The sequence below is a fragment of the Sciurus carolinensis genome, chromosome 3, assembly GCF_902686445.1.
Source record: "Sciurus carolinensis chromosome 3, mSciCar1.2, whole genome shotgun sequence".
Classification (NCBI taxonomy): Eukaryota; Metazoa; Chordata; class Mammalia; order Rodentia; family Sciuridae; genus Sciurus; species Sciurus carolinensis.
Genome location: NC_062215.1, coordinates 71,505,058 through 71,633,654, shown reverse-complemented (window position 1 = coordinate 71,633,654; position 128,597 = coordinate 71,505,058). Strand labels below are relative to the sequence as shown.

Below are 128,597 nucleotides of genomic sequence, written 5' to 3'. Positions count from 1 at the left end.
CACCTCAAATTTTGAGAACTGCCATCTCCCTATCCCACGTCTCACTCCAGGACCAGTCAGTTGGCTCATAGTGCTGATGATAATGAGGTACGGAGGAGGAAAACTCTCCCTCAACTGATAACCCAGAAACACTGAGTTCCCTACATGAATATAAGATTTGTTCAACCAGACTCTTAAGTTATTCTGACCCCCTGGACATATAAGGGAGTCAAAGTCCATGTAATCTAAGGATCAGCCTGGCACTGGCAGAGCTTCAGACAGGGGAAAAAGAACGGGCCCTTCCAGGAAACTGAGGCAGTACAAAGATCCCCTCTTCAAATCCTGATTCTTATGACCAAGTCAGAAAGATTTCAGACATGTTGTTCAGAATGACAGGAATGCATTTATTGAAGGGATAGGAAAAGGGAAAGGGATGCTCTCAAGGGAGAGAGTAATTCCTCTCAGAGAGGAGAGGGACAAGTCAACATGACTATTCTGCACTCCAGTCTTATTGGGGGGTCCCAGGAAAGTTTCCAAAGAGTCCCTTCCAGGTCCACCTCTTGGCTTTTGATTGACTGCAGAATGACATCAGACTTTCAAGTACCTATTGCCATGAAAATGCTAGGTTCCCTTGGCTCAGGCTGAGCCTTTCTAATTGGATCCCTAATGAGTTTTACATGTTTTGTGGTTCAGAGGAATTATTCTTATCTTCCAGAATCTGGTCTGTGACAAGACCAAATGCCTCTCCCTTCCAAGTAACTTGGGTTCTTCATATCAATATTATTTCCTGCCTACATTTCCTTGCAGATGACAGATAGTTTGCTGAGGAATGTGACATATCCTGTTCACTTAGGCCAGGCAGGGCTGCAGGTATATTGCTTTCTGGCAAATAAAGCATGTGGGAGTGAAGAAAGCATGTAGGGGTCAGCACAGTGGGTTCATTTTATATAGAATTATTCTCTTAATCTCGTTTTCCCACCATTCTCATCTGTCTGTCCCCTAACACTAGGTTCTGGGCCTAGCTCTAAGGTTTATTGTTCTTAGTGAGTTGGAACAAGCTACCAGCTTTCTATGAGCCTCAGTTTCCCCACATGTCAAGTGAGGGTGTTGAATCAGAAGATGGCATGAACCCTTTGGGTTCATTGATACAATGTCAGAGAAACCCGATTTCCACTGGTCCTGTATCCTGCTTTTGAACCACTAGGGGGCCGTACAAGAGAAGAAACAAAATGAGTGCATTTTAAACCTGAAGTTTTGACTGTGAGTTGTTTCTCAGGCTTCCCAGCCTCACAACTCAGTAGGACACAGGTGCAGGATTTGTCCCACTGAGATTTTTCATGATACTGAAAAACAGGGACCCACTTGAAAGCTCATTAATAGTGGCTAATAAATAACATCAGTACCATGGCGTATCATGCAACTATTAACACAATTGAAGTGGATCTTTATCTGCTTATATGGAAGGGTGTCCAGAAGATATTAGTAAATGAAAAAAATCATCATAGAATAATATCAATATTATAATTTTATTTATGTGAACCACCAAACTGAGAACAAAAATTCAACCTAAAAACTCTTTAATAAATATGGAGGGAAAGAGACTTTCCAACAACGACTCAAAAGCCCAAAGCAAAAAAAAAAAAAAAAAAAAAAAAAAAGCTGAAAATTTTGACTACATTAAATTAAAAACATAAAAAATTAAGACAAAAAATCTATGCATGCAAAACAATATCCCATTTGTAAAGTCAAGAGATAAGTGATTAGAAAAATTTTTTTTTTTTTTGCAATTTATATCAGACAGGGCATATGCCTATAGAGACACTGGAAATCAATAGGAAAACCAATAACAAAAATGGGTAAAAGATATAACAGTTCCCAGAAGAGAAAATACTAATAGCTCTAAGATAATTAAAATATATTCACCCTAAAATGAGGAATTAGCACATCAAAATCACATTGAGATGCTACTTGTCACTCTTTGAATGGTAAAAATTGGATAACATTTTATTGGAGAGGCTATGGAGAAGGAGGCTCTTCCATGAGGTGTGGTGTGAATATATTGGTACAGTTCTTCAAAGACAGCAATTTGGAAATGTTTGTAAAGATTACAAATGCAGCTGGGCACTGTGTGCATGCCTGTCATTCCAGTGACTCAGGAGGATGAGGCAGGAGGATCACAAGCTCAAGGGCAGCCTCAGCAACTCAGTGAGACCTGTCTCAAAAGAAAAAAAAAAAAAAAAAAAAGAAGTGGGGGTGTAATTCAGTGGTAGAGTGCTCCTGGGTAAAATACCCAGCACCAAAAAAAAAAAAAAAAAAAAAAGACCTTTGACTTAGAAATGCATTTGTCTTTTGACTTAACAATTTCACTTCAGAAAATGTATTCCACAAGTATACTTGACTACATACAAAATGATGTATTACAAAATTGTTCATTGTAGCATTATTTGTAATAGCAAAAGGTTGTAGATAATTTCAATGTCCAAATAGTAATGATCACAAAATTATGATATATCTATACAATGGAATGTTATGTAACTATAACAGAATAAACTGTTTTATATACTGATTTGGGAAGAATCAGTATATAAAGATGAATCCAGTGAAAAAATATAAAATGATGAACAGTGTTATGATATGCCATTTACTGTGAAAAGAAGGTGTGGTTTGTGTCTTAAGTTTTCCCCAAAGGCCCATGAATTAAAGTTTTGGTCCCCAGACTGAGGCACTACTGGGAGATGGTGCAACCTTAAAGAGGCAGGACCTAGTGGAAGGAAGTTGGGTCACTAGGTGTGGGCACTTGAAGGGTATTGGGTACCTGGCCCCTTCCTCTTTCTCTTTGCTCTCCAGTGAGCACAAGGCAAACAACCCCCTCTGCCATACACTCCCACTATGACACACTGCACTGCCACAGACCCAAAGCAGCATGGCCAAGCACCCATGGACCGAAACCATGAACTAAAATAAACCTGTCCTACCTTGGTAATCTCAGGTAATTTGTTGCAGTGACAAAAGACTGACCAAGACAGAAGGGGATAGTATACATTTGTTGTTACTTGTAACTATTTTTAAAATCTGAAAATTATATAAAAAAAAAAAGTATTGGTTGTTGGAGGAAGGAAAAAAGAATGAGAAGAAACCTTTAGTTTTTTGTAACACATAATACTTTTGCCCCAAAGGACATCTTCTATTTGATTCTAAATTGTGTCATTCTGAAGGTTAATTTTAGGTGACAGTTTAACTGTATTAAGGAACACCTAGAACCCTAATAAAGCATTATTTTGGGTGTGTCTTTGAGGGTGTTTTCAAAGAAGATTAACATGTGTGTCTGAATGGACTAAGTGGAGACAATCTCTCAACATGGGTGGGCACCATCCAATTGCCCAGGGGCCAGAAAGAGCAATGCACAAAGAGTATTGGTCTCTTGGAGCTGGCACAGAATTTCTCTGCTACATTGGACATCAGAACTTCAGGTTTTCCAACTTTGGACTCGAGGTCTTGCACCAGTAGCCACTTGGTTCTCAGGCTTTCAGCCTCAGATTGTTACACCATCTGCTTCTCTGGTTTTGAAGCCTCCAGACTTGGACTGAGCCACCTTACTATTATCCCAGGGTCTTTAACTTGCAGAAGGTAAGAACTTAGTCTCCATAATCATATGATCCAATTTCCATAGTAAATCTCCTGTCATCTGTCTCTCCATCTGTCCATCCATCCATCCATCCTACTGGTTATCTCTCTGGAGAACTGTGACTAATAAAGTCATAGCATACCAAATTAATTTCACAGTCTACTAATTGGTTAATACCATAGTCTAAAATTGGGAGTGCCAATCTTCAGTTGCTATGATATAGAAATTCCCTGGGCCAATTTGCCATGACCAGGGCTACATCTTTGGGCTCAGAAAAATCTAAGCAGCAATGTCTCTGTTTTTGTTTTGTTTTCTGTTCTCTTCTTATACAGCAAGCATGAATGTGTACCCTTCCCTGAGAGATGCCCCATTTCAACACATACATGTGTTCAAGTTACAATAGGATTTTTATAATTATTCAAGTTACAATAGGATTTTTAGTTTTAGTTTTAGTTTGTGGGTGAGTTCCACATCACAGAGACCATGGGATCAAGGACTGCAGGTATGTAATAGAGAGATTCAGCTTTGGAACCATGGTTGGACCGTATGAACTTCACAGCATTTCTTAAACCATTATTTTATTGCAGTAAGATTGATATTTAACAGAATTTATCACTTTAACCTTTATAAGTGTTTGATAATTAAGTGGCATTCATTATGTTCACAATACAATGCGACCATCACCACTATTTTCAAAACTATCCATCGCTATAAACAGAAACTCTTTACTCATTAAGCAATAACTTCCCATTTCCCCTTTCCTGTAGTTTTAGTCAGCTTTCCATCACTGTGACAAAATACCTGGATAATCAACTTATAAAAAAAAGAAGATTTATTTTGTCTCACTGTTTCAGAGGTTCATGTTCATCCCTAGTCAGTTAGCTCCATTCCTTTTGGGCCTGTGGTGAGGCAGTAATCATGGTGGGGAGCGTATGTTGGAGCAAAGTTGCTCACCTCATGATGGCAGAGAAAGGGTGGGAGAAATAGGGTGGTTTCAGGAGTCACCTAAGAAGGAGCAAAGGTTGCCAGTCAACACTCATCATCTGCTCAAACACCTGGAGTACTTTTACAAAAAACCTTCTGAGCTTATCAAAGAAGATGAGACTGAGTCAGAAGACTGTATACCAGATATACCAAGCAATGAACATGCCAAGGGATTTCTGGTTCAAATGTCAACTAAAGAAATTTGGATGCCATTGAGGAACAAAGGCGAAGAGTTATGTAGTATTGGCATTGCCAGTGTTATGGTTACTGAACAGGAAACAAAGAATGTCCTTTCTTCATCAAAGGCAACCAAAAGTTAGAACAGTTCAGAGCAACACATGAAGGTCTCGTGTATATCATCATTCAAGAGAATAAGGGACATGAAAATAATGTGCACATATAGCAGTTAAAACAGTTACTGTAGGATTCCACCTCAGATGAGGATGGGAACAACTCCAGTTCCTTGGAATGTAAAGGGAAACATTAGAAAAAGAAGAAAGAAAAGCATAAGAAAAGGAAGGAAGGAAAAAAGTAAAAAATGGAAGCGTGTCTTCCAAATAAAGTCAGAATTAAGACTCATAGTCTGTTATGGTTTACATATTAGGTGTCCTCCAAAAGCTCGTGTATGAGACAATACAAGAAAGTTTACCGGTGAGAAATCTGGGTTATGAGAGCCTTAACCTAATCAGTGCATTAATCTACTGATATGGATTAACTGGGTAGTAACTGTGGGCAGGTAGGGTGTGGTTGGAGGAGGTAGGTCACTAGGAGGCATGCTTTTTTGGGTTTATATTTTGTTCCTGGTGAGTGAGTTCTCTTTCTGCTTCCTGACTACCATGTCCTAAACAGCTTTCTTCTGCCATGATATTCTGCTTCATCTCAGGACCAGAGTAATGGAGTGGGTGGTCTATGTGCTGAGACCTTGGAAACCATGAGCCCCAAATAAACTTTCCCTCCAGTATGTTGTTCTTATAAGGTGTTTTGGTCACATTGATGAAAAGGCTGACTAAAGTAGAGTGACAAGGACCTGGCTTGTTCAGCATTATCTTCTCAAAAATCAAACATGGTGGCCAAAGAACAGAGGAAGATGTAATCAAAGAATAACAGATCACAGAAGGGTGGGAGAGGAGAATATTTGTCATCACAGTTGTGGTATCTCACCTGTGATGAACTGACCCAAAGGAAAGTGCATCGTCTTTACCAAGGTGCTAGCTCAAAATAGGAGCTAGCTTGGGATAGGGATTGAGGTTAGCCAGGAAACTCATATCCTCTTCATATCCTCATCCTTGCATTTCAGTTGAGTCTGTGATTCCATTGAAATGTCTCTTACAGGGTGGTGGTAGGACAAGGAAATTTCTATGGAAACACTTCTGGGCTCTCCCACAGCTTTTGGCTTCCATAGTGAGTCAACTCAGTTCTCATGGACTTTGGGACTTAACCCTTCTCCGTTATTAAAGATAATATAAGTAAGTTCATGATTTCTTTTTAAAAGGAGGAGGAGGAGAACCCAATTCAGAAATGGGCAAAGGACTTGAATAGAAATTTCTCAAAGAAGATAAATGAATAGCCAATAAACACATGAAACAATGTCAGTATCATTAGTGATTAGGTAAATATGAATCAAAACCACAGTGGGATACCACTTCATATCAACTAGAATATCCCTAAGCAAAATAATAAAAACTGGCAAGTGTTGGTAAGGACATAGAAAAGTGGGATTTCCATACATTTGCTGGTAAAAAATGTTAAATGGCACAGGCACTGTGAAATACAGTTTGGTGATTCCTCAAAAAGTTAAACAGAATTATCATAGGAATCAACGATTCTTACTCCTATAGACCCAAAATAATTGAAAACTGGGGTTCAAAAGATTTTTTTAATACACTTTATATTTTGGAGTAACTTTGGATGTATAGGAAATCTGCTAAGATAGTAGAGTTTCCATGTATAACTCATCTAGTTTCTCTTAATATTAACTTCTTACATTACCACCGAGAATTATATTACATTTGTCAAAACTGAGAAAACAATAGTGTATGCTCATAAGAAACTATAATTTATTTAAATTTCAGCAGTTTTTCTACTTAAAATTCTTTTTATGTTCCAGGATCCCTTCTAAGATATCACTTTGTATTTAGTTATCTTGTCTCTTAGTATCTTCTTGTTTATGACAGCTCCTCAAACTTCCTTTGTTTTAATGATCTTGACAGTTCTAAAAAGTACTGGTCAGATTTTGTAGAATGTCCCTCAATGTGGTTTTGTCTGATGTTTTCCTCTTGATTAGACTGGGACAATGAGTTTTCGGGAAGAAGACCACAGGGGTCAATTGCTTGTCACAGAATATGAATGTGAATTATCATAGGTTATGTTAATCATTTGGTATGTTAGTCTGTCAGTGCTATCATAAGAAATACCACAGACTGGGTGGCTGCAACGATGGAAATTTATTTTCTCACAGTTCTGGAGATTAGAAGTTTAAGATCAGGATGTGGGCAGGGTTGGTTTCTTCTGAGACCTCTCCTTGGTATGTAGAGGGCCATCTTTTCCCTCACATATTCCCTTCTCCCACTATCTTCCCTTTGCATATGTCTATGTCCTAATCTCTTTTTATAAGGACTCCAATGAGATTAGATTTGGGTCCATTCTCATAACCTCATTTTGCCTCCAAACACAGCCACATTCTGAGGTCTTGGAGGTTAGGACTTCAATATATTAATTTAACCCATAGCATTTAGCTAAATACTTGGTAATCCTCTTCTATGTTTCTCTCATCTAAAGCTACTATTTTTTCTCTTTCCATATTCTATTCTTTGAAAGTGAATAAGTCAAGCACACAAGGGGAGAGATGTGGAATTCTCTCATTAAAAATCCAATAAACAAATAAGTAGAGAATTCCCTAGGAAAGCCTTCCCATGTACTCTGTATGTATGGACACCAAAGTGCAGGGACTGCATGTGAGTCCTCCCTGACTCTGGCTACCCAGAATGTTTTTCAGTGGAGCAGTTCTGGGAATGTGGCTCAGTGGTAGAGTGGCCCTGGGTTCAAATCTCAGTGCTGCCACACACACACAAAAAAATTGTATGATCACTGGAGGCTCATTCATTATGCAATTTTATGGATTCAAATTCTGACTCTGTTACTTATAGCTGTGTGACCTTGGGCACACCAGTTGTTTAACATCTCTGTGCTTCAACTTCCTCATCTGTCAATGGGAATAAAAAAGTGCTATTTACTTCATACAGTTGTCATGAGGACTAAATGCTTTTACATACATAAGTGATTCCTAGGACACAATATAAGTTAGTCATTATAATTATCATTAGGCACTGTGGATCTGATGCACAATTATTGTATTAGTCTGTTTTCCTTTGCTATAATAAAATACCTGAGGTTGAGGACTTTTAAAGGAAAACAGTTTTACTTATTTTACAGTTTTGGGGGTTCAAGGGCATTGTTCTGGCATCAGCCTGGCACTGGTGAGGCCTCATGGCAGATGGAGTGAGAGAGCAAGAGTGACAGATCACATGACAAGACAGGACACCAGAAAGTATAAGAAATGGCCAGTCCTACCATTTTATAACAATGCTCTTAGGAGAACTAACCAAGGTCCCATGACATCTACCTCCAGTGACTAATAACCTCCTTCTACCTCAACACCACCATGCTGGGGACAAAGCCTCCAACTCAAAACCTTGGAGGATAAGCTACATCCAAACCAAAGAAATTCCTGTCTTAAGAAACTTAGAATCCACCAGGAAGTCTTAATATGAAAGAAGTACACACTGAGAGGTTAAGTATGTGACACGGGCAACACAGACAATAAGAATTAAAAGAAGGGTGAGGCTAGAGTGAACTGTGGAGTCAAGGCAGACTTCTTGGGAGAAGTGTGTTTGAGCTGGGGTTTGAAGGACAGAGGCAGAGTTGGGTGGAAGAGGAATTGTATTTTGTTATGGTTTGGATCTTAAATGTCCCCTAAAGGCTCATATGTTGAAGGCTTGGTCCCCAGTGCAACAGTATTCAGAGTTGGGACCTTTGGGACATGAAGGGATCATGATGAGGGCTCTGACCTCATGAACGGGTTAATCCATTTATGGATTCATGGTTTAATGGGTCTGGGGTGAGGGCCTCTGTTGTAAAAATCAACCTCTCCATGTCTCTATCTCTCCCACCCCCCACTTTGTGACTGCCATAGTTGAGCAGGTTTCACGGTACACTGCTGTCACAATGTGCCACTTCACCACAGTCCTAAAAGTAACCAGGCCAATTGACTACGGACTGAAATCTCTGAAACCATGAGCCAAAAAAATCTGGCCCCCTGAAAATGGATTTTCTCAGGTATTTTTTCACAGTCACAGAAGCTGACTAACGTATTTTAATCCTGGTAGGTCAACCACTTACCATGTAGTTATATTGCTGTTATAAGAACAATAATGTCTTAACACAATACAGTTTTATTTCCTGTTTTTGTCAATAGGTTGTGGCACCCTGCTGCTTGCAGTCAGTCAGGAATTCTACATTTTTTTTACACTGTGGCTCCACCATTCGCCAAGAGACTCGGAATCCACAGCTGGGCTCCCTGCATGCCACCAGTAGATGGGAGGAGAGAACAGCAGGCTGGCACAGGAAGTTTTCATGGGGCCTGGTCTGGAAGTATAGTTGCTATGTTTTGAATACGGTTTGCCCCTCTGAAACTTATATTAACATTTGCCATTGTGGTGGTGACATTGGGAGGTGGGGCCTTTAAGAGGTGATTAGGTTCATAAAAGGGACCATGCATACTAGGCAAGCCCTCTACCACTGAGCCAAATGCCGAGCGCTGGCTTGTCCTTTTGCTTTCCACCATGTTATGAAACTCTTGGCAGACACCGTCACTATGCTCTTGGACTTCCTAGTCTCCAGAACTGTGAGCCAAGATAAACTTTTTCCTTTATAAATTACCCAGCTTCAGATATTCAATTATAGTAACAGAAAACAAACTAAGACAGAACTATATCACTTACCCTCATTTCCTATCTACTCCTAATTGTGAGTGATTGTGAGTGAGGCTGGGAAAAATATTACAGCTGTGGAACCAGAAGAAAAAGGAAACTGATCTTGTTCCACACTGAGCTTTCCAGGCAGGGGCAAGAATTAAATCCCAATGCCTCTTTTGTCAGAAATGGAGCTCTTAGAAATGATTTAAACTTCTCACTGCCACCCTCTTCCAAGAGCTAGGTGACTGTTATTGTTGTTGTCATTTTCATCATCATCATCACTACCACCATCACCATATCAGTGTCATTTGCCTATTTTATTAAGTTACCACATAATCAAGTTACAGTTTTCCTTTCCAAATACCTTAATCTCCCCAGGGCAATAAGATTAGTCACTAGGATGCAATTGATCCTGGTCATGGGGCAAAGGCTCCCTGTTTATGACTAGTACTCTTGGCTTAAATGCCAGGGCCCAAGACAGATTTATTCACTGGACTGCCCAAAGCTCTTTAAAGAAAGTGACCCTTTCATTTTGTACCCCTCCCTTTACACTCCTGTTCTCTTGAACAAACCTCTGGGGGTGTTCCTCAGAAGTTTTTGTGGTAATAAAGCACCATCATAAATTAGCACTTTCCTCCAGGGTTGAGACCATGGATGTACCTGGCCCCTCAGGACTTTGAATCCCAGGTCCACCCAGGGTAGGAATGACTATCTCAGAGCTGCTGATCCAGGAGGATGAAGTCTTCAGCTTGCATGAGTCATTTCCTTAGTATGTTGGAATTGAGATCTTTTAAGAAGCCCAGGCCCCAAACCCCTTTCCCTATACCTTCCTTCTTGTCCATTTCTTCCTACCATTAAGGAAACCAACAAGGGCATGGTCACCTCTTCTAGGAGGACATTTGTTCTGGACTCTGCTGGCCTCCTCTTCTCCCACCCTCAAGTGCACCTGGGCATATGACCTATACATTAGTTCCCATCTAGGAGAGCCTTTGTCAGGAGACATTTGGCAATAATGTCTGGAGACGTTTTTGTCACCACTGGGTAGGACACATCAGTAAGGTAGAAGCCAAAGAAGCCACTAAACATCCCACAGTGCATAGGACAGCTCCTCCTATCTCACCAAAAAAAGAATAACCTCCTCAAAAATGTCAATAGTGCCAATGTTGAGAAACCCTGAACTACCTGGATAGAATGTGCCCTGTGACTGACACCCTTGCACTGTGCATAACTGTGATTTCAGGGGAGCATCTCTTCACAGGTAGTCCTCACCCTTGTATCTCAGAGACCAAGGAAACAAAATGGGAAACCTCCTTTAGTCTCAGGATAAAGGCAAGTTAGTTGGGGAAATCCCTTCTCTGAAAGTCTCTAAAATGGAATGTCTCATCCGTCATTGGAGATGCAGGAGGAGGGAGTTCAGGTTCAGGTGAGGATTGGTGTGGTGTAAGAGTGCAATAAGCAATGGGTGTGGAGCCAGGTAGACCTTGGTTCTCATCACATCCACTTTGGGTCATGTGACCCATGCCAGTTTTTTAACCTCTTTAACTTTGACTCTGTTACTGAAATGAGGACATATTTTGATGAGGATTGAAGGAGATGGCACAGGCAAAGAACCCAGTACAAAGAATGCATTCATGAAATGCTAGCTCTTTTTGAGATGAAGAATTTAAGAATGTTCTGAAGAGTAGTTCAGTTGCAGAGATCTGTGCTAATAACCATGCTATTTTATAGGGTTAATGAATAACTGGGCTTGCATAACTGGGAAGATTAGGGCCACTGAGAAGCAAGCGTTTTTAGGTGACTCTATGATGTGTTGTTAGAGCTAAAAAAAACTGCTCTCTATGCTGCGGTTTAGTTGCTGTGATGCTGCTGCAATGGGCTCTTTCAATTAGATAGAAATGGATGAAACCACAGTTTGTCTCATTGATGCATTTTGGCTCAGATCAGAATCATATTTCTAAAGGTTAGCAGACTATTCACATCATGGGGAGAATAGTGGAAGTAGTATTAGGCTGGGAGAGAGCCAGTTACTAGTGCGATTGGGAAGAACCTGCTCTGCCTAACCCTGGTTCCCCTCCACCTCTCTCTCTCTCTCTCTCTCTCTCTCTGTGTGTGTGTGTGTGTGTGTGTGTGTGAGTGTATGTTATTGGGATTGACCAGGGTCTTGTGCATGCTAGGTAAGCACTCTACCACTGAGCTATACTCCCAGACCTTTTTACTTATATATTTATTTATTTTTTAAATTCTGAGATAATCTCACTGTTGTTCAGGCTAGCCTTGAACATAAGATCCTCCTGTCTCAGCTTCCTGAGTTATAGGTGTCCACCACCATACCTGGTTCTGGCCCCTCTTTTTGATTTAGGGCTTGAGATCCCTCAGCTATGGAAAGCTGAGGTTCCAGGAGAACTGTCCCTCAGGACGTCCCAGTGCTGACTGACACAGTAGTCAGTCCAGGCCCTTGCAATTACACTCCTGGGCTAGGAGGAAGGACTTGCATGCTAGTTGGAACAAATTAGCAACAAAATGCCCTTAAGTACTCAGTAAGTTCCCTTGTGGGTCTTCCTGTAATGACAAAATGCAAACAAAGCTGTGAGCACCGATTTGTTCATTGCATTGTTGTATAGGACAGCAAAAAATTGGACACATCCTAAAGTTCATCCAGGGAGGATGGGTACATAAATGACAGAGCTCCTGTATGACAAGCTGTCACACCGAATTTAAAGACTGGTGGTAAAAGTTTAGGACAGTGTAAGAAAGTACTTGTAATAAAATGTTGAACATAACAAAAAAAAATAATATTAAAAAGAGATAGAATGGAGGAACTTTAGATTACATAGAGGAAAATGAGAGGGAGGAGGGGGGTATGAAAGAGGGTGAAATGAGACAGACATCACTACCCTGTGTACATGTATGATTGATTACACGAATGATATGAATCTACATCATGCACAACCATAGAAACGAAAAGTTATATTTCGTTTGTGTACAATAAATCAAAATGCAGTCTGTAAAAATAAAAATAAAAATAAATAAATAATTTAAAAAAAAAAAAGGGTAGATAGTTTGTAGGCCTCTAAAATGAATTTTTACCAAATATTGCATAAGGCAGTCTCTTGTAAATGATTTTGTTCTACACAGGTGTCTGTTGGCTGTTTTCTTGTCTGAGGGCAGTGGAAGAGGGTCATGGAGATCAGTCTGGAGTCAAAGAATAAGACGGTCCCTATCTGTGACACTAACAGGAGAAGCAGCCGAACTGTGGTGGAAAACCAGAGAAACCAAGTGCAGCGTGGAGCCCAAAAAAGTAAAACCGAGGGAGAACCTGAATAAACCCTCTGGACTTAACTCTCTTCACTTGCTTTTAGTCACTTGCTTTTGCCACCAATTTTAGAGGTCACGTAGCTAAGCAACATACTATTAGACTCCCACTAACTTTGCTCTAGCTAACACCTCTGATATGTGAGTCACGATGGTAACATTGCCTAAGCTGTTTTTTCAGGAACTTGTCTATCTCAAACCAGTTGAAACCACCAACCTTTCACTTGGGTCTGCACAGGTGTCAGATGGATGATGGCTTTGAGGACGTCTGAGGGTGGCAAACTCCACCTTGAGGTCACACCAACACCAGCCCTATGAAGAGCTGCGAAGTCTGTTTAGACATGTGCGGACCCCTGATGACTTCGCTTTCCCTTGCCTCCAATCACCTTTCCCACACCTCAGACCACCCTGCTTCTTTATCCCGTGAACACCCCTAAACCTATCCTCTGGAAGGTGAATTTAAAGTTCGCTCCCCCATATCCTTGCTTGGCTGCCTCATGAATAAACACTTTCTCTTTTGCAAAACTGGTCTGGTCTTTTCAATGATTGTTCTTCTGTGTGGTGGGCAAAAAGGGCCTGGTTAGGTAACAAAAGCAAGTGTTGGCCAGAAACTGGAAGGGATCTTAGGGGACAGAAGCCTAATCAGAGCAGGGGTAGAGTTTGATGTGTGGCACTGGCTGGAGGGAAGCAGGTGGCCTCTTGGGATCAGAGCAGGTAGTTTCCCGTGAACTTTGAAGTTCCTCTCCTGACTCCCAGTCCTTGTCAAGGGTTGTTTGGTTGTAAGATACTGAAATGCTTTTGAGTCAACTCAACAGAAGTCGAGGCGGTTTGGAGGCTCCATGGAGCCCACCCGTAGGAGCTCAGGAAGCTCTTGGGCAGTGGGCTGTGGCAGCAACTCTGCCTCTCTCTGGGCCCACTTGGTCTCCACCTTTGTGCTTTGACTACTTTACCCTTTTCTCTCCCACCACCTCTTTATCTGTGTTCTGAGAAAAGGCCTATGGTCCTGGTAGCTGCCCTGGCTTGACCACAACTCTATCTAAAAGATGACAACTCATTCCACATCCCTACCTCTAGGGCCCAAGACCCTCCCAAGTATTGGGAAAGGAAAGGAACCTGACTGGTCAATTATGAGAACCCCAGAGACCTCTCTTCAACTAAGGAAAGAACTGTGACTGGGCAGGATCTCCCTATTATCCACCTGCCTTCATAAAAGGACTCCCTTATCTGTATAGCCACTCCCAGCGACTGCCTGCCCCTCAGTCTGGACCCTCCCAGAGCACACTGCCTGATGACTTCCCTTCAAAAGTGTGTGTTTTTGTCTCATAGTGCAAAGGCCCCTTCATTCAAGTCCCAGCCACAGTCAGCTCTCTGGTCCCAAGCATGCTCCTGCTCCCTGGCCTTTAGCTCTGTTATAAGACTTCCTGATTGCCCTAGGCATTTCCTTGTGTGTTTGCCCTTCAACACTGAACACAGAATATTTACATGACCAGTTGTCCAAGCAGTCCCCCAGTAGACTCCAACTGACTGTCCTGTAATTCAATTAGACTTTGACAATATCTATCAGAACTTAGAGTCAGATCCACGGGTTAAGGGCTGTTAGTCCTGCAAGATTGGCCCCACTTCAGATGCCAGTCACAAGTAGCAGATCATCTGTCATTGTACTTCTGACCAACAGGCTATAAATCAGAGGTTTTCATCACCTATTCCTCCTCCTCCTTAGGTCCCATTAAACTTGGGCTCACAGAACTCAGGAAAATGCTTACTTATATCTACCAGTTTATTATAAAGGATACTACCAAAAATACAGACGAACAAGTAGGTGAGTAGATGCAAAGGCAAGGTGTGGGAGAAGGGAAACAGAGAGTCCCATACCCTCTCTGGGAAGCACCTTCCAGGGACCTCCTTATGTTCAGCTATCTGGAAGCTAATAAATCTTCTTCAAGAATTTTGCCTTCTCAGAGGTCAGTAGGTGGGACTGACAGTTCCAACTCTACTCACATGGTCTTTCTGGTGACTGTCCCATTCTGTGACTGGGAATCCCAAACTAAGTCACTTCATTAGCCTAATCCCAAATGTTATCAAAGAGGCTCGAGATGAGCAACTAAAGACAATCCACCCACTCAGGAAATTCTAAGGGTTTTAGGAGCTCTGTGACATTAACCAGGGATGAAGACAAAATATATTTTTATATTATAATATAAAATAATATAATATAATATAATATAGCTCCCAATTAGCTCTTGGGTGCTTGGGAGCATAACCCCTACCCTGTGCTTACTTGGAGTTCCCGTGGCACCCAGAGAGCTGCTGATCCCCCCAGATTATCACCTGATTGACCCCCCTTCTGGCTTGGGGGGCCAGAAGCAGGTGTGCAGATTGCAGGCCCAGATGGCCTCCAGGGAAGCCAGCATCCACCCTTTTGCTGAAGAGCAAATCATTGTGAGGCCCTGCTGGCTGGGGCTGCGGGAGGCATGTGGGAGTGGAAGTGCCAAGAGTGGAGGACAAAGTCCTGTAATAAATTACGTGGGCCCAGAATGCTCTGCCATTTCCTCTTGGGACCTTCCACCTCTTCCTCTATTCCTTACTCTATGACACCCCTGAAACTTGGGTACTCTCCTTTCCTGGCTCTTTCAGTTTGCCCAGGGTGGAGGGCAGGGGAGTTCACTGACCCCAGTCCTGACAAGGTAAGCCCCCCCGTGGTGTGGACTTCCAGCTGGGGGAAAGGGAGGAGGGACTCAGCTCCCTGGAGGAGGGTCACTAGAAAGGAGTTGGGTTAAGAGGCACAGAACTGGAAGCAGGGTGTGGTAGAGGACTGGAAACCAGAAACTACAGGCAGGCGACTCAGTCCACTGGGCTTCAGAGCTGACCCTGGAAGGCTGAGGAGGAGGAGGAAGAGGAGAGGGGAGGGAGAGAGCAGAGCTAAAGCTGTACTGGCCCTCTGCTATAGGAGGGCAGACACGGGCACCGGGGGAACGGCCAGTGCTGGGCTGCCCCAGCTCACAGCCTCCTCACAGCTGGAAGACCTCACCTCAGAATCAAGGGGCACCAAGGTATTGATGGTTAGGCCCCAGCTGTGCCATAGTGATGACTCACTGCCTCCTCCCAGCACTGGTGGCATTGCCTCCATTTTATGGAGACAGAGACTGAGGACCAGAGAGTCAAGGTGCCCACAGGAAGACGCTGGATTCAACTCTGGAGTCTGAGCTTATCTGACTGATCCGTGTACCTTAGACAGTTGTGTTTAGCCACCTTTGAAAGGCCTGGGCCCTGGAGTGAGGCAAGACAATGTCTGCCTGTCTTCAAAGTTTTCTCAGATGGGGTGTTGGGTTGTTGAGGGAATTAGGTGGCTGAGGAGAGGGACAGCCCATGGCCTCACTCAAGCAGTCTTCCTTGAGCTGCCAGCCTAAGTGTGCCTCCCATTCCCATTTCACAGAGAAGGAATTTGAGACACAGAAGTCAGTAAGGACTGGCTTATGTCAGGCAGCTGGCAGGTGTGGGCCCCTATCCCAAATCCCCTAAATTGGGTACAGGTATTCCCCATGACAAAGCCACCCATTTAGTCTACTTCATAACAATGAACTTGAATTTCATTCTAATCCATAAGACTCCTGAACTCTGTCACCTGATTGACAGGCTAGTTCAGGATTTTAGTTTGAAAACTCAGTACGACTGGAACATGCACCTCCAGCAAATGGGTAAAGAACAACTCAGCTCAATAGCTTGTTGGGTACAAAGCTTTTCCCATTTCCCTGTACCTGTTGGATACCCAACCACCTGCCACTCAGGTGAAACCTCGCAGAGATCTTCCGCAGGCATTTGCCTTCAGGCCTCCTGTGCCCTCTTCTCAGTGTGGGGCTCTTCAGTGAGCTGACACACAGAAAGGGGCATCCCCCTGTTACTTCTGTGCATTTATAAAGAGCTCTGCATTTTATGGCTCTTGTTTCTCCATGTTTACTCTGCTCAAGGAGAAAGAGCAGGAATGGTGTTACACTTTCACAGAAAAGGATGTCGCAGTCCTTAGGCAAAATGACTTGCCCAAGGTCACCATGAGCTCCTTGAGGGCATAGGCTGGGTCTCCTCAGGATTTTTCCATCCCCTGCAGCCACTCAGGGCTCAGCAGAGAACAGGCACTCTACACGTGCACACCAAGGGAATAAATGGAGTAGTCAGTACACAGTGAAGCTGGGGGTGATTTCTGATCTAATGTCATTTTAGACTCTTTTGTGTCCCTTCAGTTAATCAGGCTGCTTAAATCCTGTTCCTTCACCGCCAGCTGTGATGTGGGACTATGCAGAGAAAAAGTGACCAGTATATACCAGAGGCACAGAATTTAGGGCAACAAGAGGTCAGAGGAGGAAAAGAATCATGGAGCTGAGGACAGGCAGAAGAGGGGAAGGGACCTACCAGGTTATATAGGAATTTATGGCTCCGTGGTGGCCAGGGGAGAGGAGGTGATGTTCCAGGCAAAGAAAATGTCATCCACAAAGATACAGAGAAAAGAAAGGACTGGTCCAGCTTGGGCATTGTTGGCGGGAATCACATGCAGGAGCAGGGGAGTGACAGGACGTGCTCTATTGCTGTCTTAGTCCATTTTCTGTTGTTAAAAACACAATACTACATATTGGGTAAGTTATGAAGAAAAGAGGTTTATTGGGGTTCATGATTCTGGTCCAAGGTTGGGGGACTGCATTTGGTGATGGCCTTCTTCCTGGCAGAGTCCTGAGGTGGTACAGGGCCTCACATGGCAGCAAGAGACAGGGAGTGTGTGTATGTACTCTCTGGTCTTTCCCTCTTCTTTTTTTTTTTTTTTTTTTTTTTTTGGTACCGGGGATTGAACCCAGGGGCACTTAATCACTGGGCCACATCCCCAGTCCTTTTTTGTATTTTACTTAGAGACGGGGTCTCGCAGAGTTGCTAAGTACCTCACTAATCTGCTTAGGCTGGCTTAGAACTCGCAATCCTTCTGGCTCAGCCTCCCCAGTCACTGGGATTATAGGCTTGCAACACTGCGACTGGCTTTCCCTCTTCTTATAGAGTCACAAGGATTCAATCATGGGGCCTCTGCCTTGATGACCTCACTTAATCTTAATCACTTCCCAAAGACTTTATCTCCAAACACCATCGATGGATTAGGTTTCTACCCTCTTAATACCTCACAAGAAGGTTTAAATTTCAACATGCCTTTTGGGGGGGACAAACCATATTCAAACCATTGCAATGAATTTCCGTGATGATAGGAATATTCTCTACTGCCCCAAACCATAACCACGAGTTGCACAGGGCTATTAAGTACTTGAAGTGTGACTGGTAAAAGTGAGAAGCTCAATTTCAACTAAAATTAAATTTAAATAGACACATGTTGTTACTATATTGGAAGGTTCAGGCCTACAGGGTCTTGGGTGAATTCCTTAGTTTTGCCAAACCTCAATTTTTCCAAGTATGGAAGAGTATAGACAATAATTATATACCACACATAATTGTCATTGAAGAAACCATTGTATGTGCAACTTTTGACTCAGTAACTGTCCAACAAATGGTCTAATGATTAGAATGTAACTCAGCCCTTCATTTCATGGGCTGCCCTGTCTCCAAGGCTGACCACTTACCCTCTCTGGGACCCATGTGGGGTCATCGACCAGCCTGGGTCAGCCCTGAATGCAGATGGCTTGGTCACATCTCTATCAACTGCTTACTTCCCCCTGGTGGTGGCCCTTCCAGACTGTGCCAGCCTTTGCTCTGCTTGGGTGAGGCTTCCAGGCCTGGTACCCTTGGCTCTGGCGCCGTGGGGAATGGGTAGCCAGCTGGTATAGAATAACTTCCAAGGTTTACTCATCTCTTACTCAGCCTCACATGTCCTTTCTTCTGCCCAAAGAACACTTGCAACCCGTTGGTGAGCAAAGCATTGTAAGTCCTCCAATGTAGGTACCCTTTTAGGGCTGGCATCCCATAGGTAAGAGACACAGTTGGTTTTTCTTCTTGGACCCCAGGTTTCTCATCTTTGAGGTGGGATATCTCCAAGAAAGTACAAGGCTCCTGTGCAATTTAAATGAGAGAATCTGGGCAGAGTGTTCTGCACACCACCTAGCACACTGCTCTAGCACACAACCTCCTTCCTCCCCCTCCTAGTCCAGCAACACTCTGATCTTCTCCCCAGCTCTACCTCCCTACTTGTCTTTGGCATTTTCTTCCCCACTTCTCCGATATTCCAGTGAAGTGTCACCCTGGAAATGTGTGTTAGTAGTGTTGCTTCAGATCACTAGCAGTTATCTGTGGAGGACTTTGAGAACCGGCAACTTACCTTCTCCCCTCAGGGGATGATCATGCCATTCTGGTTCCTGAGATTAGGTAGGACACTGACTCCCAAGGTCTCAGTCACATAAACCTCTTATGGCTTGATAATGGACTTGGGATAGAAAGAAGGCATATCACACTCAAAAGGCAAAGCTTTCAAATACACCAGTGCTTCCCCTTAGGATCAATGCTTCACCTGCCTTCCCAGGAAAGTCTGTCCATCCATCCATACATACATTCATCTACCCACCAATCTTCCAGACCATCCATGCATCCATCCACCCTCCCACCCTTTCATTTATCGACTCATTCATCCATCCATCTACCCATTCACTGACCCTCCTACGGTTCGTCTATCCATTTATCCATCCATCCACCCATCCATTTATCCATCCACCCATCCATTCCTCCATCCCTCCATCTTCCCATCTATCCACCAACCCATCCATACATTCATTCATCCATCCATTCATTCAGCAAGCTTGTTTTGAATCACTTCCATGAGTAAGGCAGAGTCTAGTTCTCAGGTTTCTCATAGGTGTCAGGGAGACATACACAATAATGTATAAAAGCAGGGTTGAGTGCTGAGGCAGAAAATGGCAGCTTCTCTGTGTGAGGATGACTGTAAATGAGTGTGGGTACATGAGTGCATGTGTCTTCACACACACACTTCACACACACACACACACATTTCTGAAGGTCAAAGGGAGGTGCAGCCCATGAGAGCACCCTGGCTCCTGTCTTTAGGGGAGTAGGACACAACCCCTGACAGTATTCAGCTCTAGATTTGGGACCTTACAAGGTGAGAGAAGAGTCAGTTAAAGGGAAGTGACACTATTCTCAAGACAGGGAGGGGCCAGGGGATCCACATCATGTGTGCTCATTGTCTTTTATTTTTGTGTTCCATTGATGGGTATCATATGACCACTTTTTCCCAAAAGAGAGTTAAGGCAGGGTACAGGCTAACTGGGAATAGAGATGAAGCTAAGAAACAGGTTGTCTAGGGGAGAAATGGAAGGGCCAAGGGGTCTCGATGAAATGAGAGAGCAGCTGTTTAGGGAGTGAGCTGGCGCTGGGGAGGGGGACAGGCCAGCAGTGGCAGTGCTGCTGTTCTGGGCTACTGGAAGACCAGGAGGAGCTGCAGGGGAGTGGAGTCTGGGGTCAGAAGAGCAGCAGTCTGGAGTATGTGACAGGCCATGCCCTGGGTTCTGGCAGGACCAGCATGGGACATCTAGGAGGCAGAGCCTGGTGTTTGGAGGTCAGATGCTATGGCAGGGGGCAGGGGGAGAAGGAAGACAGCAACTGAGCTGGGAACTATGGGTGGACCTTAAGTTTCTGCTTGGTGTGAAGAAGGCAGGAGCAGGAAACAATGAACAGCCAGAGGCAAGGTCATGCCCTCTTTGTCTTTCTTTCCACACCTCCCTGAGACATATGACATAGAAACAGGGACCAGTCTTAACTCAGAAGAGCTGCCTAGGAACCAGGATTCAGCGAAGGTCTTTTTCACATTTACTGGGGATTGAACCCCAGGGGCACCTTAACACTGAGCCACATTCCCAGCCCTTTTTATTTTAAATTTTGAGCCAGGGTGTCTCAAAGTTGTTGAGGGCCTCACTAAGTTGCTGAAGCTGGATTATACTTGCAATCCTCCTGCCTCAGCCTCCTATGTGGATGGGATTACAGATGTGAGCCACATACCCAGCTCTTCTCTGCATTTTTTTAATTTATTTTTTATTATTGTATACAAATGGGATACATGTTGTTTCTCTATTTGTACATGGAGTCAAGGCATACCATTTGTGTAATCATAAATTTACATAGGGTAATGTTGTTTGATTCATTATTTTTTTCCCTTCCTCCCCACCCCTCCCACCCCTCTTTTCCCTCTACACAGTCCTTCCTTCCTCCATTCTTACCACCCTCCTTATCCCTAACCCTAAACCTAACCCTAACCCTAACACTAACCCCTCCCACCCCCATTATATGTCCTCATCCGCTTATCAGCGAGATCATTTGTCCTTTAGTTTTTTGAGATTGGCTTATCTCACTTAGCATGATATTTTCCAATTTCATCCATTTGCCTGCAAATGCCATAATTTTATCATTCTTCATTGCGGAGTAATATTCCATTGTATATATATGCCACAGTTTCTTTATCCATTCATCAACTGAAGTGCATCTAGGTTGGTTCCACAATCTGGCTATGGTGAATTGAGCAGCAATGAACATTGATGTGGCTGTATCTCTGTAGTATGCTGATTTTAAGTCCTTTGGGTATAGGCCAAGGAGTGGGATAGCTGGGTCAAATGGTGGTTCCATTCCAAGCTTTCTGAGGAATCTCCATACTGCTTTCCAGAGTGGCTGCACTAATTTGCAACCCCACCAGCAATGTGTGAGTGTACCTTTTCCCCCACATCCTCGCCAACACCTATTGTTGCTTGTGTTCTTGATAATCGCCATTCTAATTGGGGTGAGATGAAATCTTAGGGTAGTTTTGATTTGCATTTCTCTTATTACTAGAGATGCTGAACATTTTTTCATATATCTGTTGATTGCTTGTACATCTTCTTCTGTGAAGTGTCTGTTCATTTCCTTAGCCCATTTGTTGATTGGATTATTTGTATTCTTGGTGTAGAGTTTTTTTGAGTTCTTTATAGATTCTGGAAATTAGCGCTCTATCTGAAGTATGAGTGGCAAAGATTTTTCTCCCACTCTGTAGGCTCTCTCTTCACATTACTGAGAGTTTCCTTTGCTGAGAGAAAGCTTTTAAGTTTGAATCTATCCCAGTTGTTGATTCTTCTCTGCATTTTGACAGACTTTTACTCTTTCCCAAAGCAGAGGATGTAGGGTAAATAGGCTGAATTTTGAAGTTGGGGAGAAGACTCTGTTTCTTTGCTTACTAGTTGTATTAGTCAGCTTTTCATCTCTGTGACCAAAATACCTGATAAGAACAACTTAGTGGAGGGAAAATTTATTTTGGTTCACGGTTTCAGAGGTTTAGTCCATGGTTGGCTGACTCCATTGCTCTGGGTCTGAGATGAGGCAGAACATCATGGCAGGAAGGCATGGTGGAGGGAATCTGCTCAGCTTATGACACTTGGGAAGGAGAGAGAGAGAGAGAGAGAGAGAGAGAGAGAGAGAGAGAGAGAGAGAGAGAAAGAGACAGAGACAGAGAGAGAGGCGGGGATAGATACATGGTCCAAGGCCACATCCCCTATGACAGCCATATTTTACCTACCTAAAAGTATTACCTAGTAGTTCATTCAAATTATTAATTGATTAACACATTAGTAGGTTACAGCCCTAATCAGTGTCTAAAAGTCCCATGTCTGAACCTTGCTGCACTGAGGACCACAGGTTTTGGGGGAACATTTTTCTATTCAAACCATAATGTCAGTTGAACAGCTTTGATAAAGTCTCAGCATTTCTTGGCCTCTATGTTCCTGTAAATTGGGGATGAAGGCATCTATTCTCAGAGCTGGCCCTGCTGCTGCATCCTCATCATCCATCAAAGCCACCATCAAGCTGGGCACAGTGGCTCACATATGTAATCCTAGCAGCTCAGAAGGCTGAGAAAGGAGGATTGTGAGTTCAAAGCCAGCTTCAGCAACTTAGTGAGGCCCTAAGCAACTCAGGAGACCCTGTTTCTAAATAAAATATAAAAAAGGTCTGGGGATGTGGCTCCATGGTTAAGTACCTGGGTTCAATCCCAGTACAAAAATAAATTTAAAAAATAAATAAATAAAACCACCATCAAAATAATGTCCAGGGGCTTCATGTGCCTCTTCATTGGACATGTATTGACTTAAGTTTGGGGCTGTGACAGGTGCAGGAGACAGGACAATGAACACCACAGACCCAGTACCCGCCTCACGCTGCTAAGTTTGAGGAAGGGACAATGCCAGTGACCAGTCAGGTTGAGGCTCTGAGTACACTGCCACCTGCTGGCTGCTAATCAGGCCTGCCCATCTGCTCCCAAAACACCTGGAGCAGCCAGGTGCCAGGACAGGTTTGAAATGAGGCAGATCTAAGCTCACTTCCCAGCTGTGTGCTCATTAACTGAGTCACCTTTCTTTTGTTGTGTCCCGTGTGAAAAATGGGGAGACGCCCACATTCTGGGGTGCTTTGAGGCTTACGTGTATGTGACATGCCTATTCCTCTGGTGGCTACTTAGCTGAGCACCTGCTCAGCTAATGTGTGGCGATGACTGGTTGTCACAGATATCCAACCAGACAACAGACAGGGACCCCTCTCCCTGTCAAGTTCACAGTTGAGTACAAAATAGTTGTTCAATAAAGATGCAGGACGATAAAGAGGCTAAAAGAGCATCATCTTGCACCTGGATGGGACTGTGACTCATGTATTCATTTGTTCAGAGCCATTTAATGATCCAGACACTTTGGGACCCATTGATGAACATGCACAGCCCCTGACCTCTAGGGGTTCCACATCAGGGTAACATGACATACTGACCTTCTGCTTTCTCTCTACATATAGGCTGTGTGGAGCTATTGACCCAGGATGTCGGTGTTCAGGCTGGTAAGAATTGCATTTATTCAATCTAGGGATTATTTGTGGAAGTTACCCAAGGTTGAGTTGAATCACTTCCAAAGAATGAAGAAGAAAGGCAAGAGATCTAGAAGGAAAAATACCACAGATAAGGAGTTTGAGGAACAAGATAGAGTCTATTGTCTAAAGACAATAGTTTTCTTTAGAAAACTTGCAGCCACATGCACAGTAATCCTTCTTACATTTAGGGCTTAAAAATGGATTTCAAATTTGTTGTCTCATTATGGCACTATAGGGATTTCACCTAGGGAAAACAGGTGACATATAACTGTGGAACAGGGAACAGGGTGGGAATCAGACCCTGGGTCAAGTTGCCACGTTGGATTTTAGCAAATATCTGTGCTTCAGTGACCAAGAGGTGACTCTGCCTGTAGGAAACAGGTAAACTTTTCATTTACTCTTGAATCAACAAACACTAAGAAATTTCCCTTATTGGGAGTTAGGAAAGGCCTTCAGACTACCTGAAATGGAGTGTGTATGGCAGGGAGAAGCTGGGAGGCTGGGCCCCCAAACCAACCTGGGCATCTTTCCCTGCTCTCCAGATTTCCACCCCTGCCTCTGCCCCACAAAACCCAGAACAATGCTGCAAAGTCCTTGTTGATAAGAAAATGCACCCACAGTTCTCCCACACACATGGAAGCCATTCTCCCCGGGTGCTGGATCCACACTGCTCGGAGGGGGCCCATCACCATGCAAGAGCCCTGGGCTCCTAGGACTGGACCCTGGCAGCTTCTTACCTACTAATGGGCAGCTAGAGTTGGTGGTTATTGTTTTTCAATTAGAGAATAGAGTTGATGCTGTTTTAGTCTGTGATTCAACCATTAATTCTTGTAGTCTAAAACTTCAAGTTGCAAAGGGCTTTTGGTTACTGCATTGCAGACAAGGCAAGCACTCTACCAACTGAGCTATATCCCCGGCCCCCATGTGATTTTTAAAATTTATTTATTTATTTATTTATTTATATATTTATGTGGTGCTGAGGATGAAACTCAGTGCCTCACATGTGCTAGGAAAGCACTCCACCACTGAACCACAACCCCAGTCCTACCATGTGATTTTTGATACATGTCTACATTGTGTAATGTTCAAATCATTGAACACCTTGTGTTAGTCAGCTTTTCATTTCTTTTTTTTTTTTTTTTGAAGGTTTTTTTTTTCAGTTATAGATGGACACAATACTTTTATTTTATTTATTTATTTTTACATGGTGCTCAGGTTCAAACCCAGGACCTCACACGTGCTAGGCAAGTGCTTTGCCACTGAGTTACAACTCCAGTCCCCAGCTTTTCATTTCTGCGATCAAAACATCTCACAAGAACAACTTAGAGGAGGAAAGGTTTATTTTGGCTCACAGTTTCAGAGGCTCAGTTGGCTCCAAAGCAGAAACATCATGGTAGACGGGCATGGTAGAGAAAAATGCTTAGCTGATGGCAGCCAGGAAGGAGAGAGAGAGAGAGAGGAAGAGGATGGGGGAGGGAGAGAGAGAGACATAGGAAAGAGACATGGGGCAAGATAAACCCTTCCCCCTTCCAGGGCACACCCCCAGTGACCTACTTCCTTCAGATAAGTACTACCTCCTTGTGGACTATCCAGCTATCAATGGATTACTAATTTGCTAATGTAGTCAGAGCTCTCAGGATTTGGTCATCCCCTAAAAGCCCCACCTCTGAACCTTGCTACACTGGAGACCATGCTTTTAACACATGAAATTTAGGGGACATTCCAGATCTAAATCATAACACAAGGCAAAGCCAAAACTATTTACAAAGGAATGTGCCATGACAGGCATTAGCTGGAATGTCTCCCAAATAACACAGAAGTTAGTCTTTGTGACTAACTTCAAGCAGAGTTTGGAAAGATACCTCCTGAGGCCATATTGTTCACAATTAAGCCTGCAGGCTCCCTCTGTCTTCTAAGATTCCAAGTTCTTTGAGGGGAGGGTAGTCATCTTATTCATCAAGGAATTCTTAGAGGCCCAAGTGGTGGCTAAATAAAAGGCAGAATCAGGTGAGATTACTATGGATATACCGTCTACCAGGGTCCACTCTGTTCTGGAAACTACTCTGCTCCTTATCTGTATAACACTCCATTTTTACAATAGACCTTTCAAAGGATGAGGAAATTAAAGGTCAGAGAGGTTGTGACTTTCCTGAGACCACACAACTCAAGGAATGTAGTGTAATGTGTGTCAACTTTCCATTACTGTAACAAATACTCAAGATAATCAACTTATAAGTAGAAAAAAGTTTATTTTGTCTCATAGTTTTGGAGGTTTCAGTGCATGGTTGTTTGGGCTCATTGCTTTTGGGCCTGTGGTGTGAGACAGCACATTATGATGGGAAGCACATGGTGGAGCAAAGCCACTCACCTTGTGGCTTAGAATCAAAGGAGATGAGAAAGGACTAGAGACCCATTATCCCCTTTAAAGGACACACTGTCAATGACCAAAGATCCCCCACCAGGTTCCACCACTTAAAGATCCCACTATCTCCCAATAGCACCAAACTGGGATCTAAGCTTCCAACACATGGACATGTTGGGATCATTCAGAATCCAAGCAATAGCAGGTAGTGGTTAAAACTCAGGTCTGTCTGACTTCAAAGAGACTGGGGGACTTAAACAACAGACATGTTCTCACAGTACAAGCAATCCATTCCTTAGCACGTAGGGAAGAGATCTAATGAATGAGCACCCAGGTCAGGGAGGATTTCTAGGAGAAACAGGGCACCAGTCATCGGTCCCTGCAGATGGGAGGGGCCCCAAATCTACTGATGGAACTGCACTGGGGCTGACACCCTAGGTACCACTGTTGGAGAGTCCTTGATGACTCCACTGCAAGGCACCAAGCCACCTCTAGCTCATCTCTCCTACTGGGTGAAGAGTACTGTGGCAGGTGGGCACACAGTGGCTGGGCACGGTGCACTGCCGGTGCCAGTGAGTGGGCCAAAGAGCTGCCCAGCTCAGGAGATATCAGTGTGAAGGCACCTGAGAACCAGGTCTCCTGAGAGTGGACTTTCAGAACTTTGGTTTCCATGTAGTAATTTCCATCTCGGACTAGTGTTCCCACTTCCTCTGCATGCTGAGCTCTGCTGCAGCAGGAACAGTGGCCAGTCTTCAGGTGTTTCTTGCACGGAAAGCAACACAGGCTATGGAGGTCCCTACTTCTGAAACTCAGCCTCTGTTCCTTGCACCTCTTCATACACTTCTACTTTTTTTGCAGTTGACAGCTCCTGCTTTTCCTCCTTCTTGCCCATTCTTCCCATGATTCAGTTGCTTTTGAACAGGCATTTTTTTAATGCCCATGGAGTTTAGGAAGAAGTTCTGTTTTCTACCCCTTGGCTTCCCACTTATTTCCCAGGTGACCTCTGGCCAAATGGCAAGTCAATCACTCCTTACCTTGCAAAATTCATTCTCCAGTTCTTTTAGTTAGTCTTCCAGCCTCTGTTGGGCTGACACCTCATCACTGGGCCTACACTGGAAATGGTTTTCATCTCTGGTTAGTGTCAATTTTGCTGTGAGATGCTCATCATACATCTTTGACTCAAATTCTCTCACTTTGGTGACTGGTCAACTGTTTTCACTGCACAATGCCAACATTCACACTGAAATTTCAACCTCATTCTAAAAGAGCTTGTCTTCAGTCTCTGAGGGTTCGGATGTGATTTAATTAACTTAAAACAGTGTGTTGTTCCTGCTGTCTTCTGCATCCTGTAGCAAGTGCTCCTTGAAATTTCTTTTAATTTAGCTATTATTATTATTATTATTAATGTTGTTGTTATTTGCCATACTAGGGATTAAACCCAGGCCCACTCTACCACTGAGCTACAGTCCTAGCCCTTTTTATTTTGTTTTTAAATTTTGAGACAGGGTCTCGCTAAGTTCCCCAGGCTGGTTTCTAATTCCCAATTCTCCTGCCCCAGCCTCCCTGGTTGCTGGGATTACAGGTGTATGCCACCGAGGCTGGCTAACTTTTATTTTTATAAAGTTGTGTAGGCACACTGCTTACAAGAGTCAGTGCCCCACTTCCTCTTCCCTAGAAATGATCACCATCAACCCCTCTAGTTGATCCCTTCTACTTTTCCCTCTGTCTGTAAAGAGGTTACAGTGCTACTTGATATTTGGGTTCTCGGTATTATCTATCATTGGCTTCCCTCTGAGTACAAAGGACTTGGATCCTCAGCCCTACTCCCCAGTGCTCATGTGCCTACTCTGTCTCTGCAACCTCTCTGTACTACAGCTGCGTGGTGTGTTTTCATAGTGGGTTGCCTGTTGCTTCGTTCTTTTTGATAAAGATGACTTTGGCTATTTTTGTGTGTGTGGTTGCATACAATTTTTAGGATTGCTTTTTCTTTTTCTGTGAAAATGTCATTGGTATTTAATAGGGATTACATTGAATCTGTACTAGAGTTGATTTTTATTTGCCCTGGACCAGTTTATATTTTCCCTGGTACAAGATCTTTTTTTTGTTTGTTTGTTTTGTTTTCTCTTGGTACTTGGTATGTGTCGTCTGTTTATAGATCCAAGGTTTTTTTAAATTCTGGAAAGTTGTCTTGAATTGTATCTTTATTAATTTTGCTGCTTTTTCCCCCCTCTCTAGTTTTCTTCTCCGGATACTCTATATTTTTGCCTGTCTTCTCTGTATCTGTCCTTCTCTTCCTAATTCTATTTTTTAAAATTTCCTTGTCATTTTGCTCACTTTTCTCCTTCCTGTCTTTAGGATTCTTGTCATAATTTTGAGGTTGGTCCATATTCTCCTGTTTTTTTTTTTTTTTTCCTTCTATTTCAGTTTGATCATTTCTTTTCCTTCATTTCTTTCTTGAACTCTACCAACTTATATACTTATATACCTCATTCTCAGTTGTCTTGCCATCTTGTTCCTGAGCTCTTTTAGCTCTGATGTGCACTCTGGTCCATTTTAATAAAAGATGGTGACATACTTGGTTTTTACTTTCTACTGCTCTTGCAGGTTTTTGTTTCTGTTTTTCTTCTTCTTTGAATGCTCCTTTCCTCCCTTGGGTTTCAGTATCTTTGTAGTAGACCTGTGCTGTCTGCTTTTGGTTTACTCTCCTTGGAGTGAGATGAACTTCTTGAACCAGAAAGCTCATGTGGGGTGGATGCCATGTTGCAGGCTAGCAGAAACCTTGCATTTGAGTTTTTAGTCTGTACCACTCCCAACCAATGGATTTGGGTACTGTCGGACTCTTCACAGAGCAAAGCTTCCCTTTCCCACCTCACAGAGAGACTTTCTGCAAATATGGCCTCTCATTTCTTAGAGCTAAACCAGGCCAGGAAAGCTCCCATTGCCACCTCTTGCCCTTTCTCTGCTGATGCAATGAGATGTGCTGCAATTGAAGTAGTTAGATGTGGAGAAATGAACTTTTCTGATTCTTTCTGGAAATTGCAGATAGGGACCTCTTTTCAACTTTCTTCTTCATCTTCTGGCACCTCTCCTACCTGCCCAATGGCTCATCCATCTCCTACTTCCACTGAAAATTGTGTTTTGTTTCTCTTTCTCATTCTCCTAATTGCTTGCTGGAGATTTCTGAAAGGACACAAGTGAGAAGTTCACCTCTTGTCATTTTCATTTGCTCCAAACCATTCTACCTCACTACCTTCATATATAGTAGCTGACTTTGGTTATTGTTGTTTTTCTCTATGATGGGCTCTGTGAGGAAGCTCGAGCTCCTGTCTTTAGTGGACTTACTGTCCCAGGTAGGGTAGAGACAAAGCAAGTAGCTGTATAGTGTTTGGTATCTGCCATAGTGAGCAGTATGGATGACACATGCTCAGAGGAGACTGGGAAAGGGAAAGGAGGAGGGGCACGAGAAGGAGGGTAAAGAGGGAGGGAGGGAGAGAGAGTGGGGGAGAGAAGAAGGGAGAGGGGAGAAAGGGAAGAGAAGAAGAAGGGGAAGAGGAGGGTAGAGGGGGAGGGAGGGAGGGAGAGGGAGGAAGGGAGAAAGAGAGGAGAGACAGAGCCACCTAGGAGCTCTAAGTGGAAAGGGCAGACAGCCCCAGGACGGATAAGCCTCCAGTGGGAAGGGGAAGAGAAGCAGGGATCAGACCACTGTTTTCTCTCTGCCCTCCAGGGTGACCATGTGTGGCTGGACCCTCCTTCTACCAACAAGACTGAAGTGGCCATCGGGGGCATCATCAAAGAAACAAAGCCAGGCAAGGTCTTGGTCGAGGATGACGAGGGCAAGGTCAGTGTTGGGGGGCTTTGCCCTGGGCCCCCTGTGCCCACCCACCAGGGCCCTGGAGTCTGCTGCCTCTGCTGCTCCCCAACATCAGGGGTTCAGAAGCCCAAGATCTCTGTGGCAGGACAGACTACAGAGGAGTCCTGCCCTGGAGAACATTATGTGTCCTTCTTGGGGAATGTTTCAAGAGTTGCATTCTAGGGAAACTAGGAGAATACCAAAGGGCAGGAAAGAGGGAGGAAGGGCAGTGGAGGCGGGGAGGGCTGAAAGCTGGTGTACAGAGTGAAGGGAGCTGGAGGGAAAGGTGGGTGAGAAACCTGTGGAGGTGAAGGAAGAGCAAAAACGCAGAGGTGAGGGTTGGAGCTCAGGGTGACCTGACTGGAAGCTCACCCCCCCACCCCCTCCAGGCAGGGGCAGTTGGTAGCAGAGAGGCGAGGCTAGGTTTGCAAGGCAAGCATTCAGCTGGTCACCTCAGTCCTAACTGCCCAGCCCAGATGGGCTCCATGGTAAGGTGCCTGGAGACATGGCCCAAAGGAGAAACTTCTAGACTGGGGCCTAGAAGCTCCAGATTATGGAAGCCATATGGAACAATAATACCTTCCATTTGCATAATGCTGTATGGTTTTTCAAAAACACCTTTACTGCTGGGTATGGTGGTGCACACCTAAAATCTCAGTGACTCAGAGTTTGAGGCAGGAGGAGAATCACAAGCTCCAGGCCAGCTGAAACAATTTAGCAAGACCCTGTCTCAAAATTAAAAATAAAGAAAATGACTGGGGATATAGCTTAGTGGTAGGGCACCCCTGGGTTCAATCCCCAGTACCACACACACACACACACACTCACACATACACACATAAAAAGTCATTTTTAAAAATTAGCAATTGTTCTATATTAGCCAATATATAAAAAAGAAAATGCATCATAACCAAATGGAGTTTACCCTAAAAATTTTCTGCAACATTTGAAAATAAATCAGTATAAGTCACCAAATCAACAGACTAAATAAGAAAAAATATATAATTGTCTTAATAGATGCAGAAAAAGCATTTGACAAAATTCAACATCCATTTGTGATTAAAAACACACACATACACACACACACTTTTATTTGTACTTACTGCAACAATGGTGAGGCCCCAGATGCAAGCTGACCTCAAATCTAACTTGTAGCTACCAACTCCTTCATTCCAGTCTAAGATTTGGCCCTAGCCCAGCTACTCATAGACCCCAGGTCCTTGATACATGCTGACCAAAGTCACAGTTGGACCTGATTTTGTCACAGGCATTCCTTGACCTAAACCACAGACTGACCCTGGCCAGAGACTGGCCACTTGCCCCAGGTCAGCTGATCTGTGACCACATGAGTCACCTTGTGCCTGGGAATGTGGAGAAGTAGGGTGCTGGGGGCTGGTGCACATCAAGGCTGCCCCTCAGGGGAGTGTGTGCCCATTGTTCCAGGAACACTGGATCCGAGCAGAGGACTTTGGTGCTCTTAGCCCCATGCACCCCACCTCGGCTGAGGGTGTAGATGACATGATCCGCCTGGGGGACCTGAACGAGGCAGGCATGGTGCACAACCTCCTGATCCGCTACCAGCAACACAAGATCTATGTGAGTCTCCCTACCCTATGTCCATCTGGGAGCCTCTCACAGTGGGGAGAGTGGTTCACGAGGGGATCTGGAGCCAGACACCACTCCCCATGTCCTCACTGTATGAGGTGGCTGTGTACCCAACCTTTCTCAATCTCTGCTCCCAATCCAAAAGCAGCAGGGATCATACCCTTGAGGAGAGGAAGCTGGTGTGTGCTGACAGCACAGTGCCTGGCACACAGCAGGAGCCCTTTCCTCTGTCTGTGGCTGAGTAAGAACCTGCTCTGACAGGTCAGGAGGACGCTGAAGGACAATGGGATGAGCATAGCCTCTGTTCCCACCCCCCAATTCGTAGGCATGTTGCAAATAGGGTTATCTGACAGAGGATTTCTGCCCTCCTGAGAGTGACATCCAGGACTCCTGTGTCCCCACCCACCAGTTGAGAAGGGCTATGTAGGCAGATGTGGGCCCTACTACCAAACCTGGCAGTGGATAGAGGTTTGCCCAGCCCTAAAACACTCATCCAAGTTTCCCAGGAAAGATGGCATTCCAAAATTGACATCATGTCCCACTGGGGTTTTCTGGATTCTTCCACAGTGGGTAAGATTGGGAGAAGTCACTGTCACTGGGCCCCTTTGCATGGTCTGGAGAGGTGGCTAGTTTGGCTCTGACTGTTGTCCCTCAGTGCTGCTGGGAGAAGTCTGAGAGTAAGCTGGAGACCCTGAATAGAGGGAAAACTGGAACTGGAGGGGGAAAGAAGGAGCCCCCGAGGGAGGGGCCAGGCAGGGCACCCTGCTTCTGCTCTGAGTAATGTGGATCAGAGCTCCTGAGGCTGACAACAACAATAAGATACACTGAACATCCTCATCCTCTTCAAAGTGCTCATGCACGTATCCTTCATCTGGTCCTCATCACCTTGAAGGCAGAGGATAATTCTGTGTCTTGTGGTGGAGGCTTTCCCTGCTCACCCCCCTAGCAGTTGGACCTAGTTGGGGGCTCCCAATGAGCAGGTGATCCTGAACTGCGTTCCCCAGGATCGGGACTTGTCCCTGAGACCTTGAGTACACAGAATGTGTTGGGATCAATGAGGGCTATAGCCATTGACCAGCCTTTACAGAGTCCCCTGCAGGCGGTAGGTAGAACCTCATTTTATACATTCAGCCCATTTTTATTGAGCCCCTAATAAGCACCAGGCAGGGTGCTAAACATTTCATCTTATTTTGAACCTGTCCCCTGGAAGCTCACATTCTTGGTGGACACCCCAGCCTCTCTGAGCAGCTAAGAGTCTTCCTTCCTTGCCCAGAATCAAACCCTACTTTCCCCCTAGAGTCAGCTGTCCTGATAACCCTCAAGGGGTGGCACCCACGGCCAAGGCCAGGGTCAAGTAGCTATTCCCTGGGCAGAGACACTAACCACCTCCTGCTCCCTTCCCCAGACATACACAGGCTCCATCCTGGTGGCCGTGAACCCATTCCAGGTGCTGCCCCTGTACACCCTGGAACAGATGCAGCTCTACTATGGCCGCCACGTAGGTGAGCTGCCCCCACATGTCTTCGCCATTGCCAACAGCTGCTACTTCAACATGAAGAAGAACAAGAGGGACCAGTGCTGTGTAATCAGGTAGGACTCGGGGCCCCCATGTTTCTGGAGGGCAGAGGGGTCAGTCATTGCCCAAATATCCTGCAAAGGCCCCTTTCCCTAAAGTATGTGTGACCAATATGCTTTTGAGACTAGGGCGATTTAGAGCCTCTCTTCTCCTCTCTTCTCTCTTCTCTCTTCTCTCTTCTCTCTCTCTTCTCTCTTCTCTCTTCTCTCTTCTCTCTTCTCTTCTCTCTCTCTCTCTCTCTCTCTCTCTCTCTCTCTCTCTCTCTCAGCACTGGGGATTGAACCCAGGGGTGCTTAACCACTGAGTCACATCCCCAGCCCTTTTAAAATTTTGTGTAGGGGTTCTTCTAATTCAAATGCAAATACCCCTCTTAAGGGCACACAGTCACCTAGAACTCTCCCAGGATACGTCCCTCCTTTCAGAACCTGGCTTTTCACTGTATCATCAGGGCCTGGGTGGTTCCAGCCTTCAGTAAATGTTTCTTGAGGCAAGAAGAAAGGTGGAATGGCTGCTTTAGAAATGGGCCCAGATGGACTGGGAGTATATAGTTCAGTTTGTAGAGTGCTTGCCTGTCAAGCACAAGGCCCCTGGGTTCAATCCTCAGCACCACAAAAAAAAAAAAAAAAAAAAAAAAAAAAAAAGAGTTATAGGCAGGGAAGCAAAATTGGCCAGAGGTTGAGGCTGGGTAAAGGGATTGAGAGAGTTCACCCTGTAAACTTCAAAGTGTAGGAATTCTGCCTGGGGGTCTTGCAAAAAAGCAGATTTGGATTCAGCAAGGCTGGGTGGAAGGAGGCTGTTTGTCTTTCTGACTAAGTGACAGATGCTTCCGGCCTGTGTGCTACACTTTCATTAGCAAGTAATTGAGCCCACTTATTCATTCATCTGTATTTATGGGGCACTGTGCCAGGTGGTTCTGGAATGAGCCAGATCTGACTGTGCCAAGGAGTTTGCAGCCAAGCAGTGAAAAAAGACAAACACATCAAAAACTTTTTCAACATACATAGTCTGAGGACCACAGGCAGGGCCCATGCTGTGAGATCTCTGCATGAAGAAAAGGTGTCCTTGTTAGATGGGACCAGGAAGCAGGCCTGGGGTGGATATGCAGGAGAGTTGAGAGGTGTTGAAAAAATGTTTTTTCTGTGGACTCATATCCTTGCCCATTCCCTTGGCAGTGGTGAGTCTGGGGCTGGGAAGACAGAGACCACCAAACTCATCTTGCAGTTCCTGGCCACTGTTAGTGGCCAGCATTCCTGGATTGAGCAGCAGGTCCTGGAGGCCAATCCCATTCTGGAAGGTAAGCGGTCACCCCTGGGGACTTGCCCTCCTCTCCCAGCCCCTAAGATGGGAGACTTCCTTCAGGGGATGACTATAGGGAAAGATGGGATAAGTCATAAACCTCTAGGCTGAAGTGTGGGGCTCCCAGGCAGCACAAAAGGGGTTGACTGATGACTTTATAAGTTTACATTATGTGTATTTTACACAGGAAGTATTCCTCCTAAAAGGGGCTACAAGATTAAATCAATTTGGGAAATATCAGCTGTGTCCATGTAGGTCTCCTGAGAAGAAGTTGCTGGACTACATATAGTTAGAATTGCAAGGGATTTATTCAGGGGGTAGCCCTTGCAGAGGATAAATTTGGAGGAAGTAGGAGTAGGCGGGGCAAGGCTTCAGACTGAGATGCTGATTGGATACTTCAGACAGGAAAGAGGACAAGAAGGAGAATTGGGTGAGGAGATGTTTGGGCTGGATACGTCTCACACACTTGGTTTAAGGTTCTGCTGCCACAATTTTGAAATTCATACTTTTAGCAAGAGGCCCCACAGTTTCATTTTGCAGCAGGCCCACAAAGCTTTGTCAAACCACCGAGGGCCTCTGGATCAAACTGCTCCTTAGAGTAGTTCTGTATTAGATGCCAGTGTCACCCAGGTTCAGTCCCTGGTGAGGGTGACTCAAGAAATCTGTGACCTCATTCCCAAAGCTGTCAACTGCTGTACAGCACAGTCTCTCATTTCTTTATGACTGAGATAGGTTTTACATACAATAAAAATTCACTTTTTTCAATGTACGATTTTATGATTTTTAATAGACTCACCCATTCCTGTAATCCCCCCATCATAATTATATTATAGAATATTTCTGTCACCCTCCAAAATTTCCCACAAGTCTCCTTGTGTTAATCTATCTTTCCAGCCCCAGTCCCTGGAAACCATGAATTTGTTTTTTTTTCCCTCCTGAAGTTTTGTCTTTCCCAGAATGTCAAAGAAGTGAAATCATTCAATCTGTAGATTTTCAGTGATTACACTAGTGTACACTGGCGATTCTCGTTAGTGTAATGCATTTGGGATTCTTTCATGTTATTTTCCTCTATCCACAACTCATTCCTTTTTTTTTTATTTTTTTTTGGTGCCGGGGATTGAACTCAGGGGCACTCAACCACTGAGCCACATTCCCAGCCCCAGTACCACTGCACCCAGCCAACTCATTCCTTTTTAATGTTGAGTAGAATTCCATTGTGTGGAGCCACCAGCAGTTTTTCTGTTCACCAACTGATGGGTACCTAGGTGGTTTATAGATTTTAGGAATTATGAATAGAACTTCTATAAACACACACAGGTTTTTGTGTGAACATTTTTTTCTCTTGGATAAATATGCAAGAGTGTAACAGTTGACTCAAATAATCAGTGAGTCTTGCAACTTGGTCAGAAACTGTCAAAATGGTTGTACCATTTTGCTTTCCCACCAGCAGAGTATGAGAGTTCATGTTGTCCTCGCTGGCACCTAGCGTGGTCAAGGAGATCACCGCTCTGATGTGTGCTGTGAGGTACCCACTGCGGCTATACTCCCATTTCCCCAGTGACTAATGATGTCGAGCATCTTTTAGGGGCTTAATTCCCTCTGTATATCTTCTCTGGTGAAGTATCTGTTCGATTCTTTGGCCTATTTTTAAAAATTGGTTTATTTCCTCATCAATGAGTTATTTGTCTTTTGAATCTCTTAATGATGTCATTTGCGGGACAGATGTTTTAAATTTTGATGAAGTTTCATTTATCATTTTGTTCTTTAATGCATTATGCTTTTGATGTAGGATCTAAGGAATCTTTGCCTAAATCCAGGATTTTCTCTTAGTTTTTTCTAGGTGTTCATACTTTTAAGTCTTAGATTTAGGTTTATGATCCAGTTTTAGCTAACTTTTTTCAATGGAGCAAGATACAAGTTGCCTCTTTTCTCTTTTTCCCCCTTTTCTTCCCTCCCTCTTTTTGTGTGTGAATAGTAAATGTTCCAGGTCTATTTGTTGATGACTGATTTTCTCCATTGACTTGCCTTTGCACCTTTGTCTAAAATCAATTGACATCTCTGGGTCTATTCCTCTTTGCTCTGTTTGTTCTATTACTCTCTGTCTAACCTTTACCAAAACCATACTGTCTTGATTTCTGTAACTATGTGGGAAGTTTTGCAGACAGGTAGCATGTGTCCTCCAATTTTGTTTTGTTTTTCAAATTGGGATATTCTAGGTCCTTTGCTTTTCCATATACAAGTTAAAATCAGCTTGCCAACTTTTCTTTTTTTGTGTGGTGCTGGGGACTGAACCCAGGTCCTTGTGCTTGACAGGCAAGCACTCTACAAATTGAGCTATATCCCCAGTCCCAGCTTGCAACTTTTACTAAATATTTCTGTATCAGATTCTTTTTTGAGGAGATACCTGACCAGTCCCCTGTGACAGCAACTCTGGGTTCAATACATTAAATAAATTTCATAACTGGCTCTTTTCAGAGGCTTTGCTGTACTTTTGGATTCACAGAGAGAAGGGAGTGTGTGTGTGTCGGGGGAGAGAGAGAGAGAGAGAGTTTTATTCCTAAACCAGTTTCACTAAGGAACACTTTTCTTCATCAGATGGTGGTATTTTCAGACTGCATCCAGCCCATTACAGTCTTTTAGAACAAATAAACTACCACAGAATAGAAAATACCCAGGACAGATGTACCTATCCTGTTTGCAATAGCCTAAAACAAACAAACAACAACAACAACAAAACAAAACAAAAAGAAACCTTGGGAATCAATCTAACAAAGAGGTGAAAGACCTCTATAATCAAAATTACAAAACACTAAAGAAAAAAAAAATGAAGAAGACCTTAGAAGATGGAAAGATCTCCATGTTCTTGGATAGGCAGAATTAACATTGTCAAAATGGCCATACTACCATAAGTGCTCTACAGATTTAATACAATTCCTATTATCCCAATGTCATTCTTCATAGAAATAGAAAAAGCAGTCATGAAATTCATTTGGAAAAATAAGAGACGCAGAATAGCCAAAGCAAAAACTGCATGGTATTGGTACCAAAATAGACATATAGATCAATGGTACAGAGTAGAAGACACAGAGACAAAACCACATAAATACAGTTATCTCACACTAGACAAAAGTGCCAAAAACATACAATGTAGAAAAGATAGCCTCTGCAACAAATGTTTTAGGAAAACTGGAAAACTATATGTAACAAAATGAAATTAAGCCCCTATCTCTCACTCTGCACAAAACTCAACTCAAAGTGGATCAAGGACCTAGGAATTAGACCAGAAACCCTGTGCCTAATACATGAAAAAGTAGACCCAAATCTTCATTATGCCATCTTAGGACCTGACTTCCTTAACAAGACTCTTAAAGTACAAGAAATAAAATCAAGAATCAATAAATGGGATGGATTCAAACTAAAAAGCTTCTCAGCAAAGGAAACAATCAATAATATGAAGATAGAGCCTATAGAATGGGAGAAAATCTTTACCACACACACATCAGATAGAGTGCTGATCTTCAGGATATATAAAGAACTCATAAAACTTAATGCCAAAAAAAAAAAAAACCCACCAAATAACCTAATCAATAAATGGGCTAAGGAACTGAACAGATACTTCACAGAAGAAGATATACAATTGATCAACAAATATATGAAAAAATGTTCAACATCTCTAGCAATTAAAGAATTGCAAATCAAAACTACTCTAAGATTTCATCTCACTCCAGTCAGAATGACAATTATCAAGAATATAAGTATGTTGGTGAGTGAGGTTGTGGGGAAAAGGGTACATTTATACATTGCTAGTGGATCTGCATATTGGTGCAAACACTCTGGAAAGCAGTATGGAGTTTCCTTAGAAAACTTGGAATGGAACCACCATTTGACCCAGCTATCCCACTCCTTGGTTTATATTCAAAGGACTTAAAATCAACATACTACAGTGACACAGTCACATCAATTTTTATAGCAGCTCAGTTTACAATAGCTAAACTATGGAACCAACTAGATGCCCTTTAAAAGATGAATGGATAAAGAATATGTAGCATATATGCACAATGGAATATTACACAGCCTTAAAGAAGAATGAAATCATGGCCTTTGCAGGTAAATGAATGGAAGTGGAGAATATCATGCTAAGTGAAATAAGCCAATCCCCAAAACTCAAAGGCCAAATGTTTTCTCTGATATGCAGATGCTGATCCATAATGGAGGCTAGGGGAGAATGATGGAACTTCGGATTGGGCAGAGGGGAGTAAGGGGAGGGGAGGGGATGTGAGGGTGGGAAGGATAGTGGAATGAAATGGACATTATTATCCTGTGTACATGTATGATTGCATGAATGGTATGAATGCATCGTGTACACCCAGAGAAATTAGAAGTTGTAGTCCATTTGTGTACAATGAGTTGTAATGCATTCTGCTGTCATGTGTAACTAAGTAGAAAAAAATTTTTAAAAAATTCAAAAATTATGAAGTCAAATTTTAAAAGAAGAAAAAGAAAATACCCGGGACATTGCTCTTGTTAAGAACTGCACCAAATATTTTATTTTAATTATGTGCATGCAGATGCAGATGTATGCCATCAACCTAAATAACAGAGTCTCCAAGGAATACTGAATTTATTCACAAGTGGCAGAGTATGACAATCCAGCACACGTGGAGACCATACACATATCCAAGGAGGTTAAGGCAAGAAGAAGCTTTTACAGGCAAAAGAGAAGTACATGTAATTTGTTTGAAACAGAAAACATTGGTTACAGGGGCTTATCTCATCTAGTAGATGCACATCGACATCTACTTCAATGCCAGCAGGGTGGTCGAGGGTGTATGCATTGAGCAGTTCCTCCTGGAGATAAGAGTGTCAAGCAGGTGTGTTTGTGCGTCCTAACAACTGTCCTTTTGATTTATGTTGCAAGACACAGTTTGGAAACCCCTTGGCAAAAGTTCTAGTGAGAGACATATAGGGTTAGGAATGTTTCAAGGATTTTTTGTAATGGTTCTCATCAGAGGCACGTGTTCCCGACAGCCCTCCTTCATGGTCTCCCAGCTTCATTGTTTATTTTTTGACTAGAGTTTAAGGCGAGTGACTCCATTTTGATTCTAACAACTTTCACATTCTGTAGTAGAACATAGTACAAAATAGCTTTCTCACTGTGGGACACATCCAAAGAGCTTGCAGTAATAACTCTACAAAAGGCACTTTGGATCATGCTACAACCCAGATGCTTCTTACTCTGACTACTTTATCTGTCCTCTGGCCAGGTCAGCTCGTGTCCCTCTCCCTGAAAGCTCGCCCTCTCCATCTACTTTACAGCCTGAGCCATCTTTCTAAAATGCAAATCTGCTCCCACACTCCCTCAGGAACCTTTCTGCCTCCCCCAGCACCTGCAGAACTAATTCCCAAATTCTGAGCCTAGCATTTGGGCTTTATGCTACCTGGCCCCACCCACTGGCTCTGTCCTCCTTCCCCTACTTTTCTCCTGACCTGTGCTCTGCAGGCACATGGGTGCCTTCTGACCTCCAAGCCTTTCCTGCACTTCCCCTTCCTCTCTGTGGCATGGCTGCCTGGGGTGACCCACCTCATCCTTCGATTCTGGACTGGCACCTCCTCTGAGAGGGCTACCCAGACGGCTTCTCTAAAGACTACCCAGATGACCCCTCTAAAAGTAAATCTTCTCTTCTCTCCTCTTTTCATGGGCGTCACCTGCTCACCCTCAGCCTTTGGAAACGCCAAGACGGTCCACAACGACAACTCCAGCCGCTTCGGGAAGTACATCGACATCTACTTCAACGCCAGCGGGGTGATCGAGGGTGCATGCATCGAGCAGTTCCTCCTGGAGAAGTCCCGGGTCTGCCGGCAGGTGAGGCTGTGCCATCCCCAGAGCCCTCCAGGAGGGTCCCCTTCCTCACTCTCACATCCCCATTCCTGGGTGGAGGGAGCTTCCCACACCCCATGGGACCCCTGAGTATTCCAGCAAAACAAATGACAGGATTTTCTATCATTCATTTGAATTTTTGAATTTTCCAACCATATAATTTTCTTCATTCTTTGGTGCCACAGTGCCTCGCCTCACTAAAATTACTTTGGAGACTGGGCCAGTGCCCAAGTGCATTTTCAAGTGTGTTGGGACCATGGCAGGGGAAGCTGGTTGACGGTGTCCAGAGGCCTCAATGACCAGGAAATGCTGGCTGACTGTCACCCAGAGCCCTGTGCTCAGAAAGGCTGACACTTGGTTCAATGTTTTGCTGTTGCCATCTTGAAATTCTCACTCTTCAGCAAGAGGTCATGCAATTTCACATTATAGTGGTCCACAAATCACACAGCTGATTCTGAATGGCAGGGATGCCAACATGTGACACCTGCAACACAGAATTGATGCAGTCTTGTGTGTGTGCACCTTCTCACATAATGGCATAACCCCAAATGTGTATGGGTGTGCATGTGAACACACACACACACACACACACACACACACACGCAAACATGAAGGTCCAGCGGGGGAAATACTACCAACAAAAGGGGCTGGGGCCACGCGTGAAGGGGGAGAGATACGTTGGCACCATGGGAAGCTGGAGAAAGAAGTCATTCCCCCTGCTTCTCTCATTTGCTTCTCACAACAACCGTGAGATATCTTTATCTCCATAGTCCAGATAGGTTATGTAGTTTGCCAGGATCGTGGAGCTAGCATGTGGTAAAGTCTCTCTGACTCCAAGGCCTTCCCTTCCCAGAAACCCTGCCTTCTTCACACAGTGGTTGGCAAAGTTGTAGTACTTTGGGTGGGGAAACTTCTAAAGGAGGCTAAAAATAAGCCCTGTCCATCGTAAGACACCAATTAAAATATGGCATGGGCCATGGGTATAGCTTACTGGTAGAGCATGTACTTAGCAGATGCAAGGTCCTGGGTCCCATCTCCAGCACCAAAACAATAAAATTGAATTAAAAATATGGTATATTACACTTTAGGAAGCTGGGCAGAATTACAAAGCAGGGAGGAACACCAAGAAACAGATGCATAAAAAGGAAGTTGAAAAACAACAAATATAAGTTTATATAAAATAAAAGAATTATTCTAAATGCCTTTAATATCTAGAAGGAACACAGACTTCTGAGGAGGAAGACGAAGGGATTTCAAGCTGGGGGAAGCAGAATGGAAACTCTCAATTCATAACACTATATACTTCAGATGGATTAAATATCTACAAAGGGGTGCATTTATAAATAGTGTTTAAAGAAATACAAGGCCTGAATAAGCTGTGGCTGTCAGGTGGGTCACAAAAATGACTGCAAAGTGTGTGGGATCGTGAGTCAGAGTCCTGCAAGACCTTGGGGACAGGCAGCTTCAGGTCTGGGAGAAGCAGTCCAGAAGCGGGAAGCTCAGGGTAGGGGATGAACAGACCCTGGAGGCCCAGAATGAAGATGGCAGGAAAGGCCAGGCCAGCTTTTGGATCAATGCCAGAGCCACACCCGATTGGGAGACTTTGGAACTAAAGCTGGGACAGTGGGAGGGTTGGTGGCCTCAGGGGACTTGCTGACAAGCCTCTTGGGGACACACACTCCCAGGCTGCGGAGGAGCGGAACTACCACATCTTCTACTGCATGCTCATGGGGATGAGTGCCGAGGAGAAGAAGCTGCTGGGCCTGGGGACACCCTCTGAGTACCACTACCTGACTATGGTGAGCCCATCCTGCCCATCCCACTCCTCAGCTGCAATCAGAGAGACAGAGGAAAGGGTCAGGGCCCCCCCAACCCTCGAATTTCCATAACTGCAGAAATTCCCCAACTCTAGCTGGGCTTCTGAGGCAGGGCTGATGGTCCTTCTTACTCTTACCTGCCCCAGCTCCTTCTGTGTTTGGAATCAACTTTTTACTGCCAGAGACCTGCTCTGGACAGCATGCCTCCTCCTACCCTTCTGCCATCTTCACTTTCGGAGCCCCTAACTGATCCTGTGGTCTTTCCCCACAAACCCCACCTTCCTTTGGTCCCCTATAAACCAAAAGGCTCCTGATACTGTGAATTCTGGAGAGTCATCCACATGTCTCCTGCTCCGGTCCTGGTGTGTGTCCCCAGAACATTAGCTTCCAGAAAGCAGTAACCTTGCTCACCACTGTGTCCCTGCCTCCTGGGATAGCACTGCACAAGCCGTCACATGCTCACATTGGCTGACAAGAGAGTGAACGCATTCCACCCCTTGGATCTCTCTCCCGCAAGACCCACTCTCCTGTGGTCACTGCCTCAAAGCCTTCATCAGCCCTTGCCTGGACCATGGCAGTAGTTTCCTCACCCCAACCCCCATCATCCCATCTGTCATCTACCTGTGGCCAAAGGAATCTTCCTATGGTGGTAATTTGCTCTCTGATGACAATTATTTGGTAGAAGCCCAAGCTCCTTGGCATGGTTTCCATGTCCCTTCAGGAAACCACTCTCGGCCCACTCTCCCCTTTCAACTCTGATCCCAGCCTCCTGGCAGACCCTGCCCCTGCCTTCCACTTTGCAGCCTTGCTTCTGCCAACACCACCTAGGGCTGATTTGAAGATCAGGCTGGAGCCAGCTCAGGCTCCTCCTCCTGCAAGCCTTCCCCACCTCTCAGTGGGAATGGCCCTGGTTTCTTGGGTCTCAGCACCAGTAACAGTCCATGGCATGGTCACTTGCTTCCTGCCTGTCCCTCCTAGATGCATAGCACCCAAAGTGGGACTGGAGCTCACCATTTCTGAATTCCCAGCAAGTAACACAGTGTCTGGCTTACGGTGAGCCTTGGGAAGTGTTTGTTAAAGGAATGAGCCCACAGTGTTCCACAGAGGCAGACAAGGCAGCGCTGAGCATAGAGAGATGACAAATAGGGACTTGGAGAAGGGGACAAGGGACAACTGGCCCAAGGTCACCCTCTGGCCAAGTGCCAGCACTAGTGGCAAGGCTCAGGCAAACTTTTATCTATTTTTCTGAGCTTATGCCTGGATGTGACCCTTAAGGAGCCACTCACAGCCTGTGAAGTATGACTTTCAGAGCCTTTGGCTGAGTCTCTGGGGTGTCAGGCCTTGCTGGCCTCTGGATGGAGGTGGGACATGAGCAGCCCCATTAACTGAGATGCCCTTTTTCACAGGGAAACTGCACCTCCTGTGAGGGGCTCAGTGATACCAAGGACTACGCCCACGTTCGCTCAGCCATGAAGATCCTTCAGTTCTCCGACTCTGAGAACTGGGACATCAGCAAGCTGTTGGCAGCCATTCTCCACCTGGGGAATGTGGAGTTTATGGGTAAGGCTGTTTCGGCCACAGTTGCACCCCTGTGGAGGAAGAGTGGGGTGACTGGGACAGTAAGGGGAAGAAGTCTCTGGGGATTTTTACCAGAAGGGCCCACAGGTCATGGGGTCCAACCCAGTCCTGGAAAAATACACATGGAAAATGTAGCTGTGATTTTGAACAGCTCCTAGAGTTATAGGAGAAGACATCAAACCCCAAAAGTAAAGACTCTGATCAGTTACCCCCACCCAGTTTTAGCTGAAACCCCAGAGGACTACACATTCAGGGTGAGGATGAATCAGTGTAGACAAATCCACACACAAAATTTCAAGCTGGTTCACAAGCAACAAGATGGTCTGGGGATTGAGGTGTCCTGACCTGTCACTACTCCCAAGCACCTAACCGAAGTTACTAACAATCCTCTCTGGAAGGAACTAACAGCAACATGAATTACTAATGATTTCTTCTAATAATATTTCAAATACAACATGAAGCATGTGCCCAGAAATAGGAACAAGGAAACAGATACCATGAGCAAGTGCCGCAGAAATAATAAGTAACAGAAATAACACAAAGATTTCAGATATTGGAATAGTCGGACACCAATAAGAGATCTACTTTGCTTGCTGTGTTCAAGAAAAAAAGAAAAAGCTGAGTAAAAAAAAATTTAGAAAGGGAACTGGAAACTCTAAAAAGTGATATTACATATTTTAAAAGAAGCCACACAGAAATTCTAATATTAAAAAACAACAAGACACTGAGCACATTGCCACATACATAGAAACCCAGCAATTCAGGAGGCTGAGACAGGAGGATTGCAAGTTTGAGGACAGTCTCAGCAACTTAGTAAGACTCTCAGCGTCTTAGCAAGACCTGTGACAAAAGTAGCAAGGGTTGGGGATGTAGCTCAGAGGTAAAGTGTCCCTAGGTTCAATCCCCAGTACCAAAACCAAAAACGACATCAAAATCAAGAACTTAGTGGATAGGTTTAGCAGCTGAGGGAATGTGTGAGCTAAAAGAAAAGTCAGAAGAAGCTACAACAATAAGGCACAGCGAGGCATAAAGATGGAGACTATAAAAGAGCAGGTAGGAAGCATGGCGGATGCAGATAGAAGATGCAGCAAACCTTTCACTGGAGAGCCATATTTGAAGGGAGTATGACTGGTTCTGGAACTAACCAAAGGCACTGATTCACAGAGCAGTGGGGAAAGAACAGGCTTTGGGGGATACTGTTCCAGAGCAGAGGGGTCCACATGGAAAACATGAACTGGGACCACGATCTCATATCATACTGGAAAGCCAACTGTGGCGAGTGGTAGTTAGGGTGGCCTGTCACCTATCAACCAAACTGGGCTTTTCTGCCAGGGAAAGTGCATGCTGACCAGAAGTGGGCATTAGGATGTGGAAGAATGTCAGAAACATGATGTTATGAAGATAAACAGAAGAATACGGGCACTGAGGTCACACTTAGACATGACACTCAACACAGGCAAAATTCCATGTGCATAATAAGAAGATGGAGAAAAAGCAAGGAAGAGATTGCCATAAAAGTTGGGCAAGTATTAACTCCAGGGGAGAGCAACACCACCTTACAAAGAGAGGACCAATGGAAGACATTGGCGCTGGCAGGGACTGTATTTGGCTTTAGTTGTAAGGCATTGGCCTTACAACAACATACTTTTTTGTTTAATACATTTTATCTGTATGTTTTATTTCACAATTTTTTTAAGTTTATAAAAGATAAATAAACAGCATCCCCACCCCCAGCATGGCAGGTGCACAGTGGCTCAGAAAGAAAGAACTTGAAGTAGATAGGTGGTCAGGAGACTATTGCTGACAGTCAGCACTCCATTCATGCTTGCCTCATTAGATTGGATGAATAAATGAATGCCCGGGTGACTATGGACAGTAGAGTGGATCGAAGGTGACTAGGGGCTCATCTCCTATAACAGGTCCCAGTCGGGCACTGCCAGTGCCAGTGCCAACTGGGTATCCCAACTTAGTCCAAATAAACCCAGGATTCTTCAAACTTCCTTTTCACCCAGAACCATGATCTCATCAGACAGAAGGAACTATGGTCCCTTACATTCGTTTATAGCTAAGATGCTAATGACAGGGCGTCACCAGGAACATTCACCCCCTCCATGGTGGCCCACCCCCAGGGACAGTTGTTGCAAGGTGTGGATTTGGGGCTGCCCTGTGTCCCACCACTTTCCCATTCAGGGTTGCTGCCTCTCTCTAGCTGCGGTCTTCGAGAACCTGGACTCCTCTGACGTGATGGAGACGCCTGCCTTTCCCATCATGATGAACTTGTTGGAGGTACTAGGCTATTGTGCTTGCTAGCTTCCACTTTCGTGAGAGGCTAGGGGGCTTGGGCCCATAGACTCCTGAGGCCTGATTCTCATAACCCTGTCCAGGAGCCCACCCCTGCCTCCCTTCCCTCTTCTGGGTTCTAAGCTCAATCTCTGTGCCCTTCTGCACACTGTGACGCCTGAGGGTGGGCATCAGGAAGGGGACCATTTGAGCCAATCCCTAACAAAGCAGTAAAATGACCATTGTAGCCTTAATTTGTGCTTCTTCCTCTGTCCAGTGTCCCCTCCTGTCCTCCAGTGGCCCACCATGCAGCATCATCACTCTCTGCCACATCCATCCCTAACTCCTCTCTCGAGCACCTAACCCCACACCCATCAGAGTATCTCTGTCCTGTGTCCTTGTCCCCCAGGACTTCTCCAGGAGTGTGTTATTTTGGGAAAGTGACATGTGTCACATGTGACTTTGAGTCTTGTGACTCATACTATCAGCCCTTCACATTATTCCAGGGAGCAAAAGGAGGCTTGACTCAGAGGGAAAGTGGCAGACACTGGGTGGGGACATATTTTTGTACTGGGAACATTGCAGCACGGTCCACATCACACCCCATGGACGGTTCTGTGAGAAATTAATATAATTAGAGGGGAAAAAAGGCATTTGCTTTAGTCACATTTTGTGTAACATTTGCTTAAGGATATTGGTCCATTTTTTTGGTTCTTATAACAGAACACCTGAGACTGGATAATTTATAAAGAATTAGTGTTAATTTAGCTCTCAGTGCTGGAGGCTGTGATGTCTAAGAGCAGTCACCAGCATCTGCTTGGGTCTGACTAGGGCCATCCTGCTACATCATGTATGGTGGCATCAGATGGCAAGACAGAGCAACTATACAAGAGAGAGCTTGTTTTTATAACAAAGTCACTCCCTAGGTAACCCTTTAATCTATTAATCCACGCATGGATTAATCCATTTGTGAGGCAGTGCCCTCTTGACCCATTTGCCTCCCTAGTTCCCACCTCTAAATACCATTAACATATGAATTTGGGGATTAAGTTTCCAGTACCTGAACTTTTAGAGGCCACATTCACAGCAGGCACTTAAGAGCTTTGAGTTTTGCCAGCTCCCTCTTCCCTGCATCCAGATTTCCCTTCAGCCTCCAGGTGGTGATTTTTTTTCGGGGGCGGAGTCTGGGCATAGCTGAAGCCTGGCCTCAGAACCCTCCCCACAGCAGTTCCTTTGCCAGCAGTCCCTCTCCCAAACCCCAGGACACCAGCATCCTTCAACATCAACATCCTTCTTTAACTCTCTGCATTCCAGCACTCACAGCACCCTGGCTGTGGCCCCAATCTGGCCTGGCCCTGGCCATGGGCATTGCCGCCCCTCAGGTCCTGGGCATGGGGAGTTTGGTCACAAGACACAGCAGGAGCAGGTGGGAGTCTGGGTCCAGGCCCTGCTCCACAGGTGCAATGCAGTTGTACCTTCTTTCCCAGGTGCAGTACCAGGAGCTCCGGGACTGTCTGATCAAGCACACCATTCTCATTCGTGGGGAGTATGTCACCAGGCCCCTGAACATTGCCCAGGCTGCAGACCGGAGGGATGCCTTTGTCAAGGTACAGGGATGTGGGAGCAGCATTCGCTCCTGGTTCTATTGGTGAAAACCAAGAAAGAACAGAGACTAATAAGCAGGTCCCAATTCTGCCAGTTGCCCACCTAGTGACTATGGGCTTCCCAGCCTCTCTGGGCTTGATTTCTTATCTTTACAGTAGGGGTAACATCCCCCAGTCGGTCTGAGACATCTAATCTTCATGCAGCCTTTCTGGGTGAACTTGGAGGAGGGGTAGCCTCCCTCTGGCTTCACCCCATGTCTCCTCAGGGCATCTATGGGCACCTCTTCCTGTGGATTGTCAAGAAGATCAACGCTGCAATCTTCCCACCACCTGCCCATGATCCCAAAAATGTGCGGAGGGCCATTGGCCTCCTGGACATATTTGGCTTTGAAAATTTCCAGAACAACAGGTATGATAGATCTCACCTGCTCTCAGAAAATGGAAGAAAAGCAGCTCCTCTCTGAAAAAGCTAGAAAGTAGCTGTCCCCAGCTCCCATCCCACCTAACCCCCTTTCCTCTGGGCTCCAAGCAGGGACCTCTCACTTCCACTCACAATGCCAGGGTGAGTCTGCAAGTGAGTCTTTCTGATGAGACGGCCTGTGCACATCTCCCAGAATCCCCAGTATGTCTAGAGGTCACATAGCTAAAAGCCATCCTAGGGAGCCAGGCTAAGACCGCAGCATCTGTCATTCTTCTTGGGCCATCTAACTTGCCTCATAAACCAGAATGTTTTGTCTCATGAGGTCATGGTGACAATTGAAATCAATAGCATTGATTCAGCTAGAGGCATGTGTGGACCGTCCCTGACTTTTGAGTTGGGAGGCAGGGGAATGAGGAAGGAACCTATGACCCAGTGTCCCAGCATGACTGGAAGCTAAAGGTCTGTGACCAGGGCAGGTAGGAATGTTGTTACCAAACATGACTACAATGAAGAATGGGGTGAGGTAGATAAGGCAGCAGAGGGAGCCAGGCAGAAGAGCCAAACCTGGGCAGGTGATATTCTAGGGCCTCATTATGGGCAGGTAATATTCCAGGGCATCATCGCAGGCAAGAGGTAGTCAAATACAGGAGGGCTGTGGGACAAACAGGCAGGAAGCATTCTGGTTGCAGTCCAGCTTACTTGAGCCTGGTTCACTTAAAGGGCTTGGCAGAACAGAGCCCAGGTCACTGGTTCCAAGAAACAGGGGCTGGCCTAACCTTGATGTGCTCCTGCCCAAGGCCCTGTCTGCAAGTGGAGTTGACTTGGGAGGGATTTAGATGCCCCACCTTGGGAACCAGGCTTGTAAAAACATGAGCCATTCCAAGTGCAAGGACTCTGGGACCTCAACCTCCCAGGGTAAGCTGTGGGACAAGGCAGAGGTCACCACTGCAGTCAGGTGGGAGGGCACAAGGCTGGCAAAACTAAGCCTAATGCCATGGGACCTTCAGGGCACAGTAATTTCAAGCATAAATTGGGTTCTGGCCTCTGGGAAGCAGGACACAGGTAGCAGATCAAGCACTGGAGGTGTTAGATAGCAGCAGTGGGGACAAAAAGAAGCAAACAGTTCAAGATGGAGACAGCATGGACCAGGTTTTGGCAATTGACAGGAATTGGGGAGGGGGCCAGAGTCAAGTGCAACTTCTTGATTTCTGACTTGAGTCGGGGTGGTGGGTGGAGGATTCATTTCCCAAGACAGGAACAAGCAGGTAGAGCATGTTGGAGGATTGGTGGGTTGGGAAAATTGGGAGCAGATAGGAATACGTCTGGTTGATCCAGAGGGTGTCAGCAAACAATACTGATCTCTGGAAGCTCATCTCAATACCAAGTCCACTTGCTTGTGGGACTGGCGCTTCTTGTGAGTATTTGGCTCCATAAGGAGAGTCTCAGTGAGAAGATAGGCAGGCATGGAAAAGGACACTGTAGGTGACCCTAAAAAGTCAAAGGCAAGGACTTAATGCTGTGCTGGGCCTTCTTATTTCTCTTTGACTGTCATGGGATGGAGGAGGTGAAGGTAATGGAAGCAGAAAGAAGCAAGAGGTGTGGCAGGGAAGCATGTGCACCTGGGGGCTCCATGTGTATGTGGATGTGTGTCATAAGTATGTGACTGTGTGCAGATGGCTGGTGATCCCAGGACTCCCTCCAGCTACCACAGGGACCCCTCTGACCCTGCTCTACCCTGGGTGGTGGCTTTGCCTCTACAGTTTTGAGCAACTCTGTATCAACTTTGCCAATGAGCACCTGCAGCAGTTCTTTGTGCAGCACATATTCACCATGGAGCAGGAGGAGTACCGCTCAGAGAACATCTCCTGGGACTACATTCACTATACCGATAACCGGCCTACCCTGGACCTGCTGGCCCTCAAGCCCATGAGCGTCATCTCCCTCCTAGATGAAGAGAGCCGCCTCCCACAGGTGTGTTTCTGGGCCCTTGGGGTAGAGCCCTTGCTCATGGGTCTCCTCTTTGAGGTTGGGAAGCTCCATTTGGGTGGCCCACCTGTTCCTGGGGTTGCTGAAACCTCTGCCAGGAATAAACATACAACCCCCAGACTAACCAGACCCTCTCTCCTTCAAGGATGAGCTCAGGCCCACCTGAAGAAAGCCTTCCCTGGCCTCCCTGGCTGTCCAGAGGAGCAGGAGGGCTAGTGGTGGGGGTGGCAGATCCAGCCTCTGTTCCCTTCTGGGCCTCACTCACTATGACAAGTCACCAACCCCTGGGGATTAATATCCTATCTGTCATTCTGAATCCGGCCTGCTTTGCCCCACGAGGGAGCCCCTGAGCTTTGCGGGTGGACCAGCTGACCACTGCATGACTGGACTCTGGGACCTCAGCCCAGAGAGAATCCGGGTTCTTCCAGGGTACAGATATCACCATGCTGCAAAAGCTGAACAGTGTCCATGCCAACAACAAGGCCTTCCTGAAACCCAAGAATATCCACGACGCCAGATTCGGCATTGCTCACTTTGCTGGGGAGGTTTACTACCAGGCAGAAGGTGGGTGACCTCCCCTCACACGCCATCTAGATCTGGAGCAGGGAGATCATAGAAAGGAGACTGAGAGGACAGATTCTTTCATCAATCTAATGGAATGGCAGGGTGAGAAGTATGGATTTTCTTAGAGAAAGGAAATGCAATGGAACCAGGCATTTGGTGATGTTTTGTGTTTTTTTAATGGCTCTATTGAGACATAATTCATATACCTATTATTCACCCATTTAAAGTAAACATCTCAATATATTTTAAGTATATTCCCAGAGTTGTGCATTGATTGCCACAACTTTAGAACATTCTCATCACTTCCAAAAGCAACTCCTATTAGCAGTCACTTCTCACTCTGCCACCTCCAATCCTAGGCAACAACTAATTTCTGTCTCTAAAGATTTGCCTACTTTGGACATTTCCTGTAAACATAACCATACAATATTTGGCCTTTTGTGGCTGATTTCTTCCACTTGTCAAAATGTTTTTAAGATTCATCTGTGTTGTTACTTATATCAGTACCTCATTTCTTTTTATTCCAGAGTAATAGTCTGTTGTATGAATATACACTATTTTGTTTGTCTCTTCATCAGTTAATGGATATTTGAATTGTTTCCACTTTTTAGCTATTCTGCATAATGCAGCTGTCAACATCCATGTGTTTTCATTTCTCCTGGGTATATACTTAGCAGTGGAATTGATGGAGCATATGGTAACTCTCTGTTAAATTTTTTGAGGACCTGTCAAACTCTCTTCCAAAGTGGTTACACTACTTTACACCAGCAATAGATGAAAGTTCCAAATTTTCTGTATCCTCACCAACACAAGTCATTATCTGCCTTTTTTATTTTAACAATCCCAGTGAGTTTAAAGTAGTACATCAATGTGATTTTGATTTGCATTTCCCTGATGGATAATGATGTCAGGCATCTTTTCATGTGTTTGTTGACTGTTTGTATATCTTCTTGGGAGAAATATCTATCCAAATTGATTGCCCATTTTTTTTAAACATATTTTAGTTGTAGGTGACGCAAAACCTTTATTTTATTTTTATGTGGTGCTGAGGTTTGAACCCAGGGCCTCACACATGCTAGGTGAGCATGCTACCACTGAGCCACAACCCCAGCCATCATTGCCCATGTTTTAATTGAACTCTTTGTCTTTTTACTATTGAATTTTAGGAGTTTTTTTTTTTGTTTTTTTTTTTTTTTTTTTTTGTACTTAGGATTGAACCCTAGGATACTTTACCACTGAGCTACATCCCCAACCCTTTTTACTTTTTATTTTGATTGTATTTTGAGACAGTCTCACTAAGTAGCTTAAGGCCTCACTAAGTTGCTGAGGCTGGTCTCAAACTTGTGATCCTCCTACCTCACCTCCTGAGTTGCTGAGATTATAGTCATGTGCCATCACACCCAGTAAGACTTCTTTATGTATTACAGAAACAAGTACCTCATCAAATACATGATTTGTAATTTTTTTTTTGTTATTCAAATAGTCTTTTCACTTTCTTGATGGAGTCCTTTGGAGTGCAAAATCTTCTCATTTTAAAAGTTCAAATTGTCTACTTTCTTTTTGTTGTTGTGTAATGTCTAAGAATCCACTGTCAAATTCAAGATCATGAATATTTACCCCTAAATATTTTTATAAGCAGTTTTCACTTTTAAGTCTTCAATCTATTTGGAGTTAATTTGTCATACATTGAGGTTGAGTGAGCAATGATTTTGAGTGGAGAAAAGACTCAAAGTGGTCAATCCATCAGTGTGTTTAGAAAAATGAGAAAAGGGGCCACTGAGTGTCTGTGGTCAAGAAAGCAGAGTAACTGGAGTGTCACTCTGCTGCACATGTGGAGAACTGAGGAGGTGCTCTGGTCTGTTTACCTGGAGACACAATTCCAGGTATTTGGATATTTTTCCATCAGGGAGACACCGTGACAGGAAGAGTGAGTATTTTACAGAGAAGAGCTGAGATTCTGGGAGATCAGGGGAGTGTTTCTGTTGGAGAAATGTGAAGGTGGATGGCTCCTTCATAATTCCCTCTAGAACCTGGCTTTGGGCTCCAGAAAGGTCCAAAATCACCTCCTTTCAAGGTGGCCTGAAGCTGCCCTTGAGCCTCGCAGTGCACGCTCCTCCCTGTCACTCCAGCTCTGCAAGAACCCTTGTGCCACCCTGCCCCAGGGCCCGATATAGCCCCCTGCTGAGTGCTACTCCCACATAGGCACCAGCAGGCAGAGGTGAGGAAACAGGCTCCCTTCCTCTCTCCTACTCTGGGTTCAGCCTCCCCAACCAAAGACAGGCTGTGCAGGTATGCATGCATAGGTTGTGCCACCAAAAAATAGGGCAACCTACAGGTGGCAGAGTGGGAGAAGAAAGTCAGGGTCATGTCCTTGGGGGTCAGCCCTCAGGTTCAGAGAGTGAGGCCCCTGCCTCCTCTAGCATGGCTTTCAGAAGCAGCTCGTCTTCAGCACTTCCTTGTTGTATCCCTACTTCAGGGCAGAGCCACTCTTACCCCAGCTGAAGGGCAGAAGCAGGGTCTTCTCACCCTGAGCTCCTTGCTTGTCTTAGTCAGCTAGGGCTGGAGGAACAAATGCCAAAGAGGGGTGGCTCAAACTACAGGAGTTAACTTCCTGACAGATGTGAAGACTGGAAGTCTAATATTAGGGTGTGAGCAGGGTTGATTTCTCCTGAGGCCTCTCTCCTTGGCTTGTGGATGGCTGGCTTCTCCCTGTGTCTTCACACAGTCTTCTCTCTGTGCAAGTCTCTGCCTTCATCTCCTCTTCTTAAAATGACACTAGTCATATTGGATATTGGATAATGGGCCCACCATCATGATCTTATTTTATGCCTTAATCTCCTCTTTAAGGCCCTATTTCCAAATTCAGGAGATCCATATATGTTCTAATGTCCTGGGGGTTAGGACCTCGACTTTTGAATTTGGGGTGATGCAGTTCAGTCCATAACACTCTGCCCTCCTCCATTTCTGGAAGCTTAGTCTTCAGGCTGGAGGAGCCCAACCCTGGAAGGGCCCCCAAGCCCCAAAGGCAGACTTGTATTGGCTTAGATGATGGGGTGGGGGTGGGTTGGAGTGGGGAAGGGAGCCTGGGTGGTTGAGAGTTTGGAGCATACGAGTGACTTGAAACTGGGTAGAGATGATGGGGACCATGCCCAGGTGATGGGGCAGAAAACAGGATTTCAGTGGGACCATTGGGGGGGGGTCCCTCTGGACATGTTCATCTTCCCTGTGGGGTGGAGGAGATAGTGGAACTGGTCTGGTGAATAAGCCCTGATGTCCCTACAGGCTTCCTGGAGAAGAACCGAGATGTACTGAGTGCAGATATCCTTACCCTGGTTCACTCCTCCAAAAACAAGTTCCTGAGAGAGATATTCAATCTGGAGCCAGCAGAGACCAAGCTGGGCCACGGTACCATCCGTCAGGCAAAGACCAGGAATCAGTTCTTCAAGGTGGGCTCCCAGCACCTCCCAGGCCTCCTGGGTCTGTCCTTTAGGAGCCACAGGACCAGAAAGATGTGAAAACCATTTTAATCAACAATGGGTGCCAAACATGCAGCTGGAAACCTACATACAGTAGGCACTTGAGAGACCTGTGCTGCACAAAAGAAGGAATGAGTGAATGCACTGTCCCTTGGTAGCAGCCCTCATGGTGCAGTGGGTCCACTGAGCCTCAAGCTGCAGCTCCCACCCCCAATTCATGCCCTGTGTTTACCCTCTCAGGGTACAGACTCCATCAAGCGGCCCTCCACTTTGGCAGCCCAGTTCAAACAGTCCCTGGATCAGTTGATGAAAATATTGACCAACTGTCAGCCCTACTTCATTCGCTGCATCAAACCCAACGAGTACAAGAAGCCACTGGTGAGCAGGAATTTGGAGCCACCAAACATAGTTCTCTTAACCCTGCTGTTCATCCGCTATGTGTGCTTGGTGAGGCTTTTGACTTCTCTGAGCCTCGATTTTCTAATCCATGAAGTCAGAGTCTTGCCTGCAGAGGTGCAGTGAGGGTTGGACATAACGCTGAGGCACTCAGTTAGTGGCGGCAGTCAGTCACAGGACCTTTATTGAGGATATGTATGGTGAGGGGGAACCTGAGAGTCCCTGACCCATCCATTCAGAGACTATAAATATAAGAACTCCCCAAACTGGGAGATGCCATTTGAAAGTTTATAAAATAACTCCAAGACATCTTATGAGGGAATAAAAACAAATATTACATTAAATGAAGTATCTTTTGAAACAGAATGAAGTTATATGAAATTGGCATTGTCCCATGAAATCTAGACTATATCTACAACATGCAGATGTTAGAAAACTTCTTGTGTTCCTTAATACTTCTGAGAAGCCACTGTGCTCCCTGGGGATCCTCTGCCAACACCCACACTGCCCACCTTTGGAGCTACAGGACAAGTGGGTGAACCTAAGTCTGAGGTCAGGTTTTGTGGGTGACTGAGGGTCCAGGCAGGCTCCAGGTCTGAACCCTGACTCAGCCAGTGAGGAGTATGACCCTATACAGCAGGTACTTCATTTTTATTTAGATAGAAGCCAATTACCCCTACCACATACAGCTGCTCTAAAGATTAAACAAGGAACACTGGGCCCACAGGAAGTATCAACCAATAACCAGGTACTACTCACCCAAGCCTCACGACTGTGTGCCTTGAAGCCCACACACAGGTGGCTCTGTGGTCCTGCATGCTTCCAGGTGAGGTGATAGTCCTGATGATGGACTTGCCCAATGAGGGTGTTTTCCTAGTGCCCCAGGTTGAAGAGGGCGCTCTGGAGGCCAAGCCATAGCAGTCTTAGGGCTACCTGATACCTAGGGAAAACCATCGCGCCCAAATTCCTCTCTGCCTGCCCTGCCAACCTTCTAACAGGGGACAACAGAGCTCCCTATGGCTAACTGCTCCCTCCAGTTCTCCCTTGCCCGTCTCGGGGAGGGAAGTTTATAAATCAACTAAAAGGATCCTTGCCCCCAACTGCCAGATTTGTTTCTTCACTCCACCATTCCACTGTGGGAAGTAAAGATACTCGCAATGCTCACAGGGGCACTTGAGAATATCTTCCGTACTTTGCATATCTTGAGAATGATAGAAGTATGATGTTCTTGCGGGAGCAGCAGTTTCTGCATTACTGGTTTTATCTCCTTGGAAACATGTTGTGGACTTTTCAACCACTTCCATGACTTTCCTCGAAATGTCACTGTAGTTCAAACATTTGTTTAGTTCTTCCCATCTTTGGGGAACAGTCAAATGGGTTCCTGGGCAAGATGATCTTTCTGATTGTGGGCCTGTCTGCCAGGTGGTGGAGTGGTGGGGAAGGGCAGGGCCCTTTGCTCCATCTGTGTCCTGCTTCTTGACCCACAGCTCTTTGACCGGGAGCTGTGTATCCAGCAGCTGCGCTACTCTGGCATGATGGAGACCGTGCACATCCGCAAGTCCGGCTTCCCCATCCGCTACACATTTGAGGAATTTTCGCAGAGATTCCGTGTATTGCTGCCCAGTGCTGAGCGCAGGCCAGTGAGTACACGGCTACCAGGGCAGTGGAACCCTGCACCTCTGCCCTCTAGCCCTGCCCTCTGCCCTCTAGCCCTGCCCTCTGTCCTGCATACCTCCAGCTTCCGAGTTCCAAGAGGGATGGTGTCTTCTTACTGCTCTCCTGGTGCCCAGGACCCCCCCGGACCCCTGACATGACCCCTGTCTGTCCTTCCTTTCTGTCCTTCTGTCATCATCTCCTAATGATGACGTGTGAGCAAGGGAGGTGGCTCACACTGGCTGATGCTGGTGGCTGCAGAAGAGGAGATATTTACAGCTTTATTACAAATAATTACAGTGTCCTGCTGGCAGAATGTTAGGAAACCAAGGTGTGGCTCAGAGCTCTTTGAAGGCAGGAAGTCCTTCTTATTCTTTCTGGAATCCCCAACCATCCTAAAGTCTGGTCTGCTCTGAGGTCAAGTGTACAACAGTAGCAAAGTACAGTAGCCTCTGAGTTATGAACCCCGAGGGCTTCCCTTGCTTGTCCCTTGATCTAAGATACCTATTGCCTGTGCCCGGTAGGGCAGCCCCTGGACATGAAGCCTGTGAGAGGAGGAGGGAGACAGGATCCCATGGAAACCCTGCAGGAGGACCCCTCCCCATGGTCTCTGCTCCAACTGGTGCTGGGCCACCCCTGTTTTTCCTCTACAGCTTCAAAACAAGTTTCACCAGATGACCTTGCGCATCACCGACGTGTGTCTAGGGACAGACAAAGAATGGAAAGTGGGAAAGACCAAAATTTTCCTGAAGGTGAGACCCCAAGGAACTAGTAGGTCGTTAACCTCCAGCTTCCTAAGCCTTGGGTGGGTGAGCAAAGTGAGAAGGAAGAGGAAGGAGAGATCAGAGCCCACCCTGCCAGCTCACCTGAACTCCAACCCCATCCTTACCACCCCTGCCTGCCCACCCACCCTCATCTGTTCTCAGAGCAACCTCCTGGCCCCAGACCTCCAGTTGGTTTATTCTATCCATCTGTCTATGCGTTGATAAGGCCCATGTCTGGAACCCAGACAGAAAGGAAGAAGTGGAGGGATATGGAGGCAAAACTAGCAAAGGAAACACCGCAGAGCATTGCCCAGGAAGGTGGGATGGACAGTGAGGGCCACAGGGGCATCTTGGTGAGGTCAGTGTGAGCAGATGGTTGAGGATGGGAGAAGAGCACACACCCTTCCTTTCCTTCCTTCCCTGGCTATCCCTTGAAGTCACAGCTAGGGTCTGGTCCATCTTTGTATGCCAAAGCCTGCCATGGCACACAAAGAAGCTCAGGGCTGCCTGGTGTCAGACTGAGCGGGGCAGGAAGGGCCATCAAGTCCCCAACCTCTCCTCCCCACTTGACATAGGGCCGCATTACTCTGTGTCCTACAAGAGCAGCCCCTGCCTCCCCAGGGCTAAGATGGCAGGCTCATGCCTCTCATCCCAGGCTGCAGGGATCCAGGAGGAAGCAGGCTGCAGAAAGTCATGCCCAAGGCTCATCCTCTCATGCTCACAGGTTATGGGAAACATTTTTATATCGAAACAAGCATGGGTCTGTTGTCCTGTTGAATACAAATACCATGTGAGTTTTGGAAAATAAAACACTTTAGGGAAATTTTGTTCCCCCTCCTCTGAATTCTCCAAAGCAGAAATGAGAGTTGCCAGATTGAGTTAGCAAGAAGAAAGAGTTAAAGTAGGAAGTTCTTGGAGAGAGGGTAGTTTCACCTCCTCTGAACTACATCAGGATCACGTTAAGGGCCCCTTCTCCAGTGTCTCCTCCTGGGAGAAGTCTGAGAGACACTAACGAACAGAGATCAAGCCCTGGCCCAGGCAGGGACTGTGGGAGTGAAGGTGGGGCAGCTACATGAAGGCATCACCCCTGTCCCCAGGATCACCAGGACAACCTACTGGAGATACAGAGGAGCCAGGCCCTGGACGAAGCAGCGATCAGAATCCAGAGAATCCTGCGGGGCTACAAATACAGGTGCCTCTCCCACCCAAGCCCCCACCCAGCCCACATGCTTGCCCACCATGTTTCCCAGGCAAACCTGGGAGGAAACTGAGGCACAAGATCCCCTAACCAGGGACACTGCAGCCTGTGGTGGCCAGAAAATTCTAACAGGTTATTGGGAGGGTTGGAACAAACAAAATCCACCGTAAACAAGAGATGTGACCCAAATAATGTATCTGCTCTGCTCTGAACTGCAGTTCTGATGTTCTACTTTGTTCTTGAAGAACATATGGGCTTGACTGATGAGGTAGTTTGGTTTTAGAGTGGGGAAAAAATTCCCTGACTGTGCTTCTCTTCCTGATCAGTAAGAAGGCACTACTGCCATCCGCCATATAATAACATTTGCATATATGTCAGTGGTCCATAATTTCCTATCACCTGGTGACTTCATAGCCATCTCAGTCTCAGTAAGTACAATTGACCCTCAACCAACATGGTTTGAACTACATGTATCTACTGACATGCAGATTTGGTGTTTTGGAGATTTATGACAATTTGAAAGAACTCACATATGAACCACATAGTTCTTGGGTATATCATAAATATATCATAGATAAATAATATCAAAAATTAAGAAAAAGATGTCATGAGTACCTAAAATATATATAGATAATAGTTTTATCACTTGCTAACATCTAATACACAAAAATCTGTTATAAAATATTAAAATTTATCAAAACAATCCAGGCATGGTGGTGCACACCTGTAATCCCAGCAGTTTGGAAGGCTGAGGCAGGAGGATCACAAGTTCAAAGCTAGCCTCAGCAACTTAGTATTACCCTAAACAACAACTTAGCAAGACCCAGTCTCAAAATTTAAAAAAGAATAAATAAAAAGGACCAGAAATGTGGCTCAGCGGTTAAGCACCCCTGGCTTCAGTCCTTGGTACCAAACACACACAAAAATATCAAAACATACAGAAACATAGTTCATACATGTTGCCATTCACAATGAAGAGAAACGTTGGTGCTGGGGTGTAGCTCAGTGGTAGAGCACTTGCCTAGCATATATGAGGCACTGGGTTCAATTCTCAACACCACATAAAAATAAATACAGGTATTGTGTTCATCTATAACTAAAAAAAATGTGAGAGATGTAAACATAAAATTATAGGGTTAAATCATAACTGCATAAAATTAACTGAATACTCACCATATGTTTTAAAAAATTATAGCCACCTTCTGTGCTATTGCAGGGAGTCAAAAGTTATACTTGGATTTTCAACTGTTCAGGTGGTCGGTCTTCCTAACCCCCGAGTTGTTCAAGGATCAACTATATAGTCTATGTTTGCACAATGAAAAAAATCACCTAACAGGACATTTCTCAGAACACGTCTGTCATTAAGCAACACATGAACTCCACTCTAGGGTTAGCAAATCAGTAAGGCTACTGCTCCACCCCACCTCCACCATGTCCAAGGGCTGTGTAGGCCCCACTGCACTGCTCATGAGCTAGAAACCCAGGCATGAGAAAATGGGGGATTTTATATGAACATAAGTTTCCAATTCTCTGGAATAAATGCCCAAGAAGTCATGACTGGGTCAAATGGTTGTAACACATTTTGTTTTCAATGAAACCACCAAACTGTTTTGAAGAAGGGAGCTATACCAGTTTATATTCTCACTAGCAACATATGGGTTTTTTAGTTTCTCTGCATCCTCACCGGCATTTAATGTTGTCTCTATAATTTTACTTTAGTTATTCTGATGGATGTGTAATGATATCTCTTCTTTTTCTAGATTCTTGTTTTTTTTTTTTTTTTACGGTGCTGGGGATCGAACCCAGGGCCCTGTGCTTGCAAGGCAAGCACTTTACCAACTGAGCTATCTCCCCAGCCCTTTTTCTAGATTCTTGAAGTGGGAGATTAGGATTAATCATTCAAAACTTTTCTACTTTTCTAATGTAAATGATATAAATCTCATAGCACTGCTTTAGCTGTGTATCACAGATTTTGATGTTATAGTTTATTTTCATTCAGGTCATTTAAAACATTTCTCGATACTATGGGTTATTTCGAAATACGTTGTTTAGTTTCCAAGTGTTTGGAGATGTTCTTGTTATCTTACTGTTACTGATTTCCAGTTTGCTTCCACTCTGGTCAGGGATACGCTGTATATAAGTTAAATTCTATTAAATATGTTGAGATTTCCTTCACGACCCAGGATGTGATATATCTTGGTTGTTATTCTAAGGGTGCTTATAAAAAACATATATTCTGCTGTTGTTGAGCAGAATTGTTAGGCAAAGTGTTCTAAAAATGTAGGTAAAATCTTGTTGGTCGGTAGTGATGTCAAATTCTATATTCTTGCTAATTTTTATTTATCCATTGTTGGGAGGATGGTGTTGAAATCTCTAACTTTTAAGTATGGGATTTACCTTTTAAATTTCACTTCTATCAGCTTGTTTCATGCATTTTGCAGTTCTATTGTTAGGTGCATATGGATTTGAGATTGCTGTGTCTTCTTGGTAGATTTACTATTTTATCATCATGTAACATCCCTCTTTGTCTCTGGTTTTGTTTGCTTGTTTGTTTTGGTTTTTGCTCTGAAATCAACTTTGCCTGATAGTAATATAGCTATTCCTGTCTCATTTTGATTACTATTTCCATGATATTTATTTTTTACCTTTTTGCTTTTTGCCTAACTATACAGTATATTTTAAGGGAGTCTCTTATAGACAGTATGTACTTGGGTCATACTTTTAAATCCATTCTGCCAATCTCTGTCTTGTAATTAATGTATTTAGGCCTTTTACATTTAGTGTAATTTTTTACATGGTAGAGCTCGAGTCTCCCATTTTATTTTTTGTTTTCTATTTGTTCTATTTGTTTTTACTTATTTATTTTTTGGTTTTTTTTTTTTTGTTGCCTTTCTGTGACTTATGTAAGCATTTTATAAGTTGCTCCAGCTGACCTCAAACTTGTGATCCTCCTGCTTCAGTCTCTTAAGTGATTTCTTTAGGATATATGTATGTTCTTGACTGGTACCATCATTCTAATACTTCAAGTTAAGTATAGAAACTTTTTCTTTCCTGATGTCCATTTGCCCTCTCCCATTTGTAATATAATTTCCTCAAGTATGTCCTCTAGAACCATATTAGACAGTGTTAAGAATTTTGCTTCAATTATCAAATATACTTTAGAAAACTGGAGAGGAAACCCTATTATTTTTTCCCATTTTATTGTTTTTCATTTCTTTCATTCCTCCTGACATTCTTCTTTTATCATTTCTTTTCTGTTTAGAGAACTTTTCCAGCCATTTTTTAAGGGATATCTTCAGATAATTCTCTGAGTTTTAAATTTTTCTTCTTCATTTAAAAATGTTTTAATTCCTTTTTTATTCCTGAAGAATTTTTCACAGGATATAAAGTTCTAGGTTGACAGTTAATATCTTTCAGCAGTTGGGAGATGTGTCATTTCCTCCTGACCTCCATGGTTTTTGTTGAGAAATCTGCTGTCCTTTGAATTGTTTTTTCCCTTTCAAGTAATGTGTTGTTTCTTTCCATTCTTTCAAGTCTTTTTTTTTTCCTCTTTTGTTTTTAGAAGTTTGACTTAGATATGGCTTGATGTGGGTTTATTTGAATTTATCCTGTTTTGAGCTTTCTTATCTTAAATCTATAAGTTTATGTCTCTTGCCAAATTCATGAACTTTTCAGTTTTTTGTAATTTCTTCAGTTGCTTTTTTAGCATCACTTCCTTCTCCTTTCTTTATGTGACCCTGATGACACCAACATTAGATCTTTTGTTATAGCCCCACATATTCCTGGAGCCCTGTTTATAATATTTCCATCCATTTTCTTTCTGTTCTTCACTTGAGTAATTTCTACTGTTCTATGTTTACACTCACTAATTCATCCTCTATTATCTTCATTCTGTCTCTGCGGAGTATTTTTTAATTATTATATTTTCATTTCTAAAATTGCCACTTGGAAATTTAGAAATGGAAATTTACTTTTTATCTTTTATTTCTTTACTAAGACTCTTTGTTTTCCCATTTGTTCCTGGTGTGTTCAAAACTGCTCATGGAAGCATATTTTAAATGATGGCTATCATCAAGTGTCTTATATAAAATGGCAAAATATTTGCATTTAACCTATGTACATTTTCCCATATAATTTAAATCATTTCTAAATTACTTATTATACCTAGAATAGTGTAAATTCCATGTAAATAGTTGTTATCCTGTATTGTTTAAGGAACAATGACAAGAAAAAAATGTCTGTACAGGTTCAGTACAGACACAATTTGTTCCCAAATTTTTTTAATTGTGTGAGTGGATGAATCTGTAGATGCAGAACCTACATATACAAAGGGTCAACTGTGTGTGCATATGCGTGTATGTGCATGCACAGGCATGTATGGGTGAAATACACATACTCTAGACAAATCAGCAAAGTTTCTGACTTAGTTGGACTGGGTGGGACCCAGGTAAATAAATATTGAAGTTCTTCAGATGTTTTTTTTTTTTGTAGTTGTTTTTTATTTGTTTATATTTTTATGTGGTGCTAAGGGTTGAACCCATTGCCTCACACATTCTAGGCAAGCACTCTGCCACGGAGCTATAGCCCCATCCCTTCAGATGGTTTTAATATGATTAAGATCTACTGTTCTAAACTTAAGAAAGTCTCTGAAAAAGTATTGGATTGGATAAGAAAATTCATTAAGTGTTAAATAAAAGATCTATATAATTCAAGCTTACCTGGGGACATCTCCATCTCCCTAGAGACCAATTTTCGGATTCTCCATTGTATGTTTCACCCTGGACTAGTGGCCAGAGTAGTGGGTGGGTCTGGCTGGAAATAAAATGTTGGAGATGCGTTTTATAATTTTATTTGTCTTGGCTGGGGGAGGGATGAGGAAGAATTTCTTGATTACTTTAAAAGCTGGACCGTCTTCATTCTGAAATTTAGGTTTTGACATAGATGTTATGTTCCTAACCTGGCTGTGCATCTTTTGGTCTATAAAGGCTTTTGAGAAAGTATAGCATGGATTCGTGTTCTCCAACATCTTATCATCCGTCTTCCCTTCCAAATCAGTCTCCATTCTGCAAAGACTTTAAAATGTCTGGGCTTGTCCCACACCTCTGGCTTCCATTTCCCCCTTAGGAAGGAGTTCCTGAGACAGAGGCGGGCAGCTGTGACCCTCCAGGCAGAGTGGCGAGGCTACTGCAGCAGGAGGAATTTCAAGCTGGTGAGAAAGAAAGCTCAGGAGGTTGGGCCTTCAGGAGCAGTTGATAACTAACTATTGATAAAAGGCAAATTTTAAAAGCTTGTTTATCTAAATAAGAGACCTCAAGCAGGAAGTGTCCCATCCCTAACAGACATGGAGTATAGATTTAAAACAACCAGACACCAGCACCCCACGGCTCTCTTTGTAGCATAATCTCAGGTCCCATGTTTGTGGGCTTCAAAATATTCTCCTTTAGAATGTTGGACATCCCCTGAGCTGGTCTGAGGGATTCTGTTCTGAATTGAGATAATAGCTATCTTTTACCCAGCCTTCCAACAAAATAAGGAAATGGATTGATGATTCCGTTTCAAGTACTCCTTATTTTTCTCCTAACCACAGGCATGCTAATAAGTATCTGCTCAACAAATGAACAGATATCCATGCCCATGCTCTGTTGCACCTCTCTTGATCGCTTGTTGTTGTCATGGTCATGATGTGGTTGTGTATAAAACAACACCATCAGCAAAACTGGTCCCAGGCCTGCCTGCATTCCATGTTCACAAAGACTGTGATGACAGCTGACATGTATGGAAAAGCTACTTGGGACCTGTTGCTTTGCATGCATCTTTTCATTTAATATTTCACCAACTCTATAAATTAAGGGCCTGAGACATAGAGGGTTAAGTAGATTCCCCAAGAGCATTCAGTTAGTATGCTGGCTTTTGGATGTGACTCTGTGTGATTTCTAAGCCATTGAGCTGACCCATAGGATTGGTCTTTAGAAGCTTATCCCAGGCACTCAGGAACTGCTGTGGCCTAGGGAATTTTTACAGCATAAATGTGTTTATTCATGTCTTACTTGCCTTTGATTTTTAAAACTTCCTGGGGGATTAACTTGATTAAGTCAGTCACAGACCTACACAGGTGTAATAGCCTACATCCAATAAGGTGACTGGACTTGTTGGCAGGTATGAATGAAAAGCAAGGCTCTGGATTCTAATAACCCATATGAAATCCATGCCAACTCACTCCATCTATGGCTCTGGAAGCCACTTTATTATTTATGCTATTTAACAAATGCTTGTTTAGCACTTATTTGCATGGCAGGCTCTGTTCTAATTACTTTACAAATAGAAATTCACTTAGTAGGCTCATTCTTGGTGTGTATAAGTTTCAAACCAGACCTATAACAAAAGCAGGTGACTACAAAGTTAACTTGCAAGGTCTGGGCAATGCTGCTGTCTGTTTCCTCCACTGGGCCTTCTGGTCCTGGACCCTTCTCTCTCTTGCTTCCATAGATCCTGGTGGGCTTTGAGCGCCTACAGGCCATTGCCCGGAGCCACCTGCTGATGAGGCAGTTCCAGGCCATGCGGCAGAGGATGGTGCAGCTGCAGGCCCGCTGCAGGGGCTACCTGGTGCGCCAGCAAGTTCAGGCCAAGAGGAGGGCTGTAGTGGTCATCCAGGCGCATGCCAGGGGCATGGCTGCTCGGCGGAGCTTCCAGCGGCGGAAAGCCAATGTAGGTGGTCACCCAACTTCCTGGGCAGGTGGCACTGGTTGTGGCCTAAGTGTGTGAGGGCAAATGGGAAAAATGAATGGCAATATGGAACTCTCACCATAAGCCCCTTTGGAAAGTCTTTACTCCTGAGACAAGATGTTTAAATCTGTTCTAATTACTCAAGAACTCAGCAAGAATACAAGAAGCAAATTAGGAGGCATCTCCTGCAATTTAGGTAGGACAAGAGACATCTCTTTCCTCTCCTTGTCCAAAGTTAGGGCTGCAGCATTCCTCACATCATCTGTGAAGACTCAATTAGGGGCTCACAAGGTATAGCACGGGACAGGCATCAGATCAACGAGATGTGGCCTTATTCCTGGAACCTGGAAGTGAAGCTCCTTGGTCCCTTCCCTTTAGCCTTGGAGACTATTTCTTTGCAGGGGATGATAATTTCCCTAAAAGGCATGGGAAATCTGAGCCAGATGAGCTGAGGGGGGCGTGTCACTGTTCCATGGGAAATAGCAAAGACCCTTGGTAATAAGATTGTGCATGACTGTTCAGGGGACAGAGAAACACCAAGGGGAGTCATTGAATTTCTGGAAAGTTTGGAGAACCAGAAGCAGCAGAATAGCTCCAAGATGCATGCTCCTGTATTTTGAAATCTCACCCTTGCATAATCCTATTTCTTCCATAAGGTAGCTAAGACTCAGCCTCATTCCTTCTTACTTGGTTCTTTTTGTGATAAGGCAAAGTGGATTGGATGACATTTACCTTTGCTCCATAGATGGAAATTGTGTCTTCTGTACAAACTACCATGAAAATGAACAGGGCAAGTGAAAGAATAGACCCTCAGACAAATCAGGAGCATATTCCTGAGCTTGAGTGACCCCAGCCTGACTGTAAAAACACTCTCACCTGTGTGTTAGTGTAGGCCCTGGGGACTTCCCTGGTAGACCCTTGGTGCCCTTTGAATGAAGGGACCCCATGGGTATGAGTGGTGGTTTTGCTGCTGAGATCTGTGTTCCCTGGAGTTTGAAGTGGTGCCTCAGAGGTCAAGCCAGAAACTGTACCTCCCTAGACCTCTGATTATCACTGGGAAATGAAAAGCTCTGGCTGGTTGATCTCCACTTACCCTAGCTATTTAAATTTGTTATTTTAGAGTGAAATATACTGATTTGAACAAATAACTGCAGGACACATTTTACTTGACTTCTTAAAGATATTTGACTTGTGAGGGTAGACAGAACTGGGTCCCCTGAGCCCAGGTGGACCTGCAGGTCACCTTCTCCCCAATGCCTGTATATGCAGGGACCTCTGGTCCTTCCAGCTGAAGAACAGAAGAGTCAAAATGTTCTCCCTTCCAAGAAGCGCAAGTCCATCTATGATACTGTCACTGACACAGAAATGGTGGAGAAGGTGTTCGGTTTTCTTCCATCCATGATTGGGGGCCAGGAGGGCCAGGCCCCAACTGGTTTTGAGGTAAGACAACCCCAGACAGATAGGAGGACCTTCCAGCCCCTGCTCTCAATCAAACCCTTGAATCCTTTGGAGATGCTGCCAGGCTGGGTGGTCAAGAAAGTTCTGCAGCCCTGGGTGATTGTGCAAAAGAAGGAGAACCCTTTGGAGCCAGGCAGCTTTCTCCCCTACAAGACACCCTGGAACCTTTACTGTGTAAATGAATGCTAGGGAACTTTCAATTAGGCAGCACCTCCCACCTATCTGTGGAGCCTTGGAGGTTGTTACTTTGCAGAATGTGACTGGGGAAGCTGAAATGCAGAGAAGATCAATCCTGCAACAGGAGGACATGAGGTCTGAGGCTGGTGGTGGTGGGAATAAGGGTAGAGGGCAGGACGGGCTGTGCTCTAGAGCTGTACTATATAGATCCTCACCATACCTTGTTCTGGGTCCCAAGACCCAGTGACCTAGGCACTTTACCTCTCTTGGTGTTCAAAACCTCAGCCCTCCTCTTGCCCCTTCACTCTGTGTAGTCAAGGGTGGGGTGGGGACTGGGACAACCTCAGGGGAAGCACTGTACCTGTCCTATTGAGCCTGCAGGGAGGTATGGAAGAGGGTTGGAGGTAGGAGTATAGAGGTCCTGTGTCTGCAGAGCAGGGTGCACGAGGTCATGCATATAGTAGGCAAGGTGGCCTACTATATTGGTGAAGATGTCAGACACCAGAGGGCTGGGTAAATGCCTCTGCACCTAACAGATAGCCAAATGAACCTCTCTAGTGTTCCCTGTCCCCTAGCACTGCTCACCCCACTGAGTAACTAGCCAAGAGCTGTTATCTAAAATGATCCATGCCTTCCCTCACTGGCCCCTAGGATCTGGAAGTGAAGACCCAGAAACTGCCTGAGATTGACCTGGATATGGTTCCCATGTTGGAAGAGCCACAGGAGGATGTGGATGGCCTGGCTGAGTACACCTTTCCCAAGTTCGCTGTGACTTACTTCCAGAAATCAGCCACCCACACACACATCCAGCGGCCCCTACGATACCCGCTACTCTACCATGAGGATGATACAGACTACTCGGTAGCCATGATTTTCTGGTTTCTAGTGGCTCATACCACCCCCAGAGCCCAGAGTTTGAGCTGTGGTTCAGAGGGAATAAGGAAAAGACCTGGGACACTGTAGACACCAGTGCTGAGATATGAGTTCTAACCTGGCCCTCCGTTTTGCTCCCCAGGCTGCCCTGGACGTGTGGAACATTATCCTGAGGTTCATGGGTGACCTTCCAGAGCCAGTGCTGTATGCCAGGAAGAGTCTTAGTGGAAACCCAGTGATGCAGCAGATCCACAACACGCTGGATAGGGAGAGTAGCCCCGGGGGTCCACAGCATGTATCTTCACAGGTGCATGGTATGAGGGTGGTAGGCAGGTATCCACCAGGTCTCAGACCTCAGAAAGCTGGACCTAGAGTCCTCTCACCAACATCACCCATGAGCCCAGCCCCCAAGCCAGGGGTTTTCAGGTGTTTACAGTTTTGAATTGCACTCAAGAACTTGTGAATTCAGGATCACACCCAGGACTATTTGAATCTTTAATGGAGAGGGTCTCCTGGATTCTGAATATCAGGTTTGACTTAAACCTAACTCAAATGCATATAACAATAATAACAAGAAATGTTATTAACAGACAGTCTGCTATGTACCAGTGGCTTCTCTTAGTTTAATTCTCAGTTGGGCTAACCCTACAAGATAGGGATTCTTATGTTTATTTTAAACTAAAGAAATAGAAATGAAATGACTTTCCACAAAATCACAGTGAACTCCTGTGTGGGAGCTTAGCTTTGAAATCGTTCTGCAGAATTCAGAGACAACTTCTTGACCCATGTTCTTCCGTGTGATGAAGGATTAATTCACGTCTATTTTTGGTTAGACATCCTTTCTAAGGCCCAGCACAAGGTAACTTAGTGGAATTAAGAACAGTCCAGAGGAATTATATAGCAATAACATAACAGCACTTAGGGGTCCACCAGCCACAGGAACCCTAGAGTGCCCCATATGTCAGATGACTGATGTAGACTTAGCTCTGACACCTGTGAAGTCCTATGTGCAGACTAACTTCATAGAAACCTAAAGGATTCTGCAGCCACAATTGCATGGCCAAACCAGTCCCAGTCCCAAGTCCTAACTCCCTGACCTCTGGAGACAAACTCTACCAAAGCATATGAGATATCTACTGCTCGGTAACAAATTACCCCAAAACATAGTAGCTTAAAACAGTACATATTTATTATTTAACACTCTTTCTGAGGGTTGGGAGAAACTTCACTAGTCATTTCTGACTCAGGGTCTCTCATGAGGTCACCATCAAGCTGTCATTATGGGCTGGAGTTATCTGAAGGTTTGACTGGGGTAAAGAGTCCACTCCCAAGATGGTGCAGTCACATGACTGTTGGCAGAATGCCTCAGTTCCTTGCCATGTGGGCCTCTCCATAGATCTATCTGAGCATCCTTACAATATGGCTTCCCCCAGGATGAGTAATCCAGGAAGGAAAGCAAGAAGATGAATGTCTGATCTTAGAAGTCTTATACCTTGTGGGATAGGGAGGAACACAGGGCAGGAAAGCTGGGAGGTGGTGATCATTGGAGTTCACCTGGGAGGCTGATGAATCCTCAAGGAAGGGACTCTCAGAGGCATTCTAGCCATGCTACTCCTCTGAAGGGTGGACACAGGGTCTGTGTTTGCAGAGGTTGGGGTTCAGGTTTTCCTTCTTTTTTGTGCTCATTAAGTACCTGCAGTGTGGCCCATTTTCAGACTGGTGGGCCAAACAAGCCCTGCCCGTCCTCACAGAGCTTTTAGACCATGTATTTCACATTCATTCCCTGTGCCAAAATCCAGCTTTACCCCCAGCCAGAGATGGTGCCTGGTCCTGGAGCTGGGCTGATCCCAACCCATGCTGAGTCCCTCTATTAACTTTCCTGAGGCCATCAAGACAAGATGCAGTCCCTGCCTAAGGAGAGCAAAAGATCTTAATGACTGGGGGCAAACCTTTCCCCAACAATTTTATAAACTGGCCAGAAAATGACTGACAGTGCTGACACCTGCTCCACTGTAGATGGCTATAGGATTAGCAGCACCGAGGGACTTCTGAGGTTCACATTCCTGTGGTAACTTTTTCCATAGAAACTCAGCCAAAGGGACAGAGGAACCAAAGGGATCTCCTCCATGAAGTTGAAGCGGTCCTCCCGGATCACAGGCCAGGTGAGCCCAGAGCCAGGGTACTCAGTCTACTCCTAGTTCTGTCACAAGCCTGCTGCAGGGTTCCCAGGCTATTGCTTCAATCCCCACATGTTGGTTTCCTCCTTGGCAAATGGGGAGAATCACAGCATTCCTGACAGTCATCCTTGGGCTTCAAGGTGGCTAGCCAGCTGAACACTGGAGAGGAGCCATTTGACCTTGATGACCCCATCTCAAAACGACCTATGTCCAACCTGGAGAAGGTGCACTTCATTGTGGGCTATGCCATTCTGCGACCTACCCTCAGGTCAGTTCCCACTCCCACCTCACCCCTGTTCATAACGTCTAGTCCCTCACTAGCCCTCAGCCCATGGCCACAACCTCCTCCCCTGTCCCCACATACCTGCTCCTCTCCTTGCTCCGTAGCCTAGGGCCTGCAGGCTGGCTCTAAGTGCAGCAGATATTACAACCATCAAGGGTCTCTACTTGCTGTGCATTAAGAAAACCAAGGAATAAAACTCAGTTTTAGGAAAACAGATTCATCATGGGCTAAGGATTCATTTTAGAACATTGTAATTCAGGATGCTGTAAAAAAGATATATGTGTGTGTGCGTGTGTGTGTGTGTGGTAAATTTGCTTCATATGCAATTTACTTTACAAGAATTGGGTTTTCACATAATTAAATAATTGCTTTAAGAGATTATATTTTAGAGGTTTGCTTATTTTAAGTTATTATTTTTAACCAAATGTGAAGGAATGTTGGCCATAATTCCTTCTAAAGTTCTCTTCCTCCCTCCCTCCTTCTCTTCTCCTCTCCTTTCTCCCACCCACATAAAATTTTAATTAAACTTATATAAGACTTTTTGCTACTGTCCCTCAAGTCCCTGAGAATCTGTTTGTATTTTCCTTCTTTTCTCTCTGTTCTTTAGACTGGTTATTTTCTGTTGATCAATCTCCAAATTCACTGATCTCTATCTTCTCCAATCCACTGTTAAACCATTCAAGAAATTTTTACTTCAAATGTTCTATTTTAAGTTATATTATTATATTTTTCTTAATTAATTTTTACATTCCTATTTCTTTGCCAAGGTCTCCTATTTGTTCATTTATGATGAGTGTAGTTTTATGTCACTTTTATGTCACTGAGAATAGTTACCATAGTTTTTAAGTCTCTTCTGCAAATCTAACATTTAGGTCACATTGGGGTCAGTTTCCATTAACTGGCTTTTTCTCTTGATGATGGTCAAGTTTTCCTGTTTCCCCTTAAGTTTAGTACTTTCAAATGTGTCCTAGACATTGAGGATGATACATTTAGAAACTGGATTCTGTTATATTCTTTCAAAGAGTGTTGATTTTTGGTTTTGGCAGGCAGTTAATTTGGCTGTATTGAAAACATGTCATCCCCATGGTGAGCAACAGATGAAATCCCTGCTAAGTTACTTTAGCTTCAGCTAGCCTACTAGAGTCTACCCCGCCATTCATGAACAAAGTGTAAGCCAGAGATTTAGAAAAATGTTATATACAAAATTTGGGACTCTTCTTCTCTGGTTTTCTTTATTCCAGGATTTCTCTTTTCACTTTCAAGTTGTGATGGGGATTCCAAACTCTGTTCTTTGGTTCTTCAAGCCAGTAAGACTATAGATGGCTTCTACCCAAGTTTTATATAACCTGTACCCAAGTTTTAGCTGTCTGCATAACACCAATTGGGCAATTCTTCTAATTTATTTGGTTCTATTTGTAGTTGTCCCTTGATAATCCTTACCAGTCACCATACTGTCCAATATGGCAGACACATAAAATCTATAGGGTGCATGATGTGTTATTCAGATAACTCCTCCAGACGGTCCCATGCAGTCCTGGTATCCATACCTTGCTGATCCTTTAAGAGTTCCTGTTGATTCTAGCTGCAGGTCGAACATCCCACAGTCTTTCACTGCTAGGAATTTCTGGAATAATGAGCTGCCTAAAGTTTAGCTCATGGCATCCTCATGGTCAACAGGAAGCTCCTGCATGCCCCACCAAATAATACAGGTGTAGTTCCCAGTTCTTGACTATTCTTTCTTCACCTTGCCCATCAAGATGGGCTCTGATCTCCAGAAGAAAGCAGCAACTTTAGTCTCTTTGTTAATGGAGGTCCTCGACTTGAAGGGAAGCAAGTCAAGATCTGGCAAGAATTCTTTCACCACGTCCCATTACAATAGCTTGGGCTAGGAGTGGGCAGTGGACTTCTGAAGCTCTGCTTAAGATAGGAAGTGGGATAGGTCTCATCTCTGGAAAACAGCTCCATCCCTACTGATAGTTCTTCTGGGGTCTCCTCACTCTCCCATTCCTTGTAAGTAGTGGAAATGAGCCATAGATTCATCTCCTCCATGAAGTTCCTCCTGAAGTCACCGTTCAAATTTCTCACCTTCCCCTATGCAGGCTGGAGGTGGCATGCTGGACTGGTTCTGCAATCTTTTAGTAAATTCTATAAGATTGTCTCTAGAATGCTGGATATTGACATCAATTTGTCCTTGGCTCTGGGGTCATAACCAAATTCAGAGACAAAGCAAAAGCTGCATTCCATATCTATCATGCATTTAACATACATTTAATAAGTTCCTGCTCAGGGTGGGGCCTTGGCCTAAGGGTTGGGGATCAGAAATGAAGAAAACATGTCTCTATCCTTGAAAAATTTACCCTTTATTTAGTGAGTGTGTTAGTCAGTTTTCCATTACTATAACAAAACACCTGAGATAATCAACTCGTAAGGGAGAAACATTTATTTAGGTTCACAATTTCAGAGGTTTCTGAAATCACTTGACCCTGTTGTTTTGGGCCAATGGTGAGGCAGAGCACATGATGGAAAGAGGTGTTCATTTCACGGCAGCCAAAAAGCAAAAAGAAAGAAAGGAAGGGTTCAGAGTCCCCAAATCCCTTTCAAGAGCACACCCCAAATGACCTCACTTCCTCCCACTAGGCCCCACCTTATAAAGGGTCCACCATCTCCCAATAGCACCACAGACTGGTGACCAAGCCTTTGGGAGAACTTACCCAAACCACGGCAGAGAGCATTAGAGAGCAAAGAAACCCACAATGGATCTGCTCACTTCCAGTGGGGGTACAATGAAGGAGTGGTCTTAATGCCCGCCCCCCGGGCATTAAGAGATAAGGCCTCAGGGCAGAGGGAGAAATAAATGTCTGAAATAACTGCAAAGTTGGGGAAAGGAGCAGATCAGGTTATACAAGAACCAGGGCAGACAAGGCTGAGGTCAGTGACCCAGGGGTGAGGGTATCATGGGCAGAGGGGGTGAATCAGAGACCTGAGGGTATCTGGGAGGGAGGACTGGGACCCTGATGAACCAGGAAGTGAGGTCTGAGGGAGTAGGACATGCAGCCCTGGGAACACGTCAGGGCTGGGGTGGGCTCCAGTGCTGGAGGAGTGACCTGACCATGAGACCTCACCCAGAGGTGCAGAAAGACCCTGTGCCCAGGCTCCTGTCTCTCCCCTCCCCCAGAACAAACATCCAGCCTGCCCTCTCAGTGGTCTGTGTCTTTCAGGGATGAGATTTACTGCCAGATCTGCAAGCAGCTCTCAGGAAACTCCAAAAAGAGCAGCATGGCCCGAGGCTGGATCCTGCTCAGCCTCTGCCTGGGCTGCTTCCCGCCCTCAGAGAGGTTCATGAAGGTGGGGAGGGCCCAGGGCAGGGTTGGGGAGGCAGGGGGTTACAGCAGGAGCATGAGTGGGCTCTGGGCCAGGAGCAGGTCAAGAAATCTGGGTCCAGGTCCAGGTTTTCCTGTACCTGCAGGCCAATGGGCAGCACTTCTCTGGTCCTCAGTTTCCTTGTCTATACCAGAAGGCACTGTACCTGGCTCCTTCCCTATCCAGGGACTAGAAGGCCATTTCCCTGTGGCTCAGGCACCAGGACAACTCTTCAAAATTAAAATGAGATGACAAATGATGTGAGTCTTAAAAAGACAGTTGTCCTGGGAGTGAGCCCCTACCGGAGACTGGCTGCAGCACCTATTTCTCCTCCTTAAAATTACAAATGGATGTGGTTGGCAGAAGCTTGCAAGTGTTAGAGGCCCCAGACTTCACTGTCTTAATATACCATTTGGTTTTGAGAAAAAAGTAATATGTGGAATGCAGACAGTTGAAACAAAAATCAAAGTCATTCTCATACCCAGAGGTAACTTCCATTAAATTTTCTTCTGGCCTTTGTGGTGTTACAGTGTCACACTTACAGTCAAACTGAAAACACTCACTTACTATGTGTCCCTGTGGGGACAACAGGAACCGTGGTCACCCTGGCCATTGGTCTGGTCACTTGAGCCACTCTGACACCAATAAACCCTTCCAGACACCTCCGTGGGACAAAAAGATTTTCAACACATATTTGTTGCTATTTTTGGCATGCATTTTGGACATAGACTCTCCTACATTTTTCTTTTAATTTTCTCCACTATTTTTTCTGCTTATACAAACTGCCAAACTCCTCAGATAGGTACCAATTTCTATTCCTTTTCATGATGGAGAGTGCCCATCTAAACACCTCTGAGTTTAATAACTTTAAAAATCTGCGTGGGTAAGAAGTAGAAATTGACCTGCCTTCTGAATGTCTCCTTCCTCCTCCTTTCTTCTCCCTCCAGTATCTGCTGAACTTCATTGGTCAAGGGCCCGCAGGCTATGGACCCTTCTGTGCTGAACGCCTGCGACGAACCTATGCCAATGGGGTGCGGGCGGAGCCTCCCACCTGGTTGGAGCTTCAGGTATGGGCTGGAAGGGCAAGAGATGGGCAGTGTGGGGTGGTGCAGCCCCCGTGGCTCCTGTGGCACAATTGTGGGGTGACTTTGTCCTTAGCATTCCTCCATCTCCTCCAGGGTTCCTTCATGGTCCCCGTGAGCCCCCATGGAGCTCAGCCTCTCCTAGCAGAGCCCAAGCTTCCAAGCTGCTCTCAGCCTCTCTAAATCCTCAATCTTTTTAAAAATGGCATTTGCTGGTGCATTATAACTATATATAATTGTGGGATCCATTGTGACATGTTCATAATGCACATAACATCACTTAATCAACTCCATTCCCCTTTCCCTCCCTGCCTTCCTCCCCTTGATCTGTTTGCTCTACTCTGCTGGTCTTCCTTGTTTTTTTCAATTAGTGCATGATAATTATACATAAAAGTGGATTCATTGTGGTGTAGTCATACGTGGACATAGCATGGTTTGGCTGATTTCATTCCCCTTTCCCTTCTTCCTCCCTGCCCCTCAGTCCCCTTCCTCTACTGTTCTTCCTTCTAATTTCATGAGATTTCTTTTTTATTCTTTTTCTGTTCTAGCTTCTCCGTTTTAGAGAGAATATTCAGCCCTTGACTTTCTTAGTCTGGTTTATTTCACTTAGCATGATGCTCTCCAGTTCCATTCATTTACCAGCAGATGCCATATTCATTCTTCTTTATGGTTGACAAAACGCCATTGTGTATATATACCATGTTTTCTTTATTTGCCCAACTGTTGACAGGCACCTAGGCTGGTTCTATAACCTGGCTATTGTGAATTACACTGCTACAAACATTCTCTTATGGCCTATTAGTTGAAGGGGGAAATATTTCTGACATAGTCATTAGCATTGCTTTGTGAATTGCTGCTAATTGTTTTGAGTTACTCCTCCCCAAGGCATTTGCACTTTCATGAAAGTCATGGTCATGTCAAGGTTGTCATCCTTGATGGCATTGCTGTTGGGAAAAAGTGCCCCCGCTACTTGTTTAGGCAGCCAGGACACCTGCAAGTTCTTGAGGTGTCCTCAGAAAGGATCACTCTGATGAGCCAGGATGGAGGCGACACCCCCAGCACTGGCTCCACCAGCATCTCTGGTCCTAGCCCATGCCTGGAAGGTGCTTTCCCATGTGATCCTGCAGTGCCCTATGCTGGGGCCTGTGGGTCACCTCCAGCCATACCTCCTCCCTGTTTTCACCTGACCTCCCAAGTCCACAGGCTCTCTCTCTCATGAGCCCTGTAACTGTAGGTAAACTTGTGGTAGCTGTGAATATTCAGTGCAGTACTGAATTCAGTAGGATACAAGAACCTGGAAATGTTCAGGAGGACTCACAGGCTTCTCATCTAGAAGTGGACCATTATGGCCTGCAGACTGTGCCCACAGGGCTACTGAGGCAAACTTGGAGAGGCCCACAAATCATCACATATCCAAGCAACATTGTTCTTGCCCCTGGTGGGAGCCATGAACCTAAATTTTGTTAATTCCATGCTGAGACATGGCCGACCCTGAGGCTTCTGAAGGTCCTGTTCTCAGGAACCCATAGGGATGGGCAGGCGGGGACACTTGGGAGAGAAGGGGGGTGGGGCAGAGTGATAGATGGACCTCCAGTCCAAGGCTCTGGGAGCTCCAGGACATCTGGGCCCAGGCCCCTCTCCAGGCCAGAGGGCCTGAGTCCTTATCTGTCCCCAGGCTGTCAAGTCCAAGAAGCACATCCCCATCCAAGTCATCATGGTGTCTGGGGAGAGCCTGGCCATCATGATTGATTCAGCCTCCACATCGGGGGAAATCTGCCTGCACATTGCCCAAAAGAAGGGCCTCAGAGATCACCTGGGCTTCTCCCTCCAGGTTGCTGTGTATGACAAGGTAAACACCAGCTGCCTCTCTGCGGCTGGCCTCCCTCACGTGCCTGGACCAGAGTGTCCTGAAGCTGGAGCTTTCACAACGTGCCAGCCCGGCTCCTGCCCCTCCAGCTCCCAGACACATTAATGGTGTGTACACACACACACACACACACACCGGGTAGCCACCCTCACTCCACACTCAGCCCAGCAGCTGCTCACCCTGTCACTTCCCTGCCACACCAGAGCACGCATGCCAGCATCCTGCTCCAGCTTGCCGTCACTACCCTGCAGCAGATAGCACACAGCCCACCTGAACCCCCATCACCACCCACCCAGGTGCCCTAACCCTCAGACTCAGACAAACACCAACCCATGTGTCATGGACCAAACACACCGGCATCAATCTCTGCTTCCCTTGGGAGGGCCCAGCAGAGAGATGTGACCAATGGACAGGCCATATCATCCATAGAGAAGTCCTTCAGGTGTCCAAGTGGACTTAGCAGTGTCCACTCAGCCCACACTGGGCTCTGAGAGTTCTGATCCCTGTCTTCCACATGCTTGTGCTGAGGGTGGGTGTCCTTGTGGGGCAAGGCACACAACAGCTGCTAACCCCTGCTGCCCCCAATTCTGTCCTCAGTTCTGGTCCCTGGGCAACGGACGTGACCACGTGATGGATGCTGTGGCCCGGTGTGAGCAACTGGCCCAGGAGAAGGGTGAAAGCCAGCGCCATTCACCCTGGCGCATCTACTTCCGGAAGGAATTCTTCACCCCCTGGCATGACTCCCGGGAGGACCCTGTCAGCACTGAGCTCATTTACCGGCAAGTCCTTCACGGAGTCTGGTCTGGCGAGTACAGCTTTGAGAAGGTGAGGGTACCTGAGAGAGAACCACATTCCAGGGCTGGCCCAGGTCGAGGTCATCAGAAGATGCTCCACAAAGGAGGCCCCCAGCTGGGGTCAGAGGCAGTGTAGAATGTGGTGGGCAGGAGGCAGAGGGCAAAGGCATGAGAAGTTGGTCACAGGGCAGCAAGTCCTGGAGCCTCCACTGGATACAGATGTCCCTATCCTGGTCTCCATTTTCTCCTCCCTTGGGTCACAGGTTTGCTCAAGCACCTTTAGGCCCCAGGTCTGCCTGACCTCTGGCAGCCACTATTTATGGAGTTGCAGGACTTAATGGTCAAGAACGTGACCTTAGAGCTCAGGTGGCTAAGTTCAAGTCCCATTCTACATCTCCTAGACAGTGTGAACTTGGGAAGTCCTGTCACCTCCCCAAGCCTTGGGTCCACATCTGGAGTATGCAGAGTGCTGAGAACTCTTTGCATAGGGTAGTCATGATGACTTAGGGTGATGGAGGATGACGGTGTGGCTGAAGTTACCGGGGCAGCAGAGCAAACTTCCCTGTGTCAAATCAAGAGAACAGAGGCAGGCACAGAGTCTTGGAGTCCTGTCTTGAAGGGTCATGATCAGGAACAGCCAGTTCTACAAGATTTTGGTTTCCCAGATAGAAGGACTACTTGGATCCCTGCCATGCTGGCCATGCAAGTGCCTCACACAGGATCTTAACCTGTCTGAGTCTTTGCAGAAGCCCTGCAGGGACAGCCTCCGGTGGCAAGGGAGGATGCTAGCTAAGACAGGGAAAGGACCCTGTCTACTTGCACTTCCACTCAGAGTAGCAATTTTGGAGTTCCACTTAGGAATTCCAAGAAGGGCCCCTTGTCTTTAGGCAGAGGGCCTACGGGGTTAATGCCATGGCCACTGGGATTACCTGCTGCCAACAGGAGCAGTTGAGGACCAGATGGGGCATGGCAAGGGTTCCACAGGCTGGTCCTGCCTAGAGGACCAGGCAGGACTAGGTGGCTGCTCCCACTCTGGTCCTGTCTCAGCTGCTGGTTAACTACACTGTGCTGAGGCAAGAGCTGGCCTTGGGGTGGGTGCATCAAGGGGGAAGGTGGGCTTGCTAACCTCCCCTCCCCTCTGTGTCTAACCCCTGGCTATGCAGGAGGAAGAGCTAGTGGAGTTGCTGGCCCAGCACTGCTATGTGCAGCTTGGTGCCTCAGTGAGGAGTGAGGCTATCCAGGAGCTGCTGCCCAGCTGTGTCCCCTCCAAGCTGTACAAGACCAAGACCCCAGAGAAGTGGGCTAGCCTCGTCACTGCTGCCCACACCAAGGTCAGCCTGCATGCAGCCTGAGTAGTCCACTCCTGAACTTGCCTCAGGGTGGGTGGTGGCAGGGGAATCTAGGGGCACCAAGGTAATGGATTCCCTCCCCATGACCTCCAACCCACGGCCAAACAGGAAGTTTAAACCTGATAGTTAAGCATAGTCTATATGCGATGTTTAAACCAGCCCACACAGTTCTATTCCTTAGCACAGGTCCCTGCTACCCACCCTCCTCCTTTCAAGTTGTCATCTTGGTCCAGGCCTGATGTGTATTGCAGTGCCCATCTTGGCCCTGGCCTGTTGGCACAAGAGAGCATCCACAGCTGACAGCTGACTATGACATTGCCTTAGCTCAAGGCCTGTCCTCAGCTCCCCCCATCTTCCTGCCCCTAGGCACACGAGAACTCTTAGGTCAGAGTGTATGGACATTGTAAATACTGGATACACATTGCATATGGCCAAGTCAGGTATGATATACCCATTTACATTCCCAAAGCCAGCATACAAATATTACCCAGCCACTTTTTAAAGTAGGAACAAGAGAAATAATATTTGATCCAACAAACAGTGAAAAGAAAGGTCAGTAGGACCTCAGAGCCAGTTATGGACACAGAGCAATAAGATGGGAAGAGGACAGAGTGTAGGAGGGGAAGAGGCATGCTAGAGGAGGAAGGAACTAGAAGGGAAGATGGAGATGGAAATCTCTGCAAGAGGCCCCCAAGTATTCAGAAGTCTAGAAAGAAAAAGTGCCCAGGACCTACATACACAGCAAGGTAATCCTCATGCATGAAGCAGGACACAGATCCACACATAAGAGCAAGCCCAAGCTGGGGCCCTGGGCACCTGGGCATGTGTGCATGCCCAGCCTATGCTGAGACCTGCTTTCACCCCAAATGGGCTGGCAGTAACCTCACTCTACAGCCTCTGATATCCTGGTACTAACAAGGGGAAGGCCTCTCACCCTTCCCAAGACCACCTCCTGAAGGGCTTTCCCCCAGAGGGTCCAATAGAGTTGGGTCAACCCTCACCTCCAGTATCCCATACCAGGCACTGGCTTCATTTTAGGTAGAGGTTTTGCAGAATGACCCATCAAATAATCACCTTAGCCGGGCACAGTGGCACACACCTGTAATCCCAGTGGCTCAGGAGGCTAAGACAGGAGGATCATGAGTTCAAAGCCAGCCTCAGCAACAGAGAGGCACTAAGCAACTCTGTGAGACCCTGTCTCTAAATAAAATATAAAATAGGGTTGGAGGTGTGGCTCAGTGGTTGAGTGCCCCTGAGTTTAATCCCTGGTTACCCTTCCCTGCAAAAAATTAATCACCTTAGTTCTGGGGGAGGGTTCAGCTAGGGGAGGCAAGGTGATGGAGATGAGGACTGTGATCCCCACAGGCCCCTTACACCCAGACTCGAGCCACGACGCTGGCTGTGCAGGAGCAAGTAGTGGACGCTGCCCGCCTGAAGTGGCCACTACTCTTCTCCCGGCTCTTTGAAGTCACCACATTCTCTGGTAACAGTACCTGATGGGATGGAGATGGGTTGGACATCCTAGGGGCAAGCATGGCCTTCAGTCTGCGGTCTTCTCTGGTTAGGACCCCGCCTCCCCAAGACTCAGCTGATCTTGGCCATTAACTGGAAGGGGCTGTACTTCCTGGACCAGCAGGAGAAGACACTACTAGAACTCTCCTTCCCAGAGATCATGGGCCTGATCACCAACAGGTAGGAGCCCCCAAGGAAAGAGGTCCTGAAATCTGTCTGTTCCCAACCTGAGTCCTTCAGTTGGATGCCTGGGGGGCTCTGGAAAGACAGAGGGGCGAGGGCAGTGTGTGGTCACTGGGAACTGTAGTGGATGGATAGTGATCAACATGTCCAGTGACCACTGGATTTGGGAGCCCACCCCCATATCAAGCCACACTGCTGGCTACGTTCTCCATCTATGCGTTAGCATTGCCCTCTCTGCCTCTCAGACCCGCCTGGAAAGATCACATGGCGTGCGATCTTTCTGGAAAGCATTCATGTAGCAGGCTCTCTCCCTTTCCATGGGAGAAAACTGGTCACAGAGACTACAGGTCATCTCAGGGAGGAGCGAGGGATGGGACTTAAGCAGGGCACCGGGCAATGCTGGGGGCTTCCTCCAAACCCCATCCCATGGCTCTCATCTACCGGGAACTCCTCCAAGCCCTTCAGGAAGTCCCACCCCTGTCATGCCCCTTAGTTAAAGTACCGCAGTGTGGCATGACCATTATAACCATGGCCAGTGGGCTGCCCCAGGTCCCAGGGCACCACTCTCCAAGGCTGACTAGGCGCTTTCCTGGAGGCCATGAAGTCCTCACAGCACCACCTATTCCCCATTTGAGTAAAGTGAGGTTCACAGAGGTTGAGTAGCTTGCCAGGGTCCCACAGAGCTGGTGCCTCACTTCAGCACTAACAATCTTGGTGGTGTCCCTGCCCACTGGTCACTTGATGACCTGCCTAGAGCCAACCCCACACAGCCTCTGAGACCTGAAGGGCCCTGAGCTCTGCCAGCCACTTGCTTGCCATCCACAGTGGTGTCTGGGACTTGGGCCAACCTGGGCTCCAAACCCATCCCTGCCAATGGCCCTAGGGAAGCCACTGCTTCCTCATCTGTAACCCTGGAGGGTTACCTCCTCTAGGTTGTCGAGGGGGCTGAAACAGGGAGAAGTCCTCTGGTCACAATGTACCCTTTGTCCCCTCAGGGAGGCCAAGGGCAGGCAGAGACTGCTGCTGTCCACACTGCATGAGGAGTACGAGTTCATGTCCCCCAGCAGCGTGGCCATTGCTGAGCTGGTGGCCCTGTTTCTGGAGGGCCTGAAGGAGAGGTCCGTGTTCGCCATGGCCCTGCAGGACAGGAAGGCCACAGGTGCCCATGGTGGGGGGAGGCGCAGTGAGGGGCCACTCATGGGGCCAATGGGAAGGCGGCTCACCCATCTCCACGTCACAGCAGCCACGAGGCACAGAGCAAGGCTTGGGAACACAAACAGAGGGAAGGAGGGAGGGTCCCAAAGTTTGGGGAGTGGGCAGTTTTGAGCAAACTCTGCCTTTTCTCAGCCTCTGTTTCCTCTTTCACAAGCTGAGGGAGATAAAGAAGGTGGCCTCAAATCCTCTAAGGTGGGCCTTGTGTGCAGAAGCACTGGCCAGGCTGGCCACAGTCACTTCATTATCCTATTTTACAGCACAGAATTGGAAGCTCAGAGAGGGAGGTATCTCACCCAGGGTCACACAGTTCAGGAAGGTGAGAGTCTAGTTCTTAGCCACAGTTTTTCTGCAAGCAAGCACCCCAGAGATAGCTGCGCTGTGGCCTGTGGGCAAGGCAGGGGTGTGACAAGGTCCCAGGACCTCTGCCCAGTCCATACTGGTCAGCCAGGCATTCATAAGCAATGCAGTGGTGCACGTAGTGCTGGGGCTTCAGAAGGGGGGCTCTCTGGGATATAGGGGAAGGGCTGTGCATGCCAGTGGGAAACATCCCAAATGTGTTACCCTGTTGCTCCTTTTGTCCCTGTGTGTGTGTGACCTGGACCTGCAGATGATGTCGCCCTCCTACCCTTCAAGAAGGGGGACTTGATAATCCTGACCAAGAAGCAGGCCTTGCTAACCTCTGAGAACTGGACCCTGGGCCAGAATGACAGGACTGGCAAGACAGGGCTGGTGCCCACAGCCTGCCTCTACACCATCCCAACCCTCGTCAAGCCCTCGTCCCAGCTGCTGGTGGGTCACATCTGCTCAGCTGAGACACGGCAGACACAGCCCAGAGATGTCTGACTGGGGGCCTCCCTCAGTTGCCCACACCCTCACAGAGGTCCAGGAGGGCCACCTGGGCACCAGGGCAACTCTACTGGCCCTTTTCATCCCCAGGGGTGATTATAAAGCTGGCACAGTATTTAGGCAAACACAGAACAGCAGTTGGCACTTAGTAGGTGCTCAATAAATGAGTGCTTCCTCACTGTCTCCTACCATGGGTGTGTCCTGGGGACAAACTTGTCCTTCCCCAGCCTCATTTAAACTGTAACCCCAGAGTATCCAGGTCTTCCTCTGCCCCCAAATTCACCCTACCTCAACCCCTAAAAGGAGCCTAGCAGGAAGCCAGGAGCAGGCAGGCATTCTAGCACACATGCACCAAAAACCAAGCATGTGCCCTGTGCTGGCAATACAGAATTGAACTCAACACCCTCAGGGAGGCTGCAGACTTTGGGGCAAATGACAAACTGATGGCAAATATACATATGCTACCAAGAAGCAGCACTGGTTGTTATGGGAACAGATAATGGGGTGGAGGGGTGTCCTGTCTGGGGAGGCATTCCCCAAGGGAGTGATGTTTGTGTGGAGGCCTGCAATGGGGGTGGACCAGGCCAGCAGGACCAGAGTGAGGGATGCCCCTAAGGAGAAGTACCCTAGAAAAGGCCAGGGAATCTGAGAGAACCCGAGTGGCACACCCTGAGAGCAGGATGGGCTGGGCTCCACACCAATGGCAGTAATCCTCCTGTGGGGATAAACATCAGGCTCAGAGAGGTTGAGTCATGGTGCTGGGGTCCCAAAGCAAGTGAAGCAAAAGGATAGGCCAGATCCAACCATCTCTAGGGTCTGACCCCCACCCCCAAGTCAATGAGGCAACCAAGCCAGGAGGAGATTATGGGAAGGGCTTCATGGGCAGTGTCTTCTGGATGCCCACAGCCCTGTACCCTCTACAGAGTTTGCTGGCTATGTCACCAGAGAAGCGGAAGCTGGCAGCCCAGGAAAAGCTGCTCTCAGAGCCACTACCTGAGGAGCAGCCCAAGGAGAAGCTGCACACTCTGGAGGGGTTCTCCTATGAGTTCTTCAGGTATCCACCTGCCTGGCCTCCCCAGGCCAGGGGGACGCCATGAGGGGCTCATGGCAGGGAGGGGACCCCCAGCCCTCCTACAGCCACCCTGGGAGGTTGGATGAGGACAGAGGAGAAGCCCTGGGCAGAAAAGGCTTCAAGGCGTGCCCTCACTCTAGCCTTCATCCCTGACAGGGCCCCAGAAAAGGAGACAGTCAGCAAAGCCGTGCTGTCCCCGACCCGCACCCGGGGCCACCTGTGGGCCTACTCGCCTGAACCACTGCGGCAGCCCCTGCTCAAGCGTGTGCATGACAGAGCCGACCTGCGGGATGCCGCCTGCCAGATATTCCATGATATCCTTCCCCAGCCAGCCTGCCCTCTCCACATGCCAACTTCATGAGCCCAGACACCTGTGTCCCCTCCTGGCCCTATGTGGGAGGCTGGACATCACCTCACAGCACAAGAAGAGCCAAAATACACATCCCTGAAGGGATGCTTAGGACTCAGTGTGGGGCCAGGGTCAGGGGTCAATAGCTAGCCCTGGTCAGGGGGTTGGCTTAGGGCTAACCCCCAGGGCTATTCTCCTTGACCCCTGCACCCATCCTCAAGTACATGGGCGACTACCCCTCTCGGCAGGCCTGGCCCACACTGGAGCTCACAGATCAGATCTTCTCACTGGCGCTGCAGGACTCAGCTCTGCAAGACGAGGTCTATTGCCAGATTCTGAAGCAGCTGACGCAAAACTCCAACAGGTCTGCCAGGGATGGCAGGGTGGAAGGTGCTGGCTCCCCTAGTCTTCATCCCAGCTTCCTAGACCCCAGGTCTGCTCTATAGTGTCCTGAGGATGGTCAGCACAGGAGAGAACAGTCCCACCTTATACCCTTTCTCTATGTGACCTGAACTGACCATGGCCTCTCCGAACCTCACTGTCCACAAAATGGGCACAATGGTACCCCTTCCATCTCCAGGCTATGAAAGGCCTATGAAAACAGGCAGTAGGCTGGCACAATGTAGGCTTGCTGGTGTCCCCCTGAATCCTCCCCGGCCAGGCCCCCAGGTCTCCAGGCCCAGGCAGGTCTCACGTTTCTGCTACCCAAGCTGCTGCCTGGCCTGACCTGGGACCCAGGAGGGAGCCCTTCCTGCTGATGGGCACCACCCCCCAGGTACAGCGAGGAGCGGGGTTGGCAGCTGTTGTGGCTCTGCACGGGCCTCTTCCCACCCGGCAAGGCACTGCTACCCCATGCCCAGAAGTTCATAGACACTCGGAGGAAGAAGCTGCTGGCCCCCGATTGCAGTCGCCGCATCCAAAAGGTCCTGAGGTAAGCCAGCTGCCCCTACACCCCCAGAGCATCAGCCTTGGGCCAGCTGAGCCAGGGTGCAGAGGGACCTGGCCCAGCCCTCCAGAAGCACAGTCAGCAGAGAGACCCATCAGCAGGGTGGACCCAGTATTCTCTTCGAAAGCTGGTGTCAGCCTGGACAAACAGGACCAGGCCCCAAACCAATGGAAAGGAGGTAGAGGGTGAGGCCCAGAAAGGCCAGTGAGGTCTGGGCAGTCAGGGCCCCTGGCAGGCTGTCGTAGCCGTCTTGTCTGTAGCTTACCTGCTCCTCCACTACCCACTTAGGCACAGAAAAACTCTGGCCAGAGGGTGACCCAGATGTTCCAACCCAGCCCAGGGTGGCTGAAATCAAAGACCCCTCCCTTCCTCATTCTTCCCATAGTCAGAAGTTCTTCCTAGGCTGTCCTGGTCCTCCTGCACACCACCTGCCTCCACTTGGCTTGGCCTCCTGTGGCCATGAGTGGGGGAGTTGACTGTGTAAGTGGCCACATGTCAATGACAGCTGCTGTCATGGAGGGAGGTGGGCACTCTCAGAGAGGCCCTGCTAGGGTCCTCAGCCCCTACCTGATACACTTTTGAGTGAGAATAAGAACACATCTGGCCCTGCCCACATTGCCTACACCAGGAGCTCCTGGCACTGGCTCCTCTTCATGTGTGTCCCTGGCCTTCCAGTGTCCATCTGGGAGGTGAGACCAGGTCTATTTCCATCATGGCCTCCTCTGAAGCCATGTAGGTATAGCCCCTAGGACTGAGGAACCCCCACCCCCACAGAAGTCACCACAGGGGTTGTTTCTGGCACCTGGCTTAGGGTCCAAGTGAAGGCTGGTGGCTGGGGCAGGGGCAGTGTGGGCATGGGGGCAGCATCTGCAGAGTGCACTGTCTCTCTCAGGACAGGACCTCGGAAGCAGCCCCCACATCAGGTAGAGGTCGAGGCTGCAGAGCAGAATGTCTCCCAGATATGCCACAAGATCTACTTCCCCAATGACACTAATGAGGTTAGTCACCGACCCTGGTGCCACAGCAAGTCTCAGGCTTCATGAGACTGTGGGGCACCCTCACCACCGACCCAGTGTGCTCTTTGACCACTCAAGCTGAACCCTATTCAGTCTCAAGCAGATGGTCTCACCTTTGCCCCCTGCCCGGGTTGCAGGCCCCACTGGGTGTGGAACACAGGGGAGCAGAGTCCCAGGGGAACAGTCACAGGGGTAAGGGGCCGTGGGGGAGGCTGCTGGTGCAACTTTAAGTCCCAAAAGAATAAGCTGGGAATACTAGGTCAAGGTTGCAAGAGATTGGAGACCAGAAGTGTGAGCAGCAAGTTTGAGGCCCAAGACTTAGGGTCCCTAATGGGGATTCTGACCATCCCGGGGCAATGGTGAGCAGGTGCCAGCACTGGATGTGCCTTGTGGACAGAGCCCACCATGGTGGCTATGGAGAATGAGGGCAGCTGGGAGTCCATCAAGACCCAACTGTGACAAAGAGGGCCTTGCCAAGAGACCACAGAGGGAGCTGAGCAGCCCGGGTAGATGGTGCCGCCTTCACCCCTCCCCAAGGGCATGTTGGCTTTTATGGCCTTGGGGACAGCTGAGTCCCTTTAATGGAAACTTCCCACGGTCAGACTGCAGGACTCTCAAAGCAAGTTCAAAGGTTGGGCCTCCTGGGTCCCTGGACAGTGAGTGCTGTGACTAAGCAATGTGACCATCCAGCCCACTGTCTGAAAGGGAGGCCTGCCCCTCTCAGCACAGAGCACGCCCAGCCTGAGTTTTATGAAGGAGCAAAAGCACCAGGCCATGAAGGTCATCTCAGGCTGGGTCTTGCCTGAGATAGCTGCTTGGGGAGGCTTCTTGTGGGCCTGGGGCCCTCACCTGCTGTCTCTCTGCCCAGATGCTGGAGGTGGGCGCCAACACTCGAGTGCGAGACTTGTGTGAGGGCATCGCCACCAGGCTACAGCTGGCCTCCTGGGAGGGCTGCAGCCTCTTCATCAAGATCTCAGACAAGGTGTGCTGGCCCGGCAGGTCAAAGGACGGCAGGCAAGGGTCTCATGTGGCAGGGTAGACTTCAGCCTCCCAGCACAGTTGTGCTGGGCCAGGCCTGTCACTGCACAGCTGGGGCTGACAGGATGAAAGAGGGTGGGGTCTTGGAGCTAAAACCCTGGCCCCACACACCCCTGGTCACAGGCAGCCTGACTCCAACTCCAAGAGTGTACCCAGCTTATCAGGCCAGAGTAGATGGCCACTGGATCCCAGCTTCACAGGGTCTCTCTGGAAGCCACACTTCCCGCCTGTCCTCTGTCCCTTTCCAACCCCAGGTCATCAGCCAGAAAGAAGGAGATTTCTTTTTTGACTCCTTGAGGCAGGTGTCTGACTGGGTAAAGAAGAACAAGCCCCAGAAAGAAGGTGAGGGGTCTCTGTGGAGGTGGGCTGGTTCGGATAGAGGGGGAAGGGTTGGGATTATCTGCCTTTCTGGCTCTTCTCCATGTCCCTGTGGTCATTCCTTCATTCACTCATCCCCTATGAGTCCCTGGACATACATGGCTGTAGTGCATAGGGCCCAACCCCAAGGGGGGTCCAGGAACATTCCTGGAGGAGGTAACCCCCACACTATGTTTGAAAGATGAGGAAGAATTGGGGGTCAGGGAGGAAAAATCATGAAAACTTTCCAAGTAAAGGTGGCAGCAGGAGAAAAGTGGGGGAGGGTGTGCTGTGGCAGAGAACAGGGGGATGCACAGCAATATTTGGGCCATGGAAGTAAGCTGTGGAACCTGCTGGAACAAGCTTGGTGCCCACTGCTGCCCCTCGCCCAGGGGCCCCCGTGACACTCCCCTACCAGGTGTACTTCATGCGGAAGTTGTGGCTCAGCGTGGCTCCGGGAAAGGACGTGAATGCAGACACCATACTCCACTACCATCAGGTACCTGGCAGGCTTCCCCAACCCTGTGGCCAGTGGTTCCACTCCCAGTCCATCCCACATCCTCCCTGAGCATTGGGGAGGCAGAGGCCAGGGCAGGGACTGCTTTGCCCCAGGGCACCAGTCAATGTCCCATGAGGTGGGCAGGTCAAGCCCATGAGGACTCTGGAGAGAGAAGCAGAGCACAACAGCATCTAGGAACCATAATTGCACTGACACCTCAGCAGGACTGGAAGGGGGTGAGAAGAGAAGGTTCCAAAGCTTGTGAAGCACTGACCAGTGCCCCGAAGGACAAACTATACACAGATACAGCACCATGGCCAGCACAGCAAGATGTCAGGGAGCTATGCCCTGGCTCACAGGTCATTCCCATGACCCAAAACTTTACCAAGGGCCTCAACCTTTGACCTGCTTAGTCTCTCCCTGATGGAGTGGGCTAACACCCCAGACCCCCACCACCTGCTCATGAAGTTGGGAGGTGGGCCAGCAGCCTGAGGCCCAGCATGTTCACTACTCAGGAGCTGCCCAAGTACCTGCGTGGGTTCCACAAGTGTACCCGGGAGGATGCTGTCCACCTGGCGGGCCTCATCTACAAAGCTCAGTTTGATAATGACCAGTCCCCACTGGCTAGTGTACCCAAGATCCTGAGGGAACTGGTGCCTGAGAACCTCACACGCCTGATGTCCTCTGAGGAATGGAAAAAGGTGCTTGGTGGGTTGTGGAGGGAGTCCTTGGGCTGCCAGCCGACTGGGCTGGGTGTCAGGTTCTGCCCCTGGTGTGATGGGCACATTTCCGGGCATTGGAGGTGGGCTGCATCATCATGCCTTTCCCGACATTCCACCCAGACTGACCCTCAGGTAGATGGGTGCCACTTGGGCCAGGGCTTTAGGAGCTTCTGGGGCATCTAGGTCCAGAGCTGAAGGACTCCTCTGGGCAGAACAGCCCCACCCAGTCCCTGACCAGCCCTGTCTTACTCCAGAGCCTCCTTGTGGAGTATGACAAGCACAAAGATAAGACAGTGCAGGAGGCCAAGGTGGCCTTCCTGAAGTGGATCTGCCGCTGGCCCACCTTTGGGTCCGCCTTCTTCGAGGTGAAGGTAGGCCTTGTTCCACACTGGCCCCACTCAGCCTGACTCCAAATACCCATCAGGTGGGGTTGGCTGCCAAATCTGACAGAGACACGTGTGTGCATGTGCACACCTGTGTACCTGCCTGTGCCCCAGCTGAACACCTAGAAAGTGGTCACTGGCCCCTGGGCTGGACTGTGACCATATGCCCCTCCCTCTCCAGCAAACCTCAGAGCCATCCTATCCAGATATCGTCCTCATCGCCATCAACCGACATGGGGTGCTGCTCATTCACCCTAAGACCAAGGTAGAACAGCAGATCCTGGGGCAGGGCTGGGGGCCACCAGGGTCCCAGGACCTCCAGGCAGGTGGGGCTGTCGTCACCAGTCTGGTGTATCGTGCCTACCCTCCTGTCCCCCAATACACACACACACACACACACACACACACACACACACACACAGGGGTACACACAACTCATGGGCTCTGGCTCCCTGTCCACCTGCCTCTCTACCCACAGGACCTGCTCACCACCTACCCCTTCACCAAGATCTCCAGCTGGAGCAGTGGTAGCACTTACTTCCACATGGCACTGGGGAGCCTGGGCCGGGGTTCCCGCATGCTATGTGAGACCTCTCTGGTGAGCCCAGGCCCTGTCTCCCACCCAGATACACAGCACCCATGGGCACCAGGAATTGGTCTTCCTGCCCTCACCTCATGAGGGATCAGGTGCTCAGGACTAGGGTGGGCCCTACAGGGAGATTGGGTGCACCCAGGCCAGCAGTGAGCAGCCACTGTGCAAGGCCTCATAGCAGGACTCCGGGCAGTGTGGCCCACGAGGGTAGACATGGAGGGGAATTGGGCCGAACAGGACAGCAGGGACCCCAGGAGCTGGGCCCTCCTTCCCCACTGTCTGACTGCAGCAGATATTTTGGATGCCACCAGGTCCCCAAGTCCAAGACCCCACCTCCCCTCTTTGTGCTCACAGCCTCTGACCCAACCCTGTCCTTGTCCAGGGCTACAAGATGGATGACCTGCTGACATCATACGTGCAACAGCTGCTGAGTGCTATGAACAAACAAAGGGGGCCCCGGGCCCCAGCCCTGGCCAACGCCTAACAGCCACCCTCCCAATTTAGGATCCCTCAGGGTACAAGCTCAGGGCCAGTGCCCTGCCTGTGCCCTCCACATGCCCCACTCCCCTCAGCACCCCAGATGGCCCCTCTCCTGAGTGCTGACCATGGAGACCAGAGAAGCTCTCTGGTCTCCAGGCTAATGCAAGATGACTGAGAGAACCCCTCCCCTGAACATTTAATAAAAATTCATGGAGCAGTGGAAAGTGTGAGGTGACAGGTGGAGCACCAGGTGGACAGCAGGCCTGGGAAGTACTGACCCCCACAGCGTCTCTTCCAGAAAAAGCAAAGAACATTGCGACTTCTCTAGGAAACTGGATGACAACTGCATTCCCCAGGAATGACCTCATGTGCCCTTTCTCCTTCTTTCTTCCCTCCTGCTCCCTCCTGCCCGCCCTTCCTTCCTGTTTTCAGACTGGGGAGAGGGTATGCACGGAGAGTCCTCCTTCCAGGCCCCTCTGCACTTTTTTCTTCCCCCACGGTAAGACACAAGGATGTGTGCACTGCTTCCAGGAGGGCTGGGATGGAGGTGCATGGGGGGCCAGCATGCTCTTGGGTGGCTAATTATGCTAAGGCCAGGCTGTGCCCAGGCAATGGTAGAGCTGGATGCAGGCCTTGGAGACCTGGGTCACCCCCCACCTACCTCAGAGACCCCACTATACCTAACAGCCCAGTGTACATAGGCACAGCCACCCTGACTGCCTGAGGATTCCTGGCTAGCCTTGTCTCTGAGCCCCGATGACTGCCTGGCCTGGGACAGGTCTGGGTCCCTCCTGACTTCTGCTTGCCTATCTGGTGTCTGTCTTTCCAACTGTTTAGTAACCCCAGCAGCAGTGGGTCCATAGGAGCAGAGACCCCACTTCCTTCACCCCTGCTGCCACAAACCACACAGGCCATGGTGAGCATGTGAATAAGCCTTCATTGTGCAAATGTGAGCCCCACAGCCAGGTCTACTCTGGCCATGGAGGAAGGGTCCTCCCTGGAAGTGGGAATGAGCCACCCCTCACCCCACCACCTCCTGGCCCCCAGGCCATGCCCAGAGGCTCAACACAGATCCTGAGTTTGAGAAGAGAGGAACCACAACTTGAGGAGTGGGGCAAGACAAGATTTCAGAAAGGCCTCCTGGAGTAATAGCAGGAGTGGGGCCATGTCCCTCTAGCTGGTTCGTGGGTGAGGGTGGCCCAGTATGAGTACAGGGACCCTATGCAATTGAGTGGGTGACTGAGGGATTGAAGAGTGGTTTCCCCAGCCCCAGAAGCCTCCATCTGCCTGGGCATGATGGTCGTGGGTGCCCCACGTGCCACTCAGGCTGAGGCTCCACACGAGAGTGGGTGCCAAGAAGACCCCTGCAGAGCAGGAGAGGCCAGCTTAGGGTAGGTAGGGTCCAAGCAAGGGTCAGGTGTTCCTGGCTCCAGTTTGCTCCTATCCCTGGAGGTCATGGGCATAGGTGGAAGTGGCTGTCAGGTGTGGGTCAGGCCTCCACACAGAAGAGAAAGGAGAGAACTGGCAAAGGAGAAAGATGTTGGAGCACACACAGACAAAGGAATGGGAAGGGGGACCATGACGAGTGGTAAGAGAGGGGCGAAAAAGACAGGGAAAGAGGCTGAGAAGGAAATGAGGGAAGAGTAGAAAACAGAAGTGGGAGGCGCCAGGAGAAGGGAGCCAGGCACCTGGGGAGCCAGGGGTTCTGTGGCATAGGAGGCAGGGAGCCTTTAAGCAGAATTGACATCCACAGACTTGGGCTGGGCCTTGCGGGAGGTCAGATCTGAGAGCTTCTTCAACCGCTTCTTCAGCTCCAGTGGGAACTTCTCATAGCACTTCTTACACACAGGCTTCATGTCGAACTCCACAAACTTGTTCCTGGGGATGAAGCCAGCAGTCCATGCCCCACTGACCCTGAACCCAGATGGTGACGGGAGGCAGAGGAAAATGCTTCCCTCAGCCTCCCCAGCCAGCAAGGGCCTGCTTCCGGCCAGAGTGCACAGGGGATGAGGAGATGGGCCTAACGTCTCCTTCCCTCCTACAGGCTTCTAGGAGTCTGACCCTCCAGAACCCTCTATGGCGCCCTACTTCCCTTGGAAGTCTGGACTCCAAATCACTTCTCACACCCCCAGCCATCCCACACCCATCCAGGCTTCTCTGACACATTTGTCTTTCAGATGCAGTTCCCTGAGCTGGAATGCCCTTCCCTCCCAAGAGTTAAGAGTCCTTGTGGGTGTGTTACTCCTTCCCTCACCATACCCTGGAGTCCCTGAACCTGTCCCCATCTGCCTGGGCTGCCCCTGGCATCCCCAGGGCCTGACCACAACCATGTGCAGAGAAGACAGGATGAGAAAGGAAAGGACCTACAGAAAGCCCCCATCAGACGCCCCACCAGGTGGGAGGCAGTGGGCTGACTCACTTCAGGGTGAGCTTGCTGTGGCAGGTGGAGCAGGAGAAGCAGTTCACACACCAGGCCTTGTTGAGGGCAGACACCACTGTGAGGGCAGAAGGGGGCTTAGCAGGCCCCACTGAGGCCAGCTGAGGGCCCAGCTGTGCAAAGCCAGAGCCAGCTGGGCCAGCAGCTGCAGAACCCACAGCCTGGAGGGAGGGAGAGCTGGGGAGACGGGTAGGGGTGGGAGAGGGACTCAGGAACAGTGGGGCCTCACCATCACCCTCAATCACATGGCTGCAGTTGTAGCAGACGTCCCCAAAAAGCTGTGGACAGAGCAGGGTATCAGTGCAGGCTGCAGACCCCAGGCTAGGGCCTCCCAAAATGGCCACTCTTGGGCATTCTCTGAGCCCTTCCCACCAGGGCACAGCCTCAGGCCTGAGGTGAGGGCACCTGGCCCATTAAATTCATCCCCTGGGAAGGACCACAAATTGAGGCATTGCTCCCTAAAAGCACTGTTGCTCCTGGGAGAGTGTGGGCCTTCCCCACCTATCCACCAGAGCAGTGGATAGAGGAGGAGAGGAAGGGGAGGCTGACTACGTACCCCACATGCCCAGTACCTCACATTGTCATCTGGTTGGGTCCTCACAACCAGTATGGGCCATGAAGGCACAGTTTTCAAATGAGGACATTGAGTAGAGAAAGCTGTCCATGTCTCAAGTCGCTAAGCTGGGAGTCAGGCCTGAGCACATGGGCTTGGCCTCAGCCCTCAGCAGGCTCCCAGGGCACTGCCCACAGCCTCTCCTGCTCACAGCCCCAGCTCACCTCCCTCAGCCTCCCTGAGGTCCCCAGCCATCTATCCAGATCCGGTCCTTGCGGGCTCTGCCCCTCAGGCCCTACCTGGTTGTAGTGGGTCTCGCAGTAGGCCAGCCCCTTCTTCTCGTAGTGCCGGTGCCCCAGGAATGGTTTCTCACACTTGGCACAGACAAAGTGCTGGGAGGAGAGAGGTTGGGGGGAGGTGGCAGGGCTAGAGCAGTGACCCCAGGATAGGAAGCAGAGGGAAGGTGGGGTTCACAGCAGGGCAGAGGGGCTGACAACTCCCCGGTCCTCCTTGAACACAGTGACATCCCTCATCAACGTCCTCTCCCAGTCTGGGGCTCCCCTCGGCAACCTCAGCCCAAGAAGCCAGGAGCTGGCAAGGTGCTGTGGTGTGGGGGTTCCTCACAGGCGGGAGCTGCCCTGGTGTCAGCAGGGTGCACCTGGGGTGTCCTCCACAAACATAGGGTCACTGAGAAGCAGTTTTTATCCCATTCTACATATGAGGATATACTCTCCCCAGGAGGGGTGCAGGTCAGGGCCTGGGTCAGGACAGCATGGCCCACAGTCTCTCACAGGACCTTCTCAAAGAGGTCACCCAATTCACAGTTTCTGGACATAGATGACCAGGCCCCTGGGGAACACAAACTTCCTTTCCAAATGTGTCTGTAAGAATATTAAAGCCCTCAGTCCAGGGGTGAGAGCTCCAGCTGACCCAAGTGTGCACACCTGAGGAGCCCACCAGTGCTGGGTCTCCTTGAGACTTTGCACACAGCTGACTTTGTCAACCACTACCCCTCAGGGTGTCTTTAGCAGACTGTGCCCAAGCTTTTCTCCGGACTCCAGAATACTCTGAAAAGCAGGAGGTGAAAGAGGGAAGGTGAGCATGGCTGCCTGATCATGACCTGTGGGCTGAGGTCTTTGGCTCCTGTGGACAGCTCTGGCCTCTGACCATGCACAAGGAGAGGCAGCACCCAGAGGATGGTCCTTGCTGGGAGTCGGAGCATGGCATGGGCTGGGATGTGAAGCGGGGCTGTGAATGGGGGCACCCCGCAACCTGAAGCCCCGTACTACTGCCAGTCTCACCTCCACGTGCCACTGCTTGCCCAGTGCATTGACCACACGGCCCTCAATAGGCCGGCGGCAGGCCCCGCAGATAGGGACACCCATCTTGTCATGGCAAGGTAGGCAGTAGAGCTCACCCTTCAGCTCACGGGCCTCAGCGGTCAGCTCCTTCCTGGAAGACAGCACAGAGTCCCCCAGGTGCCACCCCTGCCTTTTTGCAGGGTCACTCCAGCCTCTCCAGCTCAAAGGCACAGTGCCTTGAAAGGCCCCACTCAGGCTGAGCCGGCAAATCTCTGATCTTTGGTCTCTTTGGAGACTTCCTGTGTGAACCCCAGACAGGCCCTGGAGCACAGAATTCCCCCACAGGCCTGGCAGAAGGGCCCCTGTGTTCTGCCCCATCAGCCCTTTGAGAAGCAGGTCTGTTCTCAGACCCCCCTCCTCCTCCAAACCAGACTGGGTGTCTGGGACAGGCACGAAAGGGACCAGAAGAGACTTGAGAGAGTAACTCCTCGTCCCAGCAACAACTTCACTCTCACTATTCTGCTCTGTCTCAACCATGGTCTCTGCAGTCCAGCGACAAACCCTCTTTTGTCCCCCAAGTCCCAAGTACCCCTGAACAGAGCCCTGGAGAGAGGAGCTTCCAGCTCCATCCACTTCCCGGTCCCCATTCTACCTTTGCCCTGCAGCTCTGCACCTCACCGTCTGGACACCCTCTCTGCCCACCTGGTTCACCTCTCCTGCCTCATCACTGCCCTAGGTGGGGGTCCCCCTGCTCCATGACAGCCATGGTTCTCCACCCACCCCCACCACAGGGACAGGACAGGTACCTACCCACAGTGGGTGCAACTGAAGTGATCCGGGTGGTAGGCGTCGTTCCTGAACATGAGGGGCTGCTCATCAATGACCAGGTGACACCGCTGGCAGATGTACTTTCCTAGGCCCTTAGCCTTCTCACGGTTGTGGCAAGGCCGGCACAGGTGCCTGTGGGAGGTTGAGGGCATTGTTAGGGACAGATCAATACCTCCTGCTTCTCCTCCCAAGACAGCCAGGCTACCTGTAGAAGAGAGCCCAAGACCCTGCCTGCAGCCTCAGCCAAAGCATTGGGGCATCAATGAGGCTCAGCCCAGAACACAGAAAAGCAAGCTGTTGGGCTTGGGAGATAGCTCAGTTGGTAGTGCTTGCCTCATAAGCATGAGGCCCTGGGTTCAATCTCCAGCACTGCAAAAAAAAAAAAAAAAAACTGTCTAGGAGGCTAGAGGTGCACCCTTTAAAAGGAATGGCCTCCTATGCTCAGGAAAAAGACTAGAAATCCTGTTTCTTCTTTCCACTCTTCCTGAACTTAGGACAGTACATGGACTTGAACATTTAGTTGACATTTGCTGGAAAATTACTTTCATTTTTCAAATGTCTTAAGAGGAGCCATAGTGAATGTTAGTTTTAAAATTCCACTGTGCCCAGCAGAGTGGCCACTGAGCACAGGACCATGCAACTGGCTCGTCCTTTCCTTTGGGGTCCACCAGATAAAAAGGGGTCCTAACACGTACAAGCACTTTCTGTCTCCAAAGACAAGTGCGGCTGTGTCAGACGGAGGCCCCCAAACCCAGGAACTGTCATCACAGAGTCTTTTTTGTGAAGACCTCAGAGTCATTTCTGATGCTACTCCAACAGCTGTGGTCTCAACTGAGTGAGAAATCAACATGGTTTCTGTTTCCTCTTCCTCAAAGGAGGCAAGAATTTAGATTCAGAGTCCTCAGGCAAAGACAGACAAAGACTGCAATCCAATGCCCCTTGCTTCTGATCCCCACCTGCCACATAAAAGTGCTCCTGATGCAGCCAGGCCCTCCTTCCTGGGTCCCCAGTCCGTAGGGGCCCCCTTCCCCCTTAAGACCTCCACACAGCAACCCGAATGTTGGCTCCTTTTACAGGCTGGGAATTTACATAAGGCATTGATTCTCATTTAAAACCTCCCTGCCAGGTTATATTGAGTGGTCTCCAGGTGCCAGGACAGTCAGCTTAGTGTCCCCAGCCTGGACCCCAAAACCTGCTACCGCTATTTGGGTCTGGACCCCATCCTGCAGCTCCCTGCTCTCCATGTGCCCTGGTATCTTATTTTCCCAGCTGGCATGCCCCAGCGAGGTACTGGGAACCACTTGCTAACATCTGCCTGGCTCCCAACTGTGACTCTACCAGGCGCTGGGTGCCCAGCATGGGGCAGTGAGTCAAGATCAGTTGATTGAATATGTGAGTGACAGTGATTGTGCAATACAAGAAGGGAAGGACAGTGGGCATCATCTCCCTGTGACAACATGGCCAAGCCTGGCCTGGGGACCCTTGGCTCTCCCTACCCCACAGTGGGCAACAGATGTGGCCTCTGGCTGCAGCCTTCATCAACATAATCCCTGGATGCCACCCTCACCCAGACACCTATGCCCCAGCCCCTCCCTAGGCCACCTCCACATCTGGCCCGGGGTTGATCCGCCCCACCCAGCCAGTCACCCACCATGACCAGCCCATTCCCCCTGCCTCTGTCTCTGTCTCTGTCACAGTCCCAGTCTCTTCCCCATAACCCCACTCCCAATTTTGGTGATTAATCCTTAGCATGAGGACAATGTTCAACATATAGAATAACTCTATTTCAAAGAAATTAGCTCAACTTCCAAATTTTATTGCAATGATCAGTGCCCTTGAAGCCACCAAGAGTTGTCACCTCTATAATAAAAAGTCTATTGATATGGGGGTGGGGGTGTAGCTCAGTGGTAGAGCACTTGCCTAGCATGTGTGAGGCACTGGGTTCAATCCCTAGCATTAAGGAAATGAAAGGGCGAGTCAGGAGGAAGGGAAGGGAAAAGAAAGTCTGTGAGACCACAAATGCCAATGGCGTAATTTCACTCACCCACATTTTTTTTTCTTTTCTTTCTTTCTTTGTGTGTGTCTGTGTGTGTGTGTGTGTGTGCACGCACACGCGTGCGCACGTGTGTGTGTATGTGTGGTACCAGGGATTGAACCCAGGGGCACTCTACCATTAAGCTACATCCCCAACCCTTATTATCTTTTATTTGGGGACAAGGACTGAAGAAGTTTCCCAGGCTGGTCTTGAACTTAAAATCCTCCTGCCTCAGCCTCCCGAGTTGCTGGGATGACAGGTATGTGCCACTGCACCCAGCATACACCCACATTTCCAACCAGTGTGAATCAGTTCTTCCAGACAGCCCACAAGGGCACAACAGGAAAGGGATCCATACCCGGGCTCAGATACCTGCACCCCCACTGGCTCCCAAACAGGGCATTAGAAGTCTGCCACTCTTGTAGGAACCCCAGAAGGATAGAACAAATCGCAGTATCAGATCCAAAGAGGACCTCTGGAATTTTCTTCTAGGTAGAATTCAAATGGAACCTAAGAATTCTAGCATTAAAATGCAGCAGCAAAATAGACACACAGCCGGGTACAATGGCACCAGCTGTAATCCCAGTGGCTCAGGAGATTGAGGCAGGAGGATTGAGAATTCAAAGCCAGCCTCAGCAACTTAGCGAGGCCCTAAGCAACTCAGTGAGACCCTGACTCTAAATGAAATACAAAAAGAACTGGGGATGTGGCTCAGTGGTTAAGCATCCCTGGATTCACTCCTAGTAGGGAAAAAAAAAAAAAAAAAAGAACCACACAGAACACATGGAAAGCATAGCTTCTGGAGTGACACATGCTTGGGTTCAAACACATGCTTGGGTTCAAACCCTGACAGGAAATGTCTGTCAATTCCTGACATTTGCCATTGAGTAGGTTACTTCACCTCTCTGAGCCTCAGATTCCTGGCTTACAAAATGGGGCAATAATTCAGATGCATATGGTTTTGCAAAAAGGTAAATTTCAGATAGTATACATGGTAGGCACTCCCCAAATGCCAGCCACATACAGTTTTAAATATTTTAATTAAAAACTTAAAAGTCTTTTCAAACCAGGAATGCTGATTTGGTTCCCCAAGTGTTTTGCAAAGGTGGAAAGAAACGAGTTTGGTTCATTCAGTCTTGGGAGAGGCAACTGGCAATACCCAAATGCTCCCCAACCTCAAGCAAACCAGAGAAAGGTCTTAAGAGTAAGTGGTCAGTGGGACATGGTGACTCTCTTGATGGTCCTTCTGTGCAGAGGAAGAGTCCACACAGGAGAGGGCTAGGCCTGCCGGACTGAGCTGCGTCCCCACGGGACAGACAGCGCCCCATTATGAGGCAGCCTGCAGCTGTGCCTGATTCCACATAAAGGCCATGATTTATTCCACATGCCCAAACGGAGCCTAATTATACAGGGCAGGACACAAGGACCGTACAGCAAGTGTCCTGAAAGAATCCCCTCTCATTCCGCCAAACAAGACTCCTCAGCCTCCCACCCTCTCTGCATTCATGATGCCCCCTCCCACCCAGCCAGGCCTGGCCTGGAAGTGCAGGCCTGTTGCCATGGCAGCTGGCCCCTCCCTGCCCCCCCCCCCCCATTAGTAGGAAACCATCCCCTTCTGAAATGTCCCGTTGTGTCTGTCAGTTTCAGTCAGAGCCCCCCACCCGGCCTCAGCCTTCACCCACTCCCAGGCTCTCAAGGCAGTCACACACTCATCCTCTGTGACGCTCAGTGGCCAAGCTGGGCGGGGGGTGCACAGGCTGGGGACACTGGAATATTCACGAACCCGTTGCAGCAGAGGCAGCCGAAGGAGCAGCCCACCCCACAAGGGACCCATCAGGAATGAAGTGGCCTTTCAGGGCTGGAGGGGCTGCAGGCTCCCTTCCTCTCCTTAAATAGCCGCCTTCCACCCACAGCTGCTCTGAAGCCACCGCTGACGCCACCACCCACGGCTTACCTGCCACCCCAGGTTCCTGCCTCTTCCTCCTGGACCAGCTGTGAGAGGTAAGGGGCAGGGTGGGGCGGGCAGGCAGGGAGTCCAGGGGCCAAGCAGAGGCAAACACAGTGCAGGAGTAACCCTGCTGGATGAAGACGGGGCATCTCTTGTCCCTGTCTCTTTGATAATGGTATAGTGAAGGCTGACCATAGTGGAACTCACAACAACCTGCAAGGTGGTATTTTTGCCCCTCTGTTGGGGGCTTATAAAGGACAGGGGACTTTCCCACAGACCCATGCTGCAATGACAGTCAGTCAGCACCCATGCTGCTGGCCACTAGGCTACCTTAGCACAAGGAAGAGCCAGATTCAGGCCAGGAAGGGAGAGGTGCCCAAAGTACAGGAAACCACCACTACCAACCACAGCACTGCCACCCTGGCTTCCTCCTCCAGCTGCATCTGCCCACATGCCCCCTCCATGGAGGCCCAAGACCTCCATGCTCATCTGACCTGCAGCCATGGAGTCCAAACTGCCCTGGGTCCAGACCATAGTCCACACACTGCTCTTAGCACATGCTCTGTGACTATCTGAGCAGAGTGAGCCTTGAGGACCCAGTAGATTCAGGCTGAGGCTCAAATTTCTAATGGACAAAGGAAAAAGAAGTAGGGGATCTTAGCTCAAACTTCAAAAACCAGCATCACAACTCCTCAAATGAGTGAGAGAAATGGGACGAGAAATCGCAGCAAAACAGAAACAAGCCAGAATGTGTTTTAAAACCAAGTCTCAGTCGCAGAGAGAGTGAGGTGCATGCAGCCTCCAGGCCAGGCAACAGGCTGAGGCAGCACCAACACGCCAGGCCAGCTGGCAGAAGGCAAGGCAGAATCGGGTGCTGTAGCCCGCTCAGTGCTGTGGGGTATGAGCCCTGCAGTCACATGGTGCCCCAAGTGGTTTAATGCTCTGCTGTCATGTCTTGAAATTATTACTTTTTGAGTAAGGGGATACACATATTCATTTCACACTGGGTCCCCAAAATTAGGTGGCCAGTCCTGCAGCCAGGTCCCAAGGAGGAGACACTGAGCTGGAGACACCTCCAGAATGAGCTCTGAGACAAGCCACACTCCTGGCTCTGGCCACAGAGCCTCTTGGTCTTCAGAGGCAAGGTAGTGTGTTCTGAGAGCCCTGAATCTCCCTGATCCAACTTCCAAATCCAGGGCCGCTGCCCCCTGCTATGTGACTTCAGGCAGGAAAGCAGACTCCAAGCCTGTTTCCTTCTTTGTAAAATGGTGCGACTGAGGCCAACCTCCTAGAACACTGCAAACAAGAGGAAGCAGACCCTAACCATGCCAGGTGGGGGTGAAGGTGGGGGCCATACCTGTGAGCTGCCCTCCTGGAGGCACCAGGTGACAAATGCACTGTAGAGCAGAGTGCAGGTCCAAGTAGCTGCCCAGGGTGGAGGGCATCCAGCTCAGCCCCTTCCTAGCTCTGGGGTCCAACAGATCAGAGATGAGAAGTGGAGGGTTTACATTGGTCTCCTGAGCCAGGCCAGTCTCCTGCCCCCACTCTGGGCTGTAGGCTGTAGCCAGGCCCCGTCACCTGCCCTCTTCTGCCCACACCCACAAATCTCAGTTCTGGGCAAAAGAAGCAAGGTGTTTGGAACTCCCCTTCTCTCTCTTGTATCTCCTAAGTGGACTAAAATCAAGACAGAAGCATATTTCTCTGTCTGCTGTGGAGGAGTGGGGAGCACCCTACCAGGATCTGGGCTTTACCAGATAAAAACAACTTCTTACCAAGGCTGGCAGGGCTCTCACAGCAGTTCTCAGTGGTGGATGTACCAGGCAGCCTCCCAGGCCTCTCTGGGCCGCAAAACTTCACAGGGAAACCCTAGCCAGCCTCTCTGCCTTTAGTCTCTTCACCTCCTGAGAAAGATCCCACCACCTGACTTTGGAACAATCTGGTGGGAAAATACACCCTGCTGGCCTGAGGTCCAAGCACAAGGTTTTCCTAAATCCAGGCCTCCACCCATTAGGATGTCCAAAACGGAATTGGTGGGTTCAGTCCACGCCCAGATGCTGGTGGACAGAGTAGAACTCCGGCTTCCTCCCAGGACATGGCCCTTGCTGCATTCCTGGTGAAGTCCTCCTGAGGGTCAGGTGCTGAGGGAGCCGTGGTCAGTGGCCAGCAGGGGGAGCAGAAAGCAGAGAGAGACACTGCTCTCTGCACTTAAGCAAGTGCCCAGAAGGTCCAAGCAGGCTGATCAGGGAGGGTCCTGGGACTTGAAGTGAGCAGCATTCACCTGGCAAGACCAAGGCTGAAGGAGCTGGCAGGCTTCGAGCACCCAGCTCTCAGAAACAGAGCCCACCGAGTCATTGGTAGTGGGCTCAGGGGCCTCGCGTGCCACCTCTGCCATTCAGATGGCATACCTGAAGGCAAAACAGAAAACGTGGGGCCCCTCCCTGCCCTCCAGAGCCTCACACAGCGGGAGTTCACTTCTCTTCCCCGCTGCAGTGCTGACTGCATCCTCCCTGCCCCGAGGGAGTACAAGGTGAGGTACAAAGAGGGGAGCAACTGCAAATGTCCCTTTCAGCAGGGACACAGCTACACAGTGGGAAAGCCTCAAGTCCCAGTTTTGCTTTGGCCTTTTGTTAAAATTCAAAATGCCTCTGATGCTCAGTCACCTCTCAGTAGTCCCATGGTAATGCTGGGCTCAGAGCAGCTGTGCTCCTCTCAGTTAGGAGTGGGAAGTTCTGAAGTCATCAGAGGTCTTAACTTCTGACTTCTGGAGGGCAAAGCTTCATTATCCTGGGCTCTCTCTGGCCTGTTTGCTTGTTCACTCCAGGTTTGTCCCCAGCTCTGCCTCCAGCCAAAGCATGAATGGCCTCGAGGTGGCCTCCCCAAGTCTGACCGACAACTCATCTCTGGTCACCGAGCAATGTGGGCAGGAGACACCCCTGGAGAACATGCTGTTCGCTTGCTTCTATCTCCTGGATTTCATCCTGGCTTTTGTTGGCAATGCTCTGGCCCTGTGGCTTTTCATCCGGGACCACAAGTCAGGCACCCCAGCCAACGTGTTCCTGATGCACCTGGCCGTGGCCGACTTGTCCTGTGTGCTGGTCCTGCCCACCCGCCTCGTCTATCACTTCTCTGGGAACCACTGGCCATTTGGGGAAATCCCGTGCCGACTCACCGGCTTCCTCTTCTACCTCAACATGTACGCCAGCATCTACTTCCTCACCTGCATCAGCGCTGACCGCTTCCTAGCCATTGTACACCCAGTCAAGTCCCTCAAGCTGCGCAGGCCTCTCTATGCCCACCTGGCCTGCGCCTTCCTGTGGGTGGTGGTGGCCGTGGCCATGGCTCCACTGTTGGTCAGCCCACAGACGGTACAGACCAACCACACAGTCGTCTGCCTACAGCTGTACCGAGAGAAGGCCTCCCACCATGCCCTCGCATCCCTTGCTGTAGCCTTCACCTTCCCGTTTGTCACAACAGTCACCTGCTACCTGCTGATCATCCGCAGCCTGAGACAAGGCCCCCGCGTGGAGAAGCGCCTCAAGAACAAAGCTGTCCGCATGATCGCCATGGTGCTAGCCATCTTCCTGATCTGCTTCGTGCCCTACCACGTCCACCGCTCTGTCTATGTGCTGCACTACCAGGGTGGAGGGACCTCCTGCACTGCCCAGCGTGTCCTTGCCCTGGGAAACCGCATCACCTCCTGTCTCACTAGTCTCAATGGGGCCCTTGACCCCGTCATGTACTTCTTTGTGGCTGAGAAGTTCCGTCATGCCCTGTGCAATTTGCTCTGTGGCAAAAGGCTCACGGGTCCGCCCCCCAGCTTTGAAGGGAAAACCAATGAGAGTTCGCTGAGTGCCAGGTCAGAGCTGTGAGTCCAAGGCTTTGCCCCTGGGCTGGCCACAGACTGTTGCAGGAGGATAGTCCCCTTGGGGCATGTGACACTGGTCTCAGCAAAGAGAAGGCTGCCCACTCCCCAATCTCCCTGAATAAACAACCTAAAATTTCAGCATGTCCATACTCCTCCCTCCAAAAGGTCTGAACTTCCAGGTCTCCCAGACTGGAGCTGGGTTTTAACCACACAAAACTCCTAAAAAGGGAGAAGAATCAATAGGGATCGAGAGGCCGTCCCTCTGCAGGAACTGTTGGCTCTGCTTCCTAGCAGCTCCCAGACACTCAGTGAGTTCACCCATGGAAAGGGGGAGGGGGTCCAGAGGAACAACTTCAGAACACTGAGGGTCTTTCTTTCCCTACTAGACTGCCAGCCTCCTTCTTTACAGAAATGCACAACAGGGAGGCCATGTACAAAGGCCTAGAAGGCAGGCTGCAAAGGACCCAGGAGAAGAGCATCCATAAATCTCGGTGGAAGGGTAGGGACAATGTCTAAGGTATAAGGAGTTCCCTTTGCAGTGCCTTTGCTGGATGAGCCCTTTCTGAATTTAGGGGGCATGGACTATAAATTGTAGGTAAATGCTGTAAGTATATTTCAGACTGGTTGCTATGTGACACCCAGCAAACGGTTTGCAGAACACATTAGTTCAGCTCTAGTTTCCTGATCCTGCCTGCTATAAACCACATAGAGACCCGCCTGTGGTCTGACAATCCCTAGAGCTTCTCAGCAAAAGGTGGCCTGTTCAGGCACATGGCATGGATGGACAGTCACCAGGAACTGACCTCAGGCAAGGAGCTGGGTGTGTATCCTGCTAATCCAGAACTGGCAGGGACATTCTGAGTCCCACTTCCTCCCAAGAGGATTCAACCAGCCTCTGCCTGCCCAGTTTAAGGCTGTTTCACTTGGTAGTGTGCGTGCATCCCCCTAACATGTCCTTTTTTGTACTTGTTTGTACTGATCATAAACTAAATTGTACTTTTAAGATGAAGGAGGCTATTGTGTTTGCTAAACATGACAACTTGCCCAGAACTTCTCTTCCCTTCAACCCAAGAATGACCAAGGCAGAGGCTGAGGCAGCTGCAGGGACTCCCTTGCCAAGGTTCTGGTGGCCCCATGGTGTGTCTGCCCCATGCAGACTCAAGTTCTACAGGTGCCAGCCTGAGCCAAGAGGGTCCAAACAAGGACTTTCATTACTCAGCACCCCAGTTGCTGTCCTGCCCCCTGTCATTACAGCAACACTGTACTTTTCTATCGCATTCTACTTTTCAAAGCACTTTCGGCCTCTTCTAGTTTCCCCAGTGAGTGGGGCAGTGGCCCTGTGTAAACCTTGGCTCAGGAGGGGACAGGATTGACTGGTGACTCCAGTGATCAACAGTGGGCCTACAGTACTGTCCTTCAGCTCCTGCACGGTGCTGTCAGTCCTCCACAGCCCCTCATCCAGACAACCTGCAGAACACCAAGCACTGTGCCCACCCTGCAGACACGGAGAATGACATGAGGTCATGTTTAGCTCATGAAGCAGCAAATGGGCAATATCACTGTGGGCCACATCAGGAAGGGACAAAGGAGGTACTGCTGCAGAGAACCAAGTGCCCATACAGGAGAGGGTGTGGCAGTCAGATGGACAGCTAGGGGGTCTCTTGGAGGCAGGGCTGCCTTTTCTGATGTGGGGACATGAAGAGGCAGACTTGGTCATCAGTGGAGTTCAGCAGTTTGTTTTTGTTTATAATGGGGATTGAATCCAGGGGCAGTCCGCCACTGAGCTACATCCCCAGCCCTTTTTTATTTTGAGACGAGGTTTTGCTCAGTTGTGCAGACTGGCCTCAAATTTACGATCCTCCTGCCTCAGCCTCCCAAGCCACTGGGATTACAAGCCCGTGCCACTGCAACCAGTTGGAAGCTCAGTTTGGGACTGGTTGCATTTGGGATGAGTGGTGGGGTCCCACGGAACAGCCATGTGGACAGTTGAGTACGGGGAGGGAGAGGTCTGGGGTGGTACCCTTAACTATCCAGACAGTCCATGTAGGGGTCTCCGGCCTGCCTTCAGTGAGGGGTCAAGCACAAAGTAGAGGAGAGGCGAGGGGAGTAGGATGAGCAGGTACAGCCACCAGGCTGGGGGGAACCATGAGAACACACATGACACAGGAGGAGTTTCCAGCTGAAGGAGGGGCATTGCAGTGAGAGCCACTGGGAGATCAAGCAGAAGACCTGGCAGGGCCCCACAGTGGCCATGTGGGGCACACTAGGGTGGTGGGGGCTCCTGGGTGGAGCCGAAAGGTGTACTGGAAAGGGCTGCAGGCTACACAGGTGGCGGGCAGGGGAACTCCCAGGGCTTGTTCCCAGGGAGGAGGGAGGTGAGACCATCACTCTGGGGAGGGGTGTAGAGGGCAGCAGTGGGGAAAGGCAGGGGTGGGAGAAAACGTAAGCCTTCTTGGAAGATGGGGAGTTCCTGAGCACTGATGAGACGAGTTTATGGCCCCGATTTGGGTGATTTCTTTCCAGCGACCTTCAGTCATGTGAGTCTATAGTTGGAGGATGTAGACAGCTGCGGTCAGCATGCTGGGGAGGCTGGGGGTGGGGTGTTAGCTCAACTCAGAGCTCCTTACCCATCCACTGTCATCTCATGGCAGTGCTCAAGGGCTTCTGTCCCCACTGTCTGCTGGCCTCAGTGAGGAGCACTGCCAAGGCCAGGGCGAGTCCTGCCCCTCACCCCTCAGTCTTTGCAGCCTCATTCCTCACCTATAAACTAGAGGTTGCACTGACCACCTTGGGGGTGCAAAAGGGAGTTGGCAGCCACATCAGTACAGGCCAAGGAGCCTGGGAGGTGCCTGGTGCTCAGCCTGTGCCACTTGTGGCAAGAAACCCTCCTCACCTGCCTGCGTTCTTCACAAAGCCCAGGTCAGCGAGCTCCACATCACACAGCTCGCAGCGGAAGCACCCCGGGTGCCAGTTGCTGTTCATGGCCTTGATAACTCGTCCAATGATGAACTCGCCTGGAAGAGGAGAGGTCCCTGCTTGCTGGGCAGGATGTGGCCCCTGCCAAGCCCTGTCCATACTAGCGCTCCTCCAATCTCAGCCTGGTCCAAGAAGCCTTGTCTGCAGCATAGGAAGGCAGTGCCTGCAGGGGGCTTGAAGGGTGATGCTCAGAGACAAGGCAAGTGGTCAGGGAAGGGCCAGGACTGTGGGCATCCCACCACTGGGCCCTCGCCTGTCCACCTCCCAGGCAGCACAGGACTTACCACAGGATCCACAGCACGGAGCAAACAGCATTTGGAAGTCATGTTCGCAGTATTTCCGGCCCTCAAACTGCAAATGGGCCACAGACAAGACAAGTAAATCACCATCATTTCCATGAACCTCCTGCCCCACCCTCACCTCTGCCTTTGTTGGGTCAGGACCTGACCTCAGGGAAAGATAGATGTGGTACAGAGAGGAGGGCCTTCCAGAAGCTACAGCAGGGCGTTGGGCCATGTGATACAAAGAGGTGCAAAGTAAGGGGCCTCAGAAGGAACTGCAGAAGTGGCCAAGGCCAGCTGTCAGAGGGCCACTGCTGTGTGTTAAGAATCGTGGCCCTGTGGGTCCTGAGAACAGGCCTTAAGTGCCTGCAGGTAGGCACTTAAGGCGGGACAGAATGAGGTCAAGTTTGAATTATAAGCATCACTTTGCCCTATTTCCTGTGTCCTTTCTGTATGAGAAAGGTCACACAAGGTCCAGAGGTCACACGAAGAGGCAGAGAGTGAAGAGGGGAAAAAAGGGAACACAGGAGGGTCTGGGGGCAGGAGGGGAGTGCAGGAATGGAGGCACAGGGAGAACGACTGGGTCCTGGGATCAGTGGTGTGGACACTGCTGGGGAGCCACTTTTTGGCAGTGAGGACCAGGCACGCAGACTGCCTCTGTCTTCCTCTCTCTTAACAATTTTTTTTCTTGTTTGAAAATTTGGCTTTTCCATTTTCTATAATGAGTGCCTATTAGACTGCAGCCCTACCCAGTGAGCTGGGGAGGCAATGGAGGTTTAAGTTCGTTCTGCAGTGATCCTCCTGAGTGCCTACTGTATACCTCCTTCTGCTGCCTCTATAGTTGGCCAGCACTTCCCAGGAGACCAGAAGGCACCATGAGAATGCAACTTTGCAAGGCAGATGGCACACCCATATCCACCAGCCAGTCCCTTCAGATCCTCAAAATACACCCAGCATCTGTCCCCAGTCCCTGGTCCCCACCTCCACTGTCACTGCCACTGGTGTGCTGGTAAGTGTGTAACAGCTAGCTCTCTGTGGTGTGGAGGGCAGTCCTGAGGCACAGAGTTGGTGAAAACATCCCCCTGCAGTAATTCCCAGCTGCTAACATGATACTGATGCAGTCAAGACGACATGGCAGGACTGGGGATGTAGCTCAGTTGATAGAGTGCGTGTCTTGCAAGCACAAGGCCCTGGGTTCAATCCCCAGCACCACACACACACCAAAAAAGTGTGAGACAGCACTAGCTGCCATGCAGGTACAATGGACAATAATAACCTCAGAAGCATAGATGATGGTAAAATGTAACAAAATAATTAGGAAGTAGGGAGTTTTACATATTTGTCACCTTTGTTTTTAATAAAATGTTTACTCACTATACATTTCTACAATTTAATTTTTTAATAATGACTATTAAATAATCAGTTTGCAGGATTGAAGATCTAACAACCTCCTCTTATGAGCCAGTGAGAGCCAGTTGAAGCCCCTTCACTTTTATCCGGACCATTGTAATAATCCAGCTCTTGGTCCCACCTGGTCTCCCAGCTTCTGTCCCTGACCCCCTGACAGTCTCCCCTAGCACAGCAACCAGAGGGGTCATTTTCCAAGATCAGGCAGATGGTGTGACTCCTCTGTTGCAACTCCAGGTTCTTGCAGAGTAGAAGCCTAAGGCTCTACATGACCCTAATGGGCCAAAGGAGATCTACCTCTCTGTCCCCATCTCCTGCCACTCTCCCGCTTGTTCCCTCTGCTTCCATTGTGACCTTCCTACTGTTCTCTAAATACCCCCGCATCCCCCACCATGGGCATATGCACACGCTATGCCCCCTGTGAGTGTTCTATCTGCAGACGCGTGTGTGGCTCCCTCACCTGCTCAAACGTTGTCTTCCCTGATCACCCACCTCCTTACTACCAAAGCATTGGCACCACAGATGGACCAATGTACTGTCTGTTCCCAACAGAGAGCAAGTGCCATGAGGGCAGGCTCCTCTACCACTAGGGCAGGCCCGGTCCCTGCCCAGTGGAGGCTGTGAAGAGTCACTCGCATGGCTCAAATTTCACAGGTGAGAGACAGGCCCACACAGGTGTGGCTCAAGACCCACGGCCGGTCAGCCACAGGTTCCCAGGGGGTGGGCTGAGTGTCCTACTGCCTCAGAGCATCCTCACCTCATAGAAGAGCCCCTCGGGGAACGGCCGGAAGCACTGGGCACACACAAAGCAGTGCTCGTGGTACAGCTCCCCGTTGCTGTTGACGATGCGCTCCGCGGGGGCGAAGCGAGCCTGGCAGCGCTGGCACACCGCGTTGGCCAAGGCGTCCGACATGTTGCTGGAGGGAGAGGGGAACAGGAGGGAGGTCAGGTCTGGGGAGCGTCAGATGGAGCAGGTCCGAAGGGAAGGCTGTGCTCGACAGATGCACCCGCTTCTTAAAAGGTTGAAATGGCTTTCTGAGATATGAAAATCACCCTCACCTTCCAGGTACCACCAGGTTGGAGCCAAGCCACCTGGCCCCAGCTTGGGTCACCCAGCACAGCTGGCCACACGCACCCCCATGACTACTCGAGAAGACATGCTAAGCACCAGCATGGGCCGGAGACTGCAGGGTGCATTTCCCACAAGGTAACCCCAACCCTACAAGGCCAGCCTAGGATCTCGATCTCTACTGCTGAAGGAGCAGAGCACGGAGAGAGTGAGCACTGTCCAAGGTGCACAGTGGGTGGTGGTAGAACCTAGATTAGAAAAGAAACCTCTTCCTGAGGGAATGAGTCTCAGGTATAGAATATAACCAAGATTCAGGTTTTGTATTCTCACTCCTATTTAATTCTCAAGGAAACTACATAGCTACTATTGTTCCAGATGATGGGCCTAAGACTCAGAGAAGTTAAGTAACTCATACAAGCTCACACAGCAGGTATTAAAAAAAGAGAGTCTGGATTTGAATGCAAATTGTCAGATGTCAGAGGTTCCTTTCTCTGTACCATGAGTTAGTTTCAAATCAACTATTGCCACAGAAACCTCTATTGTGAAGTCTAAAGTGTGACTCTTTGGGGTATGGTTGGGGTTGGTTTCCCTCATCCACGGTGGCTTCCCCTTGAGAGGAATGGAACCCAAACTGAACTACAGTAGACTCCCCTTATCTGTGGTTTTGCTTTCTGTGGTTTTAACCATGGTCTGAAAATAGTAGAAAATAGAAAATTCTAAACTGAGGGGGTAGTTCAGTAGTAGAGCACTTGCCTCGCATGTGCTCTGATTTCTATTCCTAGCACTGAAAAGAAAAAAAAAAAGATGAATGAAAGAAAATTCCAGAAATAATTCTTAGGTTTTCAATCATGTGCCACTCCAGGTATTGTAATGAAATCTCATACCACCCTGCTCTGTGTCTCACCCTGGACATGAATCGCCCCTCTGCCAGTGTGTCTAGTGTATACTGTGTATACGTACAGTGTAGGAAAAAATGGCATTTTGGGGGCTTGGTACTATCCAAGGTTTCAGGTATCTACTGGGGGTCTTTGAACATGTCCCTGTGGGTAAAAAGAACTACACCAAACCAGTCCACACTCCCAGTCCAGAGGCCCTGAGGCCTGACTAGGAGACTGGTCAGATTCAAAAGTATAGTTACCATGTAGCCCCAACACCCCACACCATTCCTTTATGACCTTCCAAATTCCTAACACCCACACTTTTGACTAGAAGGGCAGCAAATAGGTTCTGTCTCAAGTGTCAACTCCCATGGATTGTTGGTGCCTGTCTGGAAGGGTGGGCAAAGAGGGACTGGATTTCTTCAGTGATATACTCAATTGATGATGTCTGCCTTGGATGTAGCAACGAGCTCATTGCCTTTAAGGATAGTTTTTCAACCTGTTTTGCCTCCTAGGGTCTGAATGCCATCCATTACTCATCCTTAGTTAAGCATTAAAGAATGCTTGAGTGAGGAGTGTGGCCTTTATAAGGCTGTTCTCTTGTAGCCGTGGGGTGGGTGGAGCCAGCCTGAAGGATGTTGACCACGGGCAAGAAGGATCCTTAGACAAGATGAGCCTGAGTAGGGACGGGGATGGCTGCATCTGGTCTGGGTGTGGGCTGTGGGCTGTGAGTGTTATAGCAGGTTGCTGCCACGTGGAGACAGACTGGAAACTGTCTTGTCTTCTCTGCTTATGCCTCATGTGGCAGAGACAGGGCCACAAGACTAGTCAGCAACTTGCCAGGCAGGCTGGACTTCTGAAGGTCCCAGACTATTCTGAGCTTTGGAAACCAAAGTCACCTGCTCTATCCATGTTTAGACCAGAGGAACACAATTATAGGGACATGGTAGCTGGTGTCAGGAAAAGGCAAAGATGAAACGGAGGCTTTGCACCCAGCAGCCTCTCCCCAGTCCTCCCAGCTCTGTGCTGGTCTCCATGAGGCAAGCCAGGCAGACCCTCAGGGACAGATGACTGACACCCTGAGTACACTGGAGGGCTGGGCTGACTCAAGACAGGCATGGTTTCCTTCCTAGAGAACACTAAGCTTTCTCTCTGGAAAAATACACCCAAGGTGACAGGGAAGACAGTCCAATGCCCAACAATGAACATGACCTTGCAGATCTTGGAGAGGTCAGAAATCAACAGGAAATCCTGTGACTGTGGGCCTAGAATGCCCCACTCCAAGGACCCAGAAATGAAACCGAATTAAGGATTCAAGTCGAGCCCCAGTCTTTTGGATCCTACCTTAAAACCCAGACTTCTGGACTCTGACCAAGAGCGCTCACAGCTCATCTTCCATTTGCTCCTCAAGACCCTTTGCGGACCTCAGGGCTCTGCTCCAGGTGCTGGCATCGGGGACAGCCCCTCCTCCTCTGGCTTCCAGTTGAGCTGGCCCAACTCCCATGTGCCAGTTGCTGCTGGACAGCTGGGCCTCTGCTCAGCAGCAGTCGCTTCTTGCCTGGTCCCTCAACTAGTCCACTGGACTGTAATGCATGTTCCATACCAGGGCCCTAACAGCAGCCTGGCCATGCCCCTCTACCTTCTGCTTCATCTTCACGTTGACACCCAGACCAGCCCCTTACCAGAAGGGCTGGTCCTTCACTGGTCTGTGCCTAGTTCCCTGGCTGAGTCCCTGAGTTTCTCCGATTCAGGATTTTGCCTCCCTTCTCCTTGCACAAACTCCTGCACAGGCTCCTCCTAAAACCACTTATACCCCAGTCCAAGTCTTAGGCAGCAGAAACCCCAACGGAAACTCTGGAAGTTCCCATGGCTGCATCCCCTTGCCACCCTGAGAACACAGAGAACATTCCAGTCCACTACAGAGACAGACACATAATGAGCCCAGACCACTGCAGCTCAGCACCACCAGAGAAAATGTCAGCTTTCCCTGCAGGGGAGGAAGAGAAGAATTAGGCATGGCAACACAGGCAGGGGCTCGGGGCTCACCACCCAACTCCAATCCTGACAGGCCAGCCACTGGCTGCTACACCTGGAAGAAGATACTCGCCTCCTTGGTCCTCATTTCCTCTCCTATAAAGAGGCACATGGGAGCAGCAGGACTGCATGGCAGCACTGAAGGTAAGAAAGACTGGCATAAGCATGTCAAGCACAGAGCCCAGGGCCGGGCAGGCAAAGTGATGGATAAAAGAAACTGTTGTTTTCCAGCAATCAGAGCGTTCCAGAGTCCCTCCAATGGGGCCAATTCAGGGGGAGGCCTGCAGGCTGCCTGCAAGAGGGCAGAGGGTCAGAGACATGGACATTCCACGCCCTCGTCTGCACATTCCACCCAAGAACAGGGAGCACAAAGTCTACCCAGCTGTCCTCCAAGGAGACAAGTCCACCCCGCCCACAACCGCACAACACACAGTACACTGCCAGGGGCCAAACCTCTGGGCTGGGGGAGAGCACAACCCTACTCTCTCAATCTGGACAGCAGACAACCAAATTTGGTGTTTGTTTGTTTGTTTGTTTTGCAGTACTGAAGATTAAGCCTAGGGGCACTCTGCCACTGAGCTACATCCCCAGCCCTTTTTATTTTTTTTATTTAGTGACAGAATCTCCCTAAATTTCCTGAGCTGACCTCGCACTTGCAATCCTCCTGCCTCAGTCTCCCGAGTAGTTGGGATTATAGGCATACACCATTACCCCCAGCCAACCCAAGCCAAATTGCCACAAGATGTCCCTGAGCTTGACAGTGTTTAGCAGACTGGAGTGAGGCAAAGGGAACCTTCTCTGAGAGGGAAGGTTGCTAATTCCAGATACGGAGACTGAAACACAGGGAAGGTCACACCTGTGACCTGCTGAGGATCACACAAAATTGGATTCATGTCTCCTCCTGTCCCCTTCCAGACCTTGTTTCTTCAATAAACCCTCATCTTCCTCTATGCCAGCCTCCCATCAGTCAGAGCCTAAAAGATAGTGAAAGGGCCTGGAGAGAGAAAGGGACTGGCTACAACAGGTCTGGTCACACTGAACCAGTGCTACTGAAGCCACATCATCCTGGTTATCAGTCAGTCCTATGGTTTGTACCCTAAGCCAGGCCACAACCTGGTTCAGATGCTCCAGGCTGCAAAGTACTCTCTGAACCTCAACTTATTCATCTGTAAAATGGGGGAAGCTCTGTCCAAGGGTTGATGGGAGGATTAACTGAAGCCTGCAGCAACTTGTGGCACTCCTTACCTCTTCCATCTAGTAGGTCTTTACTGAGCACCTGTGCTGTTCCAGGAACTCTTCCAGGTGCTGGGGGAAGAGAATCCCACTGCAGCACAGCCTCTGAAGTTCCCAGAGCCAGCAGCTTCCACCCCCCAGCACTGCCTGGCCCTTCTCTCAGCCCTTCCCCCATGGGTCCAGTCAGAAGCCAAGACACGGGTCACCTGGCTGCACACAGTAAACAGGAATTTACACTCTGCCACAGGGATGCTAGAAAATTAACATGCTGCCTTGGATTGCTGTCAGTGTGATACAGAAACATATTACAAATCCAGGTGAAACTTGTTGCAAATTACTGAGCTTTTTCTGAAGCTCTAGGCAGCTTCATTTGTTTTTATCAAGTACACTTTAAGCGTGTCACACTGAAAGCAGAGAACTGGCAAAAGGAATGACAGAAGTTCAAAGAAAAAAAATTGGTGCATAAACGTGTATGGGGGTGTGGGACCTTCTCTGAGACCTGATTTTCATTATTGGGCCCATGTTCCTCCTTGCACCTTGGCCATGTTATTATGTTGCATTCATATTGTAAAAATTACTCTCCAGCATGACCCCTAGGCCATCAGTGCCCTAGCCACCCACAGCTCTGGAACTACAGTTCTCACCTCAGACACCAAGGATCATCAAGAGCCGACCAGCTCAGTCATGCTCAGGTGAACATGAACCCCAGGTTACCTACCTGAGCAGTTGGCTCCCTGGGTTCCCATCCTGGCCTCTGATGGGCCTGCAGCTGTGAGCCCAGCATGTGGCAGGCACTCCACAGATGACAGCTCTGCAGGTCGTGGGAGTTCCACTTCCCACTGGATACCTTCCCCCTTCCCTCCCTCTTAAAGCCTTAAAGACAGCTTTAAGGGCTCAATCCTCTATCTCCCCATCTCAAAGCCTTCTTTGGCCACGGGCTCACAAGGAGCTCAAAGTACGCTGTATTTTCACTGGGTAGCATTAAGCTCTGGACTCCTTTCCTCCCTGGATGTTTCAGGCTCTCCTGCATCTGTGACTACAGCTCCCTGCCTCCCTCCCTGGCTCCCCAGCCTCTCCTCCCAGTCTTAGCCTCCTTTCCTACAATTCTTCCTCTACCTCCTCCTCTGGGGATTCCACCTGTCACTTTGAAGCCAATGCCTCCAAGCCCTCTACTCCCATTGTACTCTTTTTCCCAGCTTTTTACTGGACATTTCAGCCCCGAAGGCCCTTGGGACTCTGCAAACTCAACAAGTCCAAGAGGCCCTCCTCTGCCTGGCCCCCTGCCATCCAGGTGCCCCTGGACCCTCCACACAAGAGCATTCTCTGAGATGTTCTGAAGAACATCCTGAGTTCCGTTGTCCCCACCTCCCAGACCAAAAGAAGTATCCACAGTAGTCGTTCAGGCTTTAGGATCAGCTCAATCTAGTTCAAATCACGGTTTAGCCATTTTTTGGTTGGGTGATGTCCAGCAGATTCCTTAACTGCCTTGAACCTCTATTGGCTATAAATTTGCTCCCGTCTGAAAAGCAACAATGCAGTGACATAGGACAACTAATCTCTAACACACACCCTCAGCGGGCACTGCCCCCCAAAATTTGATCACAAATGACATCAAACCCAATTTCATTAAGTGGCACCCACCCACCCTGTAGTCAACCCAAGCCCTGTACCCGAGTCCAGGGCAGCAAGGCCCTTAACCAGCTGTCGGAAGGCCCTGGCGGGGTTTCCTAGACAAGGCCAGCAGCTGCAGTTTTCCTGCCATTGTACTCGGCGACCCCGCCCAGCCTCTCACCACCTACCCTGGCGCGGCTGATGGCGGGCTCAGCCGGTGCTGGCGCCGCCTGTAAAGCCCCGACGCAGCGAGCGCGCCTAGCCGGGCAGCCATGGCTTGAGGTCACCGCCGCGTCGTCGTGGTCGCAGGTGACCTGGCGAATGCGGCGTCGGACCACCGGCCTTGGGGCGCAGACGCGGCCAGCTGGGCCACCTACACCAGGCACCGCGACGGGACGGGCGTGCGGCACCTCCCCCGCGGGACAGGAGCTCTGGTTACACGCTGGGATCTCCAAAGGGCAGCAGAGTCAATTCCAAATAGAAAGGATATTGTTCGTGCACCGCGGGGGCAGCTCAGTGAAAGCTGAGGCTGGTTTGGTTGGGTCCCAGCTGGGGAGAGGATTGGGTTGGGAAGGTCTCAAGCCAGCATTGAGGTGAGATAGGGCAGGGTACCTAGCAGGTCTCATGCTGCCATCTGCACAGGAAAGACCCCTAAGCCCCCTGGATATGCTGAGGTGGACAGTATTAGACTGGGCCAGTTCCAGAATCCTGGTAAACAGTTAGGAAACTGATGAGGGAGTAATGCTCTCTCAACTTGCTGCCTTCCCTGAAATCCTCCAGCCACCAATACCCCCCTAGGACACCTAGACCAGAGCAGTCCAGATCCTCTAAGACCCCTCAAACAGAGCCAGGCACCCCAAAAGAGGTCTGTGCCCTAAAAATTTAGGGGAAAGGTAGTCCCCTGGCTTCCCAGGAAGAGCAGAAGCAGAGGGATTTTTACCTGTAGAGATTGCTGGGATTACTTGCCATCCAAATGAAAGCACCCAAGGTCAGTGCTAGGACTATGGCCACTTCTGGTCAAGGAGTCACTATGATCCACAATAAAATAAAGATCCAGAGAACTCACGGAAAATTTTAACACTGCTTCTATTTTCTTGAAGACCCTTTCTAGTAAGTTCGGAGAGCATGAGTAGTATTTTCCTCCACCTTCCCTAAGAAAGAGACAGTAGCCAACATTCCAGACAGCAGATATCCTAATCTGGGGTGAGAGAAAACTTTGAAGGGTCCCTGTTGCCGCTCAGATATCAGGCCCACACCACAAAGAACACACCTCACATCCGAACATGGGGAAGTACTCGTTAACCATTCTGAGGTCAGCCTCAAAATACAGTCAGGTGACCACAAGCATTGGGTGCAATATCATTTATAAAGGAAGCCCAATTCCAAAGTTGCCCAATACTGATCAATTCAACAAATATTTTTTAAAGGTGCCCCAGGGGCTAAAGGGCACATAAAAGCTGAGCCTAGAGGAGCCAAAAAGTGTACATAGACACTCTCTGCTGTGAATAGTTGAGGACTTAGAAATTTATGTTTAGGAAGAAAGTTTTGTTAGGGCAGCCTCAAGTTGGTGCCCAGGTCTTGGACCTCTCTTACCACCCTGGCTCAGCCCTTCCCATGAAGAAATCCTGAACACTAGATCCCAGAACTCTCACCTAGAGCCACCATTTTATTTAAGGAGGGAACACTTATTTGAGGGCCCCTAGGACCACACACAGACCCAGGAAGGAAGCTGCCATAGTTTGGATCTGGAATGTCCCCTGAAGGCCTATATGTTAAAGACTTTGTTCCAAGTCCACGGTGCTATTAAGAGATGATAGAACCTTTAAGAGGTGGGGCCTTATGGTCATTGGAGGTGCACCCTTAAAGGAGCCAGTGGAACTTCAACCCCTATTTCTTTTTTGCATTTTGACCATGAGGTGAATGATTTTGCTGTTTGTATTCCTGCCATGATGTACCATCACAGGCCCAAAGCAAAAGGGTCAGTCAATCACAGACTGGAACCTCTGAAACCATGGGCTAAAAAAAAACTTTTCTCTTTATAAATTGATCATCTTGGGTATTTGTTACAGTAATGGAAAGATAACAGAAGTTATAACCACAAGTGTTTTGTACAACCTAATATGTAAAAGTTCAAGTACAAGGTTACCAAATATTAAGCAATTCAAGAAATACTGTAAAAAGGAACACCAGAGGTTAGAAATTAGGAGAGGTTTTAGAGTCTGATTGAGCCCAGATCTCCCATCTTTGCATAGCCTTGATACCCTCTAGCTGGTCCACTGCAGAGATGGGGGTAGATGCCATACTGGGCTACCCAGACAGGACTCTGGTCCAGAAGACACAGTTGCAGAAATTCAGTAAGAGTGACATCAGCAAAAAAGGCAGAGTAAGGGCCTCCAGAAGTTTATCCTTCTATAAAAACAATCAAAAACTCACAAAAGTAGTCAGAATCTATTTTTTTAGAGCTCTGCGAATTAACCAAAGGCTTGTAAAAACCCTAAGGCACCTTATCAACAAAAGGAGATGATGCTGGGCATGGTGATGCACACCTGTAACCTCAGCAGCTGGGGAGGCGAGGCTGGAGCCTTGCAGGTTCAAAGCAACTTAGTAAGGCCTGAAGTAACTTAGAGAGACCCTGTCTCAAGATAAAGAATAAAAAGCACTGGGGATGTGATTCCGTGGTTAAGGACCCTTGGGTTCAATCCCTGGTACAAAAAAAGAAAAGAAAAGAGAAAGAAAAGCAGATGAATCTTAGCAAGCAGAGTAAGTTCTGTGATATTTTAACTCACACTAGTCCCTTATCATTGCTCCCTAACTCCATGGCTGCCTTGAAAAATAACAGCTCAAGGCCTAATAAGGACAGAGCAGAACAGAATACTATGAACAACAGTATACCAATAAAGGAAGTAACTTTGCTGAAGTAGACAAATTTCTAGAAGGACAGAAACTATCAGAACTAACTTAAGAAGAAATAGAAAATTCAAATAGACTTGTAACAAGCCAAGAGACTGAGTTAATAATCAAAAAACTTCCCACATAGAAAAGCACAGGAACAGATGGTTTCTCTGGAAAAAAAAAAAAAATTATTGTTTTGAAATACATGATGTAATCCTCCTCATTTTTGTCTTTAAAAACTCCCCCTTGCTGGGTGCAGTGGTGTCTGCCTGTAATCTCAGCCTCTCAGAGGCTGAGGCAGGAGGATGGCAAGTTCAAAGCCAGTCTTAGCAATTTAGTGAGGCCCTAAGCAACTCAGCGAGACCCTGTCTCTAAATAAATATAAAAAAAAGGAACTGGGGATGTGGCTCAGTGGTTAAGTGCCCCTGGGTTCAATAACCAATACCAAAACAAACAAACAAAAAGACCCCCCCTCACCTCAACATTCTTTAATGTGCACATAGTATACTATGGCATGCATATTCCCATTGCAATGTTCTGTTACTCCCAAATAAATGCCATTGTACTTTGGAGAATCTCTCTCTAATAAGTTTTTTTTAGGTTGATAGAAATATATAAAGAACACTTAAAATTCAGAAACAAAAATACAACCAATGTAAAAATGGGCAAAGGCCCAGACATGGTGGTACACATCTGTACTCCCAGCTGCTCCAGAGGCTGAGGCAGGAGGATGGCAAGTTCACAACCAGCCTGAGCAACTGAGCGAGACCCTGTCTTGAAATAAAAAATAGAAATAAGAAGGGTTAGTTATATAGTCCAGTGGTCCAGTATAAACTGCCCCTGGGTTCAATTCCCAGTATTGGGGAAAAAAAAAAAAATAGGGCAGGGACCAAAGGATCCACATAGACTTTTCTCCAAAGAAGATGTACAAGTGGCCAATAAACACATGAAAATATGTTCAACATCTTTTAATAATCAAGGAATGAAAATAAAAACCGCAACGTGACACACTTCAGATCCACTAAACCAGACAGTAAGTATTAAGGAAAATGTTGAGAAACTGGAACACTGATACGTCCCTGGTGTAAAACTGTGTAAATATAAGTATAAAACAATGTAGTTAACTCAGAAAATAGCTTGACAATTTCTCAAAAAGTTTAACATAGAGTTACCATATAACCCAGAAATTCCAGTCCTGGGTATATGCTCAAGAAAAGAGCAAGTTTTTAAAAAAGAAAGAAATGAGAAAAGACACGTTTGTTCATACAAAAACTTGTGTAGGAATGTTACAGCAGCTGGATACTATGACTCAAGCCTGTAATCCCAGAGAGTCAGGAGGCTGACGCAGGAGGATCGCAAGTTTGCTACCAGCCTCAGCAACTTAGTGAGATTCTGTCTCAAAATAAAATAAAAGGGCTGAGGATATAATTCAGTGGCAGAGCACCCCTGGGTTCAATTCACAGTATCACAGGGGGAAAAAAAGAATGTTCATAGCAGCATTATTCATAATAGCAAAAAATGGAAACAATTCAAATGTCCACCATAGGCAAATAGATAAATACGGCACACCCATACAATGGAATAGTATTCAGTTTAAAAAGTAATGAAGTACTGGCTCATGCTACAACATGGATGAACCTTGGAAACATTATGTTAAATGAAAAAAATGAGGCAAAAAAGATTACAAAATGTATGGTTCTATTTCTATGAAATGTCCAGAGCAGGCAAATCTGGAAAGACGGAAAGCAGATTAGCAGGTTCCAGGGGATGGGGAGAGGGTAGACTGACAGCCAGGAGGTACATGGTTTCTTGTGAGGAAGATTTAAATGTTCTGGAATTAATGGTGGTGATTATACAATCTTGTGAATGTACCAAAGCCATTGAATTGTATACTTTACAAAAGTGAATTAAATCTCAAATTTTTATAAAACACACACATAGTGAAGAAGGCAACCTATAATTTACTAGAGACAGGGACCTAAGGCTAGGGTGGTGACCAGCAAGCCATGAGGTGGGCTGCCTCCCTATAGCTTTGCATGAATGCCATCCCAGGGCAGCCTGCAGCCACCACACATGGCCTTCCCTCCAATGTCTCCAGCTGACTCCTCATTGCTGAGGAAACTCAGGGAGATCCCTTTGTGTGTCTCCAATGAATGACATACTCCAATCTCACAGGAACTTTGACTTTGAATGATTTTATTTTCTTAATTTAAAACTTAGACATCAGTGTGGACACATATTTTGTTTTACATACATACAACTCGGTCATCTCATCCTAGCAAAGATATGACAGTATCTCACTAAGATGTTCATCTTATTAAGTCATGTCAAGTATTTGGCCTCAAAAATTTAAAAGAGGCGTTGTTATGGTTTGAATGTGCCTCCCAAGGTTTTCTGTATTGGAAACTTAATCCCCAAATTCATATATTGATGGTATTCGGAGGTGAGGCCTTTTGGGGGTAATTAGGATTAAACTAGGTCATGAGGGTGGGGCCCCTGTCATGGCATTAGTGCTGTATAAGAAGAGGAAGAGGGATCTGAGCCAGGAGTTTGCTCTGCGTCACCATGTGATACCATTGGCCATGTTATAATGCAGTAAGAAGGTCCTGGCATGCTCTTACACTTACTGACCTCAAGAAGCATGAGCTAAATAAAGCTCCATTTATAAGTTACCCAGTCTCAGGTATAATAGATAGGAAAGAAAAAAAAGAAAGCAATGTTAATTAAGAGACAAGATAGCAACTCTCATGTAAAACACGAACCATCTTGTACAGGCTTACAAATGCTAATTGTTAAAATTTCAGGAATTTTGCCAACTGTTAACATCATGTTAGTAGTTTAAAATGAGTCAAGGTGGGGGTATTTAAACCACAGGATTGGACACACACCACAAATCAGGCCCTCTATCCCCTAATGTACACCAGTGGCTGATAACAGGGGCAGGTCAACACTTGGGTTCACAGCACCATTGGGTTCAGCTGTGCCACATCTTTCCAAGTCACATCACTTGTCACACTCTTCACATTTTACTTAAGCCCTGACTGCATCACAATCCCATGGGCTATGCAGAGGGCTCTAGCTGCCCCACCTTGGCCAACTCCTTCTCCAAGGGGGTCACTGGGCATATCCCTTGCCCAGTAGGGGACTGAAAACATTAGAAGATGTGAGGTGACAGGTCTAGCAGCCCACTCTGCATTGTGCCAAGCTAAGCATACAATTGGGCGCATGGAGGCCTTAGTGCATGACATTCACCTGATAGGGAAGACTAACTCTACAGGGGCAAATCCAGAGTGTACACTGCTGAGGGTACTCCACCTCCTGGGCTTCATTTTGAGGAATGTCAGGGATGGCTGGGTCCCTAGGTAGGTGACCCGCCCCCCATCTCCACCCTATGGAACAGTGCAGATGCCAAAATTCCCTTTAGCTGTGACAAAGAGCCTGGGTTACATGTATGAATATGGCACAATGAATCTCACTACTTTGTATACTTATAATGCACTGACTGAAAAATAGAAATAAATAACTAGATGATTTTTCAAAAAAAGAATTGGGTTTTAAGTTTCAGAGTCTTTGTGTCGCAGGCTGGCTGAGTCCCTTTCTTGTCTGGTACACCCTCTCCCTCAGCAGCCACACCATGCTCCATGCCTCATTGACCTTTTGCCCCTCACTTAGCTCTGCCTCCCCTGTTCTATCCCCTCTGCCACCAAGGAGAGGCCTCTATGGTTGCTGGTCTCTCAACCATCCACCTCCTCACCTCTACCTCCACAGCCCTTTCTCTGCAAAGTACCAATAGGTGCATTTGCAAAGGGCAGTTCCCCGAATGCCACTCCAGGTCACTTTAGAAGCTCCACACTGCCTTCCTTCTGCTCTTGCCTGCTGCAGTTCTGGGGCAGGTGTGTGAGCAGAGATGTTTACAAAAAGCAGCCTGGCTCTAAGCAGCACCAGAGGTGGTAGTGGAGTCCCCAGGATCCAGCACGAGGAATCGCCCAGGCATCATGCCATGGAAATGGACATGGAGGGACACCATGGCATGAAACAGTGCGAATAAACCTCCACAGCTTCTGGGACAGGAATAAGTCTCACCCATTCCCAAGACTGAGTCTCATGTCCATTCCTCAGCAGCTGGCCTGGCCAGGAGCCCTGTGTGTGGAGGGGCAGGACGCCAGTGCTAACACAACACTTCAGGCAGAAGGGCAGGCTTCAAAGAAAGATGTAAACTTATACTCTGGGACTGCTCACAGCTGTGCAAAACAAATGAGCGGGAGAAAGACTAAGAGAAAAGACCTGGAGAAAGTCATCAAAAATGTTGATAAAGGGTAGCTCTAAGGAGTAGAACTATGGATGCTATCTTCTTTCATTTTGTATGAATTATCTCCTATGTTTCTGGGATTTTCCTAATCCTCTAAGATGAGCAGAATTATTTGACCTGTTTAATTTGATAACCGGCATTTCTTTTGGACCCCTGCAGCAGACGGGCTGCTACCTACACCCACCTTCCTAGATTCCAGCTAACTGTAGCTGGCCTGACAACTTCCATTTCCAAGGAGGGCCAAGAGACTCAGGCCAAAGAGAACACCTGCCCAGGAAATACAGGTGCCTCTGGTCTTTGCTCTGGCCTTACTTCCTCCTGAGTGAGACAGGTTATCTCGGCCTTACTAGGATCTTTCAGTTGGAGAGGTAGGTGACCTCTCATGCACCCCAGCACTGCATCCGCATTGGTTCTGTAGCTGCTACAGACTGTCCCTGTTTTTCTCCTTCCTTTTCCTCAAAAAATGGAGGGCAGGGAACTAGGCAGCTGGCAGGGAGCCCTGAAGCAAAAGGGAGACAGGGCCCCAGGAGCACATAGGAGGAGTGACCACAAGGCAGTCTGTAGAATGACAGCAGCTACCCTCCTAGGGTGGGTCCCTCCCATCTCAACTCATCTCACAGATGGGCCTGGGCCAAGGTTTCTCAGTATCTCTAAGTGGGGGGCAGGGGGTGTGGCTTTGCCCACAACCTTGGCAGAGATCAGGAAGAGGATTAGGGAATGGAAATCAAAACACATCTGAGGGTTGGTCTCACTGGATGAAAGGATGCATGCTATTTTGGGCTTCTGGGGGCTTCCCAGAGACTCCCACTCACAGCCCCAGTGGTGATCACAGGCAGTGTGCTCCTGTGGGCAGGGGACTGTGCTGTACCTCGGGGGAATTTGGGGCCACCATCCTGCACCCCTGGGCACTGTGCTTCACTCCCCAAGTCCCTTTTCCCAGCAAAACCTGTATGGGCTGTCTCCCCTCCTCAGTCCAGGAGCCCCTACTTAGGAACATGTTCCTGCCAGGGTTTGGCTAGAAAGGGGCCCTGGGCCTCAGAGACCAGCACCTCCCACCCAGCTCTGAGTCATGCACTTGTACCCAGTCATGTTCCAGAATGGACTGCAAAGGTCAACACTGGCTGGACATTGTTGAACACGTGACCAGCCTCTAGAGTCACTCAACCTCCATAACCTCGGTTACCTCATCTGTAAAATGGCACAAGGGGCCTGAGAGTGGAGGACAGGACAGACTAGGTGAGTCCCCTGCCCACACTCTGTACACCTTGGGCTCCGGTGCAGTTCTGGCCAAATCCCTCCCTACATGCAATTTACAATTGTTAACTTTTTTACCACCCTGATATACAGAGAAGAAGAAAGGCTCCAGAAGCAATGGCTCACCCAGGCTGCCTCACCCAGAATCACACAGCCGGGGTCTGAGAATTAGTGGAAACTGACAGCCAGGTTTTATGTTTTGCCCTTTAGTTCGTGTGATCTCGGGCAAGTGCGCTGGCCTCCCGGAGTCCTGGTTTTCCCTTAGTGATGGGGTAACTGTCCCGTCCAGCAGGGTTAGCCGGTTGGGTGGGGCAGGAGTTCCACCTGCGGCTACCGGCCCCCATCAGGAGGAAGAGATGTGAGAGGCAAGAAGAAGGATCCCTATCCCAAGGGGCGCTGCTGCCAGGGAGCCTCGAGGGTTGGCCGGGCTCCTGCCCCTGGGTAGATCCAAGTCTGGGTCGCGTGGGGCAGTCGGGAGGGCTCGGGTGCTGGCATGGGTGCCAGCCGGGGTCCCGCACGCAGCCCCCGCCCACGTCCCAACCTGACAGGAGTCCTCCTCGCTCCCTCCCTGGCCCACGGCCCCGCCCGCGGACTTGAGTGAGGGGCTGTTACCTTCCGGTCATGGTGGCTGCTCACGCTGAGCCGCGAGTCGCCTCTGGACAGGCTCTGCAGCAGCAGCCAGCCGGCAGCTGATCGCGGGTGCGGAGGAGGGAGACGCCCAAAAAAGGCAAGAGCGGCTCCACCCGCCCGCCCTGAGCGCGAGGTGGGGGCGAAGGGTGGACGGGTGGGGAGCGCAAGGTTGAGGGGTGCGGGTGACGGGTGGAGAGGTGAGAGGAGGGGTCTGCGGAGTGGGAGGTGGGGGTGGGAAGTTGAGGTGGGCGCTGCCACCCGTTCAGCACCAGCTTTTGGGGACACCCTAGAGTAGGAGCAGCGGGCGTGGGTCACATCCTCGCCACCGAGCTCTGTTCGCCACCTCCCGGATTCCGGGCATAGTTTTCCTTTTAAAGGGAGTGAAGTTATAATAAACAGTAACGAGTCCCCCACCCCTCCAGCCCCACCGGGACGCCGGGTAGGATGACCTCCTTAATCCACTGTCCCTGGTCACAAGGGAACCTAAACACTTGCAGGGGCGGGTGTCATGGAGGGGCAATGCTGAGACCACCTCCCCAGAGTTCTCAAAGTGGTCCCTGGCAGGACAGGAGTAGTCTCCTAGCCTTTATGCTTCAAAGAGACATTTCTGGGTACCTCCTCCCTCCGGCCAGGCACTAGGGATCCGCAGTCCACACAACCACCCCCAGGAGGGCCAAGATCCAGGGGCGTCCCTCTTCCATGGCTAGCCTAACTCCGCATACTTAGATGCCAGGCCAGTGCCCTCCCCCAGAATATCCAGTTCATCCAAGTATAAAGGGATTCCCCCTGGTCCCCCATAACTCAGCAAAAGTTTTTTTTTTTTTTTTTTTTTTTTTTTTTTTTTTTTTAACAACAAAATCCAAAGAGCAAGAACAAGGGACTCCTTTTCATAATGAAGTGCTACTAACAAAACACCCTAAGAGCCCATTAAAATGATCTGGTGATATAAAATCATTTAGGGAATCTATTTCTGAGGAAGTTATTAAACAAAACAAAATGCCCTCACTTTCCCTAAAGGCAGATATTTCTAGCTGGGCAGTAGAGTGTAGCTCATAATTGGAAGCAGCCTAGATATCACACTGTGAGGCCAGGGCTAGGCAGCCTGATGTGCTCACAAGATGAAACATTGTAACTTCTAGTCTTGGCAAGGGACAAAGACTATCTAGAAATGACTATGCAAAGCAGCAACTTTCAAATAAACTAACAGTGGAATTCAGAGCCAGGAGTTGAGAGTAAAATGCAGCTGTCCACAGAAATAAGTTTGGAAAAGCACCTGTTCCCAAATAGCTCAAGTCTTAAACCCAGTGCAGTTTTTTCTTTTTGCAATCATTTTAGCTAATTCCTTTGAACTATATAATCTGGTGGTTGATAAAGCATAAAGCATGGGGGAGGGATTTCTTGGCTCATCTGACTGTAGAGAAATGTTTTCCACAATTGACAATGCTGAGGAGCAGGCATGCTAGGGACAGAAATCAATTGCTAGATGGTTAATCAGATATTAGGGTCATGAGGGAACCAAAGAAATTAAAAGTAGGAAGCAAAACCCCAAAGGCTCCCACCTTCTCCCTCCAGGATCCTATTCTACCTTGTAGCCTTCATATAATTGCAGGGCACACATGGATCTGCCTGTGGCCAAACCAGGACCCTTATCCATGGGCCAGTGGTGAACTTAGAGCTGGGTGCCAGCTGTGGGCATTGCTCTGCCCCACTGGAGATACTGGAGGTTTCAAGGAGCAACAGGCCAGTCACCTACAGTGTAGCCTGAGGTTAGATTTGCAGAAAGGATCTGGCAGTTGCCCAACAGGGTGTCATTCATACATTCACTCACTCATTCAACCAAAGGTTGGTTCAAGAGTAGTTATTCGCGCTGGGCTTGTGGCTCAGTTGTAGAGTGCTTCCCTAGCATGTGTGAGGCACTGGGTTCAATTCTCAGCACCGCATATACATAAATGAACAAAATAAAGGCCTACCAACACCTAAAAAAATAAAAAAATAAATAATTCTTAAAAAAGAGTAGCTGTGCCATGTGGGCACTGGAGGTACAACAGTGAGCAAGAAGATGTGGACTTGACTTTCACAGAGTTTAACTGGAGGTGGGGCACAGACAATAAACAAATAAATACACAACTTGATTTTAGACAGGGATAAGTGCTGCACAGAAAAAGACAATGCGGGGAGGGCGCTTCAGAGTGGAGACCCAGGAAAGGCTTCTGATGAGGTGACATTTGAGCTGAACTCTGAATGAGCAAGAGGGCAGCCCTGCAACCATCTGGGCAGAAGCAACAATAAGCTCAGCAGCCCTGAGATGAGAACTGAGCTTCGGGTGCTCAGGTCAGAAAGAAGTGTGCTGCAAAACAATGAGACAGGGGTGGGGCATGGGAAATAAGGGAGAGAGGCTGGGGGCCAGAGCACCAGGGCCTCAGCAGTTGGCAGCCTCGTTGGAGAGGTTGAAGTAAAGACAATCACAACACTCCAGCAACTACAAGGGCAAACCTCAAAACCATCATTCTGAGTGAAGAAAAAGCACTTACACCATCCATATCAAGTTCTAGGATAGGCAAAACTAGACTGTGATGGAAAAAAATCAGAATGGCAGCTGCCTCCCCAGTGCAGGTTGGGCAGAGGAAGGGAATTGACTGGGAAGGGGCACTGTGGGCATTTCTGGTAATGTTCTATATCTTCATAGGGATGTGGGTCACACAGGTGTGTATGTATTTGTCAAAACTTGTGGAATATATGATTACAATTTGTCCATTCAGTCAGCCTTTTGTTGGGGTTACTAAAATACCTAACCAGAACAACTAAGAGAAGGAAAAGTTTATTTGGGTCTCACAGTTTCATAGGTTTGGCCCATAGACAGTCAACTCCATTGCTTTGGGCCTGAGATGAAGTAGAACATTATGGTAGCAGGGCATAGTGGAAGGAAGGAGGGAAGCTTCAGCTCAATGCAGCTGGGCAGCAGAGAGAGAAAGCACAAGGGAGGAGCCAGACACCAGATATAATTCCAAAGGGGATCCCCACCTTCCAGCCACACTCCACCTGCCCACCTGCCTGTAGGATTACCACCCTTTAATCCATTCAAATTATTAATCCACTAATCATTGGTGACCTTACAGTTTTTACACTCTAATAATTTCACCTGTGAACATTCCTGAATTAAAATATAAACTTCTTGGGGGATACCTCATATTCACACCATAATGCATTGTATGTAAATTTTACCTGGAAAGAAAAAATAGTAAACAGTATTGAGCTCTGGTAAATGATTCGCTTGTTGATGTGTTTAGGTGAAATGGTATCAGTGTCTCTAACTCTGAAATCATGTTAAAAATCAAGATGAGTGGATGAGCGAGTAGAGAGGTGAATGAATGAAAGAGAGGGGGTATAGGGAGTCTATCACAGTATTAATGGGAGAGTCTAGGTGATGGGCATCCAAGTAGTCAACCTTGCTGAGTGCTTTTTCATAGCAAAATATCAGGGGGAAAGTCTCCCTGGTGGTTTCATGAGGGACACAGTGATGCAGAGACAATCCAAACATCCAGGAAGGATAAGGTTCTGCCTTGGGCCAGGCAGCTTTAGGAACCAGGCTTAGATACAGGCTCTATTTTGCAATGGACAGGATATGCCAAGGATTTGAGTGTGGCGGGGCCTGTGTGGGCATGAAGACTGTTGTGTGGTGGGTGGGTCTCAGGGGTGCATGCTGATCCATGTGTGTGAAGGGCCTGGTCTGGTGGCGTGGGAGATGACTGACTGATATCTTTGCTTTCCTGGCCTTTGGTGGCAGTGGGACAATGGGGGCAGGTCTGTTAGGGATGAAGTTATAATTAAACTACTACAGCTGAGAGACCACTGTCTCAGGGAAGGTATTGGGAAGCATGGGGCAAGGAACAGGGGCCGTGGGAAACTAGAGCTCAGATGAGAGTTCTGCTGTCTGACTCAGATGTGGAAGGTTGGATACGGATGTAATTGGAGCCCTTGAGCTTATTGGAGTCCAACCCTCCAAAGATGAAAAGGTCCCAGAGAGCACAAAAGGGGTGGAGCAGGACAGTCGTATGGGGAGGGATGGTAAGGAGGACCGTGGTAGATCCCAAAGTGCCAGAGAACATGGAGGGAAAGAGTCCAAGGAGGAGAGTGCCACTGCCCCTATCAGAGAGGTCAGGGAGGAATCTGGGTTTGGCACCCAGAGCAGGCCCGTGAGAGTGAGCACCCCCATCAACTAGTCCAGCCGGAGAGCGGCAGCCAAGGACACTGCCTGCCCACCCTCATGGTCGACCTTCTGTGCTCCCTGCCATGGGAAACAAGTGGGAAGGAAGAATGGAGTGGTCATGGGATATTAAAATGGCCCTGAAGGGAGGCAAAGAAGTGGGTAACAGTTGGGGGAAAGAGGGGAAAGGTACAGTATCCCCTCCAGGGTTTGGTAGAGTGGAGAGGCCAAGGGACATTCAGAGAGAAACTTGAATCACATGCTCAACCCAGTGATTCAGAGAAGGATAGATGGTCTCTGAGATGTCCAAGTAAAGGTGGGGCCACAAAGTGACACAAGAGCTGCCCTAGAAGGCAGTAAAAGTTTAAGTCCCTTAGGCACTTCCTCTAGTGCTCAAGGCAAATAAGCACCCTTGTGAACAGGCAGATGCCCTCCTTATCCCATACCATCCTTCTCCCTCTCCCTGCGACATGTCTGTAAGCCCAGATACTCTGGAACCTGAGGCAGGAGGATGGCAAGTTCTAGCCCAACCTGGCAAACTTAACAAGACCCTGTCTCAAAATAAAAAATTAACTGGTGCGGTGGCACATGCCTGTAATCCTAGCAGCTCAGGAGGTTGAGGCAGGAGGATCTCAAGTTCAAAGTCAGCCTCAGCAACTTAGTGAAATCCTAAGCAACTTGGTGTGACCCTGTTTCAAAATAAAAAATAAAAAGGGCTGGGGATATGGCTCAGTGATAAAATGCCTCTGGTTTAAATCCCTAATACCAAAAATAAATATAAAAAGGGCTGAGGGTGTAGCTCAGTAGTAATGTATGATGTGAGATGACTCTGATGGCTCTTCTATCCCAGGTCTCTCCCCTGATTCTAGCTTAGCCATTGCCCTCTCGGGGCACTAGGGATGGCTAAAACATTTGAATATTAATATATATTTAAATGAGTCAGTCAGTTCATTTGAAGCTAAAGTGCATTGTGAAGTGGCCTGTGAGAACCCCAGGCAACAGCAAACCCCCCTGGACCTTCCCAGCAAAAGCCTCTCCCTGCTGGGGGTCTCTAGACCAAATGACTAGTGGGTGCCACATCCACCTCTATAAAAACTGCTGGAAATTGGCTGTGTTGAAAACCAAATATTTCTTTTTAAACATGTGAGCACTCAGAACCAGAGCTAGACATATCATATGGCCAACACAAAATGCCCTTCTTCTCATGCAACAGCTGAGACAGACTTGGTGAGATAATGACCTGATAATTTTGCCAACACCTGAAGAACATCCACAAGAGACCCAGAGGTTCTTTTTAGTCTAAGGCAGACCTAAAACCTTAGTGAGAGTCTGAGCTACTCAGGGATAGAACTAGGCCAAGGAGCTGTACAATTTCCTGAAGACCTTGGCCTCAGACTCAGAAGGGGAAAATGTCATTTCACCCCTACCTAGGTTCTAGGACAGATGTGATTCAACTCACAGA

The 128,597-nt window shown here is 48.0% G+C and overlaps 3 protein-coding genes and 1 pseudogene across 8 annotated transcripts; 3 read left to right on the top strand and 1 right to left on the bottom strand.

The window, feature by feature from the left end:
* Positions 1–4,536: 4,536 nt before the first annotated feature.
* LOC124979433 (retinitis pigmentosa 9 protein-like) lies at positions 4,537–5,123 on the top strand (annotated as a pseudogene).
* An 18,562-nt stretch (positions 5,124–23,685) lies between these two features.
* Myo7b (myosin VIIB) lies at positions 23,686–89,476 on the top strand. 2 transcript variants are annotated; one of them, XM_047547330.1, is made up of 47 exons: positions 23,686–23,703; positions 29,820–29,933; positions 31,389–31,541; positions 32,956–33,140; positions 34,299–34,420; positions 40,143–40,285; positions 41,986–42,099; positions 43,524–43,677; positions 45,905–45,981; positions 47,463–47,582; positions 47,846–47,988; positions 49,761–49,971; positions 50,415–50,550; positions 53,833–53,996; positions 54,267–54,404; positions 55,910–56,062; positions 56,729–56,827; positions 57,937–58,031; positions 63,162–63,246; positions 64,524–64,742; positions 66,030–66,200; positions 67,047–67,256; positions 67,411–67,575; positions 69,353–69,430; positions 69,586–69,713; positions 72,947–73,073; positions 74,036–74,155; positions 75,846–76,019; positions 76,635–76,862; positions 77,995–78,162; positions 79,546–79,663; positions 79,746–79,872; positions 80,871–81,034; positions 81,698–81,879; positions 82,860–82,990; positions 83,165–83,322; positions 83,568–83,721; positions 84,133–84,288; positions 85,196–85,301; positions 86,188–86,301; positions 86,612–86,699; positions 87,107–87,213; positions 87,729–87,914; positions 88,190–88,306; positions 88,500–88,583; positions 88,797–88,916; positions 89,293–89,476. In XM_047547330.1, exons 1-47 carry the CDS (start codon positions 23,686–23,688, stop codon positions 89,392–89,394), a joined length of 6,426 nt encoding a protein of 2,141 aa, XP_047403286.1. In that variant the 3' UTR covers positions 89,395–89,476. The 2 variants fall into 2 exon arrangements, with proteins under 2 accessions (XP_047403286.1, XP_047403287.1); XM_047547331.1 differs by lacking the exon at positions 69,353–69,430.
* Positions 89,477–89,637: 161 nt separating this feature from the next.
* Positions 89,638–123,180, bottom strand: Lims2 (LIM zinc finger domain containing 2). Of its 5 annotated transcripts, none has more exons than XM_047545944.1 (10): positions 114,035–114,245; positions 107,779–107,938; positions 105,618–105,684; positions 105,251–105,371; positions 94,492–94,641; positions 93,682–93,832; positions 92,680–92,772; positions 92,057–92,105; positions 91,810–91,885; positions 89,638–91,268 (listed from the first exon to the last, which is right to left on the bottom strand). In XM_047545944.1, the coding sequence occupies exons 1-10, from the start codon at positions 114,118–114,120 to the stop codon at positions 91,121–91,123; spliced, it is 1,101 nt and encodes a 366-aa protein (XP_047401900.1). In that variant the 5' UTR covers positions 114,121–114,245; the 3' UTR covers positions 89,638–91,120. The 5 variants fall into 5 exon arrangements, with proteins under 5 accessions (XP_047401900.1, XP_047401902.1, XP_047401901.1 ...); XM_047545946.1 differs by lacking the exon at positions 114,035–114,245 and adding an exon at positions 120,822–120,946 and having other exon boundaries at positions 89,639–91,268; XM_047545945.1 differs by lacking the exon at positions 114,035–114,245 and adding an exon at positions 114,787–115,103 and having other exon boundaries at positions 89,639–91,268.
* Gpr17 (G protein-coupled receptor 17) lies at positions 98,212–103,456 on the top strand. The gene is made up of 2 exons (XM_047545949.1): positions 98,212–98,545; positions 101,314–103,456. Exon 2 carries the CDS (start codon positions 101,345–101,347, stop codon positions 102,359–102,361), a length of 1,017 nt encoding a protein of 338 aa, XP_047401905.1. The 5' UTR covers positions 98,212–98,545; positions 101,314–101,344; the 3' UTR covers positions 102,362–103,456.
* Positions 123,181–128,597: the final 5,417 nt, after the last annotated feature.

Excerpts from the sequence above, each read along its gene's own strand:
- Myo7b (XM_047547330.1), top strand. Across the intron at positions 69,431-69,585 it reads CCTCCCGGATCACAGGCCAG|GTGGCTAGCCAGCTGAACAC; the intron begins GTGAGCCCAGAG and ends TTGGGCTTCAAG. Across the intron at positions 76,863-77,994 it reads GCGAGTACAGCTTTGAGAAG|GAGGAAGAGCTAGTGGAGTT; the intron begins GTGAGGGTACCT and ends CTGGCTATGCAG.
- Gpr17 (XM_047545949.1), top strand. The coding sequence starts at position 101,345 with ATGAATGGCCTCGAGGTGGCCTCCCCAAGTCTGACCGACAACTCATCT.
- Lims2 (XM_047545944.1), bottom strand. The coding sequence starts at position 114,120 with ATGGCTGCCCGGCTAGGCGCGCTCGCTGCGTCGGGGCTTTACAGGCGG. Across the intron at positions 105,372-105,617 it reads TCCGTGCTGTGGATCCTGTG|GCGAGTTCATCATTGGACGA; the intron begins GTAAGTCCTGTG and ends CTCCTCTTCCAG. Across the intron at positions 93,833-94,491 it reads TTCAGTTGCACCCACTGTGG|GAAGGAGCTGACCGCTGAGG; the intron begins GTAGGTACCTGT and ends GCTGTCTTCCAG.